The sequence below is a fragment of the Sturnira hondurensis genome, unplaced genomic scaffold (genome assembly GCF_014824575.4).
Source record: "Sturnira hondurensis isolate 20B ecotype Veracruz unplaced genomic scaffold, ASM1482457v3 Scaffold0004136, whole genome shotgun sequence".
In the NCBI taxonomy this organism is placed as follows: domain Eukaryota; kingdom Metazoa; phylum Chordata; class Mammalia; order Chiroptera; family Phyllostomidae; genus Sturnira; species Sturnira hondurensis.
The window spans coordinates 45,066,621-45,186,720 of NW_028076767.1; the positions used below are offsets into that span (position 1 = coordinate 45,066,621).

The 120,100-nt window shown below is 40.0% G+C and overlaps 6 protein-coding genes across 16 annotated transcripts; 3 read left to right on the forward strand and 3 right to left on the reverse strand.

The window, feature by feature from the left end:
- Positions 1-645: 645 nt before the first annotated feature.
- On the forward strand, positions 646-14,190 carry METTL5 (methyltransferase 5, N6-adenosine). Of its 5 annotated transcripts, none has more exons than XM_037044498.1 (8): positions 646-742; positions 1,004-1,154; positions 4,015-4,129; positions 4,486-4,667; positions 5,430-5,512; positions 12,133-12,184; positions 13,695-13,744; positions 14,112-14,190. In XM_037044498.1, the coding sequence occupies exons 2-8, from the start codon at positions 1,046-1,048 to the stop codon at positions 14,148-14,150; spliced, it is 630 nt and encodes a 209-aa protein (XP_036900393.1). In that variant the 5' UTR covers positions 646-742; positions 1,004-1,045; the 3' UTR covers positions 14,151-14,190. The 5 variants fall into 5 exon arrangements, with proteins under 5 accessions (XP_036900393.1, XP_036900396.1, XP_036900394.1 ...); XM_037044499.1 differs by having other exon boundaries at positions 673-776; XM_037044500.1 differs by having other exon boundaries at positions 674-798.
- Positions 12,645-23,750, reverse strand: SSB (small RNA binding exonuclease protection factor La). 4 transcript variants are annotated; one of them, XM_037044494.1, is made up of 13 exons: positions 23,620-23,743; positions 23,078-23,116; positions 21,530-21,601; positions 18,933-19,036; positions 18,673-18,847; positions 17,706-17,813; positions 17,524-17,624; positions 16,412-16,483; positions 15,860-15,902; positions 15,350-15,490; positions 14,813-14,999; positions 14,572-14,703; positions 12,645-14,304 (listed from the first exon to the last, which is right to left on the reverse strand). In XM_037044494.1, exons 2-13 carry the CDS (start codon positions 23,078-23,080, stop codon positions 14,216-14,218), a joined length of 1,227 nt encoding a protein of 408 aa, XP_036900389.1. In that variant the 5' UTR covers positions 23,081-23,116; positions 23,620-23,743; the 3' UTR covers positions 12,645-14,215. The 4 variants fall into 4 exon arrangements, with proteins under 4 accessions (XP_036900389.1, XP_036900391.1, XP_036900390.1 ...); XM_037044496.1 differs by lacking the exon at positions 23,078-23,116 and adding an exon at positions 23,244-23,276; XM_037044495.1 differs by lacking the exon at positions 23,078-23,116 and having other exon boundaries at positions 23,620-23,750.
- A 14,386-nt stretch (positions 23,751-38,136) lies between these two features.
- Positions 38,137-38,814, forward strand: LOC118985946 (chloride intracellular channel protein 1-like). The gene has a single exon (XM_037044741.1). It carries the CDS (start codon positions 38,137-38,139, stop codon positions 38,776-38,778), a length of 642 nt encoding a protein of 213 aa, XP_036900636.1. The 3' UTR covers positions 38,779-38,814.
- Positions 38,815-45,985: 7,171 nt separating this feature from the next.
- KLHL23 (kelch like family member 23) lies at positions 45,986-80,631 on the reverse strand. Of its 3 annotated transcripts, none has more exons than XM_037044503.1 (4): positions 80,548-80,631; positions 56,664-57,878; positions 53,125-53,277; positions 45,986-47,475 (listed from the first exon to the last, which is right to left on the reverse strand). In XM_037044503.1, the coding sequence occupies exons 2-4, from the start codon at positions 57,874-57,876 to the stop codon at positions 47,165-47,167; spliced, it is 1,677 nt and encodes a 558-aa protein (XP_036900398.1). In that variant the 5' UTR covers positions 57,877-57,878; positions 80,548-80,631; the 3' UTR covers positions 45,986-47,164. The 3 variants fall into 3 exon arrangements, with proteins under 3 accessions (XP_036900398.1, XP_036900399.1, XP_036900400.1); XM_037044504.1 differs by lacking the exon at positions 80,548-80,631 and adding an exon at positions 58,749-59,008; XM_037044505.1 differs by lacking the exon at positions 80,548-80,631 and adding an exon at positions 58,745-59,008.
- Positions 74,893-80,632, reverse strand: PHOSPHO2 (phosphatase, orphan 2). The gene is made up of 2 exons (XM_037044508.1): positions 80,548-80,632; positions 74,893-75,654 (listed from the first exon to the last, which is right to left on the reverse strand). Exon 2 carries the CDS (start codon positions 75,627-75,629, stop codon positions 74,904-74,906), a length of 726 nt encoding a protein of 241 aa, XP_036900403.1. The 5' UTR covers positions 75,630-75,654; positions 80,548-80,632; the 3' UTR covers positions 74,893-74,903.
- Positions 80,633-82,799: 2,167 nt separating this feature from the next.
- On the forward strand, positions 82,800-118,640 carry CFAP210 (cilia and flagella associated protein 210). Of its 2 annotated transcripts, none has more exons than XM_037044506.1 (9): positions 82,800-82,930; positions 93,123-93,346; positions 97,398-97,571; positions 97,674-97,867; positions 100,798-100,954; positions 104,065-104,204; positions 108,677-108,869; positions 110,660-110,824; positions 117,641-118,640. In XM_037044506.1, the coding sequence occupies exons 1-9, from the start codon at positions 82,882-82,884 to the stop codon at positions 117,983-117,985; spliced, it is 1,641 nt and encodes a 546-aa protein (XP_036900401.1). In that variant the 5' UTR covers positions 82,800-82,881; the 3' UTR covers positions 117,986-118,640. The 2 variants fall into 2 exon arrangements, with proteins under 2 accessions (XP_036900401.1, XP_036900402.1); XM_037044507.1 differs by having other exon boundaries at positions 82,804-82,986.
- Positions 118,641-120,100: the final 1,460 nt, after the last annotated feature.

The following is a 120,100-nucleotide window of genomic DNA, read 5'->3' on the forward strand; positions in this document are numbered from 1 at the left end:
CCCTAACCTTACAAATACATGATTCATTCTCACTCCTCTTTTTGTAGCTACGTTTCTTAAGAATTGGTCACATTTACTGTTTCTATTTCCTAAACTTCAATTCAGTTCAAAATCCACTACAACTCGATTTCTGCTCCTACTCTATGAAAGCCTGACCTCTTTCCCGAATTTGACACCTCCACCTAGTCCTTCATTTAAACTCTCTCTTCTTTGGGCTTCTCCGACATCACCACCCTGTGAGATTTCAGGAAGTGGCACAGGTGACCTAAAAAGAAGGAAACGCGGTTATAATAAAGTAGGAGGTACTAATGGCCAAGGAGGCGAAGGTAAGGAGATCGCTACTTTTTGAGCGGGAAGTTGGGAGAAAGAAGGTAGGAAGCGCCACACTGGGCATCAAAATGAAATGATCGTGATTTTCACCCTCTTTCCCCCCATCATTTCCACCCACTTTCTTCCCCTATCCTTTCAGAGCCTGCTGATACTCAAAAAAAGCTGGAGGGTAATGGCGGGGATCGACTTGGGGGCTGCGAGAAGGGCCGACTCTACCGATGGTGCTGACCGAGCCAGATGGAGGTGGCTGAGGAGCTTGAGCTGCCCCGGAACAAGCGAGGCAGGTCGCGGTGGCAGCTCGGCGGGGTACCACTGGGAGCAGACGCGAGCGCGCGTGCGTAGCGGCGCTTCCGGCCCCGGTGGTGGCTTGAGCCGCCTTTTGAAATGTCCCGACGCTGTACAAGAAATGCAGGTGGGAGCCGCCGCTGATCTCCGAGAATCCCGAGATCCGCGCGGGATACGCTGGAGGCGGGGAGGGGTGGGGGGGGCGGGCAGGGCGGGGGTCAGAGGCTGGGAGAAGACTCTGTCCGCAGGTAGCGCGAGCAGAGGAGCGAAAACAGTCTGGGTCCTTAGCGTCCTTCGTCCCCGGCCCAGCCCCTTGGCCAGCAGCGCTGAGAAATGGGCGGGGGATTTGGGGGTAAGGGAACTTGAGGTTAAACGGGTTTCTCTGCAGATCCAGTGCCTTTAAACCCGGAGAGCCCACACTTTTTTTAAAATGAAGAAATTAAGGCTTAAGGAACTAGAGAGTCGCCTGCAACAAGTGGATGGATTCGAAAAGCCCAAGCTATTTCTAGAACAGTATCCCACCAGGCCTCACATCGCAGGTAGGGCGGCTGGTCCTTCGCTTCGCGGGTTGGTTAGTCCTATTTACTCTGTAATGAAATGAGAACAATTATTTAGATACAAAGACCATCTAGAGGAAATCTGCTGAAAGATTACCTATCCCGTTAGAGGACTTAGTTAACATCAAGGCTAAAAACGCCCGGAAGATACACGTTGTCATTTTACTGTTTGGTTTTTGCATATCCCTTAACACCGTGAGACATCATCTTAATGTGTTTGTTTCTCTCATTACACGGTATACTCCTTGAGGTCAAAGAGTTTGTTGGTCTTGTTCACACAATTCCTGGTGCCTGAAGAGTTTCTGGTACTAATAAGGAGCTCAGTAAATATTTGCCAAATGAGGATCAATTTCCTGTTACAACAAATTGTCCGCACAGAGATTTCTATGCTGTACTCTGCCCTATAAAGGAATACTAGATTTGCTAGCTGAAGGACTAAGTTTAACAAATCCAGAATAGGTGCTATGTAAATATGAGGATGCATTTCAATGTTAACAGATGATCTGAGAATCAGCAGTGTTGCCTGATGTGAGAGACTGATACCAACAATACAGTAGACAATACAGGAAAACCCATTCTATTTAATAAATGTATTACCAAAGTCATTAGTGAGTCTTAGGAAAGTTAATTTGTCAGCACTACCTACAAAGAAGAAACTCATCCAACTCCAACATAATTTTGTTTCTATGCTGCCAATGAAAGTAAAGGAAAATACATGCATTCCTGCACTTAACACCAACATATTGTCATAATTTCAACCAAAAATTGGCACAAAACTTTCTAAGTTAAGACCAGTTTACCCAATTTAGATAATGTCTTCTGGTTATAGGGTTTCTAAATAGAATCCAATTTTTTAAAAAGACAGTTTCACACTCGTGTGCTAATGCTCACTTTATTATTTTTAATCAATTTTTAGAGAGAGAGAAACATCAATCTGTTGTTCCACTGATTTATGTACTCATTGGTTTCTTCTTGTATGTGCACTGACTGGGGATCAAACCAAAACACTGGCGATTGGGATGAGACTCTAACTGAGCCACCCAGCCAGGGCTTTGTGCTAATTTTCTACCAGCTTCAAAGTCACTAACACGGGCAGCAATAATCAGGACAGTGCATTCAGCCTGAGATATCCTATAATTATGTTTTTGATGAAACCTCTGGATCCTAGGGCATCAGTGATGGCCAGTAGTCCTTGCAGATATCCACAAGGAGATATCAGTCTTCTTACTCTTGGGCAACTTTCGGTATATCCCAGATCTTTATGTATTTGAAATATCCCTTTCCAATCTCAGCAGCTTCTGCTGTACTCCTTAATAGTTCTCTTATCTGCTCATATTAGTCGAATATGAATATAAGTGCCATGGATCATAAATGTGTCTGAATATATGAGTCTAAAGGCTGCATCGTGCATGTAGGTCTTTTTCTTTCCCATTCTAGCTTAAGCTTATGGTAACTGTTCTGGTGACAAATCTGTTGCAAAAAAAGTTCTGTGCCATTTTAATGTTAATGCTGTGGTTCCCAGACAGATTCACAAATCAGTAAAATTTCAAAATAATTTTGAAAATTATTATGAAATTATTATACAGGGTTACCAAGTTTATGAATTAACAAGAAAAGAATTTTTGTTTGAGTCTTAAAATTTATCTTTATTTTCCTGAATTTTTGCTAAAGGTTGTTTTAAATTGTATATACTGTTATAGTTGTTCCCGCTTTTTCTCCCTNGCTTAAGCTTATGGTAACTGTTCTGGTGACAAATCTGTTGCAAAAAAAGTTCTGTGCCATTTTAATGTTAATGCTGTGGTTCCCAGACAGATTCACAAATCAGTAAAATTTCAAAATAATTTTGAAAATTATTATGAAATTATTATACAGGGTTACCAAGTTTATGAATTAACAAGAAAAGAATTTTTGTTTGATTCTTAAAATTTATCTTTATTCTCCTGAATTTTTGCTAAAGGTTGTTTTAAATTGTATATACTGTTATAGTTGTTCCCGCTTTTTCTCCCTTTTCCCACCTTCACTCAGCCCCCATCTCTCCCCTCCCTAAGTCAATCCGCATATCACTGTGCATACCCATGGTTCATGCATAAATGTTCTTTGGTTAATCCCGTCACCATCTGTCATCCCTCCTCTCTGGAAGCTGTCAGTCTGTTCCACATGTCTCTGTTTCTGTGTCTATTTTGTTCATTAGTTCATGGTGATTATTAGATTCCACAATATGTGAGGTCATGTGGCATTTGCCTTTCACTGACTAGCTCATTTCACTTAGCCTAATATTCTCCAGGTCCATCCATGCTGTCACAAAATGTAAGTTTCTTCTTTTTTTACTGTTGTGTACTATTCCATTGTGTAAATATACCACAGCTTTTTTACTCACTCATCTACTGATGGGTGCTTAGGCCATTTCCAAGGAAAGTTATTTTTAAAACCTATTTATACTTACCACCATTTCATAAAAATATTTCAGCATCAAAGAAAATGGATAAATATATGTGTGTATAGCAGTGTTTTGAACAGGCTGAGGAAATACAAGACATTTTGACCTTATTTTACTCATTTTACCTCCAAGTCTTGTCATTTTGTCATTGTCAGCAGAGACTAGTTTTTGGAAATCACTGGTATGTGTTTTATCATTTTGTTGTGGGCCCTCGTACTATGTGCCAAGCTATTATGCCTTATGTCTTTTTGTTTGTTTGTTTGTTTGTTTCTCATTATCTAGATTACCATTTTGGGGGAGGACTAGATAATGCAAGGCAAATTCTTTTAAAGAATCATAGGAACAGATTGGATTTTGGTCTTCAGCTTGCTTACTTATTCTCTAACATGTTCTTTGATCTTTCAGCATGCATGCTCTATACGATCCATAACACGTATGGTGACATTGAGGATAAAGTGGTTGCAGATCTAGGATGCGGTTGTGGAGTACTTAGCATTGGGGCTGCACTGCTAGGAGCAGGGTAGGTGATCTAGTGTGTACTGTCTGCTGTGGGGTGGCTTCAGTAAGCGTACATAGATCAACCGATTATATTTATGGAACTTAGTAGTATGTGATGAGGGCAGCAAGAGTCTGATAATGAGTATATTCTGAATGAGCAGAACAAACTGAAAAAAAAAACAGTAACAGTGGCAGCCAGATACCTGCCTAGTTTGCAGACCTAACTTTCCAGCCCCCACCGGGCTGGGCAGTTGTGCTGTTGGAAAGGAACACCCACTCTTACTTTGCCGGTTGGGTTAAAAGTATATACGGTTTTGATTGTGTTAATAATTTGACTTGGAAGCTGTTAATTAGTCACTCTGTGTTTTGTATTCATAGGTTGTGTGTTGGATTTGACATAGATGAAGATGCATTGGAAATATTTCATAGGAATGTGGAGGAGTTCGAGTTAACAAATGTTGACATGGTTCAATGTGATGTGTGCTCATTATCTAACAGAATGTCCAAGTCATTTGATACAATAATTATGAATCCTCCTTTTGGGACCAAAAATAATAAAGGTTAGTAACAAGAATCAGGTGTACTGGTTTTGAAAACCACTTGTTTGCTGATTGTTTAGGTTAAGTGATTTTATCACTTGTCATTAAACCAATTTCTTACCTGCAGTTACTGCAATTTCAGTTTGTCTAATGCATGGATAGGGAATTGAACGTTTCATTCTTTGTTGTCACAAATTTGTACTAAATGAAAAATATCTTTTTATTCATTTATTTATACTCCATCTGGTTTCAAGAACACTTTACTTAACCCTTATGAATGATTATGAATCCTATAAAGTATTTTATACTTTTAGAACTTTTTTTAACACCTTAGCACACCTGAGGGTTTCATCATGTGTCCATCAGTAACAGTGACTCACTAGCTTTTTATTTTGTGTGTGCTGTGGGCAAGGAGAGTAGAACATCAGTAAGATGAGAGGATGCATAGGTTAAGTCCTCCTTGTATCCCTCACCCCCCCTTCTGACTTGATCAATGCCCTATCTGTTCTGTTCTCCTCTCTTTGAAAGTCATTCCTTTGGGATATAATACTAAAATATTTACTTTATCCTTATTCAAATAAGGCAGTATAATTCTGGTTTTATTCTGTCAACCTTTTTAGATATTTAGGTGTGTTACTTATTTGTACCCTGTGTTTTTGCAGAGAGAATTTGAAGTGGCTATTTCGGTATTTATTAATACCTTGTGTAAATTAAAATTCATTTAATTTTCTATTTTGATAAAAGGTATATAATATAAATTGGAGCTTTTTGTACTCTTATCAGGGACAGATATGGCATTTTTGAAGACTGCTTTGGAATTGGCAAGAACAGCAGTATATTCTTTACACAAATCCTCAACTAGAGAAGTAAGTTCAAATCTCCTGATATTCTGTGTCATTTAATTTTAAACTCATGACACTGTTTTAAGGACTTGCTGTGAAATTTGTTTACTGTTAAAAATCTGAATACCAGAGTATTTATTTTTTCTGACCTTTTTTGACATCTGGCACTTAGAAACTGAATTCTCCCTTTAACTACTAGCTTTTGTGATAGCTTTCTTGGGCTATCTAACCTTTTGGGGTGTCCAACCTTTTGGTGTTTCTGGGCCACACTTGTTGAAAAGTTGTCTTGGGCCACACATTAAATACACAAACACTAACAAAAACTGATAATCAAAAAAAGGTTTTTAGAAAATTTACAGTTTTGTGTTGGGCCACCTTCATAGCCATCCTGGGCCTCAGGCAGCCCACGGACCGCAGGTTGGACTCCGTAGCCCATATACGGGTGAGGGGTTTTTTGTTTTGGGGGGTTTGGGAGTTTGGGGGTTGTTTGTTTGTTTGTTTTGGTCAAAGATTTGCCCAGGCAGGAACCGTTACCAGGAAAGAGACTATAACTCAGGAGTAGAGAAGTACAACTAGGGTTAAACTATGTCCTGTTTCCCTCAGTCCTTTTTTTTTTTTTGTAATACCCAAGGATTGATTTGAGAGAGGTGGTGGGGAGAGGGAGACATACAATGATATGAGAGAGAAGCATTGATCAGTTGCCTCTCCTACATGTTGTGACCAGGGATTGAACCTGCAACCTTTCGGTGTACAGGAAGATGCTCCAACAAACTGAGCNGGTTTGGGGGTTGTTTGTTTGTTTGTTTTGGTCAAAGATTTGCCCAGGCAGGAACTGTTACCAGGAAAGAGACTATAACTCAGGAGTAGAGAAGTACAACTAGGGTTAAACTATGTCCTGTTTCCCTCAGTCCTTTTTTTTTTTGTAATACCCAAGGATTGATTTGAGAGAGGTGGTGGGGAGAGGGAGACATACAATGATATGAGAGAGAAGCATTGATCAGTTGCCTCTCCTACATGTTGTGACCAGGGATTGAACCTGCAACCTTTCGGTGTACAGGAAGATGCTCCAACAAACTGAGCCACCAGGCCAGGGCTGCCTGGGTAACTCTTGATTGATGCCTGTAGCCCAGTGGCCTTGTGTGGCCTGGTGCATATAAGTAAGGCAGTAAGACCTGGTCTTTCAAGAACACTGAGCCTGGAGTTAAACAGATCTGTGTTTATAACCCACCTCTTCCATTATTCTTGCCAGCATTTGACACATGGGGTGTATAGTATAAGGTGTGTTCCAGAAAATTGGGGGTGGGTTGGTACATTATTTTGGTATCAGAGTAACATAGTGACCAAGAACACAGATGACAGAATAAGACTACCTACGTTCATTTCTAAATTCTGCTACTTCCCAGCTGTTACCTTGGTGACGGTACTTGAATTCAGTTTCATCACCTATACTGTATTTACCTGTATTCTTTTTTTAAAAATATTTATTTATTTATCTTTAGAGGGGAAGGGAAGGAGAGAGGAAGAGAAACATCAATGTATGGTTGCTTCTTGTGCATCCCCTGCTGGGAACTGGTCTGCAACCCAGGCATGTGCCCTGACTGGGAATCCAACCGCGATTGTCTCATTCACAGGCCCACACTCAATCCACTGAGCTACACCAGCCAGACTTACCTGTATTCTTGTAGTATAAGGAACTACGAGTACTTTATACTTTGAAGGTTCTTGTGAGAATTAAATGAGTTACTATTTACAAAGCACTTAGTATCTAGAATATGTAATTGCTACTAGCAATTATTTATTTAAATAATACATGTATTAGAAATTTCTAAGTAGTTTTGTAGTAAAAATATTTCTATAAACATGGTGTGCTGGGATCCAGTTGGAAACAGTAAGTTCTGGATGTATGACAATCTAATAACCCCTTAAAAATATAAAATTGTATGACTAAAAAATACATACCATTAACAAGTGGTACCAAATATAGGTAAGCAGAAGAATACATGACTTTACTAGTAAACAAATCTCTACTTGATGTGTGAAAGCAAACACCAGTTATAATTGGTATCTAAAAAGCTTGTGTTGAGGTCCTCAAGACCATCCTCAGGTTTGATGCATCTAGAGGAAGTCTCACAAGACTCATCATACAGTCACATTTATGGCTATGATTTATTACAGCTAAAGGATACAGAGCAAAATCAGCAAAGGGAAAGGTACATAGTTCAAAGTCGGGAAACCAGGTGCAGCCTCCAGAGTTCTCTCCTAGTGAAGTCACACAGGACATAGTGGATTTTCCCAGCAGCGAATTTTTGTGACAGGCATCTCAAAAGCTTTCAATCAGTGAAGCTCATTAGAAATTAGTGCCCAGGATTTTTACTGAGGAGTGATCATGTAAGCACCCCTACCCCTGGCACAAACCCAAATTCCAGCTTCCTAGTAGGAAAAACAGGTGTTAAAGCACAGTGTGTGTATCATCTAAGGGAATAGGGAATGGAAACCCTCCCAAAATCTAAGGTGCCATATTCCAGCCAAGGGCCAACCTTATATACAGGCCTTTTCTAAAGATAAGCAGTCAGGCCTGCTTTGCTCATCTCTGCACAGCTTGAAATAACAAATTTTTTGTTACTTATATACAGTTCATGCAGACCAAGTAAAATATGCCAGTAAAAACTGCAATTAAGCCCTGGCTGGTGTGGCTCATTGGATTGAGTGGCAGCCTGCAAATCAAAAGATCGCCAGTTTGGGAAGACTTCCGCCAAGATGGAGGCATAGGTGGAAACACTGTGCCTTCTCCCACAACCAAGTTTGAATACAACAAAGGTTTTGGAGAACTAGGACACACCCAAAGACCAGAAAACGGAATTATACGGAAGTCCGACAACTACGCACCGTTCAATGGGGGCGGTAAGAGAGGCGGAGCCTGCAGCGGAGCTGGGTCGGGCAGGACAGATCCCCCGACCTAGGCGCGCAGGCAGCCCGGAACCAGTCGGGGTGTGGGGCAGACTGACCGTGGTCCCACATTCGCGCACAGTGAGACGGACCACGCAGGTCCCAGGGGCGAACCCAGTGGTGGAGGGCTGACTGCGGTGGCACACTCGCGTGCAGTGGAACGAAACGCGTGGGCCTGGTGACGGTGGTGGCTGCGGTGCCAGTGGGGGCACGGCGGCAGGTGGCAGAGGGAAGCCATTGTCCCTCTTTGACCCCGCCCCCACATACAGCATCACAACCCAGCAACTTAGTTGCCCTGCTCTAGTGAACACTTTAGGGCTCCGATCCTGCTATGGAACAGGCACGAACAGCCCAAAAGATGGCGCAAGGAGAACTCAAAGTCCCAGAGCCAATAACTCTAAGCGACCAAGAAATTGCCAGCCTCTCAGAAGCACAATTCAAGACACTATTTATCAGGATACTCACAGAACTGGTAGATTGTAGTCACAAATTAGAGGAACATATGAAGGCTAAACTAATTGAAATGAAGGGAGATGTCCAGGAAACCAATAGTGATGGAAAGGAAACTGGGACTCAAATCAATGGAATGGACCAGAAGGAAGAACGAAAATCCGACCAGAAAGGAATGAAGAAATGAGAATTCAAAAAAATGAGGAGAGGCTTAGGAACCTCCAGGACATCTTTAAACGTTCCAACATCCAGATTATAGGGGTACCAGAAGGGGGAAAGAAATAGCCACGAGTCGAAAACTTATTTGAACAAATAATAAAGGAGAACTTCCCCAGTCTGGCAAAGGAAATAGACTTCCAGGAAATCCAGGAAGCTCAGAGAGTCCCAAAGAAGTTGGACCCAAGAAGGAACACACCAAGGCACATCATAATTACATTAGCCAAGACTAAAATGAAGGAGAGAATCCTAGAAGCAGCAAGAGATAAGGGGACAGTCACCTACAAAGGAGTACCCATCAGACTGTCAGCGGATTTCTCAAAAGAGACCTTACAGGCAAGAAGGGGCTGGAAAGAAGTATTCCAAGTCATGAAATCCAAAGACCTACAGCCAAGATTGCTTTATCCAGCAAAACTTTCATTTAGAATGGAAGGACAGATAAAGTGCTTCTCAGATAAGGTCAAGTTCAAGGAGTTCATCATCACCAAGCCCTTATTATATGAAATGCTAAAGGGACTTATATAAGAAAAAGAAGATGAAAAATATGAACAGTGAAAGGACAGCAAACACACAGTTATTAACAACCACACCTAAAACAAAAGCAAACCAAGAGGACAGCTAGATCAGGAGTGGAACCATAGAAATGAAGAAGACACGGAGGGTTAGAAACAGGGGGGTGGGAGGAGGAGAAGGCACAGAAAATAGCATAGATGGTAGGCAGAAAATGGATAGGGGGGAGGGCGAGAATAGTGGGGGAAATATAGAATCTAAACTTGAGACACGTGGTTATAAACTAAGGGGGGGGGATGGTGGGGAAGGGAGTGTGTGGGTGGAGGGGAATGCAGTGGGGGAATAGAACAACTGTAATGGTATAATTAATAAAATATATTTTTATAAAAAAGATCGCCAGTTTGATTCTCAGTCAGGATACATGCCTGGGTTGTGGGCCAGGTCCCCAGAGGAGGTGTGTTGAGATGCAACCACACATTGATGTTTGTCTCCCTCTTACTCCCTCCCTTCCCCTCTCTAAAAATAAATAAATAAAATATTTTTTAAAATGCAATTAAGCAGCAAAGTCTAATTATTGAATTCCTATAGACACATTACCAAGGAACTCCCATCTTTGCTGTTTGGTATTACCATGTTCCACTATTAAAGGTAGCATTATCAGCATTGCCTTGGCAGGCTTAATGGTTGGACTTTAAGCATATATTAAGTACACTTTTACTTAGTATGTATTTTCCATTAGTATAGGAAATAATTTACAGAATTAATTTGCTGTATATTATACATACATAAAGGTGTGGTTAGGAATAAACTAATATAAGACAATCACTATTAAGCTGTGGTACTTTTGCTTGTTTTAAATATTTTATATAATTAGTAATTGTCGCTGAAGCTTCCTCCATACCTCTTAACCATAGACCCTTTGTCTTTAAAAGTGTTTGGCCCTCTATAATATAGGTACTTTTGTAGAGTAATTTTTTGATAGAAATAGTTAAGTAAAATATAAGTATCCTGGCAAATATGCTGGCAAGCTGTGACTCTCAAGGATGTGGCCATATCTTTCTTCATTAAACATGTCAAGGACTTAGTTCCTGGCTCATAGTTAAAGCAGAAAACCAGGCACTGTCCTCTCAATGTTTACCCCAAACTTACCCCATTCATACTGATGTCTCTGCCAGAACCAGCCACATTCCATTGTATAATCTAATGTCCAAACACTTTCACCAACCTTAGGGTTCAGCTAGCAAAGAAATGGCATCATAATTGATTTCTTACAAATTTATCAAAGATCCTGAGAGTCCATTAAATTACAGTAGTATTTGCATTAAAGTCTGCATCCTTATACAGAAATTCTAGATCTCACCCTGGCTGGTGTTGCTCAGTGGATTGAGTGCGGGCCTGCAAACCAGAGGATCATGGTTCGATTCCCAGTCAGGGCACATGCCTGGGTTGCAGGCCAGTTCTCTGCAGGCCAACTCCCAGCAGGGGACGCACGAAAGGCAACCATACATTGATGTTTCTCTCCCTCTCTCCTTCCCCTCTAAAGATAAATAAATGAATAAAATCTTATTTAAAAAAAAAAATTCTAGATCTCAAAATGGGAAAATATGCACAAAATTGGAATTTATTAAATTCAAGAAAAAAAACTGCATAAACATATTGTCAGTATTGTTTATAATACGAATATTTGAACCTATAATTTAGGGAAAGTTATCAACCTGCTTGATGCCAATTAAGTATTACAAATACTGCCAACATGAACAACATGCTTATAATGCCAAATATTGATATCTCTAGATTTGTAGTATTTCTAGATAATTATACACATAATTTAAGGGATTATATGCAACTTTTTTCCATTTCCATTAATGTTGAAGTGTTGTGTATATTATTTTTTAAATTCATAAAGCAACTCTTGTAACAAATGAACCAAAAATTTTATGAAGTGATTCAAGAATTTGACCTGTAAATAGTGAACATTCAGTACTTACTGTGAGCCAGGACAGTTCAGAGCACTTTTCACATTCCACAACAATCTGATGGGAGATACCACTATTGTCCTCATTTAACAGATGAGGAACTGAGGCACCGAAAGATAAAATCAGGGTTACGATGCCAGTACACAGCAGAGCGGCGGTTCAAGTGCAGGCTGTCTTGTTCCATAGACCATGTTCTTAACTACTACACCATACTGCCAAGGGATGGTCTCTGCTGAATGATTTCCAGGATAGTCATACTTGTGCATATTGATGAAGTGATGCTGCAGAAACCATTTGAGTACATTGTGCACTTTAATGTATTTCGGAAATAACATTTTGTGATTTGGATTTGATTATGTAATTTGTCTCAGTTAAATATATTGAAATGGCTTGGTTTCTTAATACTATCCATTCAGTTGAAAAAATTTAAGGGTCTAAATTCTGATGAAGTTTTAAAAGCTTGAAAATGTATTACCAAGTGTTAACAAAAAGGAATTTTTTTTAAATTTAAAAATCAGTTCATATGAAACATGTCATTATGTTCAGCATATTCAAAAGAAAGCTGCAGAATGGAAAATCAAGACAGACATCATTGCAGGTAAGACAATTCTCAAATTTCTCATAAAACAAATCTCAATTATCTAAGAAAGCCAAATGCATTAGCCAAACCAGAATTTTTATACAGGTACTGGGAAGATACTGTAAATCATGCTTTTAGTGTGGCAAATGGACATGGTTGTAAAGGGTAGCAAATGGAGTAAAGACAGTATTAATGTTTGCCAAGACTGTCCCGATTTATGTATTCATTTTAATAATAATGTCTAATAATACCCAAGTATTAGGCACTCCGGGCTCAGACAGAACCCTGTACAGCTGCTTTACAGTGGCTGAAGTTTGGGTTAGAGTAGGTCAAACAGCAGTTTGAAATCCATTTTTGGAAAATACCACCAGATTATGCCCGGGTTGCCTTTCTATTTCAATTTTCTAATCACCCCTGAAGTCAAATAACAATTATTTTTTAAGTGGGGGATAGAATATAGTCATCCACACTGAGTAAATCATGCTTATTACATTTTTATTAGTAAATTGGACAATATTCACAAACATCAAAATGGGGAAAGCATACAAGAAGCTAACTGTAATCCAATTTTGTAAAACCTGAAACACATATACAGTAAGTAATGGGGAAATATTTTTTTTACACGGTAATAAACTACGAGTTAAAACTATGGCATTACCATAGAACTAGATCTATTACTGTTCTTAATAATTAGTAATGTGTGAAAGGTCAGTCTTCCTATTATATTCAGTATTGTCACTCCCTATGTAGTTTAAGGTATAAGAATGTACAATACAGAACCCCTTAGAACAGACCCAGCAGTACCAAACCAGGGCCTTACTACTCCACGTGTGGTCCTTAGATCATCAGTGTTGATAGCCCTTGGGAGTTTGTCAGACTTGCAGAATTTTAGTCTTTACCCAAACCTACTGAATTATATCCTGCACCTCAGTAAGATTTTATTTGAAGTCAATTTGACTGCATATTAAAATTTGAGAGCTGTAAGACTTTATGTTGTAAAATATGAAGGGATAAATAGACTCATTTTCAACCCTCTGAAACAGATCAGTAGTAAGTCTGGAGAACTTACATTATTCTTTAGATTGAATATGAAAAATGGGTTTTTACTGAATTTAGTAGGAAAATAATTAGTTACTATCATTATTACTAAAATCCGGACAAAATTTTAAAATAAGCAATTATTATGCAAGTGCTAGCTATAGATTAGGAAATTAAAAATAGGAAGGTACTATCACTTTTGTAGGATATACCTTTTTGTCCATTTGTTATCCTTCTAAACTTTTCCCCGTAAGCTCAAATTTTTGTATCAATGACCAAAATAGCAGAAATGCCAAATTTAACTTGCTGTGGTTAATCTTGGGATTCATGGCAGTCCTTGGATACCAAGTTAAAGTGACAGGCCTGGAATCTTCATTTTATCAGCCTTCAAGTGCTTTCTTAATTCGTGGGCTGTTTTTTACTCAAGGGTGGTAAATGCTTGGAAATAAAATTTTTATCCTTAGGTGGTTTTTGTTTGTTTGTTTTATAGAGCTGAGATATGACCTGCCAGCATCATACAAATTTCATAAAAAGAAATCAGTAAGTCTCTTGAACTTTACAATAAGTAATTATTTCTAATGTTACCAAGTTGCCCAAGTAAATACAGAAAGCCAGCCTGGGAGACAGATTATGGAATGCCCTATAACCAACAGCCAATACTCTGGTTTAAAATAAATTCTCAAATACTTTGGGCAAAAATAAAAAAAAAACTAATATACTCTTTTTATATAGTATATTTTATTAGTTTGTACTAATACATTCTCATATTACAAAGGCAGTTTAGTACAAGAATCTTCTTCTGATATTTGAGTTATCTGAAGTAACAGAACTGTACATCAAAAATATCCTCATTTGGATAACAGAAAAAGAGACAAGCTAAACAACAAAAAATTTTCCTTTTTTACAGGTGGACATTGAAGTGGACCTAATTCGGTTTTCTTTTTAAAAGCCTCCAAAGACAAAAGCAGCTGAAAACCTAATTAAAATGAATAAAAAGTTTTTTTTACTAAACTACTGGTCTCCGGCACCATTTTCTGTTTTCTGCTGTTTTGAGGCAGGTTCTTCTTTGTCTGTTTCTTCTCTTGCTCTTTTTCCTGGTCCTGTAAAGGAACAGAAATAATTTTTAAGTTCACTGTAAGGGTTACTCTATTTTAATATTGAGCATAATTACCAATGAGAAAAAGCTTTTTCTTAATACAAACCCTTCTGCTCTCCAAACTTATCTTCCAAATATCCTTACCACTTGTAAACCAGCATAACTTGGGTAAATCACAAGAATGTCATTCATACAGAAACTGAAAAACCACATCACTGTTCTCTCCCACAAATAATTTCTCATGAAAGTAGCAAAGACCAAAAAAACTTACCAGCTGCACCATTTTCATCACGTTCCTCATCACTATCAAATTTAGTCTTCTTGCCCTGAAACTGTACTTTTCCTTTAGCAGACCCAGTCTGGGCAGCTTTATTTCCCTTTCCTTTTCCTTTAAATCTGCGACCTGCAGAGAGATCAATAAAGAAATGTTTTAAATTCCTTGTCTTGGAATAATTATTATAGTTTTTACTCAAGCAACTGAGTTAACAGTCAGAAAAACCAGAACTAGTGACCTTTTGACTTCCATTTGTTAAGGGACTCTTGTTGATCTTCCATGATTTTCTTCAATGCTTCTTTTTCCACATCTCCATCTAGTACTTCCCATGTCACTTCTTTGTTCCTTAGTTGTAGGTTACCATTATTTGCATCTTTGGCTTTATCCAGTGCTTCCTTAGCTTTTTCTTTAAATAAAATTATTCCCTACATCAAAGACAAAAAGCCACACCCTTAAGTTTTTGCTCCCAGTTAATTCCTTCAAAGTAATTTTTCCTAGCCTGCAAAATCTTCCATGCCATTACCATTTTCAATGAATTTCAGTGAACATCAGGAAGGAAACTGCTACAAAACTTGCAGTCACTGACCTAACAATTATTCACAGTATAACAGAAAATAATCACACATCATATGGAATTACAGCAACAACAAAATGGATAAGTAAATGATTAAATAAACTATTTTCAACACCATTAAAAAAGTGCTTTCTCTTTGTTAATTATTTCATCTAAAAGACAAATTTCTATGGATTTTCAACATTGGAAAACTTTCCAAACCTCTTTTGCTCCTCTGACAAAGTCTATCCATTTTATTTCACCATGATTTGAGAAAAGGATGTGCAAATCTTCTCTACAAGTCTGATCATCTAGGTCCCCCGAGAATTTCAGCAAGCAGCCGATCTTTTCTTCTAGAGATTTCTATGAAAATATACAAGGTAGTAAGTTTCTTAAAAGCTACCACAAATTATAAATGGCTTACACCACTCTATACCTATATAAGGAAAAGGCTACAAACTAAAATGCTATTTTGAGTAGTTTAATATTTGGTGTATTTCCTCTACCATCCTTTGTTCTGCAATCACTTCTGATTTAACTGAGTTTCTCCAACAAATAATAGTTATGTAAATCTGATTCTTAAATTATCTCTGGGTAAATACTAACTTTAGGCAATAGTATTTGGCTATTACTTTACTGTAATGCTTATAGATTTTCTGTAAGATCTAAAGACCTTTTATTCTCATAGCCCTGAATTACAGATTTCTTAAGATACCAGTAATATATACTTACAATTTCAGCGTTTTCTGCTAACTTTTGTTTTTCTTCTTGCTCTCTACAAATAAAAAATATAACTGAATGTTCCATTTACTATATATAAGAAAATTAATCCTGATAAAGTTACTCTTGATCACTATCACTAAATTACTTAGTAACCAAAGCCAGTCTTAGGATTTGATTGTCTAATGCTACATACAGTACAACACAATGTGGCCCCAGATTACTGATGCAGCTTAAGACCTCAGTGTTTCATGAGCAAAAGAAAGGCCTACTGCTACTCATTTCAGAGGTCATCATCAGCTTCATTCCCCAGAATCACCATCTTTGTCAAAGATTTAAGGAATTAAAATGTTCTGTTAGCCCTGGCCCTGTAGCTCAGTTGATTGGAGCATTGTCCAGTACACCAAAAGGCTGCAGGTTCAATCCCTGGTTAGGGTGCGTAGGGGAGGCAACCACTCAGTGTTTCTCTTTCTCTCCCCTCCCCCCCTCTCTAAAATTAAAAAAAAAAAAAAATCCCCAGGTGAGGATTAAAAAGAAAAAAGTTTAGTAGCTCTATTTACTTACTGTTTGGCTCGTAATTTAGCTTCCACTTTATTTTGCTTTCTTTCTTCATTTTTTTTGGCAAAGTAATCTTCCCTAAAGGACACAAAATATAGAGGCTAAATTTATGAGAAAATTTCAAATTCTTTTGAATGATTAAGACATGGCACAAAATTCAAAAGATGTCAAGGAAGTTACCATTCAATATTTTTTTAAAATAACAGCTTTACTAAGAATTCACATGCCATAAAATTCACCGTTTTAGAAGCATGTAATTCTATGCTTTTTAACTTACCTAGATTGTACAAATATCACTATAATCTAATTTCAGAACATTTTCATGACCCTAAAAAGAACCCATACATCTCACGTATCATTCAGGTATTTTCTTTAAAAAGCCAGAAGTTATGAAAAATATTTTAATGTTTTGGAGTTTTCTACAGTGTTCATCTCACAAAAAGAGAAAATTCTAAAATTCCTGAGACCCAAGAATAAGAACAATTATAAAATCATGTTAAAAATTACTTTTGAGGGCTTAACGCTGAGCAGCTCATCCCACTGCATCTCTAAGTACACCAGGTTTAGAACCCAGCATATTCAGAACACTGGGTGATGCCAAAGTAGGAAACTATGGTCACACATCTAATTTAATCATGAAAGTGCTCTGGTTTGTCCAAGTTTTTAGACACACATATTAAAGAATGTGATCCAAATTTCTATTATACAATCCTCTGTATATATGCCTATATAAATTTCAGACATACAAAAACTATAGGCATTATAAAAATATAGGCATATATTGACTATGAGAAATAAGAACAGATAAAAATTGTATAGTGATTTATCTTCTAACACTAAAAGCCCAAATTTTAGTATCCAACCTGATTTTAGATGTAAACCACTAAAACTTAACCTCCTTTATTAACTGCTAACAGAGAAAAGGTACTAATAAACACTTCTACATATTCTCAAAGGACTAATAGTTTCCACTAAGCAAATTTCAAGCATTTCTCAAAGGATGCCTGGAGTTACCAAAACTACTGGCCTTGTAAGTGATCCCATTCCATATTCCTTAGCCCAGTGTGTCAGTTCCATATAACTAAGTGGCCAGAAGAAACATCAGCAAAAACACTTACTTGAAAAGTATTAGTAGATCTGTGTCTTTGTACTTTTGTCCAGGGGTCTCCACAAACTTTTTAGCAGACCCGATGCTATCAAACACAGCAAATATTGATCCCTTTTAAAAGGGAAAGAAAGATTTTTAGTTACATCCCATATATTTTTCAACTAGAAAGTATGTTAAATCATACAACCATACCTTAAACGCTTTGTGCAATGTTCTTCTCATCTGAATATTCAGTACTTGACCTTTATCTTCTAACCATTCTTTAATGTCATCAAGGGTTGCATCAGTAGGGAAGCCTTTCTGTGACCAGGAAATGTACAAATGACTTCTCAGGTAAAACAATTAGGAAGAAATTCTGAATTATTTTTGCTTTGAATAAAGCCAGGATATCTCTACCTCCCACCCTCCCTTCCTAAATGTTTAACAGCTCTGGTTAAGAGCCTTTGTTCTCCAGGGCAAAACTGACTCTCTTATCTGGGGTTTGATTCAAAATAATCCAATTGGGTCAGAGATAAAGCAAGATTACCAAGTGTTAATACTGAAATTGGACAATGGTGTATTATATATCCAATCTACTTTTGTATGTCTGAAATCTTCCAGAATAAAAAACAACTCAAAAATTAATGTGCTAAAGAAAATTGCTATCAAGTTCAGCTGATGATAAATAAGAACAGGTGATATACACTGGTGCTTACAATGTTAATGATTTTGTCCAATGGTATATGGGTTTTTCATTTAACTCCTACAACAGTTCTGTAAGGTAAAAATATTATCCCCATTTATGCAGATGAGGTTTAAAGAGGTGAAGAACATATAGTAAGTGGTGAGGGACATACAGTAAGCAGTGAAGTTATGATTCCTGAGCTGTTATTTTTACCAACTCCATTATCCATTCTCTCTAAATTTAAGATATAGCCCTGGCTGGTGTAGCTCAGTGGATTGAGCATGGGCCTTCGAACCAAAGGATTGCGGTTCGATTCCCAGTCAGGGCACATGCCTGGGTTGCAGGCCAGGTCCCAACTGGGGACACACAAGAGGCAACCATACATTGATATTTCTCTCCCTCTCTCCTTCCTTTCTCTTCTAAAGGTAAGTAAATAAAATATAAAATAAATAAATAAATTTAAGATAAAATTAAATGCATTAAAGGCCCACTTACAATATAAACAGATCTGTTTTTTACATCATTTTTATACTCATCTGTCACTTCAGGGAGGGGTTTGTTTGGAGATCTTCTGATTTTGGTTTTATCTTCACTTATCTCCATGAGTTCTGCCTTTGATTTGCTCAGTGCTTCTACTATTACATTGAAGTCTGTTGTTAGACGGTTTAACCTAAAGAATATGTATGAAAACATTGAGACTCAGTACTAGAACTTGTTAACAGAAAATCTAAAAATGGCTTTTAAAAGGTTTTTACCTATTGAATTTTATCATTATTTCCAAAGGTACCCAGCCTTCATCCAGTTTGATCTGTTCCTTTAAAAATTTGTCCCGTGGCAAATTGAAGTCACCAAAATAATACTACAAGATAATTACAACACAGTTCAGATCATTGTATAATATTGACTCCAACCTAAGAGATGTATTTTTATTACCATTACATCAAGTTCTATTCTTTAAAATTACATGTCATAATTTAAGAGGCATAAGTATTTCCCCCTAAATATACCATAATTATTTATAATACAAATTTAACAAATAGATAAAGCTAAAAATTGATTACCTAAACAATGTAATTAACAGAGATCTCAACAACAAATAAAAACATCTGAGGATTTACTATATAAAAAAATTCTCACTTCAAATCAGTGTGGAAAAAGTAAATTAAAAAACTGGAATAAACTGGTTAAGCACTCTAATTTTTAAAAGTTAAAAGCATGCCCTGGCTGGCATACCTCAGTGGATTGAACGCAGGCCCGTGAACCAGAGGGCTGCCGGTTCAATTCCCAGTCTAGGGCACATGCCTGGATTGCGGGCCAGATCCCCACCGGGGGAGCATGTGAGAGGCAACCACACATTAATGTTTCTCTCCCTCTCTTTCTCTCTCCCTTCCCCTCTCTATAATTAAATAAATAAAATATTTTAAAAAAATTTTTAAGTTAAAAGCGTATATCTAATTTAAGCATAGAGTCACTCTTTCTCAGTATAAAAACAAAGGGAAATTATACATTAAAAGGCCCAAGTGTGACTACTTGGAATGCCAAAAGTAACATAAAAAGTAAGGCAAACACAGAAGTTTGTTAATAATTCTTATAAATCAAGGGGGAAGAAAAAACCCCAGAAAACACTAATAGAAAAATGAATAAAGGACATTATAAAAATTAGTAAAACTAAAAATACACTATAAAGTTCAACCTCATTATTAATCAAAGAAATGTAAATTAATAAAAAGCATTTTTCACCTGACAAATTGGCCAAAATTCTAAACACAAGTATACCTAGTATTGGCCTGAACAGAGAAATGGTCATGCAGGTAGAGATGTAAACCGGTGATAAGTGTTTAAAGTTTTTAAAAATGTACACCACCCTTGAGCCAGAACATCCCTCATTCTAGGAATTTTATCTTAAATTGGTAAACATGTTTTACTAAAATTTATATATAAAGATATTTATGGTAAAACTCTTACAGCTAAGAAATACTGGAAATATCCTACGTATCAAATAGGAAACTGGGCATATAAGGGATGACATAAAACCTCACTCCCCCAAAATGCATCCCATGTTTCATAAAGGAAAAGGAAGAAAATAAAATTTATGTTAGTGTGAGCACTGACCAAAGTGTAAAAGGCTAGTCATTAGGCTTTTAACCTTGATTACCTCAGGAGGGTGGTATTTGAGAGGTGGCAGGCTGCAGAAGGGAAATCATTTTTCTATATACATCTATGTATTTTTTCATTTTTATTTTTTATTTTCAGAGCAAGAGGAAGAAAGAGAGGGAGAGAAATATCAATGTGTGGTTGCCTCTTGTGTGCCCGCAACCAGGGTACCTGGCCCACAGCCCAGCCATATGCCCTTAGCGGGAATCCAACCAGCGACTGTTTGGTTCTGCATGCAATCCACTGAGCCACAAACGAGCCAGGCTATATACATCTACATATTATTCTAAATATTAAATACATAATAATTTGTAGTTTTCTTCACGATTATAAAAAAATCAGTTCAAGAAGTTACAACGTAAGAAATTTTAAATGGCACAGAAGTACAACTTAAAAAAAAATAGTTCTGTGAATTCCCAAAACACATCAAATACTATGAAGTTCTTTAGTAAGAGCATAAGATAAATTAAGAAATAATTTTCCACAGCAACCATTACGTAAAGCTTCAACTTAAATACAAGACTTAAATTCAAAAAAGTACTAAGAGGCCCTGGCCAGGTAACTCAGTTAGAGCATTGTCCCTATAGCCAAGGTTACAGGTTCAATCCCTGGTCAAGGAATATACAAGATTCAATCAATAAATCCATAAATGAGTGGAACAACGAATCTACTTCTCTCTCTCTCTCTCTCTCTCTCAAATCAACAAAAATTTACACAAAATTTAAAAAGTTAAGTAACATTAGTCAATAGTGTTATCTTTTGAAATGTCTGTAGTCTTGGGTTTCATAAACTGGTTACACCAATATAAAACTATATACTATTAAGCTGTGCCTGGCATAGCTCAGTGGTTTGAGCTTGGGCTGCGAACCAAAGGGTCACCAGTTGGATTTCCAGTCAGGGCACCTGCCTGGGTTTTTGACCAGGTCCCCAGTACAAGCACGCGAGGGACAACCACACATTGATGTATCTCTCCCTCTCTCCTTCTCTTCCCCTTTCTCAAAATAAAATCTTAAAACAAAACAAAACAAAACTGTATACTATTATATGTACAACTAATTTGAAGAAGCAAAAACAAGCCAAATGTTACATATAGGTCAATATACATACTCATATGAAATGTTCTTTCTATATTTGTTTTGAAGCCCTAAATTTCCTTGCAAAGAGCTGTTTTCACACTTGAATAGTACAAAGATCATACCTCAATTTGATGACAGATTTTAGCCTCCAGAGCAGCCATTTTTTCATCACCATTTTCGGCCATTGTGGCTATCTGTAAATTTTTCCAAATTAGCATTATTGTTATTTTTTAACATAAAATTCAAGACCAGAAAAAGAATGATTATCAATATCCCATTCATTTCTTTTAAAATTAAAAATCAAGAATTTTTAACTTCACGGGCCCAATTTCTCTACTCAATTCTCAATTTTCAACAAAAGAAAACTTTGGAATAAGTGATAGAAAACTGGAAAGCTACTGAGCCCTGGCCAGGTAGCTTAGTTAGCGCATCATCCCAATAAGCCAAGGTTGTGAGTTTGATCCCCAGTCAGGGCACATACAAGAATCAACCAATGAATGAATGCCTAAGTAAGTGAAACAAACAACTGATGTTTCTCTCTCTTCCTGTCTCTCTCTCTAAATAAAAACATAAATATAAATATTAATAAAAATGCTAAAATTTTGAAAAAGAAGTGATTAATACAAAAGAAGTGATATACCCTTTCAGTAAATCACTGTTCCACATTCTATAACAAAGCCAAGTGTTATTCATTACGGATTTCAGTTCCACCTGCTCGGTGTGGTCAAATTTCTTTTAAACTTAGTCACAATTGCCCTGGCCAGTTGGGCTCAATTGGTTGGAGCATTGTCCTGTACACCAAAAGGTTGGGGGTTCGATTTCTGGTCAGGGCACATACCTAGGTTGTGGGTTCAATTCCTGGTGAAGCGCAAAAGGGAGGCAACCAATCAATGTTTCTTTCTCACATCGGTGCCTCTCGCTCTCTATCCCTCTCTCTCTAAAATCAATAAACATATTAAATAATAAAGTTAGTCACAGCTAACTTACCAAAATCTTTATCGGTCAAGATTAAGTATTATAATCATATTTTAGCCAGAGTTCAATTAGATGCAGTGTATTATGGAGCATATGAAATGACAATTTGACGGCCCAGAGACACTAAAACAACGTTAAACTGGGAGTACGCCTTCTCATTCACTAGTATATTAGCTAACAGTTTCCTGATTAGCAGTGCAGGAAAAAATGAGGCTGTGAGGTTGGTTTGCTAGACACAAAACCAAGTTTTCTCATCTCAAATCACTTTGTCTCCAATGTTCTATTAAACCATCCAGTCATCCACAGTGTACAAAAGTGTATAGGAACTCACCAAGGATATCTGCCATTAACTGACTCTAGTGATGAACTATCACTGGTACACTTCTTGGAGGCATCACTTACATACTGTAATTACAATGTAATAAGCTGGGTGCACACTGGAAGCTCTTACGATAGGGATTTATGCGGTGCACACCACAGGACAAAGTTTGTTCAGTCTTATGCATTAGTTTGTTGACCACAATCTACATTCCTAAATTATTACCATAATCTGGGGCCCCTTATAAAGCAAAGGGTGAAATAAAAGAACTACTTAATCCTTCTACGACCTCTTGGCCCATCCAATTTTGGAACTTCGTTTGATCATATTCCTTCCCAGAATGTACAACTACAAGTGAAATATTAATCATATTTACCATTTCGCACAGAAGCCTTGATGTGAGTGAATGAAGACCCTAAAAATCCAAGAGAAGTATGCCAGGGGGACACCTACATAGACGCGATTTTCGGGCCTCCACTCTGTCCCACTTTATCCAAGGAACCCTACGGCGTTTAGCCGCGCCAACCTCCTTAGAAACTTACACAGGTGGCCTCAAACGTCCGCCTTTGGCGACACTGGAAGATGATGAAGGTAGGAAACTTGAAGGACTCGATGGGGATGTCGGCAGCTCTGACCAAACGACAGCCCCAGGGACCCCTCCCAAAGCAACTATTGGCTAGCTTGGGACCCAGGCACGTGCGCAGAAACCCGGGCTCCAGCACTCCTCCCAGAAGGCCACCTCACGCCTCCCAGCCCAGCGTGCCGCCTCCGGCCGCGGCCCACGAGGCTCAGGACCCAAATGTGAGGAAGAGGTGCGGGCGCAGCCAGCATGAGGCAGCAAAGAAGGGGAAAGCGCCGTCACGCCCCACGGAAAGCAGACCTTTGGTACCTTCTCATTAGCCCTCGGGAGTTACTCACCTTTCAGGTCCCGGTCCAGCAGACTCGGGCCACAAAATCACTAACAGTGACTGCCGCTTCTGGCCTCCCCAGCGCCGCCAGCTCGCCGAACGCGCGTAAAGATGGGGACCGTCCCGGCAGCCCTTGCGCCCTAGTGGGCGTGGCTTTGGGGAAAAGCTGTGGCCGGTGCCGCTTAATGAGCATGCGCACGGGCCTCGGACTCTGACAGCCCGAGGAGGCTCGCCCCCTCCTGGAAGAACTGGTTTACAGAGTTCCCCGGGGTGTTGGAGGGAGTTAAGATAAATATTTATTTTTAAGTGGTTTTGGGCGTCGTTCGTATCTCCAGCCGTTCTTTAGCCTTTCCATTCATATGACCTGTTGGCTATTTTTTCAAGTTATGAGTTTCAAAAAATTGTTTTAATTACCCATATATATCTAAACTACATCATGTTGTAATCTCAAGAAAATGAGAAGTGAATTTATTTTTAAATCAAAGATTCATGGAATCTGGCAGTTGAGAAAACAACACAATAAGTGTTTAAGAGCTAGGACTCGAATCCAGAGGGCCTGCCTTCTTCAAATGAGGGCTCACCAGTTTACAGACCGCTAACCTCGGTTAGCCAAGTTACTCACCATCTTCATCCCTCATGTATAAAATGGGGCCAATGATAAATGTCACCTATTTTATTAAGTTGTTGTGAGCATTAAACGTGATACAACCTTGGTGGATAGTTCAGTTAGAGCTTCCCCCCCCATACTCAAGGTTGTAGTTTCGAGTACCTGTCATGGCACATACAAGAAGCAACCAATGAATGGGTAAATAGTGGAACAATAAATCGATGTATCTCTCTCTTGCTCTCTCTTTCTCTCTCTCTCTCTCTCCAGTTTTTTTTTCAAGATTTTATCCTTTAGAGGGGAAGGGAAGGAGAGAGGGAGAGAAATATTAATGTATGGTTGCCTTTCGTGTGTCTCCGGCTGGGAACTGGCCTGCAACCCAGGCATGTGCCCTGTCTGGGAATCCAACCGCGATTCTTTAGTTCCCAGGCCTATGCTCAATCCACTGAGCTACACCAGCCAGGGTGCTCTCTCCAGTTTTAATAAATAGTGATACAATATATATACTTTGCCAGAACCTGTGCCTGCCACGGACTGTAGTAAGAGGAGCAGCATGTATTAAAATAAACCCAATTTTAGACCATTAAAATGCTGTCTAGTGCAGAAAACTATTGCCTCTGCCAGAGCCCTTTTTTATAAGTATACTTTTTGCACAATAATTTTAGTCACCTAATTGAAAAAATTTTTTCTTATGGTGAGACACTTTTTTCACTTTGAGTTTTGTCAAATCAGCAGCTCATACCAAACCAGCAATACAACAAATAATACAAATAACATAAAGCTTACAAAGAATAAATAGATAGGGATACATGATGCCTGTGAAGACATGATTCCCTAATGTTGTCCTTTCCCTTGTGGAGGCACGATGCCCAAAGTCAGTTGCTCTCAGAAATCTGTGGTTGAGTGAAGACTGTGCCAAGTCAGAGCAGCCCAGAAATGCAGGCTAGTTGCTTCTTAGACTATTTTAAGGCACTCGGGGTTTGAGGGTACAAATAGGTATGGGGCATCCATCCTTAGCATAGAAAAGTATCTTGATGCCTCACCTGTCTTCTTTTCACATATTATTTCTTGCCAAGCCACTTTGGCTTTGGATGAAGTAGTCCTGTCAATTATCACTGGATCTGAGGGAGCCTCATTTTGGTTGCCACAGCGTTTCTTGTCACCACAGGAGCTGCACACGATTTCCTGTGTGAGCAAGACTCGTACATTTCTGGGTTGTTGTCCTGGCCCTCATGCATTGTGGTCTTCCCAGCTGGAGTGCGTGGGCTGCTTCTTTGCGGTAGTGGTGACCGCAGAGACACTGCTGCTGCAGCACTTGCTGCTTCATGAGTCGTGCTCTAGGAAGTCATTTTCCACCCATGACACAGTCTTTTATTCTTCCCTCAGTTTTCTTAAAAATTTGAAAGGATATTGGTGAAATAGCCTGTTGTGTGACCTGAGGGCTTTTTGGTGTCCCAAGACAGAGCTAAAGTATGTATTTGGAAAAACAGCAGTTATAGATTCAGCCCAAACATTGCATCAAGCCAATGGTGCCGTCTCCTCCAAAGACCAAGCTCCATGCAGTCACCATCCTTTGAGGAAAATGGAATCCTGGCTGCACACCAAGAAGCTTCATTTTTTTCTATAAAGTATCAAGAAGTGTCTCATACTCACATCCATCTCCTTCATGGCATAACTTTGTAGGATAATATACTAGAAGACCATCTTTCTGAGTATAAATTAAGTACAGTCATTTTAGAAAGCAACTTGGTAATGTTACTGAAGAAACTCCCAGAAACTTGCCTCTTCTAAATGACGCAGTAAAGAATTACAGGCCAGTGAGCCTACTAGCATTCAGGAAAGTTTATTAGTGCCAAGTTCTAATGGGAAAGCAAAAGCAAGAGTGGCTAGAGCAGGGTAGCAAACGTAGGGTGGCCAAAGGCTGGGTGATCAGCATCCATGTGGCTAGAGGCCAGGTGGCTAGGGGCCTCCTATGTGGCAAAAAGAGCCAAGAGGCCAAGAGACAGTTCTTTGTTCTGAAGATTTTAAAGTTGGCAGGATAAGGATGAAGAAGTTACATACTGATTGACGGGTAAAGGTGGTGCCAGCTTTCCCAGGGAGGCATGGCTACCCAACTGTAAGTATGGTGGAGAGTCTGTTAGCTCGAATCCTCATCTTGCTCCAGACATTATTTGTTCATTTTGTGTATGCGACAGGAGGAAGGCAGTTAACCAAAGTTGTTTTATGAGTTTTTTCCTTGGGCACTGTAGTCCCCTCCTCTTCTCCCTTCCAGGCCTTGGGATGAATACATAGTCTCAAAATTTTCTTTCCCCAGCCAGTAGAGATGATACACACAGACTTTCAAGGGCTTCCCACCCCCCTACACTATCATAGTTGTACTTGTCCAGGACACTTGGCAGCCTTATCAGACCAGGCTCAGGATTACTGGGTCAGCGGTGAGCTTTTTGTTTTTAGCCTCCTGTAATAAGTTCTTTGTTAGATTGCAATGTTGAGGGCCCTGACTTTATGTCCCCTCTGGCCACTCCACCGTAACAGTAATATATGCTAAAGTTTAAAATGCATATAGCAGATGGCCCCAAAGTCCACTTGCAATAATATATTCTAGGGAAATTTTCACATCTGCACAAGAAAACATGTTCAAGAATGTTCACAGGAACATGGTATATAAATGGAAAAATTGGGAATTAACTAAATGTCCATTAAAAAATAGATAACTTAATTGTGGTGTAATTAAATGATGAAGTAATAAAAAATGCTGTGATGAAGCAAATAAGCCAGATCTACTTTCATTGACGGTGATGAAATTCACAAACATAATGCTGAGTTTTAAAAAAATGTTTAGAAGAACCCTGGCTGGTGTGGCTCAGTGGATTATTGGGTGTAGGTCTGTGAACCAAAGGGTCGAAGGTTGGATTCCCGGTCAGGGCACATGCCTGGGTTGCAGGCCAGGTTCCCCAGTAGGGGGCGCTCAAGAGGCAACCACACATTGGTGTTTCTTTCCCTTTTTCTCCCCTTTACCTGTCTCTAAAAATAAATAAATAAAATTTTAAAAATGTTTAGGAGAAATATTAGTACCCCCAGTCATTGTGGCAATGAAAAATCCCACCCACATTTCTAAACCCTAAGAGGTGGCTACTGCCTCTCCCCTCTCCCTCCGCCCATGCTGAGAACAATCAGGATGATGGCATTATTTCATTTGGGACATTTAGTTTGAAATGCGTATTAGATATCCAGGTAGAGATGTCAAATAGAGAGTTGATAAATGACTGGAACTTAGGTGAGAAGTCAGGGTTCGAGATACAAATTTCAGAGTTTTTAGCATGTAGAAGACATTTAAAGTCAGGGCATTTGATGAGCTCTCCTAGGAAGAGGCTAGGCAGTGAAGGTAAAAGGACTCAAGACCAAATGCTCTGGTATTCCAACTCTGGATACTGGGTGAAGGATGAGAAGCCTGAACAGGAGCTAGAATAAGCACAGCCTGTGAGGTACCAGGAAAACATGGTGCCACAGAAGCTAAAAAGGGAGAAGGTGTAAGGCAGGAGTGATCAACTGGGCTGATTCTGCCGAGAAAGATTGCAGTCTGGCCTGGACCGACTTTGGCACATGGCAGAGACTGTTACTTATCCCTCAGTACTGACGCTCCCTTCCTGGTATCCCAATAAAATTGCCCTGACTTTTAACCAAGTACATGGTCCGCCTGCAATAAAAGCTATATTTTTCCAGCCTCCCTTAGAGATAGATAAGACCATGTCTGGCCCGTGAGATATGTGAGCGATGTGGGCAACATCTAGGTCATTATTAAAGAGAAAGAGTTTGCTCTTTTCCCACTGGCTGGGGGTAGATATGGCCATGAGCAAAGCTGGGCCAATCAAATGAAGGTACCGCCATAGGTATGGCAAAGCAGCAATAAAAAGAATCCAAGTCCCTTTCAGCTTCGAGCACCACACCAGCCCTGATTGCCTCATGGAGTGGACTTACCATTCCACCTTGACTTTAATGACAGGGGAAAAAAGCATGAAAAGCTTATCCAAGGCAGATGTGTCAATGTTCTAGCCTTTTGGTCAGGGTTAGGCAACAGATCTGTCACTGAGTGAAAGAATATCCAGGTAAATCAGAGCTCCAGGCCAAGTGCACCACTCTGCAGGCTGTTGGGCTTGTACTAGATTTTGCTATTTTTGTATGTGTGAGATGCATATCCCAGTGCCTAAGAGCAAAGGATCTACTGCCTCCCTCAGCTTTGGGAATGAGTTGTAGGGATGGTTAGTTGCCTTCTTGCTAATAGGTGTCCAAATATGTGACAGAATCTTGTGTGGGACCTACCTTCATTGTAACACATCAACTGAACATGAGGTTGTTGGGGTAAAACCTAGAGCCTGCCCCTAGGTCTGACAGTTGGAAGCCTCCAATATCACCCCAAATTCTCTAATCATTGTGAATGACCTAATTTTCTTAGGTCAATTTGACACAGTAAACAGGTTGGTGTATACAGAAATTATAAGCAGACCTCCTATGGAGACAAGTGGAAGCTGATAAAACAACATAGTTTCTTTACTAAGAACTTACCTAAAGTAAAATATTTGTGACATATAAAAGGAAAAGAAGAGGCCTTTTGGGAGGGATAAAGTTTTTAAAAATTGAACCATAACACACAAACAGTAGAGCATATGAATTTTAAGTGTATCACTCAAGGAAGTTTCACAAACAAACACTGCCTTATAACCACCACCCAGACTGAGATGTAGACATTCTCAGCACTCCAGAAAGTTCCCCCATGCTCCCCTTCCAGTGAGTACCCTCTTTAAAGAAACTATTATATATTAGCCTCCCCTTGCAGGTTTTAGGAAGAGGAGAGCCTGAGCAGAGACTTCCCACTTTATTCTTTAAAAATTTAATAATTAGAAAAGTCATCCCTCCTTCCTTAAAGAAAAGCAATAGAAGCCAGGGGTGTTAAACTATATCATACACAGTTGGATGACAAGAGCAGAGTAGGAACAATAGGCCAGGTACAGAAGGTCGCCAGGGCAAAAACCCCGGGTTCCTAGCAACACAGGACTGACAGGAAGAGTATTGTAGGATCTCGCTCCCAGAGTGACTTTCCTCCCCTGACCTTTCACTCCCTGGCATGCTGCTAGTCATGTGGTAGACCCCCTTAGAGGAGGAACAAGAGGGCTGGAGAACAGCCCCATAACTCCCTTGAATGATCATTCCCTTAAGCATTAAGCCTTCCAGACAATGAGGTTCTGACTCACATCAAATACTCTTAGGAACAAAGCCTTGGTTGTTGACCACAGAGACAGAGTTTTGGCCAAATTAGAGATAACATCTAGGCCCCCATTTTGTTTGCAAATCCGGGCCCAGAAAAGCAGCAAAACCAGGCAGGCGATACTGTGGCTAACATCAGGACCAAACGCAATGACTCATGACCCCCTACCGTAGCACTGACTGATCAGTAGAAATCATGACCCTCAAAGAACATAACTGGAAAAATGATGGATATTCTATTAAGATCCTCCCCCTAAGACTTCCCCTAAAATCTCTATCTTCAAAAACCCTAAGACAAAGGACCCAGCACAATCCTGCATTCTTTCTCTCTGTCCCTCTCATATGCCCATGTCTTTACCCATCCCTTTTTTTCCCCAGGCACACTCTGGAGCATGACCATGCCTTTCCCCCTTTAGGCGCGTTATCTTTGCCCTTCTCCTAAGCTCCAAGGGTCCTTCTTTTGCCTTTATAACTTGTTTTTTAAAACCATAAAGCTCATTGGGCTCACTCTTTCCCTGGCTCACTTCTACCTCTGTGGCTTTCTAAATAAACTTTCACTTGTGTTGAGTTTTTGGCTCTGAATTCTTTCTTAGCCAAACTCAGGGACCAAGGTCTAACATCTGGTGCTGTTCACTGTTAGCAAAACCGGCAGAGCTACATGACTCTGGAAAAACTCAGCAGAAGAGAAGAAGCACACCACCCTAACAGAGTACTCTTCTGGCTCAAAAGGATTTTTAATTTGTAATTCTGCTATAGTTTTCATTTTTGCCCTCAGAAATGTATTGTGCCAATTTAAAGTCCTTCCAGGTGAGGATGACAAAGACCCAGACGCATATGAAAATGTAATATAAAAAGGTTTTCCAGTTATCTGTCTATTCATGTCTCAGTACCTCAGAGGTTTTCCTTTAAACTTCCTTGTTTATTTTGAAATATAACACAGGAGAGTTTTAATTATAGTAGCTTACAGCATTTTAACATCTGGCAAAGACTCTCAACCGACTGAGTGTCCATTAACCCTTTCTTCCTGTTTATAACAAGACTGAGCTTTTTGCCTGAGCATGAGGCTACCCATCTTTGTGTCAGTCCACGACAGCGTACACGCGCACTACTTACTGTAAGGACTTTGACTTTAACTCCAAATGAAAAAGGTGTCTTCACAGGGATTCAAACAGAGGTATAATAGCATTACGGTGTCTTGCGGGTTATATGGTTGCTATTGTCAGTAGGGATTTATCTGCTTATCAGGAGAGCTTGAGGGAAAAAGTACACAACAAGGTGTTTCTCTCATCAAAAAAACTGGTTGCAAACTCTGCCCCAAGACCAGAACTAAAGCTGCTTTGCAAGTTGAGGAGAGTAGGACACTGGACAACTGCGTGAGTAGCTCTCCTTCCTTCATCTTAAATGCTTCTGAGTATTTTTTTACAGACAAAGAAGGAGAAAGAAAGGGAAGGGCCCTGATGAGAAAGTTTCTAATCCTGGATTTATGACACAGGATGCTGAGCTTGATGCGGACTCTGGCCCACAGGGTCCATGTGTTGGGGCTGAGACGAACAACTGCATTTGGACGACAGAAGTCCCGTGGAGGAAAAGGGACGGCGTGGTTGCTCTCTAAGTGAGAGAGAGGGCCCTGACCCCCACCTGGACAGGCTTTTATTGCTTTTCTGGGTACATTACATCCAAGATGGCCCACTATGTGCAGGTTCGCTTTAGGTGGTTACCTATTACAGATAACAAAGGAAAGGATGTTTCTAATTACTTCAAAGAAAAGGATGTTTGCAAATCAAGGGGAAAAGTGGTTGAACTGGTTACACTCCATACTTGGGAGGTTTAGTTCAGACTTTAGGAAGTTACTTTAAGGAAATGCAGTAAACATTTTCTGCCTCAATTCAGGGTGAGGGAGTTTTAGCAAAAAGCAAGCCTCAACGCAGCCTAGGTACCATGCAGGCCTGATTCCCCACGGAAAAATTGATCCGTGGGCTTGGCTCCTGTGTGCCGACTAGCTGATGCCCACTGGTTTTCCGCATCAGGGGCTGGGCTGCATTGCCCATGCAAAGTAGATAGGTTCACTAGAGTGCTACTTCCATATATGTTTTTTTTATTTATATACTTTTCTCATAAAACTTTCAGCTTCCTCATTGAAAAAGGATTTCAAAGCCTCGGATCATCTACTGCAATGGCTGAGAACATCTCTTTTTATAACTTATGTAATAAATACACAGAGGTTCACAGGAGGCAGATGTCACTATGGAAAGATGTTTAGTTAGAACTACTTTCCAAAATATTACAAATATGCAAGATGAAAAACTGAAAAGGGGAATAAAAAGTCACAAGATGCACTCGAAGACTAAAGTTATGGCCAGCTAAGAGAATAATGATAATTTACATAGGGCACAATTTGGGTTTAAATTTTCCGCCCTTTCATAAGCCAAATGTTTTCTGTGATTTTGGTGAGCTTGGACAAATGGGGCTTCTGAACAGTGTGCAGTTCCTAAACTTAGAGAAGTTTTTTGTTGTTGTTATTCGAAGAGACAAAAATTGTAGACTTTATCAAGTTGCCTTCTTAATTTCTTTTATAAGCAGAGGTATGAAAAATATATACATTTTAAAATCAATAACTTTGAGTTTCTTTATTTACTTACAAACACTGGGAAATTGTTTTATGTGCCCTTTGTGTTCATTGGACGCCCTAATGTTTTGATAAGGGGGAAATGTTACCTTGAAGAGTCCTCCTGTAAGAGTTTAGCTGGGCTCCCCAAGAATAAATGCCTTATGCTCGAAATTAAAGAACAGAAAAGCAGAAAAACCATCTATGACTTTTTCAAGGACCTTCAGAAGTTATGGAAAATATACTCCTGTAAAACAGCCTATTTTTGATATTAGTTTTGAGTTCCTGGGGGAAATTCCTTACCATTCTCTCCTCCCATCTAACTAAAAACCCAAGTCCCAGTAAGGCAGGTTAGTAAGAATCTAGGAAAATTCTCTGGCAAGTGAAATGAGAAAACTTAAACAAGTGGCTGAACCAATGGCCAGAATGGTTGAACAATTAATAGTAAGCTGATACATCAGAAGACTCCGTCCTTCCTAACCAAAGATACCTAAGAGTAGGTAGTTTAAACATGTTCTTCCTAACCAAAGATATCTATGAATAGGTGGTTTATCTCCCTTTATCAGGGAGATAGATAAAAAAAACAATTAGAGCCAGACTAATTCAAGATAGAGGTGAAATTGAATGGAGAATGACCCAAAACTTTATTATATAAGGGAAACCCCCACCAAAAATATTGGAATTATCTTCTGGAGGGTGGGCCCCTGTAATAGAAGCTTCCCCTGCTCGGTGAGTGTTCTGGGAACCCATCTGTATCAGTGCACTAGCTGGTGTTGTTGTGAGAGGCTGTGTTCAGCTTCAGTGAATTTTTTTGAAGACTCTTTCAATGTATTTGCCCATATCATGATGAGAGATGTACAAGAACACATGGCCATACCGCACTGAGTGTTCACCAGTTTTTGACCAAAAAATGCCATGAGCCCATGCCCCAACCTCCCTCCCTATTCACCTGACCTCACCCCAGGCAACTTGTTCTTTTATTTTCCTGGATGGAAAAGTCCTAGAAGTGAAACAAAATAAGTGGCAGAGGCATTAAAAGACATCAAAATCAATGAGCTCAAAACCCATTTTGAGCAGGGGAAGAAAATGTCTTGATAGGTATATTGTATCAAATGGGGAGTTCCAGTACTTTGAAGGTGAATGAAGTTTAAACATGTAAGAATAAATACACCATTTTTATAAATAAATTCCATGTCTTTGTTTCCCCCTTGTACACTCATTTTAATACATGAGTGTGCTAAACAACACAACTAGAAATCTGATGACTATTCTGTTCAGATCCTCCCCTGGCACCTCCTCTAAAATTCCCACCTGTAGAAAATAGATAAAGCCCTCAGGAAAAAAGTCACCAGTGCACTCTCTTCTTTGAGCACACCCACGGCCCCTTTCCCCAGGCGTCTACTGTGCTTCTGCTATCCCAGACTCTAAGGGTCCGAAGAGACTTGCTCCCAGGGGAGCAATGGGCAGCGGCAGCTCATTCAGGTTTACCAACTAATCCTGCCTCCAAGGGCCCTTCTCCTACCTCACTGTCCTGAGCTTTAATAAACATACTCTCACTTTCACCTGGACTCGTGCTTCACCTAGACTCATGCCTTGAAATTGTTTCTTCGAGGTTAAACTTGGAGGTTTTGTGACAGGCCAGGTCCCAGACCAGGCCAGGGCAGCGCCAGTGCCTGGTGTGGAAGCAGTTTAGTAACACCAGGATGTGGTTTGCCAGGGTCAACCCACTTTCTCTTTTGCTCTTTGTTTGGGATTTTGAATAAGTCCAAAATTATTAAAAATCCATACCCAAACTGCACGTTGTATTGTTAGTCTGAAACTGGGATGTGTGTGAGAGAGAGGTGGGATAAAGTAAATGAGTTATAAGAGGATAATCTAATTCTGTTGTCTTAGGTGACTTTGAGAGGCCAATAGTTTCTATGGGCAAAGGGGCTACAGATGTTAGAAGAGAGGAAGTTGGGTAAACACCCTGTGCTGCTTTTACCATTTCCCTGATAATGTCAGGACCTCAGAAGGTTTTAACCCTAACCACCCTTCTGCCTTTGTGTTATTATTATGCATTTTTATTTCAGCCTTGAGATTTAATGTCAGTAAGCATCCCTGGAGCCTACAGGTCTTGAAATACCATTTCCCACTAACAGACACCCAAGCTGCTTGGAGAAGTGGTTGGTCCTAATACCATAGGTAGTTATTTAATTATTAAATAGAAGGGAGCAAAAGGAATAGGACATTGTTGAGCCTAATGGACTGGGGAGCATAAGCCTGTTTGCTTCACCAGGAAGCTACAGTGTCACACACTCCAGTGATCGCAGCATGGCTCCGCTGGGGATTAACAACCCTCCCTTCCCTGCTCCAGTACTAGATTTTTGGGGAAAGGAAGGGGAGGTAAGCACAGGCTCAATAGAAGTCAAAATAGCACAGAGGGAGGTGCTTGACCATAGAGGCCTGCCAATCTATCCTGGGAAAGGGATCAATTGCCTAGAGAGGTGGACCCATCAGAAGCCCACAAAAGCTTGAGAAGTTAATTTGAAAAAGTTCCTGGTCCTTCCCAAACCCAAGATACTATCAGCCCAGGAAATAAAGAAGAGCGCTTTCTCAGTGCCCCGCACTCCCCTGTGCACTTGCATGTTCTTTCTCCACAACCACGTGACCCTAGCAGCCACATGGCTGACAGCTACGTGGGCTCCAAGTGCAGGCTCCAGGTGAGAGCCTGGATACCACAGCACAGCAATGGATTGCAGCCAGAACACAAGCTAGCTGGCTAGATGGTGAGAAAGGCTGGAAGGGACTAAGCCTTAATGTAGCACAGAAACTCTGGACACTGGCCTTTGTTTTAGCCTTGCTGGAGATTTGGTTGGATGTTTTCCATGGCGGTATGGACAGACATGGGACATTGGGAACCCAGGACGGGCACTATTGTGATTTTGCATCTGATGCCACAAACAGATCTCCCCACACCTCATGCTTCCTTGTGAGTCTCCTGGGATGTTTTCCTCGTGACGCCACGAGAGGCCCACTTCCACCAGCACACATTCCAGGTGTGGGTGCTAAAAAAGATATTAACACTTTTCCTCCCACGTTCAAAGTTCTTCGGGCTGGGCAAATGCATTAAGAGACAGGTTAACAGGAGAAAATCAAAGTTTAATACATGAGCATAGGGAATTCACATAAGCATAAAAATTCCAAAGGCAGAGAGGCAGCATTGGATATAAAAGACATTTTTAGACAAAGGAGAAAGGAAGGGGGATAGGGTATAGATTCAGAAGTGAGAATGGGCAATTTACAGGTAGCTGAGGAAATGGGGAACACACAGGGCAGGAAAATTCTTGTTAGGCACCTCAGAGACCATGGGACCCAGGGGGCATCTAACTAACAAGCACCCTCTTGTTTACTACAGTTAATTCAAAGTAGGTTAAAGTGAATATACTAAGACTTCCTTCCTCAGGCCGGCCTTTCTGTCTGAATCTTTTATGCAGAAAGGGGAAAGGTCAAAGTTTCTGAGTCTTTTGTTTCTTAATAAACAGCTTAAAATCAATCTCCCAAAAGGCAAAACTTTGGGTCCTCTTCACAGGTTTGAAACAGGAAATGTACATCATGACTCTTTTCACACCAGATAACAAAGAAATTATCAAAAGCAATCTGCAGAGGCTTCCACTGGCTCCAGATAAAATAAATTGTGTATCAATAAGAGTAGCTGCAGCCCCGGCTGGTGTAGCTCAGTAGATTGAGCCCGGGCCTGTGAACCAAACAGCTGCGGTTTGATTCCCAGTCAGGGCACATGCCTGGGTTGCAGGCTAGTTCCCAACAGGGGGCGCATGAGAGGCAACCATACATTGATATTTCTCTCCTGCTCTCCTTCCCTTCCCCTCTAAAGGTAAATAAATAAAATCTTGTTTTAAAAAAAAGAGTAGCTTCAGTGTACTGAAAAATGCCAAGTAGGCTTAAATGCAGAGTTCATAATGATTAAAAAACTATAAATCTAAGCCCTGGCTGGTGTAGCTCAGTGGATTGAGCGCAGGCCTGCGAACCACATGATCGTGGTTCAATTCCCAGCCAGGGCACATGCCTGGGTTGCAGGCCAGTTCCCAGCAGGGGACCCATGAGAGGCAACCATACATTGATATTTCTCTCCTTCCCTCCCCCTCTAAAAATAAATAAATAAAATATTTTTTAAAAAAAGAAAAGCCAAGACACAGATGGCTTCTTTTAAAAAAAAACTATAAATCTAATAAGTAACCTTTGAAGGATACGAACAACTGTTTACTTTACAAATACATAACATAAAGGTGAAGGGATCAAAATAATTCTGCCACCCCAAAGCTGCTTTGGGGAATATTAAGAAACAAAAAACTGAGAAAGAACCTTTGACCCTCCCCCTGTTTTCTGCTCAAGAGGTTCGGGCTTAAACCTGCTTTAGGAAGGAGATCTTAGGCTGCTGCTGCCTCAGCCTAAATCGAGTAAACTATGGTAAACAAGAGGGCTTCAGGCAAGCGCCCCTTAGCCAGCTAAGGGTCCTACTGTTTCTGAGGTGCACAGCAAGGATTTCCCTGCCACGCGGGTGGCCCGCTCTCCCTCAACTGTCTGTAAATCGCCCCCATTCTCTCTTCTGAAATCTAATACCCATGCCCTGTTCATTCCCCACTTTCTCCTTTGCCCCAAAATGTCATGCACATGTATAAAACTTTGATTTTTTGCTGTTAATCTGTTTCTGTTAATTCAGTTATTGGCCCAGCCAGAAGAATTTAGAAAGTGGGAGGAAAAGTATTAATAACTTTTTGCGCCCACAAAGGAAAGAATCAAGCATATATATGTTGTTGTGGTTTGCCTTTCCTATATAAACTGTAACACTGGGGAAACAACTAATAAATGAAGGGAAGTTTCTCTTAATAGAGATATTTTAACAAATGCATCAAGGAGCCTGATAAACACCATTTTGTGATCCCTAAGAAATTAAGGATGTAGGTATTGAGCATCTATGGCTGCTCACATGAGAAAGGAACAATTATGTGTCTTTTTTTTTAATTTTTTTTATCTTTAGAGGGGAAGGGAAGGAGAGAGGAAGAGAAATATCAATGTATGGTTGCCTCTGGTGTGTCCCATGCCGGATGCCGGGAACTGGCCTGCAACCCAGGCATGTGCCCTGACTGGGAATCGAACCGCAATCGTATGGTTCGCGGGCCTGAGCTCAATCCACTGAGCTACACCAGCCAGGGCTGTCTTTTTGTTACTGGACCACTTCCACACGGGCGGCTGCTTCAGCCCCAGCACATCCAGGAGTTTTCACATGTAAGGCGACCTCCAGGTTCTTCACTCGTGCAGGAAAGATTTCAAGATACCAGTCCAGATGAAAGTGGGAGTAAGTTTATTCAGGTAGAGAAAAAGAAAGAGGCCAGAGCCTGGCATTGTTGCAAAGGAAGCAAAAAGTCCAGGTCCCAGTGGATTCGGGCCAACTCAGCAGAGAATTGCACGTGGTCAGTTAGTTCTAGGAATTTTCTGGGTTTCCACCGGTTGGAGGATTGTCTACGGCTTTGTGGCGCCCAGTTCTGACTCCGCCTTCTGACTGGGAGAGGTTCTTTTTCCTAATAGGGTCCATTCTGGAAGTGTCATGACATTTGTCACCCAGGGCCTCCCTCCTACTTGTGGTGTCGATTTTCATTATGATGATGGTGTAATGAGCTTTGGGGTCGTTCTCTGGTTAGTTTCATCTCTGTCTTGGATTAGTTCCTCCCTAATTGGTTTTTTGGTTATCCATCTCCCTGAGAAAGGTGATTTAAACCATCTGCTCCTAGACATCTTTAGTTAGGGAGGACAGGGTCTTGTTATTTATTAGCTAGACGTTAATTCCTTGACCGTTTACTCGGCCATTTGTTCAGCTATTTGTCTCCGTTTCCTCATTCCCCTCGCCAGGAATGTTTCTAGTTTCTTACTCCCCTGCCTCATTTTGATCAGCGCACCACCACCTGTGAAGTAGTTTGGACAAACTCGAATCTGATTAAGTTTCTGGATGTTACTAGCAATTTATAGAAAACACAGAGGACAGGGTCCCCGTCGCAACCATGGCTGAAGAACAGCTGCAGATCCAATTGTTCATGAAGGCTGGCAGTGATGGGGCCAAGATTGAGAACTGCCCCTTCTCCCAGAGACTATTCATGGTGCTCTGGCTCAGGGGAGTCACTTTCAACGTCACCACCGTTGACACCAAGAGGCGAACTGAGACGGTGCAGAAGCTGTGCCCAGGAGGGCAGCTCCCCTTTCTGCTATATGGCACAGAAGTGCACACAGACACCTACAAGATCGAGGAGTTTCTGGAGGCAGAGCTCTGTCCCCCCAGGTACGCCAAGCTGGCAGCTCTGAACCCCGAATCAAACACAGCTGGCCTGGACATATTTGCCAAATTTTCTGCATACATCAAGAATTCAAACCCAGCACTCAATGATAATCTGGAGAAAGGGCTCCTGAAAGCCCTGAAAGTTTTAGACAATTATTTGACATCCCCCCTCCCAGAAGAAGTGGATGAGACCAGTGCTGAGGATGAGGGCATCTCTCAGAGGAAGTTTTTGGATGGAAATGAGCTCACTCTGGCTGACTGCAACCTGTTGCCAAAGCTCCACATAGTTCAGGTTGTGTGTAAGAAGTACCGCGGATTCTCCATCCCTGAGGTGTTCAGGGGAGTGCATCGGTACTTGCGCAGTGCGTAGGCGAGAGAAGAGTTCGCTTCCACCTGTCTGGATGATGAGGAGATCCAGCTGGCCTATGAGCAAGTGGCCAAGGCCCTCAAATAAGCTCCTCCTGGGGTTCCATCATGCCCCCTCCATTTTTCTCCACAAAGGCCCCCATGTGGTTTCCAATTGGCTACCCAATGGGCACACTACAAAATGTCCAGTAGGAAGTGAATTTTAGGGCACTTGTGCAGGACTGCCTGGGGGGATGAGGGGAAGGAATGGGGGACCTGGGTGAGATTTTCATTGTGGGTAGGGTGGGATGGGTAGGACGATGTATTTCAGTAATAAAACATAATGAAAATCTAAAAAAAAAAGAAAATACAGAGGAGAGAGGAACATGCTAAATACACTACACAACAGGAACACTGTCAGGACAATCCCAGCTTTGAGGAACCAGGGTAAATGATCCAGCTTCTTCGACAAATAAATTACAAGAGGTTAAAAAGAAGAAGAAGAGAAAAGAAAATAGCCCTTCCTTGTATGGCTCAGCTGGTCAGAGCATCATCCAGTAACCAAAAGGTTGCAGGTTTGTTTCCCAGACAGGGTACATGCCTAGTTGTGGGTTTGATCTCTGGTCAGGGCACGTATTAGAGGCAGCCAATTGATGTTTCTCTTGTGCATCAATATTTTTCTCTCTCCCTCCCTCTCTCTCTAAAAGCAATGTAAAAATGTTGGGTGAGGATAAAATAAAAAATTTTAAAGAAAAGAAAATATAGATGGGGAATTTATTGATTAAGAGACCTGAAAGCGAAATAAATGCAAAAATAAATACAGTGGGTATAGAGATTCACACTTGGGTGATGTAGTGTGTGAAATAGTGACCCCTCCAGAAATATGTCCACATCCTATTCTCTGGAACAGGTGAATGTTACCTTAATTGGAAAAAGGGGGTCTTTGCAGGTGTAATGAAGAATTTTGAGATGAAGAAATTATCCTTGATTATCCAGGCGGGCCCTAAATCCAGGGTCCTTACAAAGAGTTGGGCAGAAGCAGATTTGACATAGAAGACAAGACAATCCAACCAGGGAGGTAGAAACTGGGTGGTTGTGGCCCCAGTTAAGGAACGCAAAGCCGTTGGAAATTGGAGAAGACCGAATTCTTCCCTAGAGACTTCAAAGGGAGAGCAGCCCTGCAGATGCCTTGATCTTGGATTTCTGGCCTCTAGGGCCTTGAGAGAAAAAAATTCTGTTGTCTTAAGCCACCCAGTTGGTGGTGATTTTTTTAAAAATATTTTATTTATTTATTTTTAGAGAGAGGGGACAGGAAGGAGAAAGAGTGGGAGAGAAACATCAATGTGTGGTTGCCTCTCACATGGCCCCCCACAGGGGTCCTGGCCCAAAATCCAGGTACATGCTCTTGACGGGGAGTAGAAACCACTGACCCTTCAGTTAACAGCCCAGCACTTGATCCACTGAGCCACACCAGCCAGGGAAGATTTGCCTTTTAATAATTCAGACTATACATGCATTACATGTGTCTTATACATGTGTTTGATAGTTTTAAAAAATCATACCCAACACTAGTGAAGCTGTTATCTCAAATGTCTGCCTGTGCACACAACCCTATAATCTCTTGACTGGGCAAGCATGCCACACTTCCTCGATGAGGAATGTACGAGGAGGAAAAGCTAAAGGATGGAAGAGGACTGTCACATTCAGGGAATGATAAATGCCTCTTTTGTTTACCCATCTTTCCAGAAAAGAATTAGAAACAGTTTCTAGATGTATAGTGAAAGTTGTATTTAGCAAGTTTCAGTGTCTGGCAGGATTTGCTGAGTGTTCACAGATTACAGGAGCCCAGCAGTCTTACAAACGTCGATGAACAAAGGTGGTGAGGGGTGGTAGTGGGTGTGAAGCATTAAGAACAGTCGGCTCGCCTCTAATTAAGTACACAGGGCTGATGTTTCCCTTTCTCCAATGTAATCCCTGCAGCACTTGCAGTCCCACACAGGTAAAATCTTGCGGTCTGCTTTGGGTTTCCAAGGTAAAGATGAAATAGCTGTCAATCTTGTGCATACAAGAAGACACAATTTGCAATAACTCTGCCTAAGCCAGCACAGAATACCCCTAAACTGCGGCTAATTGGAATCCTAGCAAGATGCTCACCACCACCCCAGGGAAGGCCCAAAGAGAGTATCAACTCGGAGGGCTGAAGTAGGAGTTCACAGTTCATGACTCTCAATTGCAAAACACCTTTGGAACTCAAACTGAGCTAAAAGCTGTATGATAATGCCTTTGGGTGATGAGGAGACAGTTCAACTGCTAATAGTTTTATGTTCATTGCCATCTTCCATGAAATTCATGTCATAAATGGCTCTCTCACTTTTAAAATCTGTATAATTTATGTACCCCTGACTTCACTAGGCTACTGCATGTTGTTAGGTGACACTTTATTAACTTCAGTAAAAATTAAAATTAACTTCTTGACAATGGAATTAATCTCATATTGAGATTTCAATAAGTATTGGTAAGTTATGTTCTTAACTACTGTTAATGCTTACACTGCTCTACTTTTTAGCTGTCCAACTGTTTCCGCTATAGCTAAAGAACTTATGAAATGAGGAAACTTGATATGAGGAAGTACTTTGGGGCTGTCCTATATGTATTGACATTTAATAATAACTAGTGAATAAATTGTATGAAAAGACTTTGTAAATTAACCTCAAGAAAGACCAGATATTTCGCATGTTCAGTCTTCCTATCCATCTCCTAGGAGCAGCAATCAATCAACCGATCTTCCCTGCTGGAAAACCCCCAGCAGAGTTCTCATCTGCTTCACACACATCCCCGAACCAGGGACTGATAAGGAGGACGGAATGGCCATAACTGCCTTAGACTTGTCTTAGACGTGTCTTCCTAATATACAGAAAAACCAGCAGCGCTTTCCTACCAGCAAAGAAGGGCCGTAGGATAGACAATCCACATCTCTGAATTAGTTAATGATTTCCTTGCAATATATTTTATTGTCAGGCTGGAAAGGCCAGCCCTTCACAGAATGGTCTAATGGTCAATGACACTATCAGTAATTCCTCTCTCTCTCTCTTTTTTTTAGTGTGCCATTTTCCCTCCAGTCTTTGGAGTCCCTGGAGCCCAACGTGCTTCATTCTTTTTCCTTCTATCAGAACCTCCTCTCAGAGTAAGATCAACTCAGCCATATGGAATTGCAAGTCAGGGTAACACTTAATATACTACTATCTATTGCAGGCAGAATAATGGCCCCCTAAAAATGTCCATGTTGTAATGTCCAAAAACTGTGAATTTGTTAGGTTACGTGACAAAGGCTGAAGACGGAACTAAGGTTGCTAAAACTGAAACAGAAACTCAACTCAGACGAACAAAGGACCTGCCTGGCTGGTGTGATTCAGTTCATTGTCATCATGCAGATTGAAAGGTCTTGGGTTCCATTCCCAGGGCACATGCCTGAGCTGTAGGTTCCTGGCCCAGTAGGGGCACATATGGAATCAATGTTTCTCTCCCTCTCTTTCTCCCTTTAAAATTAAAATTAAAATAAAAACAAAAAGGGACCTATTTGTTCACATAATCAAACTGTGGAAAAGACCGGAATCGAGCTACATCAAGAAGACCTGGAGTCAAGACTTCAGTATCATCCTCCCCCCACCCCTGCCCCATCACTATGGGTTTAATGTATCAATTCCCTTCACTCAAATCAGTTTAGTCTCCATAGCAGGGACTTGCCTACCACATATCTGGACTGATCTCTGTGACTGGGGATGAGATGCTGCAACAGCTCAAGTGTAAGTGTTCCCAGGGAGAGAGTTAGGGCATCAGTACAGATGTGGTTTGGGAGAACAGGGCAGATAGAAAAACCCTAGCTCAGCGATTTTCATCTGGTATGCTGCAAGAACTTTAAAAATTTTGTTTATTGATGAGAGAGAGAATCATCAACTTGCTGTTCCACTTACTTATGTATTCATTGGTTGGTTCTTGTCTGTGCCCTAACTGGAGATTGAGCCTGCAACCTTGGTGTTTTGGGACAACACTCTAACCAAATGGACTACCCGGCCAGGGCTGTGCCATGAGTTTTTAAAGCATGCCATACTTGATTATTTAGTCAGGGGCACCGACCTCTTTTGCTTTAGACTGCCAAATAAAAAAATAATAGCCAACACAATTCATCCAGTGTGAATGAATCAAAATTATATTTTTGTCAGAGCAGCAAAAAATATATTTTTGGTGTGCTGCAGAGTTTTGGTGGTTTATGTGCGCCATAATATGAAAAAGGTTGAAAATCACTGCCCTAGCTGCTTCTACTGTAAAACCTAAACAATGAAGCTGTATTTATATAGTTCTAGACATTTTTCAGACTAACAAAACAGGTGTTTTTGGTTACTTTATGTGGGAGGAGGGCTGGGGAGGAAAGGGAACTATTTAGGGAACAGAATGTAGCTGATCCAGCACCTACACTGCAGCATATAAAGGGAGATCTCCTTCGCAGGCTGTATTAGTCAGCTCAGACTGCCGTAACAAAACACCATAGACTGCGTGCTAAAACTACAGGAATTTTTCTCACGTTCGCATGTTGGAAGTCTGAGATCAGGGTGCCTGCGTGGCAGGGTTCTGGGGAGAGCTCTCTTCCTGGCTTGCAGAAGCCTGCCTTCCCAATGTGTCCCCATAGTGGGGAGAGAGACAAAGCTCTCTCGTTTGTCTTATAAGGATGCTAATCCTACAGGGTCCTACCCTTATGACCTCATTTCACTTTAATTACTTCCACATGGACCCTATCTCCAACTATATTTGCATTGGGAGCAAGGGCTTCAACCTATAAATTTCAGGGGACACAACGTTCAGTCCATCCCAGCATGTAAAGGTGACAATAAAGGCTAATGTGCCTTTAAACGTGCCCTAGATGTTGATCCTCCATCAGTTAAAACTAAAAATTAAAAATATGAATTGTGAGAAATAGCGAATTTTAAAATTCGATACTTATAGGGTCGTCTTAAGTAATGCTTAAAATCACCTCCACAATTTTAATCATTTCGTTAAATAGTGTTTGCCTTCCCACAGCAACAGCTTGCATTCAATTATAGTAAAATATTGTTCATTCATACCACAGTGATTTGGAACTTGGGATAATTCTGACAGAAACATTTACCTTCTTTAATCCTTCTTTCAGGGGGGTGGGGAGAGAGAGAGAAAAACATCAATTTGTTGTTACACTTACTTAGACGTCATCATTGTTTGATTCTTCAATGTGCCCTGATGGGGGATCAATCCCACCAATTTGGCTTATCAGATAGATTCTCTAACCAACTGAGCTGCTGATTCAGGGCTCTTAATCTTTTCTTGGGTGCACAAATCAATAGCAAAAAGAATTTTACTGAAAATTAGAGCTGCAAATTAAACACCTCAGATCACAAACTATTTTCAAGATTCTTCAAGCACCTCTGAATGCTTTTCTGTAAAAATAATACCATCACCTTTCAAAAAAAATTTTTTTGAATGTAATTTGCCTGGCTGGTGTAGCTCAGTGGATTGAGCGCAGCCTGCGAATCAAAGGGTCGCCAGTTTGATTCCCAGTCTAGGGCACACACCTGGGTTGCAGGTGGGGTCCCCAGTGGGGGATGTGTGAGAGGCAACCACACATTGATGTTTCTCTCCATCAAGAGAAACATCAATGTGTGGCTGCCTCTCGAATGCCCCCTACTAGGGACCTGGCCTGCAACCCAGGTGTGTGCCCTAGACTGGGAATCGAACTGGCGACCCTTTGATTCCCGGGCTGCGCTCAATCCACTGAGCTACACCAGCCAGGGCAAAACATAAGAACAAGTATATTGGAGCCCTGACTTGGGTGGCTCAATGGGTTGAGCATCATCCCATAGACTGAAAGGTTGCAGGTTTTATTCTTGGTTGGGGCACATGCCTGGATTATGGGCCAGGTCTGCAGCTGGGGCTGTGGAAGAGGCAACCAATCGATGTTTCTCTCCCTCCCTTTCTCCTTCCCTTGCCCTCTCTCTAAAAATAAATAAATAAAATCTTTTTTTAAAAAAAGAAAAAAAAGGAAAGCATGCTGGATATACAAATGAAATATTAAACTTTGAGAATACTAAGAATAAGATGTGATCCATGATCTCAAAACTAGCCAAGAGACACACAGTACCATGCATATGTAAACAATGAATCCTTTAAATGTGACGATGGGAGTTTACTGTTGCTGAAACAGCCAAGAAAGCATTCCCAGAGGTTGGACTTGAACCAGAATTTTATAGGATCTACACAAGCTGAAAGGAGGGAAGGTAAGTGCAACTGTTCTCGTCTATTCCATAAACTGTCTCTAAAGCATAACTGGGCAACATATTGGTCCAGCATTGATTGCTTAATGTTCTGCAGAGCAATAGAGTAGTCTGAATTCAGTTATAGGTTGAAATAGTCTATAATTGAGTTGTTTCACTAACTCAAACTGTCCTTCAACTCAACTGGCGCAAATTCAAAGTTGTACCACATATACAGTGATTGACTTATTTTTATTGAAAATACAAAGTAGTGTTAGAGAAAGACATTTAAATAAATTAAAAATCATTCCATATCCCCCTACATTAACACACTGAATTTCAGTTTTTCATATTATCTTCCACATGCATAAACACTTTACAAAGTCACAATCATAGTGTGCACACTCTTTTACATTGTGCTTGTTTTACTTACTGCATTACAGACACGTCCATGTTTCTACAGTCTCCACATAGTTATTTTAATGGCAGTAGAACATTTCGATATTTTTATCAGCCCACTTTCTCCTTTGACATGTATATTATTTCCATTTTTTGCTATTATAAGTAATATAAACATAAACATTCTCATGAATTTACCTTTCTTGTTTGTTTTGTTTTGATAGTATTCTTTAGGAGTAGAGTTTATAGGCAAAGATATGGTCTTATTTTCTCTTTAAACATAGGCACCCTAACCAGAAATCAAACCTCCAACTTATTTTGGTGTATGGGACAACGCTCCAATTAACTGAGCCACAGTGGCCAGAGTGATGCACTTATTTTTATGGCTCTTTCTATGCAGTACCATGTTGCAATCCCAAAGAGTTGTATCTATCTAAAATGTCATCTAAAGTGAATGCATTAAACAGTTTCTTTCTAAATTTTTTTAAAAAGCATTAGGTAATTTGAAACTTCTGTATTTAAATTTTAAAATAATTGCTATCTCTTTTTTTAAAAAAATGAAGGGTGTGGATAGATGGTTTAACAGATTACTAAAAGTTTAGATGAGTTAACTGTAGCAATGCTTCCCACTTTTCTCAGGTTATGGCACACACCGACAGTCACAAAAATGGACACAGGGGTTTCTGGCCCAGAAGCTCCAGTCACCCAGGCCACCTCTGACTGCCCCAAGGGTTCTAAGGACCCCTATCTAGGCACACAAAGGACCCAAGTGCCAGTGTGCATGGGTTGGGAACCTCTTCATTGAGGAGAGCTTAAGTGACTCGATCCAAGTCACAAAATCTTGTTAGTGGCAGAGCTGGAAAAATGAATGCAAACGTCTTCTCATCAAGGCATTTTCTACTGTATCATAACTGTTCTACATGCTTTCTGGCTCTATGCAGATGTGTCTACATTTACGAGTAAAGAGGACTTTCTAACATGCTTAAACTAAAGATACCTCATCTAGTGATTTACAACAAAGCTAAAAATTAAAAATAGTTCTTACCATCAGCAAATGTTTGACTATTTTCTCTGACATTTTCCAGATCTGTTATTCTTTTAGTTTGTAAAATCTCAACAGTACTTATCTTTTGCACAGTATTTACTCTCAACAGTAATAATCATTTGCACAGCATCTTGCATACCTGTTAGTTAGTAAATAAAGGATAACAATAAATTATGTACATAAGGGAAAAAACTAAACTTAAATCTATACTAAATAATCTTAAAACAAATTTTAAGTGTTGATTTTGTAGAGGTAGAGAAGATTCCCTCCTTAAATTTCAAATTTCACACAGATAAATGGAACCTTAATGTGCACTGTCTATTACATTGTAGGGTCATAAGAGACATTTCATTCCAAAGAATAATTCTGACCTATACCCAGTGTTCATGCTACCAGGAGAAAAAATTCACTACAAAGGCATTTCACCTTTTACCAAGCATCCAATATTCCAGACGACCTTCGAAAAGCAGAGATCGTGGATGTAAACCCCACGGATGCAACCTAGATACACATACACCAGATTTCTCTCAATCATTAACCACTGGGTTGGGGTGTGGAGAGGGGGTCAGGAATGAGAATTTACCTCGCATGTGCCAGGCCACAAGAACAGGCAAGGGACTCTAAACCATGCTTTTTTTTTTTTACTACACCCAAAACCAGTGATTACTTGGCCATTTCTGCAAATTCAATCAGACATTATACACACAGACACACCCATGGGACCGCATGGCACTTGGAAGATTACCCACTATTTCCCACTTATTAACATCTGGATCATACTTCTCAATGCTCTGAAGATATGTTCCCTTTGAATAGGAATATCCCCCAGTGACGTAAATACACCCATTCATGATGACGGCACCACACTCCATCCTTCTTTCCATCATAGGCGCTATCTCTCTCCATTCATTTTGTTCAGGGTCATAGCATTCTGTGATTGTTGTTTGTCCACCAACTAGATAGAGCTTACTTTCAAATGGAACTGAACACAATCCATATTCTGTTAGAAAGAAGAAAAGCAAGTTTTATTAGGACAACAAACAAAAGAGATACCTGAGGGTGGTGATGTACTGTTCCTTTACAATCGAGCATACAAAAGTAGAGTGAGTAGTTGGGGCATTTTGATTCCACACACACAACTGTACCACTGAGCCACGAAACCCATCGCCTGACCACCCCCCCCATCCTCTCTCAGCCAACACTAGACTGCCTTTCAGACAACTACCCTTCTGAAAACTTCCCAGCACACACACCTTTTATTCTACACCCATGTGAAAAACATGGTAGCAGTGGCGTCCCTCTGACATGAAGACATTCTAGGTAACTGGGGTAGGTCCCTCTGGGTCTTAGCTGCTATCCCTGTAACCAGTGACAGGCGGTCTGTAGTGTCTGTTGCCACAGCTGCCACAGAGATTACCTAGCCTGCCAAGTCTCACATTGCTGGCCAAGTTGAGGACCCAGGCAGTTAGAAAAACACACAGCCAGATCAGTGGTGAACTGCAGCCTATGATCTGAAGAAGCTGGGAAAGGTGCTCAAAGGCAGAGGGCTGCTGTGTGTGGTCTGGGTCCTAGGGCTCAGTGTTCGCCTTCCTGGCTGTTTTAATTTTCCCCATTATTTATCTCTCCCTGAACATCCAAACCTGCCGGCTCTTCAAAGTACCAGGATCTTTTGCTACTTCACTTCCACTCCTTCCTTGCCAGGGCTGTGACCCGGGCGAGGCAGGTGTGGCGCTGGGTATAAAACACAGGAAGGCTCTCCCTCGGAGAGGCTCCCTCAATTTTGTGCAAGAGTCTTCCCTTCCTCCCCCCAGTCTCAGCCCTGTGTTCCCTCCATTTCCAACATCACTATTAGCCTGTGAGTTCCTTCTTTGGAATCTCAACCATAAAATTACACTTCCAGCTGCAGACCTGAGAAAAGAGCAGGATTTGTCAGAGGCACTAATATTACAGCAAATCAATGAAGATTAGCTTCTTCATCTATGTGCCATTGTGTGCCATTACTGAACTGTTCCTTCCAGCTGGAAGTCTCGTCTTCTTCCAGGGCTTTCCATGGTGGGCACCTTCCTGTCGGTCAGGTCTCATCCTACTGTCGTCTCCTCCGAGGGACCTCCTCGGGTTATCTAAACCCACAGTGCTAGCTAGGTGTCTCGGCCACGGTACCTATTTTAATTCTCCTCACAGCACTTTTTATTCCCAGGTGCGTTTGGTTAGCAGCTCTCTCCCCCTGTTAGCAGTGCAGGGACTGAGTCCTGCCCTCTGCCCCACCCCCACCTGGTAAGGACCCAATAAATCTTTGCTGGATCGATGAATGAACCTTATACCCTCTGTGCCTCATATGCACTCCCATTATTTTGTGGAAGAAAAGCTTTACAAGCACCTCATTAGAAAGAGAGAATGTAAGATTAGAAATGTAATTTGCCCTTTAAGAATGGAAGACAAATTCTTATCAGTCGAGTTCTTGCTATCTAGCTTTTGAAGGCTAAAGAAGTCTCACAAGATGGGCATTTCTGCTTTGAGTCCCCATGCTGTTGTTTCAAGTTTTTGACGAGGAAATAAGGATTCTCCCACCTTGAATATATCCATTTGTTACTTTCCAGTTACAGACATGTAGAATTTTTATACATTGGATAACCTCTGGGTTATCCAACTAGTTTTTCACATTTATCTATAAAACTGAGCTCATCATCTCTCCACTTCTCCCTTCTCATTGGCTGCTCCTTCAATGCTTTCCACTCTCCCAGTCAACCAGCCAGAGACTCTGGAATAACTGTCAACTCCTTTCTCTCTCTCATCTCCTATATCTAACCGTTCAAGATAGCAATCACCAGCAATTCAATCAATGGCGACTCTATCACATTCCTCACATCTGCCCGTTTTCTATTCCGACCACTGCAGGCTTTCAGCATTTCCCACCTGGTTTATTACCAATAGTTTTAGTAGGTCTTTCTGCCTTCTTTTCTCCCAACCTATTCTAAAAGGAGCTCTCTTCTTAAAGCTAGAACTGACCATACCTCATTCTCTTGCTCTGAAATCTCTGACAGTTCTGTTTTAAAAACTCGCCTGCCTGCCATTCAAAGCCCTCCATGATACCCTCCTCAATTGAACTTTCCCATCTAGACTCTCATTCTATCCTCTTCCATCATCTCATTCATATACATCCACTCCCAGGTACTGAAATAAACCTGGAACTTTCCCTTATGCCTTCCTTCACTGGCTAACTTTCTGCCAGAAAACTGTTTCTCAAAAACTACCTTCCTTACCTGAGCCATTCTTTAAGGCCTAAATCACAACAACCTACACCTGAAAGCTTCTAGGTTCTCCTTAAGTAGGCTTAAACTCTCTCTATCCTCAATTAGCACGTATTTGTAAGATTCTTGTGTTCCCAATTATGAATGTATATTTGCTACTAGATTCTGAGTTCTGACAGCAGTAAAAACTATCACTTAATCATCTCTGTATCTTTTTTAAAAAATTTAAAAATTTTTTTTACTGATTTTAGAGAGAGAAGAGGAGAGGGAGAGCAAGAGAAACATCGATCTGTCATCCCACTTATTTATGCATTCACTGGTTGAAAGGTGAATGCATAAACGGATCAAGCCCACAACCTTAGTGTATTGGGGCGATGCTCTAACCAATGGAGCTACCCAGCCAGGTCCATCTTTGCATCTTACTTAATAACTAGAATTTATTTTTCCCAAGGAAAGACCTCAATAAATATTATCTTCAATTTAATGGAATTATAGTCCCCTGTTTTTCAACTATACAAAACTTAAAGGCATTAAGTAAAAAAGATAACCCTTATATTATGTTTTAAAAATAAGTCATTTCTTTGTATTCTAAGCCATTTATCCATAAAGTAAAGTCAACACTGACATTGTATGTTCTTCGGGAGGTGCTCCGGAAAAGCTAAGAAGCACACCTTGCTATAACTCAGAGGGTGTAGATCCAAATGCCTCAGGGACGAGGAGTTACCAGACTAGGGAATGAAGTGGCCTAGGGGTAAAACCAACAAAGGGCACGGGCCCCCAGGCCTGTGACATGATGAGAATGGGTGAGAGTGTGGTGGCCCAGAGCACACAAGTCTCATCTGAAGGCCACAGCCACTACTTGGCCCCCCATGATTGCTGTCAGGAAGAAATGTGGTCCCAGGTCGCCAGGTCTGCCAATTTTTCCAAGGCCAGAAATCATGATTTTTATTGGACATCTCCTGAATTTTAACTATTGGTAACAAGTCCCTTAAAAAATATTTTAAACACTGCACGAACCAAACAGAAGATACCATTCAGGGTGCTAATTTGATAACTTTGTTTCCTTTATGACTTCAGAGAAAAGTCCAATGTAAATAAAAACTCTATAAGAGGATTTATACTGTAATTTAATATTTCTGATTGATTTTTCCATTTGTCATACTTTGGCTTAAATCTCATTGATTTTTTAGACTCTCTTTCAGAAAGTTATATGTAATTTGAACATGCTACGGGATTTTTAAAAAAGATTTTATTCATTGTTAGAGAGAGGGGAAGGGAGGGAGAAAGAGAGAGAGACATCAACGTGAGAGAGAAACATCACTCAGTTGCCTTGGGGACCAGGCTGCACCCCAGGCATGGGCCCTGAGAGGGAATCAACTGGCTACTTTCACTCTGCAGGACGGCACCCAACCAACGGAGCCATGCTAGCCAGGGAAGGATATTTATTTTTAAAAGAACCCCTTTATGAAATATGTACTACTTGCAATATAAATAACTACCCTCTAGTTTGTTAATCAGACTTTTCCTACACTGGATTTTCTTTGTGAAGCTAAGTCATTGTTTATACCTAACTCAGAAGGTTCAGTGAGGCTCAAAGGAGACAACAGTGTAGTTGTTGAGAGCATGGTGCTCCCAGGCAGATTGCCTGGGTTTAAACTTTTCAACAAGCACTAGCTGGCTGACCCTGGGCTATTTATTCACTATCTGTGTGCCTTAGATAATAGAAATAATACATGAGATAACAGTAGCACCTATTCAAACTCACAAGATTGCTGTGAGTTTTGAATGGATGAATACAAGTAAAATTATTGGCATAGTTAGTGCCTGGCACATAACTACTGAATTAATGTTAGCTATTACTCAACGTGAGCTATTATTATTATTTTCCCTTGTAACTTCAATGGTCAAATGGAAAGTGGTGGGAGTTGGAATAACACATTTGGGCTACTAAGAAAGACAGCCTACCCAGCCCGTGCTGTCATCCGAGCCAGGACAAGCCCATCCTGCACCGAGGTCTCTTTTCATGCACAGCCCATGTCCTAAGGAAATGCAGCACCTGGTCCAGGTATGCTCTACCTGGACTGTGAGATGACACGCATGACATACGGGGATTGGTAGCTGCGCTGGTCAAAACCCATAGAGTTTGCTCCTTAAGGAGAGGCGGATTGCTGAGTAGTCACAGCACTGCTCATGCAGTCAGACTGCCTGAACTGAATCCTGGTCTGTCACTTCCAGACTGCGTGACCTGGGCAAGGTTACTTACCCTTTTCTAAGCCTCCGTTTCCAAATATGTAACAGGGGTAAACAACACCTACTGACAGGGTTGTAGTTAGAATTTAAGGTAACACTACAAGCAAAGCGCTTAGTCAATACTCAGCCTATGAAAAGTGCTCAAGGTTAGCTCTTACTCTTACTCTCGCATGGTTCGAGCTTGTGAATTTTAGTTATGCTCTCCAGTACCCCACAGAGAAGCCTGATGCCATAAGGAAAACTACTCAAAGCGATGTGGTGATTTGGTGATACGAATCTTCCTTAATGAAAAACTGGAACATAAGGCATAACTGTAACAGGATGTAGCATATGCTTTCCCCAAGCTCTTCAAGGAGACATGCCAAAAAACGAGACACCACAGAAAGCAGGCGGTTCCCTGTGGGCAGACAACACATCCCCTTTATGATCGTTAAAGTTAGGGCCAACATAAGGCTCTGCGATTATAGCAATGAGTGCTTACTAGTTACTGAAACCCAGAAAGAGCATGCTTCTGAAAGAGAAAACCACCTCCTGCTGACCTGCATCAGCAGGTACCCTCCCCAACTACGGGATAGACCACTGCTTTCCACCTGTCTATAAAAATCGTTTTATATATAGCCCTGGCTGGTGTAGCTCAGTGGATTGAGCACGGGCCTGTGAAGCAAAGGGCCGCTGGTTCGATTCCCGGTCAGGGCACAAGCCTGGGTTGCAGGCCAGGTCCCCAGTAGGGGACACATGAGAGGCAACCACACATTGATGTTTCTCTCCCACTCTTTCTCCTTCCCTTCCCCTGTCTAAAATAAATAAATAAATAAATAAAATGAAATAAAATTAAATTGTTTTATATAATGCAAGTAAATGAAAGAAAGCACATAACAAAGGAATAGGAAACAAAAAAGAATCTAAGTGAAAACATTTTTAAAAAGAAACTACTTCTCTTAATCACAACAGCTTAAAATGTATGTTGTATAAAGGCATGAGGGAAAGCATTTGCAGACATGATCTAATCTGACTAATGTAAACTGTGATTACTGTTCCATGGACACATCCACATTTTGAGCCTTTTCTATTCCCACCCCTTTTTAGCCAGCTCTGCCATCATGCTGACAAGCTGTGTCACTACACATTCTCTTAAGACAGCCTGTTGTTACCTGGGTGTGGACTGGAGGTGACGAGGCTCCACTCGTTGATATCTGAGTTGTAGCTCTGGACCTTGTCGTAGGTGCAGCTTCCTCGGTAGCCACAGTGCCCACCGATGACGTAGATGACTTCATGCAAGACACAGGCAGTAGCATTTCCCACGCCTGTGTGTTAATTAAAATCACATCTTCAGATTGAGCTTTCATTCTGCTTTGCAACAAATATTATATTGTTTTTGCTATTACTGTTAGTAGACATAAGGCACTGTGCCAGGTGCTATGAGGGACGTTAGAATGAAAAAGAAAGTCTCCTTGCATTCTTTTAAAAGAGGATGAGACATTTACACAAATTGCTGTTACCCAGGGTACACAGCACTACTGTGGATGTGTGGACTGAGATGTTGCTTTTGACTAGGAAACTCATGCAAGAGGTGGCAAAATTTGACATGGGCTTTAGCAGGTAGGACTTTGGCAGGGAGAGATGAGAGGAAGCCACCCTGAGTGAGGGCAAGGTAAGTGCAAAGGCCTCCTGGCCAATTCAAGTAGCCGTTTGGATTGTGCCACCCTAGAAGGGAGGGTGGCACAGCTGGGGTTGTCCTGTGGGAATTAACGCTGGCAAGGTGAGACAGAACCACGTGGGAAAGTATCCTGATGCCTGACTAAGAAATCTGGACTTACTCCAGCAGGATTTTGAAGGTTTTTAAATAGAGGAAGGGAGGAACTACAAAGGCAGGAGGGTAGAACTGGTCCAGGTGCAGAGTGTTCAGTGCCTGAGTTAGGAGGGTCTTGGGTACAAGGGGGAGATGCACGGAGTCCAGAGACACCGGTAAAACAGAAGGGCCTTGACGACTCACTGAGTTGGAGACAAGACGGATTCTAGGGTCCCGATCTCAGAAAATTGGGAAACACTCATGCCACAGAAAAATGAGGAGGAAGAGAAAATGGTTTCAGCAGGGGAACAAGAATGATGAGGAGGCTCATTTTATTTGAAATGTCAGTTTAGTCTTTCAACCAACTTTTACTTAGCACTCTTACACTGTGGGTACAGCTCAATCCCCTTGTTTATTTCTACTCCAAAACAAAAGTGAGTTCATAAGCAGGGCAGTTATGATGAGGAGGAAGGTGGGGGGAGGAGTTCCTAAACAGCTATCTATTTATTTCTTCTCTGTAGCTCCCTCAACCAAAAAAGGAAATAAAATTGAAATTTGACTCTACCCAATTTAAGTTCTCATTACCAGGAAAAGTAACTAGTTCACTTCAGGGCTACAAAACAAACTTGGAAAAATAATGTTATCCTTTCGACATGAAAATGGGAAACTAAGAGTTCAGCATGAGTCCGATCACCAGAACTAGCCAGAACTAACTGACAAAGTGTTACCTTTCCTGGCATGATTAGATATAACCAGGAATCAAACCTTCAAGTTAAAGCATAAAACTTTCAAATTTCAGACCCAGCTGTTAGATGGGGGAGGACTTTGGCATATGAAAGTCGCCCATTCCTCTCAAGGCTCAATCAAGAACACATTCAGCTTTCTTTCACACTGGATATACCATTGCAGCATTTTATTTTCAGCAACCATTGCTTCAAATGATTTAACAAAATTTTAGTAAAGTAATACAGTTTCATCCTCAAAGAACTATACTGTTAGCTACAAAACCACTGAAACTTATCTCATCATTAAGAAACAGAGGTTGCCCGGACCAGTGTGGCTCAGCTGGTTGAATCATGGTCTCATAGACTGCAAGGTCATGGGTTCAATTCCCAGTCAGGGCACATGATGGTGTTGCAGGTTCAGTCCCTGGTTGGGGTGCATACAGGAGGCAAAAAAAATCAATGTTTCTCACATCGATGTTTCTCTTTCTCTCTGTCTCCCTCCCTCTCTCTCTAAAAGCAATGACCTTGGGTGAGGATGAAAGAACGAAGAAAGGAAGGAAGGTAGCAAGGAAGCAAGGAAAGAAACAAACAGAGGCAGCCCTGGCCTGGTAGCTCAATGGTTTGGGGCATCGTACCATACACCAAAAGTCTGCAGGTTATATTCCTGGTCATAGCACATACCTAGGTTGCAGGTTTGTAAAAGAGACAGACAGGACATTGAGAACCTCCTTGGAAATGGGACTGGGAATCAGTAAGTGGAAGTCATGTTCAGGTAGAGAGAAAAAAAAACAGAGCAAAAATAGCTGTGGGCTTTAAGCTACCTTCTGCCACCCCACCAACCAACCATTACTGAGCCTTTGGGCACTCAGAAGAGTGGTCATGATTTATTCTGCCCTCTCAAAGCTGACATGTTCTTCTATAATGATGCACACGACAACATGCCTAACACCAAGTACTTACCACTGTTCTGCACACTTCACATGCATAAATTCATTTAATCCTCTCAAAACCCTCACTACATAGTGTCACCCCCATTGTACAGATGGCAGAACTGGAGCTTGAGGAGAGTAAACAATCTGCCCAAGCTCACCAGCGAGTGCGTGGGAAGCTGGGACCTGGGCCCAGGCAGTGTGACTCCGGCAGCAGTGAGCCGGGTCACAAGCCTACTCCGCCTGTCAGGCTTCCTGCACATCGCTCAGGGGTCACACCGGGTCAGATTCCCACACCAGGTCAGATTCCCACACCCTGGCCAGTGTTAAAAAAGAAACAGAAAGGCCTGGGAAGAAACATTTGGGATAAAATGACACAAATTTGGTAACAATGCACCAATTGTTTTTGTGCAACTTCCCAGCACCAGTGAATAAATGTAATTAAGTAAGATTCCAATTTAACTCCACCCCCACCCCCACCCCCGCAGTGGAAGGGAAGGAGAGCAAGGCTAATCCAGTACCAAACAGCAGAAAATACAGTGTTTATCAGACAGATACTGAGACTCAATAGTATGCCTGGCTCTGGGGCCACATGAGGGGAGGGTATGGGATCTGTCCCTCTCTTTTAACACTATGAGACAAGACTTGAACCAAAAAAGCAGAGGTCACTTGTTTCTAGCTTTTGAGAGAATGTAATTTGTTACACCCCACAGGGACTGAAAGACCTTTTAATGAAAGGCCTTTTAAAAGAGAGAAAATCAACCCCTCCTTAAAAGAGAGAAAATCAGATGATGAGAGGAAAAAGCAGAATATTTAAAAGCAGAATAAAAAGGGGTTCAATTTCAAGAGCAAACCAATATAAATAAATAAGCACCAACTAATTAAATTACCCAGCTTTTTCTATTTAGCCTTTGACTTAAATGTAAATTTTTAAGACTTCAGTAAGGTCTAGGCTCAGAACAGGTTGTAGAGTAAGAACAAATTATACTGGTTTCTAATGTAAATATTTCTTCTTTAGCCTGAGTAGAGTATTCTAAGCATGAAAGTCTCAGACAAGTTAGGGACCACTATACTGTATTTTTACTTGGAACATTCTGCACGATATTATTTGTATAATCCACTACAGTTCCTAGATACCATTGCAAAGTGATAGATTCCTTTTCTAATCTATTAGATTTCTATTCCTTGAGGATAGACTCCTAACCACTAACACCTAAAAAATACAGAATAAGCATAACCGCACTTACCTTTAACCATGTTTGCGATGGGAACCCACTTCTCTTTTAACGGGTCGTAGAATTCAGCCTCTTCTGCAGGGGCCCCCTTTCTGTAGCCTCCCAAAGCATAGACACAGCCGCCCAGGGTGACTGCGCAGTGGTAATACCTGGCATTGAGCATCGGCAAGCCTTCTGTCCATTCATCGTTTTCACTGTTATAGATCCACACGGTGTCAAGAGCTTCTATGTTATCTGTCCTGTAACCCCCAGTAACATAAATGTTGGGTCCCAAACAGGTAACACCATAGCTCTCCCTAGTATAATCTGGTATTTCTGCTCCCTGAATCCAAACATTTGTCAAAGGATCCCATATGTGAACCTCTGATAAAGGGTGCCAGTAATAGCCTCCAATGATATACATGGTGGCTGTGGACCTCTGCGAAATCTCTTTATGCATGGGATTCAGGGCATTATATATTAGAGATCGTATCTTATTTTCTGTTAGTAGGCAGCTTCTTTGAAGGCCTAAAGCTGTTTTTAAATACACTGGGTCTATATCTATGTTGATATAGCTCAGTAGATTATACAGGCATTCAATTCGACTTTCTACATCATAAGCAGTCCACTTTATAACTGGCTCTATGATGGCTTCTTCTTTCCAAACACTGAGATTCTTTCTGGACAAGATAAAGACAAACTTTTCAAGGCTGATCTCCAGAAACTCTTCTTGTTGCCATACTTCCTTAAACCTTGAGCACAGAATTCTCTGAGATTCCTTCTCTAGTTCGGGACACATGTGAAATTCTGCAAAGGAGTGCATTCCAATACAGTTATCTATATCCAGGTGCCTTACCAGAAACTGCTCACAAGCTTTCTTTACCGAAAGGAACTGTAGCAGGTCTGCTGCTTCGAGCAGGCTTTGAACATTTCTTTTCGTTATTTCAATTTGGGAAGTGTATGCATAGTTGACAAGACCTTCCAAAATATCATGGTGGATGCCAGAGATTTTTATTTTATTTTTAAATTTTTCTTTCATGTCAGCTGTGAACATTGCCTTAAAATAATTGCTGCAAGCAGCTAAAACAGCTCGGTGACAATGGAAGATTATGCCTGAAGGACACTGAAGGGTAATATCAGTAAATAATCCATCCAAGTAAAATGTTTTGAATGCATCCAGAAAATCCACTGGATGTGCTGAATCCTTGAAAAGGTAAATATAATCTTCTTGTCCTTTTAGAGCCATGGCTGCAATAAATACGAAATAAATGTGTTTCAATTTTGCATATTACTTCAAATAATCAGTACTATCTATTCTAATCATTAGAATGATTAATTACTATCAAATATACTCCAAAACTAGACTAAGCTCAACATTCTAAATGCAAAATGTGGATGGACTATTTCATAAATGATGGTCAACTTAAATTCGGGGAGCTCGGGGCGTTAAAGCCGCCAAATTTTTCAACAGTCCTTTCTAGAGAAAAATAAGTGTTGATTTCCTGCTCCAATTACCCTGTCTCCAGTCGGTCCCGAGTAGGCGGCCCGAGAGGCATCCCACACTTGGCAAACCCTGCGGCCCAGGGGTCACCCGATTCAACCGAAGGGGCCGGCCTCTGTTCGATCCCTATTCAACCTTTCCCTTTTCAAGTTGCTTCGAGATGCCAAGATAGAGATGAACGAAATATATGGGACTAGAAGTTGTCTCGGAAAAGGGTAAAGGGCGTCTTTCCGCCGAAGAAAGATAAAGGAAAGCCCCGCGGCCGCGGCTCCCCAACTCCGGGCCCCCTCCTCCGCGGTGCCGCAGGGGTTCCCGCCCGCGGACCGCCCCGCCCCAGGGCCTGGAGCGGGGACTGGACTATAGGACGCCGCGCCTCCCCGCCGGCCCGGTGCCCAGGTCCCTCGCTCCCCGGTCGCCTCACAGGTGTGGGGAGGGCGCCGCGGGCGGCCCCGCGCTCAGCCCGGCCTCGCGCCCGCGCAGCCATTGTATCCGCGCCTTTGCCGCAGGCGCGCTCTGCGGGCGGCGCGGCCTCCGTCTCCCGCGCTCAGTCCTGCTCTCCCGCCGCCTGCCTCCCTCCTCCCTCTGCCCGCGGGCACTTGGGTCCGTAGCTCACCTACCTCCTGCGGCGGCTTCGGTTCGCTGCGCGGGCCCGGGGGTTAGCAGCGAGCGGAGGCGGAGGCGCCTCGGGACCCTCTGACCATCTTTGGAAGAGGCGCGGCTTAGGCTTTCTGCTAGTGCAGCTCCAGCCCACAACGGCTCCTATTTTGGTGCCCCAGCTGCTCCCGCCTCCAAACCAACAGCCCCCCGCGCGCTCCGGGCGCGGGGCCACATGCGGGAACTCCCAGGTGGCGGGGCCACTCGGCGGGCAGGGGCGGGCCGGACTGACCACGCGGCTGCGGCCCCTCCCAGGGGTGCCCCCCGCAGCAGGTGGGACGGCTTCCCGGAGAACCACCCCGCCTGGGCCGCCAGCTCTTCCCTCCGCTGGGGTCTGCCTCTCAAGCACATATACCCCTGAGCATTTGCTCTCCAAGACAAACTCTGTAGGTCAGAATTGAACATGGGAAACTAAGAGGGGGCTGGGAGGGGAGCGCCCTTTACCCTCCCTTCAGGAGCTCTCGCCAGACCCGGCCCTAATGGGGGAGGGGAAGAGAATGCAACAAAACTAAAGGTATGAGGTTGTCTTCAAAATGCCTTATGTAGCTGCAGCTTTCCTACGAACGCCACCCTGCCCCTAGCAGAGCACTCTGGAGGGAGCCCCTGGGGTTGATTTGCACACTGTGGGTTCATCTGGAGGCTTTGAGATAGACGGAGCAGCCAGGGCCAAGGGTTCAGGTTTCCGTACTTGAGCTGAGTAGCTGGAGTCACCAGTCTTCTTGGTGACAGCTGGTCCAATCACGTAAAGATAGATATCCATGTGCTACACAAGAAAGTTCATCTTTAAAAAAATTGGGTTTTAATTTATTGATTTTAGAGAGAGAGAGGAAGAGACACACACATAGAAAAACATCAATTTGTTGTTCCACTTCATTCACATCATTTGTTAGTTGATTCTTATATGTGCCCTGACCAGGGATGGAACCTGCAACCTCAGTGTATGGGGAGAATGCTCTAACCATCTGAGCTACTTGGCAAGGGCAGAAAGTTCACTGTCTTGTTCCAACAAAAGCCAGCATCAAATATTTTCATTTTTCATTCATTCTTTTATTTGTAGGATTTTATCAAGTCCCTGACCCTGGTAGTAGAGTGATGAATACAGCTGTCATGGAGTCTAGCCGTCTTAAGGGAGGAAGGACACTTGGATAAGAGGAACACCAGAGACCCAGCGTGTTTCTCAGAGTATGGTCTGAAAGACAGAATATACAAATGGACAATGGCCAGATTGTATATGACAACAGACCTCCTAAGGACATAAGCAGTCCAGGAAGCCAGACCACAACCTCTGCAGCAACTGGACCAGAACGGCACCATTGGTCAAGACTGCCAGCTTCCCTATTTTGACCCCTGCTTCCAACTCAGGACCACCAGAGGAAGCCAGATAGGCTTCTTAAAGGAATGACATAAAATACCTGCTGCTTCTAGTAGCCTGCCTCCAGATTTCCCAGGCCAGCAATCTCCAATTAGAACAGACCTAAGACCGTCCCCTTTTCTCTCTCTTATGTAAAGCTTTCCCATTGTTCTGCCTGTCTTTGCACCTCTGCCAAAGGCAAGTGTAGATGGCTGACTCTCTTGCTATAGCAAGATCTGAAAAAAAACCCTCAAAACCAAACAAATAGCTGTTTGTCTCATTTGGGCGATTTTAGCTTAGTTTCACACTAGTTATGCAGCACCCCACACCCACCAGCCCACATCCACCACCACCCCCTTCTTGGGAAAGGAGACCTAGGGATCTGTATTCTCATCAAAAGCATCATGTGATTTTTTGTTGTTGCAGTTAGAAGAATGTATGTTGGACCCAAAATGGAAGGAAAAACAAACATTTAAAATCCCAACATCTGGTAAACAGTTTAGTGGAGAAGGAAAGTAAATGAGATTTAGTTTCAGGCTTGAAGTTCATCTCTGTCATTTATCTAGCATGTAACTTTAAACAAGTTACTAACTCTCTCTGATCCTCAGTTTTCTGATCTGTAAAACACCCCCCAAATTCAATATTTTTTAACCTAACAAGGGTTTGGGGAAGATAAAATTACAAACACGAAGGCACTTAGAACATGGCATATAAATGTTAGCTGTTATAATGAAAGGATATTTGCAATCTCAATTTGGAAATTAGCATATTAACATTTCTTCAAAAATTTATGCACTTTGACCCTGGCTGGCGTAGTTCAGTGGATTGAGCGTGGGCTTCGAACCAAAGGGCCGCAGGTTTGATTCCCAGTCAGGGCACATGCCTGGGTTGTGGGGCTAGGTCCCCAGTTTGGGGCATGCAAGAGGCAACCACACGTTGATATTTCTCTCCCTCTCTTTCTCCTTCCCTTCCCCTCCCTCTAAAAATAAATAGATAAATAAATTTTAAAAACTTTATGAACTTTGTACTTAATTGTAATTGTGGAGTTTGTCTTTCATAACCAATAGTGATGTTACTATTGGCATTGTCATTCAAGGACAAGGTTGTGACTGAAGATAAGGCATTCTTTCCATGTTTGTCACTGAAGTGTGGCGATGGCCATTTGTGGCTATGACGGCAAGTTTGATGTGCAGTAAGCGTTACAGGTTCCAGCTAACTCAGAGTAGGGGCTTCTGGAACCATAGCTGCATGTGACAGAGGATTCTTGAATAATAGAATTTACTATTTTCGTTTGTACAGAGTTATTTCAGATCGCTGCATAGACAGACCGATGAAAACTTTTGCTTCCTTTGCCCAATGTTCCCTAGTTGTGAATTATTGCTTCATAGTGTATATCGGTTGTATGTCAATTTTTTAAAAAAGACCCCCCAAAACGTGTACATTAGACTCCTTCAACTTGCCAAGAGAAGAGAGGGTCCTCAAGGGTATTGCCAGCGGTTCCTCTTTCCCACGTGCTTTATTAAAGAGACCATTGCAGATGCTTATATATGTGATGCACTCAGAAACATATAATTAGCCTTCATAAGTTAAATAAATTAATGACACTGCTCAAGAAAACAAGTGTGCCATCTGTGAATCCAAGTCTTAAGGAGATGACACATAAACAACGCTTGGCAGATATTAAGCTTGGCATGGAGTTAGATGCTATTTGACATCACACTTGCTTTTCAAAAGACACTTGGCTTCTAAAAATAACAATTTTATTTATTTGTTCATTTTTTTTACCTGCTTAGTACATCTTCCCACCAAGTATATTTGTGTCTTTAAATGTTTGATATGCTAATTGTGTATAATTAACAGTGTGTGTAAATGGCAGATACATACAGGAAATTTTGTATACTTCATTTACATACTGAATTAAACAAGTTGCTGTTAAGTAAAAAAAAATAGTGAGTATAATTTATAAGGCCACAATATACAGCTGTGTAGGTCACCCATGGCACAATTCCAGCTCACTCCATTCATGCAGAGTGCAACATGAACTCTCTACAGTACACAATCAGCACAGGTATATGTGGCTGTCTGGGAGCTCATAAGTCTCAGAAAAGCCTTTTTAGTTTGCTTCCTGGAAATTTTTCATTTTTTAAAATATAAATTAGTCCAGTACCCTGAGGCAGACTCTGGTTAGTAGGTTCTGTGTTTTGTGGCTGCGACGAACAAATTCACTCGGATAACAGAAATCCTGTGCAGAAAAAGGGATAGCTTGGTGGCTCTCTAAGTGAGAGAAGGCCCTGACCCCTGCCTGGACAGGCTTTTATTGCTTTTCTGGGTACATTACATCAAGGATGGTCCTCATTTACTGTTCACAGTTTTGCTTTAGGTGACTACCTTTTACGGATAACAAAGAAAATAATGTTACTAATTACTTCAAAGAAAAGGATGTTTGCAAATCAAGGGGAAAAGTGGTTGAACTGGTTACACTCCATACTTGGGAGATTTAGCACAGATTTTAGGAAGTTACTTTAAAGATACGCAGTAAACATTTTCTGCCTCAGTTCAGGGTGAGGGAGTTCTAGCAAAAAGCAAGCCTCAAAGCAGCCTAGGTACCATGCAGACCTGATCCCCCAAAGGAAAACCGATCCATGCGCCTGGCTCCTGTGTGCTGACTCGCTCCCCGCAGGTTTTCCAAATCAGGAGCTGGGCTACATTCACCATGCCACATAGATAGGTTCCCTATAGTACCCACTTGGCACCATGCATAGTTATTACAATATCACTGACTATATTCCCTATGCTATACTCTACATTCCTGTGACTATTTAGTAACCACCAATTTGTACTTCTTAGTTCCTTTGTCTTAATCACTCAGCCCCCCAAACTTCCTCCCCTCTGGCATCCATCAGTCTGTTGTCTGAATCTATGAGTCTGTTTCTGTTTTGTCATTTATTTTGTTCCTTAGATTCCACATACAAGGGAAATCATATGGTATCTGTCCATAATACCCTCTAGGCCCACCCATGTTGTTGCAAATAATAAAATTTCATTCTTTTTTACTAGTCAAGTAATATTCCATTGTAATATGTATCAATTCTTTATCCAATCATCTATTGATAACCACATCGGTTGCTTCCATATCTTGGCTATTGAAAATAATGCTGCAATGAACATAGGGGTGCACATATCTTTTCAGAATAGTGTTTTGGATATCTTTGGATAAATGCCCAGAAGTGGAATTGTTCGGTCATAAGGTAGTTCTACTTTTAATTTTTTGAGGAACCTCCATATTGCTTTCCATGGTGTCTGTATCAATTTGCAATCTCACCAACAGTACACGAGGGTTCTTCTTCCTCCACATCCTCACCAACACTTGTTGTTTGTGGATTTATTGATGACGACCCTTCTATAAGGTGTGAGGTGATATCTCATACTTTTAATTGACATTTCTCTGATTATTAGTGATATTGAGCAATTTTCATTTGTTTGTTGGCCACCTGTATGTGCTCCTCGTCAAGTGTCTATTCAGATCCTCTGCCCACTTTTCAGCTGGATTGTGTTTTTGGTGTTGAATTGTATGAGTTCTTTACAAATTTTAGGTATTAACCAGATGTATCATTGGCAAATATTTTCTTCCATTCAGTAAGTTGTCTTTTTGTATTGTTGATGGGTTCTTTTGTTGTGCAAAACTTTTACTTTGATGTAATCCCATTTGTTTATTTTTTCTTTTGGTTCCCTTGCCTAGAGGAAATATATAAGAAAAATACTACTAAGAGCAATGCTAGAGGGTTCACTGCTTATGTTTTCTTTTAGGAGTTTTATAGTGTTGGTCCTTACATTTAAGCCTATAATCCATTTTGAATTTATTCTTGTATATAATGTAAGAAGGCAATCCAATTTCATTTTTTGCATGTATCTGTCCAATTTTCCCAACACCATTGATTTAATATACCATCTTTACCCCATTGTACAGTATGTTCTTGCATTCTTTATTATATATTAATTGACCACATAGGCATGGGTTTATTTCTGAGCTCTCTGTTCTGTTCCATTGATCTATGTATCTGTGTTTATCCCAGTACCATGCTGTTTTGATTACTATAGCCTTGTAGAATCATTTGGTATCGGGTAGTGTGATACCTCTAACTTTGTCCTTATTTCTCAAGATTGCTGTGGCTATTCAGGGTCTTTTGTGGTTCCATATAAATTGTAGGATTATTTTTTCTACTTCTGTGAAAAATGTCATCCGTATTTTGATAGGGATTGCATTGATTTATGGATGACTTTGGCTAGTATGGACATTTTAATGTTGTTAATTCTTCCTCTCCATGAGCATTGGACATGCTTCTGTTTATTAGTATCTAACTCAGTTTCTAAGAAAGTAAATATTCTAATGACTGGGTAACAAGTACTTTTACAAGTCAGAAGGTTTCCAACTCCTTGTTTTCAATAAAAGTTAAAGAGCATTTTAGACAAATACTTTGGAAAGAGTCCACAAAATGAGTGGCACTTCTGTAATAAAATTTCTCTCATTCCCATCTACTTGTGTCTTGTGAACACTTTCTCAGGGATTACATATAGAGAAAATAAAAACAGGAGTATCATTGATCCAAAACTCTTATTCCAATAGTAGGCAATACTCAGCCAGAGATACATACTCTAAATCAGCATTTTTCAATGAGTGCACCACAAGAACTTTTAAAGCCTGTGCTACCTGACTATTGAGTCAGGGGCACTGACCTCTTTTTCCCACATTTTCAAATAAAAAAAATGACACAATCAACACAATAGCTATATGATTTGAATGAATCAAAATTATACCCATTCTTGTCAGGTTGGCAAAAAATATGTTTTGGTGTGCTGCAGGATTTTAGTAATTAGTTTATGTGTTACATGAGATTTTTAAAAAGTTAGTCTAAATGAAAAGAAAACAGCTGAATTCATCAGATTGAAATAACTTTTGATAAATTTTTATTTGGTTTAATTTATGTTGTTTAATAAATTATAATAATTGCAACATTAATAAGCCCATTTTTTTTACTACTTAAGAATCAAGGCACCAGTCCAGGTTGCTCAGTTGGCTAAAGCACTGTCCCTAACACCTAGGTTATGGGTTCGATCTCCGATCAGGGCACATACGAGAAGCAACCAATACATAAATAAATGGAACAAAAAAATTGATGTTTCTCTCTTTCTCTGTAAAATCAGTAAATAATTTTTAAAATTTAAAATGCACAAAGGCCATAAAATATTTAAAATTTTAATTTATGTACATTTTTGTTGCAAAGAAGTTTAAGAGATCATTAATACAAGATTTTCGAGTATAAAAATATTTAGACAATCTTTTCTTTGAATGATTCCAACATACATTAATTTCAGCTACCATGGTTAGGTTATATAACACCAATACCTAAAGAGGATTCAAATTTCAATTACTATGGCATATTAACTGTAATTTCATAAAACACACATTTTTCCCATAGCTCTTCAGTCCACAGATCACTACATAAATAACAGATGAGCATCCTGATCAGTGACCAAGCATGCCTCTTATTTCAAAATTGTTGGTGTCAGGTCACTGTACATTTGCTATTCAGTTCACATCGAGACAACAAAGCTTATAGTTATCTTATGTTCTTGTCCACCAGTGATAAGTGTAAGCACATTTTACAAAAACAGGTCATCGGCAGAGGGCATGGACCAACAAAAATGAAAGTTAGCAAAGCAATGAAAAGTAGCAATGCTGCAAGAGAAGTTTGAATTGAACACAGTGACGCCCTACAGGAAGCGGCTGCCCACGGAAATACAACGCTGCCGCCATGAGGGAGGCTGTATAGGCAGCCAGCGGAATTTGGTGCAAGCGAAGATCTGTGGCTTAAGTGAGGAAGGTAGCTAACAAAAGCAATAAAGGTATTCCATAAGAAGCGATGCTGGCAAAGAACACTAAAGAAACTCTTAGAGATACTACATGACATTGAGAGTACAAAAGATAAAATGTTGGAAGTTGATCCAAACCTAGGAGTGTGGCAACTTACCAAGGCATAGGAAAATGGTTGCTCCATATTGTAAGTTATATAACAAAAAGAAGGTAACTCTTCTTATTACAGTGGTACCTCAGTTCTCAAACTTAATTTGTTCTGGAAAACTGTTTGAGAAGCAATTTGTTCAAAAATTGAATCTCCTTTGTCTCCTGAGAGACACGTGACTGGTCATACAGGTGTTCCCATGAAGGGGTTGTTGGGTAGAGAACTGAGATCCACAGTCTTGTCAGACAACCAAGACACTTTTTCCGTGAACAACTTGGTTGAGCCCTGGCTGGTGTAGCTCAGTGGATTGAGCGCAGGCCTGTGAACCAAAGGATTGCGATTTGGTTCCCAGTCAGGGCACATGCCTGGGTTGCAGGCCAGTTCCCAGCAGGGGGCGCACAAGAGGCAACCCTACGTTGATATTTCTCTCCCTCTCTCCTTCCCTTCCCCTCTAAAGATAAATAAATAAAATCTTTTTTTAAAAGCCCACAGCTCACATCACACTCAATTGTGAAAAGCTGAAACCTTAAAAAAAAAACCCAACTTGGTTGAGAACTCAATTGTTTAAGAACCAACATTTGAATGTACTTATTCAGTTTTTTACAAAGAGATAAAGTACATTAATTCTCAGTATTTATAATTGTAGTGCTCTAAGTGGATATGGTGTTACTATGTTTTCCTTTTCCTATACATTTATAACTGACAGTAATAGAGTTTTTAGTGTTCCAACAAAAAAAAATTAAAGGTCACAGGACAATGATAATTTTTCCCACTGATTATTAAGATTACTTTGCATGGTAATCTTGCATGGTCATTTTTATGGTCCTGAATTACCGTGCAAAGTGAAGACTACCTGTACTTTCAACATGACAACACTTTCTGGGAGAAGTGGAACAGAAATATGAGATTAAAAAGAAAAGGGAATGAGATAAAAATTTCCCACTGTTAAAGAACAACTTGTCAATTCTCAGTCAGGGCACATGCTTGGGTTGCAGGCCAGGTCCTGCAGGAAACTCACGAGAGGCAACCATACATTGGTATTTCTCTCCCTCTCTCCTTCCCTTCCCCTCTAAAGATAAATAAATAAAATTTTAAAAAAAGAAAAAAGAAAAAAAGAAGAACAACTTGTTTATGTATTTTCACCTATTTTTAATGAATGATGGTCAGTTTCAAATTCCTATAGGTAGCTTTTACTAAATATACTTAAAAGAGTTATTTTAATACCTATTAAAGAATCATTATTTACAATGTGTTAGAAATTACAACTTTGGCAAATATTTGAACTTATGATGAAAAGTTTTCAATATCAATCTGAAAGTGTGGAAGTGAGTATAGGTTTTTAAAGTTATTCTGGGGGTACTTGTTCAAAAAACATGAAAGACCACTGGTCTAGTCCCAAAACAGAAACTAGCCTACTACTCTTTGGTGGGGGGAGGGTCATTTAAAAAATAGCCATTTACCCCTAGCTGTCATAGCTCAGTGGATTGAGTGCAGGCCTGCGAACCAAAGGATCACGGTTTGATTCCCAGTCAGGGCACACGCCTGGGTTGCAGGCCAGTTTCCAGCAGGGGACTCATGAGAGGCAACCATACATTGATATTTTTCTCCCTCTCTCCCTCCTTTCCCCTCTAAAGATAAATAAATAAATAATTTTAAAAAACTAGCCATTTACTGAGAATATTTTTGTGTGCCTCAATTAGCATTAAATTCCAGATAAAAATTAATATAAGACAGAGGATCATAAACCAGGACTTTCTTCAACTACAAGCAATAGAAACTCAATTCTTTCAGTGAGAAAAGAATAATAACTTTGGCTTAAATAAACCCAGAAAGCCTGACATTCTTAAGTGAGTTAACTATTAAAATTCTCAAAGACTCCCTTTCCCTGACTCATGTGGGCAGTGGGTTGCGCATCATACTGCAAAGCGAAAGGTTACTAATTCCATTCCCTCTCAGGGCACATGCCTGGGCCGTGGGTTCGGTTCCCGATCAGGGTGCATGCAAGAGGCAACCAGTCGATGTTTATCTTTCATATCTATGTTTCTCTCCCTCTCTCCCTCTTCACTCCCTTCCACTCTCTCTCTAAAAATAAATAAATAAATAAATTTTAAAAACCTCTTAAGGACTCCCTATCTCATTCAATAAAAGCTGTAGTATTTACAGATCCTGCCTCCTGGAGCCCCACCCCAGCCCTGCTTCTGTGTTGCCAGGAACTACTCCCACTCTGGTTTTACTACTAGCTGTTCCTTTCACCTGTACTGCTCTTTTCCCAGCTACTACTGCCTGACCTGCTTCCTCACCTCCATCAGGTGGGTTTTTTCCCCTCAAATACCACCTTCCTAGTAAGGCTTCCTTTTATCAATCTGTTTAAAATGATCTCCCTACTGCACCTGCCATTCACCATGTCCCTTCCCTCTGTTTTAATATATAGTACTTATTAGCATCTATAATTTGATGTATTTTGCTGATTGATAAGTTTATTGTGATTTCTCCCACTACAATGTAAGCTTTACGATAACAGTGATTTTTTATCTGTTTTGTTCACAGTTATTTCCCTAGTTCATTCCTGTATCCCCAGAACACTGTCTGCCACATAACAGGTGATCAATAAATATGATTTGTGGTATAAATGAAAATGTGAATGGATTAAAAGTAAGACTTTCAGAATTTTTTTGAAAAACATGTTCTATTTTGCCCTACCCAGTGTGGCTCAGTTGGTTGGGCATCATCCTGTAAACTGAAAAGTCACGAGTTCAATTCCCAGTCAGGGCACATGCCCAGGTTACATGCGGGTTCCATCCCCAGTGCTGATGGATGTTTCTCTCTCACACTCATGTTTCCCTCCCTCTCTTCCTCCCTCCATTCCCTTCTTTCTAAAATCAATAAGTATATCCTTGGGTGAGGACTGAAAACAATGCTCAATTTCTTTAAATTACATATATATGACTTAATCCACAGATATTGCCCTTCTGCAGCATATGGCTTGAATTTTCTGTTTTTCTTTTCTTCTTTTTTTTTTTTTGTGCGTGTTTCCATTTCAAATTCAAAGTGTCTGGTTTATCTATCCTTTCTTTTCGTTCTCTCTGACATCACTCTTTTCAGGCCTTTACCACTTCTCCCTTGGCTTACTGCAAGACTTTTCTGTTAGTTTCTCCCTCTTTCTCCCAAGCTGTTCACCATGTTTATCCTCCCTAAACACCTTTCTTCACATCACTCCCCTTCACTCATCAATTGATTAGCTTTCAAACCTATCCATAAAGGAGCCAAATCCCACTTACAAGCTTTATTCCTCTACTTCCGACTTTCAATCCTTAACTTCTTTCATCAGGCCAGCCGCCTCATCACTACCCTGTGACTGCCGTGCTCCCTCCCACTTTACTCCCCTGCACCTGGGAAGCTCTATCAAGCCCTTCATCTCTGTCCTAATCCTTTCAATCCTTTGAGGTGTAGATCACAATCCACCTCTTTCAAAAATCTTCTCTGATGTCACATCAATCGACTGAGTACAAAACACAGTTCTTGCTATACGGTCATCTATTCTTTCCTTGACCTAAGTACCTTCTGTTTCTGCTGATCACTGAGACACTTTATGAAACACGTGCTGGTATTTTAAGTTACATGTGTACATTTCCCCCTACCTCTTCAATCCAATTGTAAGTTCTTTGAAGGGCATCATTCTTTGTAAGACATAGTCTACACTTCGCATCCTTCCACAGGTTTCTGTTCTGTTTTGATTTTTTTCTCCCTAGTAAGTATCCCCAAATATTTTTAACTTGATTTTAATTTATTTTTATAAAAAACAAAAATATTTGTTGAATGAGGTATTTTAGCTCTCAAAATTGTACAGTAAGATCTTTCTTTAGACTTAAATGTGAAAAGGGCATTGTTCAAAGATCCCTGATAAAAATATACTTTCATATTGAACAGAGGATAATAAAATGTCAATATTTTTACTAGCTGTTTAAATATATAACTGAAAATTTGTTAATTAAATACAAAAGACAAACTAATGTTTTACTAAGTAGGATCTTCCATAAATGGGAGTTCCTAAGAATTTCTGCATCAGGAAATATCCGTGTTAGTATTCTGTTTCCATATGAACCACCATCCACAGACATCGGTCTCCATGACACAAACAAGGATAGATTTAGCTTTTGGCCTAGAATATATTACTCCATAAGCCTTTACAAAGCATATCAAAAAGACTTGTCTACAACAGAGCTATCACACTGTCTATCTAAAAAAGAAACTCAACAGAGTGCACAAAAAGCCACAGTATCAGCTGAAAGAGTTGAGTCGATTCCCTACAACTGGTCTCTTCTGAAGATGTGCTGTGGGGTTATTAGGTCAGTAAAGAACTCTTCCTCTTATCCTCTGAAAAAAGAGTGTATCTGATAATAGGGAGAGTGAAGTGGCTATAAATTCCAGTCTCACTCACAGTACTAATGGAGCCAGCCTCTCTGCCCTGTATGGTGCCCAACTGCTGTATGAGTGGGGTCTTGGAGCAGCTTATGAGACCATAAGGGAAGGTGTTCTCTAATACTTCTTCAGGGCTAGTATAACCTAGGAGCTAGAAAATCCAAAAATGTTATGAAAGTAAATAAGCATGTGGGCATATTACAGATAACATTTTTAAAAAGTAGACTTAAGATGTAATTATAATTTGCACTATAGAAGATTTGAACTAAAAGTTGTGTACCACAATACATGTAACACCTAAGCAGGAAAAAAGCCTAATATGTATCTTATACAGGAAGGATGTGATTAAGTTAGACATCAAAAATATTTTTTAAACATTCAGATGCTGATTGCTATTCTGTGATGAGGCTATGGACTTGGAAATTGCGATAAGGAAATTTTGGCGATAAGGAAATTTTTACATGGGGAAAAATATTCTGGATCTGTAGCTTTAAGAGTAGCGGTATTTAGTATGTACAACTGCTATACCTTCACTTGGTCCCCATTTTCTCTGTGTTCTGGGCCTGACAAATTATGCAGTCAGTCTTGTCTGGGCTACTCAGCTCTGGCCCATTCACTAATAGAGAGTTGTGGGGTGTGCTCTCTCAGGAAGTTTCTTTAAATTTGCTTATCTTTTTTTAAAGTACAATCATATTATAAAAATTACAAAATAGATTACCAGAAAAATCAAATTACCCTGAAAACTCTCAAAAGCAGAAACATTTTAATTAGCACCTCTTTATACATCATAAGCTGTTTGGTGTCTAGTCAGAAGAATAAAAAGCAGGCCCTGGCTGAATAGTTCAGTTGGTCAGAACATTGTCCTCACACTCCAAGGCTATGGGTTTGATCCTTGGTCAGGGCACACACAGGAATCAACCAATGAATGCATAAATAAGTGGAACAACAAATCAGTGCATGTCTCTGTTTCTCTAAAAATCAATAATACATTTTTAAAAATGATTTCTTACTTTATTAGTATAGTATAAATTGTCAAACATGATTAAAAAAAGCTGTGCATGTGAAAAGTGGACAATTACTTGAGAGATGGTATTAGCTATTGTATTAATTTTCTATTGCTATATAACAAATCTCCACAAATTTAGCAATTTAAAACAACACGATACCGTATTTTTAGGACTATAAGACGCACTGGACCATAAGACGCACCTAGGTTTTAGAGGAAAGTAAAAAATTTTTTGAAGCAAAAAATGTGGTAAAATATTCAATAACATAAATAACTTAGGCCACCGCTCTCCCCGCACCGCCCCGTACAGGGAGCCAGGTAAGCTGCATTTGGACTATAAGACACACCCTCCTTTCCTCCCAAATCGGGGTGGCGGGGGTGGTGGTGCGTCTTGTTGTCCAGAAAAAGGGTACATTATCTCACAGTTCTTGCAGGTCAGAAATCTGGGCACAGTGAGACTGGGTTCTCTGCTTAGGGTCTCGCCAGGCTGAAATCCAGCTGTCAATCTGGGCTGTGCTTCTCATCTAGGTCCTATCCAAGCTCACGTGGTTGCTGGTAGAATTCATTTCATTGCAGTTATTGTAGGAGTAAAGTCCCTGGGTTTTTGTTGGCTGTCAACCAGGGGTGGTTCTGGGCCAGAGGCTGTCCACATTCCTTACTACACACCTCCTTCCATCTTGAAACCAGTAATGGTATGTTGAGTCTTGCCTTGTGCCTGAATCACTGACTTCCTATTCTGCTACCAGCCAGGAAAACTCTCTTGCTTTTAAAGGGCTCAGGTGCTTAGGTCAGGTCTACCCAGATAATCTCCCTACTGTAAAGTATAACCTGATCACAGCATTAAAATACATCAAGTTCACAGAACTGGGGATTAGCCATGGCATGTACACCAGGGAGTGGGAAATTTCAGGGGCCATTTTAGAATTCCACCTACCAGCACAGGAGATTCCCTCTTCTCTGCCCAATCCTATTATGACTTCAATATTTAAGTCTTTTTCAATTCACATTTAACACTACCATGTTTATTTTATAAGCTCACATTCCAGTATAGTAAAAAATAGCCATGAATAACTTGCTTATCACTGGGAGAAACATACGGATTCTTTTGTTCACAAAGGAAAAATTTTGGAGAACAAGAATCTTAAATTTTAGTAAACCTAATTAGCATGTATCAATATATGTTTCATTAAATCTAATGCAATCTAATGTAATAATCAATATTTTAGGTGCTTACATATAAAAATTAGGACCCAATTATATAGAAATAAGCAAACATAAGATTTAGAAAAAATTAACACAATGCAAACAATAATTGTCATAAATATAGCACTATTATATTCCCCATATATGAAGTACTCAGAAAAATAAAAACACAAGACCCTCTAGATAAATAAGAACATAACCAGACATTTTTTAAAAGGAAATAGAAATGACTTAGTCAAGTTGGACCTCCCTAAATTTACATTTATTGAGTGCATATAACTCTTGTGAGGTGCTCGCATATGTGACAAGTGCAGGGCTGCTGTTCGGGTACAGGCACTTCTAGGTTTGTGGCTGGACCCCAGTCTCATAGTTTGGTAATTGTGTTCTTGTAACCGTGCAGCATGGGATCTGGCGCTTGTCCCTGTGATATATGACCTGAAGATTTGTTAGCGACTATTCATTGTTACCACCTCTCTCATATCCTTAGGCAGATGTTTTAAAACCCTTGTTTAGCTCTCAACTTTTTTAGCTGTGCTTATTAGAAGATCTGGTCCAAATTATTTGGTCTACTATCACAATAAATGAAAGGTTTGGTTTTTTACTTGCATAATTTGTCATTTGTTACTGGCCTCCACAAGTAGAAAAGTGATCATGTATAAGACTAAATGGGCTTAAACATAATCCAACCTATTTAAAGATCTACTTTTTCAGCCTGAAAAAACAAATTAGAAAGTACCAAGTTCTTCCCATTAAATTATATTGATCATTTCTATTTCTGGAGTTGTCCATAATGAAAAGAAAATCCTAATACTATTACATAATGGATATATATGCCTAAAATATAAGCCTAGAAATTAGCATGAAAGTATAATACATTTTTAAAAGATTTATTTATTTGTTTTTAGAGAGGAGAAGGGAGGGAAACATCAATGTGTGGTTACCTCTCACACGCCCCCTACTGGGGACCTGGCCCACAACCCAGGCGTGTGCCCTAAACTGGGATTCGAACCAGAGACCGTTTAGTTCACAGGTTGGCATTCAGTCCACTGAGCCACACCAGCCAGGCTAAAACTATATAACTTTTTATAACACTTGATATTTTGCTAATATTTCTATATAAAAAAGTATCTTAAATGTTGAGTATTCCTACAAATTACGTATCACTCAAGACACACTGCCAAGTATAAATAATACACTTACGAAATCAGTGTAATGGAATTATAGTTGTGATACTGATATAAATTTGAAATATTTGAGAACATTAATTTGTATTTAATTTTAAAAGGAAAGTCTAAAATAGATACTGCATTCCTATCTTTAAAATACACTGACTTGGGAACAGATCACTATATGTATATAGTTTGGCTTCTGCGCATAAAACATCAGGCTTATTTTTAAGATCTGTAACTAATGGACGTGCTTTTGAAATAAATATCTAATGAAGTAATATATAAGACTACTCTCTCTGAGAATAAAAACAATATACCCTATCAACCACCTTTGGTAGAGACCACTGGTTGCACTTACCTTCATTCCGTACTCCTCTTTTATCCAAGCTTTCCCAGGCATATGGCCATCTGGAACAAAAGCTGTATTTTTCATCCTGCCTTGCAATTAGGTGGAGGCATTGTGACTAAATTTTGGCCAATGCAATTGAAATGAATAAACAACTCACTGCCCCCCTTCTTGCTGGCCAGAATGTTGCTATGAGGATTGGAGCTTAAACAACAATCTTTTTTTTAATTTTTAAAAGATTTTGTTTATTTTTAGAGAGAGGGAAAGGGGGAAAGGGAGAGAAACATCGATGTGTGGTTACCTCTCACATACTCCCTACTGGGGACCTGGCCTGCAACCCAGGCATGTGCCCTGAGTGAGAATTGAACCGGTGATCCTCTAGTTCAAAGGCCAGCACTCAATTCACTGAGCCACACCTTGTGTCATAAGCTGGTAGCCAAGGACTGAAATTGGTAGAGCAACACAGCAGCCTTGAGAGATACCTATGGAATTCTTTTAAGTGAGAGGAAAAGTCTTTTTTTTTTTAAGCCTCTGGTATTTGGGGGTCTTAGTTTTATGCTACTGTACCTAATCTTAACTGATACACATTTCCATTGTTGGCATATTACTCCTTTATTAGAAACTGTAAATGAGAAATTATTTCAACACCTGAAGACCAAGCTACAACACAACATTCCATAGGCTCCAGAGTTTGAGACATTCTGGAAAGAGTTTTCTGTAAAGCGTACCCTTTCCGTGGCATGGCAACGTCGTTCTTCTTTAAAAAGGTTACTGGGCAAAGGTCATTTCCACCATCACCTACATAAACAATTTGTGTATAATTTACTCCCTGTTGTAACTGTTTATCTATAAATTCTACCAAAACGACATTTTTGCAAAGATTTTGGGGACACCTATTGCAAGAATGAGCGTGATAATTTTTCACAGAGAGATGACCGCTGCCATCAAAAGCTGCTGGATTTGTAAACACTTTATCAAACACATCATGAAAATTGGCAGCTTCTAAAATCCAATCTATGAAGACTGAATTTGAATCTGAAATAATGATGCAATCAAATTTATCCTTGTTCTTTCTTATAAAGTTTAAAAGCTCCCCCATCCCTGGAGCGAAAGGCATTGATGTCACTGTTCTTTTCATCTCATCTTCTCTTACGCCTTCATCTCCCAGATACTGAAAGACTCTGCCCATAAATTCTGTCCAAAATCCTTTTTCGTAAGAATCTTGCAGTTCAATAGGAAGCTTTTTCTCTGGAGCACACCGCACAATCCAGGTGTCACTATTGTCATCTATGATTGTATTGTCAAAGTCAAAAGCGAGCAAAATTTTCATGGTTCTAAAACGGATTTGGGTTACCCTGAAAAAGAAGAAACATTATTCCCTAAACACTTTTTTGTAAACATATCTAGTTAATATTTAACAAACATTACTGAGTGCTAATCTGCTAAACAAATTATAACAAGCTGAATAAATTAAAATAATTAAGCATTTTAGGACAACCATTTAAGCATTCTTCCTAAGAATCACAGTTCCTATTTGAGTATTTTACGTGAATTGAAAACAGAGTATCTAGAAAGGACGTCACAGCGTCATCGCATCGATGTGGGGACTGCTCCTTCAGCACCTCGGATTATGCTGTTGAGCGATCCACTGAGAGAGGAAGTGAAAGTTACTCTCTTACAGTCTGAGAAAAGTTTTTGACTAATACAGAAAAAAGTGTAGACTAATTACTCTTAATGTTCTTATCAGTCAGAGCCACACTCATTTTTAATTTTTATTCTTCCCATCCAAGTACTAACCAGGCCTGACCCTGCTTAGCTTCCAGGATCAGACGAGATCAGGCACGTTCGGGGTGGTATGGCCGTAGACTTTAATTTCTGTTTTTAAAGATTTTATTTATTTATTATTAGAGAGAGGAGAAGAGAGGGAAAAAAGAGGAGAGAACCAACCATCAGTTGGTTGGTTCTTTTAGGCACGCCAACCGGGAACCAAATCCGCAACCCGGGCATGTACCCTGACTGGGACTCGAACCAGTGACCTTTCTGCTTTTCAGGATGACACCCAACCAACCGAGCCACACCAGTCAGGACACAGCCACACTTATTAGTTTAAAATATTTACAATAATCTTCATATTAAACAGGTCTCTGTGTATTACCCAAAATTCAGATCAAATTTAATGTATCATGAAATCTTGCAAACTTTAAATTTTTTAAAAGGCATTTAGCTTGAAATCAATTTCTGACATCAATGCCAATGTTATAACTAAATGGTTGCATGATGTTGTACTTGAAATTCTAAACTAATTACTTGACGTAGGGGTCAGTTCAGCTCTCGTAGACTAGTAGTAACTTTTGACAACAATTTTACATTTCTTTATATTTTCTCCAAACAGTTTAGCTCTGGGCTGCAAAATAATCTGGATATACTTGAGTAATCACATTACTTATGATATGACAATTGCTTAAGTTTTTTTACATTAAAAGATATGTATGTCATTAATTACAAATCTCAAGAGAAAAGTAAAGAATAAATTGATCAGCAGATTGCACAGATGAAAATTATGTAAAAATAATAAGTAATTATAGATTACCCAAATAAAAGCAATAATTTATATGGATAGAAAATTAAAATTTCTTTTAATTTTTATAAAAGATTTTATTTATTTATTTTTACATGGCAAGGGACGAAGAAAGAGAGAAACATCAATGCGTGGTTGTCTCTCGCATGCCCCTCACAGGGAAGCTGGCCTGTCACCCAGGCAGGTACCCTGACAGGGAATTGAACCAGTGACCCTTTAGTTCGCAGGTCAGCACTCAATCCACTGAGCCACACCAGCCAGGGCTCAAGAGTAATATTTTTAGAGAGATCACTATACACAAGACACTGAACTAAGAACTTTACAATGATCTCATTTAACTATCATAATCCTGTTAAATAGGAATAATAATAATAATAATAATAATTATTATTATCCTCATCTTAAAGATACATAAACTGGTGTTTAAATGTTAGTGAGGTTGGTTAAACACTAGTTAAGCGGTAGAGCTAGAATTTGGAGTCAGGTCAGTCTGACTTCAAAGTTCACACTCTTAAGTAACACATTCTAGTATCTAAGAAATAGAATATTTAAAGACTACTCATCAGTTAAAAATACTAAGGTCACTTCATCAAAAAGATGTTTAATTACAAGAAAACATTCATTAGTCTCAAAGTAACTTACTAATGTAACACTAAATCTGTGATCTATTTCATAACCATTCTGAGGTTTTAGAAAGAAATTCAAACAAGTAAAGAACCCCACGGCCCTGGCTGGTGTAGCTAAGTGGATTGAGTGCGGGCCTTTGAACCACATGATCGCGGTTCGATTCCCAGTCAGGGCACATGCCTGGGTTGCAGGCCAGTTCCCAGCAGGGGACTCATGAGAGGCAACCATACATTGATATTTCTCTCCTTCTCTCCTTCCCTTCCTCTCTAAAGAAAAATAAATAAAATCTTTTAGAAAAAGAAAGTCTAAAAAAAAAAACCCCACAAACAAGAAAAAGAGACCAATTAAAAATGGAAAACATGTTATTAACCAATGTTATCCCAATAAATTTAATTAAATTTTAAAAAATGGATGGAAAAAAAAGGGTACTTAAATATATGCATTCTCTGGTTTGTAACGACAGCCAGCCAGAAGGTGAAACTAAGAATAGAGTTCATTACTCACGGAAGAGTAAGTATTCCGTGTCTCTAAATTTGGAATATATATAGAATAATTAATCTTAGAGGCAACTTCTGTTGTATGAAGTTAGACATATACAAGGTGGGGTAAAAGTAGGTTTACAGTTGTTCATTTAGAAAATAATACAATAATTAGTAAATAATAATACAACTTAAACTTTGTGTAAACCTAATTTTGCCCTATCCTGTAACATCCTGAAGCTTTGTATCTTAGTTAAGTATCTCTGTATCTCTAAATACCTAATCTGGGTGTCTCCGATTGGCTCCCAGAGATTCAAGTGCAGAACTTACTTTCCCATAGAAATAATGTAATAAACAGCAATAAGGCATAGTTGACAATCACATTAGGGCTGTACCTAGGCATATTTTATTCTTTTATTATTGTTCAATTACAGTTTTTCCCCTTTTCCCCCCATCACTCTCCCCCTTCCCTACCCACCCCCCACCTCCCATGTTCAATCCTCCCCCTCCACCTGTTGTCTTTGTCCATGGGTCCTTTATATGTGTTCCTTGATGAACCTTCCCCTTCTTTCCCACCTTATCTCCCTATTATGTACCTGAGCATATTTTAAATTAAACACAACTTATTAAAGCATTTAATTTAAATACTTTAATTTAAATTAAAATATCTGAATTTAATTTAAATTAAAAATCTGAATTTAATTATTTTTTTCAAATGTAACTCATTGTTGGTTAAAAACNATATTTTATTCTTTTATTATTGTTCAATTACAGTTTTTCCCCTTTTCCCCCCATCACTCTCCCCCTTCCCTACCCACCCCCCACCTCCCATGTTCAATCCTCCCCCTCCACCTGTTGTCTTTGTCCATGGGTCCTTTATATGTGTTCCTTGATAAACCTTCCCCTTCTTTCCCACCTTATCTCCCTATTATGTACCTGAGCATATTTTAAATTAAACACACCTTATTAAAGCATTTAATTTAAATACTTTAATTTAAATTAAGATATCTGAATTTAATTTAAATTAAAAATCTGAATTTAATTAAATATTTTTTTCAAATGTAACTCATTGTTGGTTCAAAACTGCCACAAGCCTAAATTCACTTAGTTACAAGTGACTAAATTCTTGAAGTATTAACCTAAAAATAAAGATGTGTCATAAGCTTGAAATTAATATAGTTTTAATTCTGATTATTAATTTCTATCTAAAAGTGTACATTTCTTTATTTTGTATCTTTTTATATTAGTTTTTCTCACCACTCAACATAAATCTTTATTAAAAATACTTACCCGGACTTCCGCCAAGATGGAGGCATAGGTGGAAACACTGTGCCTTTTCCCACAACCAAGTTTGAATACAACAAAGGTTTGGAGAACAAAGACACAGCAAAAAACAGAAAATTGAACTATATGGAAGTCTGACAACAATGAACCCTTCAACCGGGATGGTAAGAGGGGCGGAGCCAGCAGCGGAGCAGGGTCGGGCAGGACAGATCCCCCGACCCAGGCACTCAGGCAGCCCAGACCCAGTCGGGGTGTGGGGCAGACAGATCGTGGTTGCACATTCAAGCACAGTGAGACGGACCAGACCGCGCAGGCCCCAGAGGGCGAACCCAGTGGTGGAGGGCTGTAGGCGGTGGCACATTCACATGCAGTGGGACATAACGTGCAGGCCCAGTGACGGTGGCAGCTGCGACCTCAGTGGCAGGAGGCGGCAGACGGGACCCCGCCCCCATGTACAGCGTCACAACCCAGCAACTGAGTTGCCCTTCTCTGGTGAACACCTAGGGCTCCGATCCTGATACGTAACAGGCACGAACAGCCCAAAAGATGGCACAAGGAGAACTCAAAGTCCCAGAGCCAATAACTCTAAGCGACCAAGAAATAGCCAGCCTTTCAGATGCACAGTTCAAAACACTGGTCATCAGGATGCTCACAGAACTGGTTGATTAAAGTCACAAATTAGAGGAACATATGAAGGCTAAACTAATTGAAATGAAGGGAGATGCACAGGAAACCAATAGTGATGGAAAGGAAACTGGGACTCAAATCAATGGAATGGATCAGAAGGAAGAACGAAACATCCAACCAGAAAAGAATGAAGAAATGAGAATTCAAAAAAAATGAGGAGAGGCTTAGGAACCTCCAGGACATCTTTAAACGNAAGGAGATGAAAAATATTAACAGTGAAAGGATAGCAAACTCACAGTTATTAACAACCACACCTAAAACAAAAGCAAACCAAGAGGACAGCTAGATCAGGAGTGGAACCATAGAAATGAAGAACACATGGAAGGTTAGCAACAGGAGAGTGGGAGGAGGAGAAGGGGGAGAAGGTACAGAAAATAGCATAGACAGTAGGTAGAAAATAGATAGGGGGGAGGAAAAGAATAGTAGGGGAAATACAGAATCTAAAGAACTTGAGACACGTGGTTATAAACTAAGGGGGGGGGAGAATGGTGGGGGAGGGGGTGTGCAAGTGGAAGGGAATGAAGGGGGGAATAGAACAACTGTAATGGTATAATCAATAAAATATATTTTTAAAAAAAGAAAAAAATACTTACCCAACTTAGTATTTCCAAGACAAACTTACTTCAGCATACAGCTTTGGTTAAATAGTCAATGACAATCTTCAGTTTTCAAAAACAGCCAGTTTCTCACCAGTACTATTCCTATTCTGTATGTGGGGAGCAAAGTCTTCTGGTTTGGAGCAAGGGAACAGAAACTTCTTAAGTCCTAAAATGAATAAAAGTTTATTTCAGATATCTTTAAATTTATGTTTTACAATGATGCTATTTTTTTCTTACATGAGAAAAGTACAAATTGGCAATTGGAAAAACTAAATTTTGGTGAAACAAAAACCTTAAGTACAAAACAGGGAGTGTTATATAAACATAAGTTTATATTAAGTGGATAAAATCACAAGGGTTAGACTGATTATGTTAGAATTACAGATTCTACTTTTTCTTCATACTTGTTAAATAATAGGCTAATATCACATTCTGTCATCAATAAACATTAAAAGATTTAGCATGCTTGAAATAAAAGTTTTAAGCAATAAGGATGTGCACAAAGATTCAATTTTAAAAATGTGAATCTATTCTGAAATCAAGTTGTTAAGATCCCCAAAGTAGTTATTAACTATCATCTCCAAAAGCAGGAGCATTCTGTATTTGGTGTATCTGCAATGATTCCATCGTCTAACAATAACCTATATGCTTTTAACAATCATTGGAATGAGAAACTACACAGACATCCAAGAATCAGGGACTGGTTAAATACTTACTGAAGTACTTATTTGTTATAATAAAGATTTGGGTTCCTTAGCTTAACTCTATGTGCAGGTGACTTCTGTCCCTGTGGGGACTGGGGTAAAATTGTTGGTATTTTGACTACTGCTACTGCTGTAATTCATCTTCGACTTAGGGGTCTGCATCTTCTACAAAACTGTGGCAGGCAAAGTTGTTAGCCTGCAAGTAGGGTAAAATCTCTTTCCCAGTTATCTTCATTTTAAAAACATACACTTTGTAAAGTGTATGATTGTCTGATCACTATGTTGTACACCTGAAACTAATATAAAATATTAAACTGTAATTAAAAAATAAACCGTAATTAAAAAATAAAGCTGTAAATAAAAAATAAAATTCAAGTTTAAAAAAATAAACTATGCTTCCTCCTTTCCCCAAAACCCCCTCACCAATATCATTTGCGCCAAAACCAATTTTTGTTAAAAAAAATTTTTAAAGATTTTATTTATTTATCTTTAGAGGGGAAGAGAAGGAGAGAAATATCAATGTATGCTTGCCTCTCGTGAGCCCCCTGCTGGGAACTGGCCTGCAACCCAGGCATGTGCCCTGACTGGGAATCGAACACGATACTCTGGTTTGCAGACCCCTGCTCAATCCACTGAGCTACACCAGCCAGGGCTAAAAAATTTTTATTAATCCTTTCATACTTACCAGCATTATTATGGTGGAAGATCTGATAGAAAACCTGAAGAAAAACAGTACAACTATGTGTTAGAACTTTAGCGACTGAAAATCTTACCGCCTTTCATTTCAAGTGATTCCAATTTAGTGCCTAGTAAGTAGTGTTGTAGCCAACTAACTTGTAAAAATGTCATTTGTACCTCTGTGTGTTACAAAAATATCTTTGGAAACCAAGCCCACATCTACTCTTAACAGATTTTTGGTGTTTTTAGAGGTCTGATTGGTCCTCCAAATACATTTACTTTACTGTATTTACCAAGCAATTTAAAATACCTAAAAGGTCCTAATACTAATGTTCTGAGATAACATCCAAGTTTTAACATTACTATGTTTAAAAAATTAAGCCCCATTTAGCCCGGATCATGCCTGAGAAACTTAAGTATTTAAAAATCGATTTGCTGTGAACCCCTGGGTTTCTATAGTTAAGGGAGAGCTTTGCCCTTCACCTTCCATCCGCGAGGAAGTCTGTGGGTCGCCCATCCCTAGCCTAGGCCCCGCTCTCGCACACACCTGCCGCGTCCGCCCAGAAGGTAGGCGCAGGAACCTAGTTGGGGTCATCCGGGGCAGGGCATGCGATGAATGGGGATGGAAGCACCAGGCTGGGCCGGGTCCCCAGACCTCCCCACCGGTCCAGGCCAGGAGTCGGCAGCGGTCACAGGCTCCGCCTGCTCCCGCGGAGTGTCCCCTCGCAGTGCGCGGGTACTTCCCATTTGCTCACCGACCTCGACCTCCCGCGCAGGCGCAGCTTATGAGCCGCGGCTTCGCTGCCCACAGCTGAGCGTACTTCGTTCCTCGGTGACAGCAGCCGTCACTTCCGGTGGCGTTGCCGAGCAACTGTGCGCTGTGCCAAACACTCCGTCTCCGAGGAGCCTATCCAAATCCTAGAGCTCCGAGGGCACCTCGTCAAAGATGCTGGTGCGCTTTGGAAGGCGTAGTGGACAGACGAAGGAAAGCACGGGTGAGCTAAACTGGCCCATACCCGCATGAAGATTGTTTCTGACCCCCGGGCATGGGGTGAGTGGCGAGGGTACCACGTGAAGGAGCCTAGTTCAGGTGAAGTGGAGTCCACCAAGTCGAAAGCAGCTTGGCCCTGACTGGTGTAGCTCAGTGGACTGAGCTTGGGCTGTGAATCAAAGGGCTGCCGGTTGGATTCCGGGTCAGGGCACATGCCTGGGTTGCGGGCCAGGTCCCCAGTGGGGGCCACACGAGAGGCAACCACACGTTGATGTTTCGCTCCCTCTCTTTCTCCCTTCTTTCCTCTTCTCTAAGAATAAATAAATAAAGTCTTTAAAAAAGAAAGAAAGAAAGTAGCTTGGAGTCTGTGTAAATTAGACAGTTTTTCCCTCCGGTGAATTGGTAGGTGAAAATGTTTACATAGAGATGGAGAAAAAATGTGTAAGAAGTAGGCTGACCCAATTGGCTGTACAGTCTGGTGTTTGCTGAATTTTCTTGTGCTTAAACTTTGTTATTCATTGAGTGAATTGGAATATCCAATGAAAATACCAGTATCCTGCTTAGAGTCTTGGCTGAACCTAGTGAGAGCTTTTTATGAAAGTCTCTAAAGGAAGTGTTTCGGTTTTCTCATCTCTGAGGTGAAGGTAAGGTCTCACCCTAAGACAAATGCTTTGATAAAATGTAAAAAAAAAAATGCTACTTAAGGTACTGTGATTCATGTGACCTATTATAAAATTTAGATTTTGGGACAGAGGTAGCATAATGGAACATCTAAAGAGCTCTTTATCAACTCCAAGTATTTTAGTTTCTTAGTCTGTGAATTCCCAATTAGTGTAGTCATGGTGATAACTAGAACCTTGGGAATCCGGAATATCTTCATGTCAGTGCCTGAGCTTCTGTCACAGGGGAGAGCCCCTTGTGATAGGTGCAGATAGACACCCATTCTCCACTAGTGGATTCGTACCCAGTGGAGGATTTATGAAGTAGCAACAGAGGGTCATAACATGTAGGAGAGTGACAGTACCCATGTGGCATGTACTGGAGAGACACAATTACTCCAGCATATTCACTTCCCTATATGAGGTCTGTCGAGAAAAAGTGCAGCCATTGTTAATATAACAAGAACAGTTTGTGCAACTGTTACATCGATATAACCTGGAAGCCAAGAAGAGTAGATTGGAATGCACGTGTGTGAAATACGGTGCCTTGACTGTACTACTGTAATACCACAGTGGGGGTGGTAGACACCACTGAGTGAGCATGTGTACTGTGTGGTCATCGCATTTAAAATGACTGCATCTGAATCAAATTTTGGGTTAAGCTTGAACATTCCTCTGAGGAAACTATTTGGATGATTCAGAAGACTGCAGCTATGGGCAACTGGTGATTGGCAGCTTCATTGCAACAACATACCTGCTCATGCATCACATCTCATGCACTATTTTTTTGTGAAATATCAAATTACTCAGCCCCCTTACAGCCCAGATTTGGCATCCTGTGACTTCTGGCTTTTCCAGAACTAAACTCATCTTGAAAGGAGAGAGATTTCAGATCATCAGTGAGATTCAAGAAAATGCAATGGGGCAGCTGATGGCAATTGGGACTACTGTGTGAGGTCCCAAAGTGTATACTTTGAAGGGGACTGAGATGTCATTGTCTTGTGTACAAAGTTTCTTATATCTTGTATCTTCTTCAATAAATGTCTCTACTTTTCATAGCACATGGCTGGATACTTTCTGGACAGGCCTAGTATATGCAGCACTAAACTAAAAGACGTAGATTTACCAGATAGGTGTTTTGTAGCATTGGTCTAAAAGTTCCCATCTGCACCTCACTGCTCAATGTAGTCTCCATTTGGAAGAGGGTGAAGTAGGAAAGGAATTCAGATTTGTAAACAGCTATTTCTGTAAAACAAATAATTATATAAAGATTTAGTGGGGTGAGGTCAGCCAGAGTGGTGGAATAAGGATCTCTAAAAATCCTGTCCTCTATTAAGTTAAAAAAAATCAACTTTTTAAAAAAATACATTGATTTTAGGGAGAGAGAGGAAGGGGGCCAGAGAAAGAGAGAAGCATTGATTTGTTGTTCCACTTATTTATGCATTCACTGATTGATTTCTTGTTACGTGCCCTGACTGGAAATCAAATACCCAACATTGGCATATCGGGCCAATGCTCTAATAACTGGCCAGAATCAACTTTTTGAAAACTCAGGAAATTAACCAAAGGCTTGCAACATCTGGGGTGTGTGTCAAAAAAATAGCTGAATCTTGATAACAACAGTGAGGAGTTTTGCATTTTAATTTGCTCCAGTCCCATGCTTTTCTCTCAGTTTTATGGTAATCTGGTTCTACTGCAGTCACAGTGAAACCCAGTGGCTTACCAACCTGTGGGGAAGGAAGAACAGGGTTGGATCCCCTTCAAAGCCCGTTTCCCAGGTAACTTATTACTTGACCTGTTGGGCCCTAGAAAAGCCTGTTTACAAGTCTTGGTTTGTCAAGCCTGTTTAAAGCAGGTTTGTCTTTATTTGACCTGACTCAGAGCTTACCAGGTATGTCTGTTAAAAAAGTCTGTCCTTTTTGCTCTGACTAGTGTGGCTCAGTTGGGCATCATCCTACAAACTGAAAGGTCACCAGTTCAATTCCTGGTCAGGGAATTGAAGGGTTGCAAGTTCAGTCCCCAGTTGGGACATGTATAAAACAACCAAATGATGTTTCTCTTTCACATCAATGTTTTTCTCCCTCTCTTTTTGCCTTCCTTCCCCCTCTTTTTAAAAGTAAATAAATAAAATCTCTTAAGAAACAATCAGTGCCAGTTTTTAAACATCACAGCTGGCTGCCTGAGTTAGAACAGTTGGGTACAAACAATAAGATGACCAAGAAACTTAAAAGGAATACCTGGGATATGAGATGCCCACAGGGGAATCTGAAGAGATCCTTATGTATTCCTGAGAATCCAGAAGATCGAATGCATGCATAGGGCTGTGCACATGCCCAGAAAAATACCTAAGAATGCCTGAAGCTTTCGCCTCTGGCTGACTGTAAGTCTCTATTCAATAAAGAAGTAGGAGCTAACAGAGTTGTACACTGCATGCCTGAACACTGAAGTCATGCTCTACCACTCACAGAGAGTTCTTTGGCAATCGCTAAGAGACTTCTTTAAGAAATTTAAGGAGGCCTGGCTAGTGTGGCTGAGTAGGTTAGAGCGTTGTCCTGTAACTGAAGGTTTACAGGTTTGATTCCAGGTCATGGCATGTACCTGGGTTACAGGTTTGATCCCTGGTCTGGCTGCAAATAGTCACAGGTCTGGGTGTGTACAGAAGGCTACCAATCAAAGTTTCTCTCTTATATCAATGTTTCTTTCCCTTCCTCTCTCTAAAAGCATTTTTTTTTTAAAAAAAAAAAGGCCTTGGATGGGGATTAAAAAGAAAAATAAATTTAAGGAAACTCTGTCCGGTCATTAGCTGAAAACTAAGCTAACCAAACTGAGATTCCAATAGCCACATACAACAAAGAATATAGACTTTACAGATTTAGTTCAAGAAATCTAAATAAAGAGTAACATCAACAGCAAACTTTGGGTGTGGGGAGAATCTGACTTCTAGAGTTGCCACATATTATTTAAAATGTATAGTTTTCAACAAAAGTGACAAGGTGTGCACGAAATAAGTATGGCCCAAACACAGGGGAAAGTTTTAATAGAAACTGTCCCTGAGGAAGCCCAGATGTTAAATTTAAATTTAAACAGTTAGCTTTTTATAAATTTATAGCTATTGTAAATATGTTCAATGGACTTTTAAAAAAGTCAAAGGAACTATAGACAAGTAGTAAGAATGCTGTGAGACTTCCGGCCAAGGTGGAGGTCGAGGTAGACACACTGTGCCTCCTTGTGCAACCAAGAGAAGGACAACAACAAATTTAAAAACAAAAAATAACCAGAACTGCCAGAAAATCAAACTGTATGGAAGTCCGACAACCAAGGATTTAAAGAAGAAACATTCATACAGACCTGTAGCAGCGGTGGAGACGCAGGGCAGAGAAGACTCGAGGCAAGGTGGTGGCTGGCAGACTGTGCGGTCCCACATTCATGTGCAGATAAACCAGGAGGAACAACTGGGGAGCAAGATACCATGCAACCCAGGGCTCCAGCGCAGGGAAATAAACTCCTAAATCCTCCGACTCAAAAAGCCTATGGGAGTTGAGATGGCAATGGGAGAAACTCCCAATCTCACAGGAGAGCTCACTGGAGAGACCCACGGGATCCTAGAAGGTACACAAACCCACCCACCCAGGAAGCAGCACCATAAGGGCACAATTTTCTTGTGGGTAGCAGGGGAAGGGACTGAAAGCTGGCCCAGAGCCCAGTAAGCAGCACTGTTCCCTCTTGGACCTCTCCCCCTTATACAGCATCACAAGTAAGTTATTTGGGTTGATCTGCTCTGTTCTATACCTAGGGCTCTGCCCCTTAGAACATAACAGGTATGCTGAGATAAAGAAATATGGCCCAAATGAAAGAACAGATCAAAGCTCCAGAAAAAATACAACTAAGCGGCAAAGAGATAGCCAACCTATCAGATGCACAGTTCAAAATACTGGTTATCAGGATTGGTTGAGTTTGGTTGCAAAACAGAGGAAAAAGTGAACGCTATGAAAAGTGAAATAAAGAAAAATGTACAGGAAACCAACAGTGACGGAAAAGAAACCAGGACTCAAATCAACGATTTGGACCAGAAGGAAGAAATAAACATTCAACCAGAACAGAATGAAGAAACAAGAATTCAATCAAAACAATGAGGAGAGGCTTAGAAACCTCCAGGGCATCTTTAAAAATTCCATCATCTAAACCTAAGGCTGCCAGAAGGAGAAGAGGAAGAGCAAGAAATGGAAAATTTATTTGAAAAAATAATGAAGGAGAACTTCCCTAATCTGGCAAAGGCAATAGACTTTCAGGAACTCCAGAAGCTCAGAGTCCCAAACAAGTTGGACCTAAGGAAGCACACACCAAGGCACATCATAATTACACTAGCCAAGATTAAGGCTAAGGAGAGAATCTTAAAAGCAGCAAGAGAAAAGGAGACAGTTACCTTCAAAGGAGTTCCCATAGGACTATGAGCTGATTTCTCAGAAGAAACCTTTCAGGCAAGAAGGGGCTGGAAAGAAGTATTCCAAGTCTTGAAAGTCAAGGACTTACATGCAAGATTATTCTGTTGAGCAAAGCTATCATTTAGAATGGAAAGGCAGATAAAGTGCTTCCCAGATAAGGTCAAGTTAAAGGAGTTCATCATCACTCAGCCCTTACTAAAAAGAAAATCAAAATATGGACAGTAAAATGACAAAAAACTCACAGCTGTTAACAATCGAACCTGAAAAAAAAAACCTAAGCAAACAACAAGAACAGGAACAGAATCACAGAAATGGAGATTACATGGAGGATTATCAGTGAAGAAGTAGGCAGGGGAGAGGAGGAAAATGCAGAGAATAAGTACCATAAGTGGTAGGTAGAAAATAGACAGGGGAGGTTAAGAATAGTATAGGAAATGTAGAAGCCAAAGAACTTCTACGTATGACCCATGGACATGAACTACAGGGGAGGAATGTGGGTGGAAGGGAGTGTGCACGGTGGAGGGGAATAAAGGGAGAAAATGGGACAACTGGAATAGCATAATCAATAAAATATCATTTAAAAAAGATTTGTGAATGAATATTCATTTTAAGTTTCCTGTTACAATAAAATGTTTGCTGTAAAAAAAAGTATTAAGAATGCTTTAATGACATTAAGAATGTCACCAAATAGATTATATTAATAAAGAGGCAGAAATTATAGAAAAGGAACACAATAAATATTTTGGAGTTGAAAAGCCTAATAATTGAAATGAAAAAAATACACTAGAGGGGTTCAGTAGCAAATTTGAGCTTGCAGAAGAATCGTTGAACTTTAAGGTGTCAGCTGAGATTAATCACTTGAGGAACAGAAAGATGAAACAATAAATATAAATAAGCAGCTCCTCAGAGTAACGTAAGACACCAGCAAGTGAGCCAACATGCATTTAATCTGAGTGATAGGAGAGGGGGAGATTTGAATAATATCCAAAACATCTGGAATTTGATGAAAAACATTAATCTACACCAGTAATTTTTTCAACTGGATTGCTGGGAGAACCATATATCTGAACTGATCACTGTGGCTGGGGACAAGATACTGCAATAGCCTGAGTGTAAGTGTTCCCATGGAGAGAGTTAGGGCATCAGTACAGACATGGACTTTGGGAGAATGAGGAAGATAGAAAACCCCTAGCTCAGTGATTTTCACCTGGTGTGATGCAAGAATTTTTTTTTATATTATTTATTTATCTTTAGAGGGGAAGGAGAGAGGGAGAGAAACATCAATGTATGGTTGCCTTTTGCGCATCCCCTGCTGGGAGTTGGCCTGCAGGGAACTGGCCTGCAACCCAGGCATGTGCCCTGACTGGGAATCGAACCGCGATCCTCTGGTTCGCAGGCCTGTGCTCAATCCACTGAGCTACACCAGCCAGGCTGATGCAAGAATTTTTAAAGCATGCAATACATGTCTATTTATTTAGGGGCATTGACCTCTTTTCCATTAGTTTTTTCCCCTTAGGTTGTAAATTGAATGACAACAGCCAACACAACAGTAGCTATCTGGTGTGAATGAATGAAAACTGTACATTTTTTTGTCAGATTGGCAAACAATATATTTTTTTGGCATGCTACAGAATTTTAGTAATTCGTTTATATGTGCCACAAGGTGAAAGGTTGAAAATCACAGATCAACATATTTAGGAAGCTCAGTGATCAAAGAAATTAAAATCAATACATCATGATTAATTGTCAAAATCTAAACACAGAGAAAAATCTTGAAAGCAGCACAGGATAAATAATTCATCACATATAAATGAGCCTCACTGAGATTAACAGTTGATTTCTCAAAAGAAACTACAAAGGCTAGAAGGCAGCATGTTGACATATTCATCTTTCAAAATTTGGGGGAAATTGATATTTCCAGGAATATGAAAAGAGCAAATTCATTGCTAGCAGACCTACTCTACAAGAAATAGTAAAGCAAGTCCTTCAGATTAAAATTATAGGACACTAGGCAGTAACTCACATACACATAAAAAAAATAAAGAGCACCAATAAATTACGAGATTAGATAAACATAAAAGACAGTATACAGGGTAGGGCGAAGGTAGGTTTACAGTTGTTTATATGGAAAATAATACAATAATTAAGAACATAAGAATAAAACTCTGTGTTTTATTTATTTATAAAGTTGTACTCACAACTCTAAACCTACTTTTGCCCCACCCTATATTTTCAAGTATTTACATCTATTACGTTCCCAACCATATAAAGTAGGTACTTCTTCTTTTTCTTTTTTAATTTTTTAAAATATATTTTATTGATTGTGCCATTACAGTTGTCCTAATCCCCCCTTCATTCCCCTCCACCCTGCACACCCCTCCCCCATCACTCTCCCCCCCTTTAGTTGATGTCCACGTGTCTCAAGTTCTTTAGATTCTATATTTCCCATACTATTCTTGCCCTCCCCCCTATCTATTTTCTACCTACTGTCTATGCTATTTTCTGTACCTTCTCCCCCCTTCTCCTTCTCCCACTCCCCTGTTGCTAACCCTCCATGTGGTCTTCATTTCTTTTTTTTTTATTTTTTAAAATATATTTTATTGATTATACCGTTAGTTGTTCTATTGCCCCCCCTTTATTCCCCTCCACCCTGCACACCCCTCCCCCACCCTTACTTCTATTATCTCCATTTTGCAGTTAAGGAATTAGACTCAGCGGGTTAAATAATGTTGTCTGGATTTGCCTAGTTCATATGTACAGTACTCAGAAAAAGTCCAGGTTGTCTGTCTCCATAGTACACAATCTTTGTTGTGTCTGTGGCCACCCGTCATTATTCAAATGAATTTCCTATTTGGGTGAATTTCCTCCTTACAAGTACCTACCTCCTTTAGTTGGAGGCAGAATTTATTTGCTCTTCCTCCCTTGTGGCTAGGAAACAGATATGCCACAAGTCAGTTGTCCATGTACTAAATTTACATTCTAAAGAGGCAATATGAGGAAGCAAATAATATGTTGAATCCATTTTATGGAGACAGTGGCAGCAAAAGTGTACAGTTTTGGCCCTGACTGGTGTGGCTCAGTGGATTGAGTTCTGGCCTATAAACCAAAGTGTCGCTGGTTCAATTCCCAGTGTAGGGCACATGCCTGGGTTGCAGGCCAGTTCCCCAGTGGGGAGTGTGTGAGAGGCAACCACACACTGATGTTTCTCACCCCCTTTCCCTCCCTCCCTTCCCTTCTCTAAAAAGAAATAAATAGAATCTTTTTTTAAGTGTACCAATTTCAGCAGCAACATTGGTGAAGTTTCGAATATATAGTATCCTGTGGAACAAGTTTTAAGTGGGGCAAGTTGAGGTGTCTACCCATTGCCACTTACCATGAGCCTTGGCTGGAACCTCATGATGTCATGTGTGTGATGTTTCACATGTATAGCTTCCAAAGATTACTCTCTGGTCTCTCTGAGAGGTTCAGTAGACTACTTAGTATCCCTTAGTGAATCCCTTTTCTGTTTAAACTAGCTAGAGTGGCCCTAACTGGTGTGGCTCAATGGATTGAGTGCCAGCCTGTGAACCAAAGTGTCACAGGTTCAATTTTCAGTCTAGGTCACATGCCTGGTTTGTAAGCCAGGTCCCCAGTAGGGGGCATACCAGAGGCAACCACACATTGATGTTTCTTTCCCTCTTTCCTCTCTAAAATAAATAAATAAAATCTTTAAAAAGAAAATTAGCTACTGACTTTGGTTGTTTATAATTAGGATCCTCAGTTGATGAAAAAGGTATTTCTCAGAGAGGAGCAGTTACCAGCTTCACAGTATTATTTAAGATGCATTTGAATTCATATAACAGAATGCCCAATTCAATCACGCTTAAAAATAAGGAAATTTATTTGTTCATACAGGGTGAGGCAAAAGTAGGTTTACAGTTCTTTGTATGAAAAATAATACAATGAGCTCTGCCTGGTGTACCTCAGTGGATTGAGCGCAGGCCTGCGAACCAGAGAATCACGGTTCGATTCCCAGTCAGGGCACATGCCTGGGTTGCAGGCTGGTTCCCTGCAGGCAAACTCCCAGCAGGGGATGCAGGAAAGGCAACCATACATTGATGTTTCTCTCCCTCACCTTCCCCTCTAAAGATAAATAAATAAATAAATAAATAAAATCTTAAAAAAAAAAAGAAAAATAATACAATGATTAATAAATAATAGTACAAGAAGGGACTCCAGGCTTCAGGTCTGCTTGATCTGATTGATCTCAGCATAATGAGATCTTCATTGCCCCGGGTGCTTCCTTTGTTTACTCTTCATGGCCCACAGTAACAATTTCGCGTGTAAGGCTGCTTCCTCCTATGGTCCGAGGATGGCTGCCTGTCTGGCCTTCCTGCTTCCTTATTCGTTTCTAGCTTGCGAGTCACTCTCTGATGCCTTTACCAGAAGAACAATGAAGAGCTTTTTAAAAAGTCTCAAATAAACCTCTATTTATTTGCTTATTACAGAAATAATTATTGGCGAGGGAGATGGAAGTATTGAACTAATGAGGCCCGCCCTCAGAACTGCAGTCAGTTCTCCAAATCACATTGCTGGCTCTCATTTAGGAAGAGGTTGAATAGAATCAATGACAATGTCTACAACCCCCAGAGATGAACATCCCCCAAGTTCTCCATCTATAAACTTCTACTTGGTTACCTCAGCTTTAAGGATGTTAAATGACTTGCCCAAGTTTACACAGTAAGGAAATGACCAAGCAAGGACCCAAATCTGTCTTCTGATTTCGAGGTATATATTTATTGGGAACATACTGTATGTCAGTCACTACAGGTTAGGGCAAAAGTAGATTTACAGTTGTTAGTATGGAAAATAATACAATAATTAATAAATAACATAAGAATAAACTCTGCATTTCATGTATTTACAGTGGTAAACCTACTTTTGCCCCACCCTGTATTATATACTTTCCATTAATCCTAGCTGTTCTTAAGGTAACAAGAATAAAATTATTATTTGAAACAATTCCTAGACATCATGCCAGTGTAGAAATGTGTGAGAAAAAAGTATCACACACTCATCTTGAAAGTCTTTAATTTTATTTTTTAAACTTTATTAGAAATAAAGAACTCTGAAGATCAAGTTCTCTATCCACCTCTCCTGCCTAGCAATGTAGATCTCCCGCAGGTCACCGTAATTCCACACAACGAGTGGAAAAGGATTCGAGACAGCCTTGACGGTTTGACAAGAAAAGCAGCATGCCTCCGTGCAGAAAGAAAGGCAAAGAAAGAAATGCACCTCCAATCCCAAGAAGTGGTGAAACACTGGACTAATACGTATGCAGTAAGTATGAACCACCCAGGAGCACATAGGCACTGAAAGCTGACTCTTTTTTCTTAGCACTCATAAATATTTTTTACATGTAAAGTATAAAAATGCATTGAAACACATTTTCAACAGCTTTATTTAGGTATAAGTGATGTTCAATAAAATGGGCATAGCTAAAGTGTACAATTTGATATATTTTGACATCTATACACCTGAAACCATCATTGTAATTAAGATAATGAACATACTCATCACCCCAGGAAAGTTTACTCACAGCCCATTTTATTCCCTCTCACTTGTCCCTGCCCCTCCTCTCCTGGCTCTTGGCAGTCACTGATCTGCTTTCTATTAATAATCACACTCAACGTGAGATTCTATCATGTTGTTATGTGTATAAATTATTCATTCATTGTTGCTGCTGAGTGGTATTCCATTGGATACCACAGTTAGTTTATCTGTTCAATTGTTGATAGTTTGACATCACCCAAATGTTGATATTTGAGCTGTTTCCAGGTTTTGGCTACCACAAATAGAGTTGCTTGTGAGCATTCATGTGTAAGTCTATGCCTGGACATATTCTTTCATTTCTCTCAGGTAAATACATTGGTGTAGAATAGCTAAATCATACGTTAGATGTATTTTTAACTTTGTAAGAAACTTCCAGACTGTTTCAGAAAGTAGTTTTTATATTCCCACTGGGAGGGTATGAGCATTCTGTTGCCTCCACATTCTCACTAACTTATTATAGTCAGACATTCTAATATAGTTTTTAATTCTAGACATTCTAATAGGTATGAAGTAGTATCTCATTGTAGATTTAATTTGAATTTGTTTGTTTCTATGTATTAGATAGAGCTGCTATGACTCTCTGTCTTGGTAGTGTGGCCCAATGTAGTAGGTGTCCTATAGGGTCCAGTGGCACAGACTCCCTTATAACCCAAGCTGGACACTTGATGTGCACCTTTCATGTGGGTTGAGTATACCCTCCTCTTGTAGTGGAGCCTTGATTACTATTGGCAGGTTAGAGAGAAGGATTTACCAGGGCCAGTCAGCTGCAAGGACTGGCTGTGACCACTGACACCCCAACCTTCACCCCCTGTGGAGGATCAGCTGTGCAGGGGCAGGGTGGTGGTGCTCTGACCTGGTCTGTAGCTGCCCACTGGGTGCACAGGCTCTGGAGTTTTCCAGGTGGTGCAGGCCAAGGTCAGGCCCCACCTGTGTTTTGCCCGGGGCCACCCTGCAGGAGCTATAAAGCAATCTGAGATGGCTGCTACTTGTACTGGGCTTGGTAATTCCCAGGGGAAGCCAAGCTGTGAATGTAGACTCATTGCTGCTAGTGCTGGTCCTGGGGCTCCTTAGCAAGAAGTATGGAGGCTGGGGGCTCACTGAGGCTTAGCTCTTGCTTGTTTGTTTGCAAGGATTTAGGAAGTTTTGAAGCATGAGCTAAGATCAACCTTTCATATGGAAAAGTAGCTTGGGTGAGTCAGTAAATTGAGTGGGCGGAGTCTCTGGTGATCTCCAGGGTGGGTCAAATAGTGTTAGCCAGGTTGATGGAGTCTCAGATTTCTGCAAAGAGACATAGAATGCTTGTGATACCTTACTTTAGGCACAATGTTCATAATTTATTTTTTTATCTAGAAGAGGGAAGAATTATATCATGACTGATATCACACATGTAACATATAACATTCCGAGAAAGGCAAAACTGTAGGAAAAGAAAACATCAGTGGTGGTAGAGGCTGCAGGTCGGGGAAGTGATTCACCACAAACAGAGGCTGAGGGAATATTTTGGGAGGATGGAACTGTTTTATAAGTGACTGAATGTATTTTAAAAACTAAGTATCAAAAGGGTGTATGTAAATTATACCCTAAAAAAAACCCTCTGGTTTGTTAAAGAATAGGGGAGTGGAATATACCCTCTACTTTTTTTGTGCAGAAGTAGTGTTACCGAACAAAGGGTCCGAGGGGGGGAGGGGCAATACTTGGCCCACCGAGGGATGCCAAAAACTGCTACAGAAAACAGGGGCCCCTCCCAAGGACGATACACTAATATCTATAGGGCCCTTCTGTCCGCCGCCAATTGGAAAGACATCTCTCAATGCCAGAGGTTTGTGAAAAGGAAACAAAATGTTTATTTAATGCTATTCAGGCCTAATGCCTTCCTTAAAATATTAAAGTCTTTAAGGGTATACACCTACACACATACACACACACACACAGCGCTCCCTTCTCCCACTGTCCCAACTCCGGGTACCGTAAATCAGGAAAAGAGCACACGTCCGTTTTCAGGTCGCTGGCACGTGAGCTGTGTCGCCTGCCTGTCCAGGCAGGATCTCCAAGTAATCCAAAGTCATGTGGCACCTTTCACTGGCAAGAGTTCTTTATACCAAGTTCCAGTCAAAGTCTCTCCTGCTTTCCAGGCCACTCGGCCAAAGGGAGCACGCCAAAGCTGCGTGGGCCTCTTCTACCAAAGCCGCACTCCACCAAAAGTGCGCATCTTTCTTCTTCACCCGGCCGCAGGGATCTCCATTCTGGCAAAGCTGCGTGGTCTTCCCTTTCACCTGGCCAAGGGGGGGTCTGCACCCTGCTGAGACCCGTGTGGCTCTCTCTCCCCTAATGGCTACAGAGGGTCCTCACTCTGCTGAAACCTCGTGTCTCTCCCCCTAATGGCTGCCGTGTCTGGGTTTAAATCCCCCGGTGCCCATCTTCCTCTGTACCCCTATTTCCGACTCCTCCCACGATCAGTTACACCTGCCAGTATTTCTGTATTATTATAAGTTTACTGGGCTGCCATTGTTAGTCTGGGCAGGTATGGTCCCATGTCCTAGAGCCAATCTCCTCCAAGCCCCCACGCAGGCGCTGTAACTCAGGGGATCTGCCCCCCAGTCACATCTTGGGGGGAAGTGACTTCATTCCCCTAGCTCCAAGCATGGCCACAGCCATTTAACATATCCAAGTGACCCGCCAAAGGCTATAGATATGTTAAATGACCAGGCCATGGATTAGCTGCAGGGCTGTGGCTTTACAAAACAGCCCTGCATATTCCTAGTCTATGTGTCCCTTCCCCCAACTCACACCTTGGGGGTGGGGTGAGGATATCTTAATATTTCCTCCAATATTCCTGTACACTTTGAGTTCTGGACACCATTCCAAATCTTTCCTGGGCACCCCCCTTTGGCTGCACCCTGTATCAGTAGCACACTATACATAATACTCTACATTTTGTGGGTATTAAAGGAAAAGAAGAAGAAATGTAGCAAATGTAGTAGAAATGTAGTAATAAAAAACTGCAGTATAGGCACAGAAATTGACAGAGTACCGGATCAGAAGAGAGAGCCTGGCAACAATCCTGTGTTCTGTGTGGGAACTGGACCCAGGGCAGGAGTGTCATTGCAATTTGGAAGGGAAAGGACCGGAATTCAGTGACTCATACTGAGATAACTGGCCTATGAAAAAGATAAAATTACAACCCTGAGGCACAGAATACACAAAAATGAATTTCAGCTGGCTTAAAGACCTAAACATGAGAAGCAAACCAGTAAAATTCTTAAAATCAATTATAGAATACTATCAGGATTTCAAGGTAAGGTTTTTCTAAGACGTAGCAAGCATGACCCGTAAAGCAGAAGAAAGACTGCCTCTGAATGCGATGTCGGGTGGACCATGTGGAGGTGTAGAAGAGCCATGTGAAATATAAGACTTGGTTTTTCTAAAGAAGCAAAAGTAATAATATATATTTATTAGGTAGATACATAAAGAAACTTGGGAAGTAAACACAAGAAACTAATAACAGTTGTTATCTTAGAGATTGAAGATAGAAATTAGTATTGGAGAGTTTTACTGTATACATTTATAATATTTTAGGGTTTTCCACCATGTAAATGTGTTACCTACCTTAAAAATTCAATGAAAAAATTAACTTATGAGTGTAACATCATATTTGATTTATAAATGGTAAATGCAAATACAATAAACGAAAGCTTAAATGATTACATTATAATGTTCAATTTTTGTAAAATTTAATTAAAAAATGAAAACAGGATACTGCTTTTGTCTTTTTTTACAGGGTATGAGAAAACAGAAACTTGAAGCCAAAAAGAAGCGTGATGAAGAAATAGAGGCAGAAAGACAAATTCTTGATGTGGAAGAAGAAATATACAAACAAGGAGAAAGAAAAAAGGCCATCGAATATGCAAAGCAATACCAGTTTTACCAGACAGACAGAGTGAAGAACTTTCATGTACTACTTGGGTTTTCTTGAGTTTATATCTATCTATATATTTGACACATTTATACATAATTAGACTTCATTTTCTTAAAATATTGCAATTTCTTTTTATAGTCAGGGCTTCTTCTTAGCAGAGTTATGAAGGAACGTGATGCACAGATTGAATCCCAAAAGAGTAGAATAAAATCGGATAACAAATGGGATGAACAATTGAAACTCAACATTGAAAAGGGTTTTAAAGAAGAACAAGAAAAAGCAGAAAAACGATACAGAGATAGATTGGCTCTTGCCAATGATCATTTAAAACAGTATGTATATATAAATTACCATTTTTGTACCTTCCTTTTCATCTTGTAATGGATATGGCTTTTTTTTTTTTAAATTATAAAAGCAATACATGCTAGCCCAGACCAGCATGGCTAAGGTGGTTGGGTGTTGTCCCATAAAATGAAAGGTCGCAGGTTTGATTCCTGGTCAGGGCCTTGGTTGTGGGTTAGGTCCCGGGTTGGGGCACATTCGAGAGGCAACTAGTCCATTTTCTCTCTCACAATGATATTTCTCTCCCTCCCTTTCTCCCTTCCTTCCCTTTTCTCTAAAAATAAATAAGTAAAATCTTTAAGAAAAAAATGTAATACACGTGAAAATACCTAACAAATAGAAAAATACAAGGAAAGAGGTTAAAAATCATAATTACTTCCTTACTCGAAGTTAATATATTGGTTAATAATGCTGCAAAACAAAAAAACATGCAATCTAGTGGCATTCACCAATAAACATTTATTTCACATGTAACTGGGTTGTGAAAAAAAATTCAGACCTGTAAACCCCAAATTTACAGGTCGAGGAAATACATGATTTACCATGAGTCTAAAGGGAGTCACATGGCTCAGCCTGAGATGAGTGGAGCAGAGAGCTGGATCCCCATAGAAATGGGGAGTGAGGGAGTGAGCCGTTTTGAATAGTCTAGTCGACCACAATCATCTGTTATTGTTTGGGCTTTAGCCATATAGACCTTTTTTGATGGTGGTGGTGGAGGGGGTTGGATTCATTCAGATATAATTTACATTGAATAATATTCACCTCTTTAAAAGCATAGAGCTGTATAAACACCCCAAATCAGGGTACAGAACACTGCCACCACCCGAAATATGTTCCCTCACGCCCCTTTGCACTAAATTCTAACCCTGACTCTCAGCCCATGGAAATCACTGATCCACTGATAAAGACTTTTTTTCCTGAGCATATATATATCCACATTTTATGAAATGAAATTGGATCACCCTGACCATTGTGGCTCAATTGGTGGGGTGTCGTCCCCCAAAGTAAAAAGTCATCAGTTTGATTCCTGTTCAGGGCACATGCCCAAGTTGTGGGTTTGGTCCCCAGTCCGGACTCGTTTGAGAGGCAACTGATTGATGTTCCTCTCTCACACTGATGTTTCTCGCCCTCTCTTTCTCCCCCACTTCCCCTCTCTCTGAAAATAAATAAATAAATGATATTGGATCAACTATCATTTTATTAAATGTCTGTTTTTTCATATATCAGTATGTCATGAGCTCTTGTCAGTAAATTGATCCTTTTTTTAAAAAGTAGCTACTCGCCGTTCGATTCCCAGTCAGGGCACATGTCTGGGTTGCAAACCGGTTCCTTGCAGGCTAACTACCAGCAGGGGATGCACAAAAGGCAACCATACATTGATGTTTCTCTCCCTCTCTCCTTCCCCTCTAAAAAATAAATAAATAAAATCTTAAAAAAAAAAAAAGAATACAAATAAAAAAAATAAAAAAATAAAAAGTAGTTACTATGTGTATGGGAGGGTCTTCTATTTGTATACAATTTTACTTGTATACAAGTAAATATCTGATACATGCAAATAGGAAAAGGCACAAAGGAGATTCAGTAAAAAGTCTCCTCCATGTCCACCGGCCACTGTTTCTCCAGTGTAAGATTTAACAATTTCTTTACAGTGTAGCTTAAATGTGCATAAATTGCATAAATGTATCAACAATTTTAAACAATACCCTATTGGTGGACATTTTGCTATTTTTAAAGACTACTATTTTTTGTGCTTAAACTTTATGTTATCGATGCACGATCGTTATAGCATTACAAAATACAGTTAAACAAAATAAAAAGTAAATTACAAATCACCAGAAACTCTGTGATCCAGAGTGGGCACTGAGTGTACATTTAGGTAAATATTTGTCTACTCTTAAAAATTATTGTTGCAAATAAATGCATATATGTTTATTTAAATTCAAGTAATACAGAAAAATGTAGAGCAAAATTTAATTTTTAAAAAAATTTTAAAAGATTTTACTTATTTTTGGAGAATGGGGAAGGGAGGGAGAAAGAGAGGAAAAGAAACATCAGTGTGTGGTTGCCTCCCATGTGCCCCCGACCAGGGATCTGGCCCACAATCCAGGCATGTGCCAACTGGGAATTTGGTTCACAGGCCAGTGTGCAATCCACTGAGCCACACCAGCCCTGGCTGGAGTACAATTTGAAATCTCTTCCTCATATCCACCCTATTCAATGTCTGTCTCTTTTAATTTCATTTTCTGCTTCCCAAATAGCCATTATAAAAAGTCTTGTAACTATCCTTTCAGAATGTTTTATTGAAGTTACTAATACTTATATAAGAACATATTTAAGTGTGTATGTATTTGTAACATGGATGTTATATATTTTTCTGTGACTTCATTCTTTCATTCTACATTATACCTTGAATATCTTTTTATGTCAGAATATATGGATTGGTCACATCTCTTAAAATCATATTGTATACTAAGCATGTACTATTATTTATTTAACTATATTATTATTGAGGGGAATTTGGATTTTTTTTCCTCTCATTTCACACAATGCTGCAGTGAACATTTCTGCAGGACTTTTCTGGAAAAATAATGCCACCATTCCCCCATACAGTCCTTCAGTTGACTGGTTCTTTCTAAAGGAAAGGACTATTTGAAGTCACAGTGTAGGACCTAATTTTGATAAGAATGAAACAAATTTCAAATAAAAGGAAATACTGGCAATTCTGGGCTAGCCGGTTTGGATTTGACTTAATCACTGCTTTCTATATACTGTCTTGTCCCCCTTCTCCCAAATCCACAAGTTCTTCCTTATAGCTTCAAATCATTCCCGGTTAGAATCTAACTCATTTCTTTAAAATATAAACTTCTGTTTTTGCTTTGCTCTCAATTATAATTATGAGTTTGGTTTTTTTTCTCTTTAGAATAGAGGAACATAAAGAGGAGGAAGAAAGAAGGAGGAAACGTGAAGAAAAGGATGCTGAGGAAATAAAGCGACAGAATTTATTATATGAACTAGAAATAAGAGAAAAACAAGAAAAGAAAAAAGAAGAGATGAAGGAACAAAGGAAACTGTTTTTTGTAAGTTGGAAATACAGCATCTCTTCAAAATATACAAAGCCAGTGCTTAAATCCTAATATATTTTTATAAGTAGTAGTGAAATAGAGAACAAGGTGCTGTTGAATTGGGTTTTTAAGTGTACCATGGGGGGCTGTATTTGCTACGGTTTTATGGGGATATGCTGTCATGCATGAGCAAGAAAGAGAATGAGACTTTTTCAGATCATTTTTCTATCCTTAAAATGAGAGTTATCATACATACAATATTAAGTTATAAAGATATAGTATACCTTGACTTCTCAATTCTAGACATTTTCGATCTCTTTGTCCTGGTAATTGAGGATTTAACTCAATGGAGATGGCTTCTCTCTCTTTTTAAAAAGATTTTGTTTATTTTAAAGAGAGAGGAAGGGAGGGAGAAAGAGAAGAAGAGGAACACTGATGTGAGAGAGAATGATCAATCAGTTGCCTCTCCTGTGCACCAAGACCAGGGGCCAAACCTCAACCCAGACCAGGAATTGAACCAGTGGTCCTTTAGTTTGCAGGATGATACCCATCTGATTGGGCCATCCTGGTCAGGGGTGAGATAGCTTCTCTTTGTCTGCTTTGCTATTCTTGGAACATAGATGGCTTCTGTCCTCAAGGTTGCCTTATGGCCCTGAATAGCAGCTGCTGGAACTCCTGCCTCATGCCCACATTCAACGCAGCAAGAAGGAAGAAAAGATAAAAGAAAGAAATGCCCTGTCTATTCTCCCTTTAAGGAACGTTTCTGGAAGTTCCTCTTAACAATTCCCATTAAATCTCACTGATCATAATTTAGTCATACCTAGCTGAAAGGAAAGCTTGGAAACAGAGTCTTTTTGCTGAGCAGATTTCCACCCTGAACAAAAGCGGGGTCTTGCTACTAGTGCAGAATACAAGAAAAAAATCTTAGGTAGGCAATTAATTATTCCTGCCATTTTTTTGTTTGTTTAACGTTGAGAGTTTCCTCAACTTTGTCTTTAAACCTTCTGTTGAATTAAAAAAAAAGACTTTATTTATTTTCAAAGAGAGGGGAAGGGAGAGAGAAAGAGAGGGAGAGACACATTGACATGTGAGAGAAACATGAATCAGTTGCCTCTCACATGCACCCCAATGCACCCCTACCATGAACCTACAACACAGATAGGTGCCCTGACCTGGAATCAATCAGTGACCATCATTTTGAGGGACAATGCTCAACCAGCTGAGCCATGCAAGTCTAGGTACCTTCTATTTTATTTTTAATTTTAGCTATCAAACTTTTAATTTCCAAGAGTTTTACTTGTAATCTGATTGTTCTTTCTTCACAAAATGTTATTCCAGGTTCATAGATGCAGTATTTTCATATCTCTGAGTCACTTTGGAATGGGACTGACCTTGGTTTGAATGCTAACTCTGCCACTTACTACCTTTATGACCTTAAGCTGAGGCTTTTGATTTTTTAAAATGAGAATTACACCCTGGCTGGTTTAGTTCAGTGGATTGAGCCCAGACCTGTGAACCAAACAACCGCAGTTTGATTCCCAGTCAGGGCACATGCCTGGGTTGCAGGCCAGTTCCCAACAGGGAACTGAGAGGCAACCGTACATTGATATTTCTCTCCCTCTCTTCTTCCCTTTTCCTCTAAAGATAAATAAATAAAATCTTTTTTAAAAAGTAAAAAAAATGAGAATTAACTTTATGTTAATTAACTCTATACTTTTCTTCTTATAAAATATATATGAACATTACAATAAACTTAGAAAAAAACAAAATAAATCTTTTAAGAAATCATTCAAAACAATCACTTTTAACAATTTTGTATTTTCATTAGCTTTTCATGTTGACTAATGCATCTCCTTAACCATATTACAGGCTTATAAAAGTAACGACTCATAAAATAGAAGAATGATTGCCCTGGCTGGTGTAGCTCAGTGGATTAAGCACGGGCCTGTGAAGCAAAAGGTCACTGGTTCAATTCCCAATCAGGGCACATGCCTGGGTTGCAGGCCAGGTCCCTAGTAGGGGACACATGAGAGGCAACCACACATTGATGTTTCTCTCCCACTCTTTCTCCTTCGATTCCCCTATCTCTAAAAATACATAAATAAAATATTTAAAAAAATAGAAGAGTAATTAAGAGTGCTAGGCATATAGTAGACCTTGAGTTATAAATATATTAGAGATTTAATGGTAAACCTAATAACTTTTACCTTGAATTGGTATCTATGTTTAGTAACAGAATACACTAATATATGCATATATCCAGGCTATTGTGTTCAACAGCATCTATTTTTATGGTGAATAACTCAGGTTGGGTTATAGAATACATGCTGATATAAACAGATTTTTATATTTTGTTTTCAAAAATACCTATTTTAAAAAATTGTGTTAGAATATACATCTGTGTATGTTCTTATATATGTGTGAAAACCAAGTCTGGGCTAGGAACTAGTCTCCCAGAGAGCCAGTCCGAGGGGCAGGGTCAGCAGTGGGCAAGTAGGTAGTGGGTGCAGTAGGTGTCTGTTAAATATTTTTAATGTGTGTTTCATGTGACTATATTAATATTTAAACATTAAATTAAAATTGTATGTGTTTCATATATTTTTCTGATTACAGAATTATTGTAATTTCATATTTTAAAGAAATGAAGTATTTGAAAATACAGAAAAGCAGTAAGAATACATAAAAGTCACCTACAGTCTCATACCCTAGAGATAACCAATGTTAACATTTGATACATTTCTTCCAGTTACATGTACATTATAAACTTGTCTTTGTATATATTTTCTAAAATATGGTATGTAGTGTTTATATTCTGTTTTTCCCCCACTCACCAGGGGGATATTATTTGTATTCATCCTGTGTCACTGAGGGTATAATTTATTTAACCATTTCTCTATTATTGAACATTTAGAGGTTGTTTCCAACTTGCCACCATTGTAAATAACTTTGAGATGAAGTACACGGTACATAAAAGTTCACACATAGTTCTGACGATCTCTTTAGGATAAACTTCCAAGAGAGAAATAACTGGGTCAGAAGCTGTGACCATTTGTCAGGTTCTTGTTAGATATTTATATATTGAAAGATATTTTTCTTAATAGATAATACACAAATTTTCCCCCAAGGAATATATGAATGATAAAAATATCATCAAAGCCGTAGAACAGCAGCAGCAAGAGGAAGAAGATGAAAAGATTAGAAAATTTATCAAAGCAAAAAAGCATCTGACACAAATGAGGAAAGAAAAAGAAGCTGAAACACACAGGTAAGCTCTTAAAATAATTTGTTATTAATAAAGTACTCCTGAAGTTATTTTATTATAAATCAGAAGTTGTGAGCCCTGGCTGGTGTAGCTCAGTGGATTGAGCGTGGGCCTGCGAACCACACAATCGTGGTATGATTCCCAGTCAGGGCAGGTGCCTGGGTTGCAGGCCAGTTCCCAGCAGGGGACTCACAAGAGGCAACCATACATTGATATTTCTCTCCCTCTCTCCTTCCCTTCCCCTCTAAAGATAAATAAATAAAATCTTAAAATAAAAAAGACAAAGTAAAGAAAAAAGAAGTTGTGATATGAGAGGAGTCGTTAGAATACAGGTCTCATTATTTTACGCATGACTAGGGTATTTAGTAACATGACGATTTCAGTTGGGGCGTGTGAGCTGGGGCTTCCTTGGAATACCAAGGGCATCTGCCTGGTAGATAGATGATAGACAGCTGGAAACGCTGGTGACGTCTGCTCTAGAAGAGGGCTATGAGCTGGAGATGGCTTTGTGCATCATTGATATATTAGTGGTTGTTGGAACTGTAGACACAGGTGAGCCACCTAGGGTGAATAGGTAAGAAATGAAGGTGGCATAGTCCCTAGGGACATCCATACTTAAGGGTCAAATAGAGAAAGAAGGTAATGTGAAGACCACAGAATCATTTCTAGAGGGTGGAGGAAAACCAGAGAAATAGCAAGGGAGGAGAGTTTCAGTAAGAAAAGAGCAGTCATCACTGTTAAATCAATACAGGGATTAAATGAGATTTTTCAAATTGTTTATCAGATTTAGCAATCAGTTTACTGAGCAGTTTGGGATGAGGCGAGTGGAGGGTGAGCAGCCAGTTGCAGTACCCTGTGCTTCTGTCTGGAGATCATGCTTTTCCCTTGTGCCAAATCCTCTGACATCAGGCCCCCCTTTGCTATGGTCCCCGAGGCTCTACACCCATCCCGGTTGCCAGCCGCCTCCAGCCTCACCTCTCAGACCTCATCTTGCTGTTCTCTCCTTCCTTCCCTCCTCCTCACTCACACTGGACTTCTCCTGCACCCTCTCTGGGGAATGCTCGCCTCCCTTAACTCTTCCGGATCACTTCTCAAATGCTGCCTTCTCATTGAGGCTTTCCCTGACTGCCTTATTTAAAATTACAATCCCACCTCCCACTTATCCCTTTAACTGATCCTTTTTCCTCACTGCACGATAAAGCCCTGTTTTAATTCTTTATGTGGTTTCTTGTCCCCCTACCCCAGTTGTAAGGAGACCTCCATGAGGGCAGAGACTTTGAATGTTTGTTTTTGTTTATGGTTATGTCTCCGGCACCTGCAATAGTGCCTGGCACGTAGCAGGCAATCAAAAAAAGGGTTTCAAAGAGTGTTTTTGAAAGCCTAGATGAGATGTCACCTTTTAAAAATATATATTTTATTGATTATGCCATTACAGCCGTCCCATTCCCCCCCTTCATTCCCCTCCACCCTGCACACCCCTCCCACCCACTTTAGTTCTTGTTCATGTGTCATAAGTTCTTTAGCTTCTACATTTCCCACACTACTCTTGCCCTCCCCCTATTTTCTCCCCACCATCTATGCTACTTATTTTCTGTACCTCCTCCCCCTCTCTCCTCCTCCCACTCCCCTGTTGTTAACCCTCCATGTGATCTCCATTTCTGTGGCTCTGCTCCTGTTTTAGCTGTCCTCTTAGTTTGCTTTTGTTTTAGGTGTGGTTGTTAACAACTGTGAGTTTGCTGTCCTTTCACTGTTCATATTTTATCTTCTTTTTCTTAGATCAGTCCCTTTAACATTTCATATAATAAGGGCTTGGTGATGATGAACTCCTTGAACCTGACCTTATCTGAGAAGCACTTTATCTGTCCTTCCATTCTAAATGAAAGCTTTGCTGGATGGAGCAATCTTGGATGTAGGTCCTTGCATTTCATGACTTGGAATACTTCTTTCCAGCCCCTTCTTGCCTGTAAGTTCTCTTTTGAGAAATTAGCTGACAGTCTGATGGGAACACCTTTGTAGGTTACTGTCTCTTTATCTCTTGCTGCTTCTAGGATTCTCTCCTTCATTTTAATCTTGGCTAATGTAATTATGGTGTGCCTTGGTGTGTTGTGCTTTGGTGTTACTCCTTGGGTCCAACTTCTTTGGGACTCTCTGAGCTTCCTGGATTTCCTGGAAGTCTATTTTCTTTGTCAGATTGGAGAAATTCTCCTTTGTTATTTTATTTTTTTAAGCAGATTCATTTTTTTAAAGATTTTATTTATTTATCTTTAGAGGGGAAGGGAAGGAGAGAGGGAGAGAAATATCAATGTATGATTGCCTCTCATGCATCCGCTGCCGGGAACTGGGAACCGGGAAGTGGCCTGCAACCCATGCATGTGCCCTGACTGGGAATCGAACCGCGATCGTGTGGTTCGCAGGCCCGCGCTCAATCCACTGAGCTACACCAGCCAGGGCTCTACTTTGTTATTTGCTCAAATAAGTTTTCCACTTGTTGCTCTTCCCCTTCCCCTTCTGGTACCCCTATGATTCTGATACTGGAATGTTTGAAGATGTCCTGGAGGTTCCTAAGCCTCTCCTCATTTTTTTGAATTCTTGTTTCTTCCTTCTTTTCTGTTTGGTTGTTTCTTTCTTCCTTCTGGTCCACTCCATTGATTTGAGTCCCAGTTTCCTTTCCATCACTATTGGTTCCCTGTGCATTTTCCTTCATTTCACTTGGTGTAGCCTTCAGTTTTTCATCTAATTTGCGACCAAAATCAACCAGTTCTGTGAGCATCCTGATCAACAGTATTTTGAACTGTGCATCTGATAGCTTGGCTATCTCTTGGTCGCTTGAAAGTATTGGCTCTGGGGCTTCGATTTGTTCTTCTGATTGAGCCATCTTTGGTCAGGTCATGCCTGTTACATATGAGGGGCAGAGCCTTAGGTGTTCACCAGGGTGAGGCACCCACGTTGCTGAGTTGTGATGCTGCATGTGGGGGTGGGGTCAGAGAGGGAACAATGGTGCTTGCTTTGCTCTCTGTCAGATTTCAGTCCCCTCTGCAGCTTCCCACAAGCTGGCACCTTTTCAATCGGTGCTTTGAGGCTTTATTTCCCATCGCTGGGGTCCCTAGGTTACGTGGTCTGTCTTGCTGCCAGTTTTTGCCTAATTTATCTGCATGTGCATGTGCGACCATGGTCAGCCCGACGCCACCTGTGCTCCCAGGTCTGGCTGCCACAGCCTTTTCCAGCTGCTATCCCTCTCCACCAGCTGCTGACTCCGCCCCTCTTACCAGTCTGGTTAAATGGTTGTCGGAGTTCCCTACAGTTCTGTCTGTTCTGGATGTGTTTTTATTTCTAAATCTTTGTTGTCCTTAAATTTGGTTGTGCGAGGAGGCACAGGGTTTCCACCTACACCTCCATCTTGGCCGGAAGTCGAAATGTCACCTTTTCCACCAAGCCTGCCTGCCTGCCTTCCTCCCTCCCTCCCTTCCCTTCTTCATTTGCCCATATTAGTTTCTAGCTTTCTCATGGCATTTATCACCCTTTGCCTGTACGTGTCTTTTCTTCACTTTAGATTGTAAGTTCCTTGGGATACGCACTATGCCCTTTCTCCTACATTGCTTTGCAAATTCACTCTCTGTCACATGAAATTTAAAAGTATTTTTTTGCCCAATTTCCCAAATAAAAATGCCTCATTTCTTTAAAAAAAAAAAAAAAGGTAGTCTCCCTTTTTCTGCAGTATTGTGGAGAGTAAGAAGACTGATTTATTCAGAATTTTATAAATTTTACCAAATCTTTTTGAGATTTTATTTAAAGAAAGGCCTTTGATTTATTTTATAACCCAAGCCTCCAATGTTAAGAGTAAACATGGTAGTATAATAAAATATTTAAAATATTTTTCACTGTGGAGAATTTTAACACTTTATGTCCTATACCTACTGTACACACATATACACGAGATCCTATTATATGCACGCCTCCCTTCGGACGTCAGAATACATTGCCATTCTCATGGGTTAGTGTTTGGCCTGGAACTAAAGTGGCTGCTAAGAGACCAGCAGGTGGGCAGGTCTGCAGTGTGCGTACGCTGGACGAAGGGGACAGAGGGAGCTTTCATTACGCTACTCAGAATGGTGTGCAATTCAAAACTTAACTGTTTATTTCTGGAATTTTTCACTTAATATTGTTGGACTATGGTTGACCACAGGTAACTGAAGCCACAGAAATCAAAACCACAGATAAAGGGGTGACCACTGTATACTTTATTCTAAAAATGAATGATTAAAAAGTCATTTCCACTGAAAACAATATACATATAATATATAATGTAATATATTTTGTTATAATATATTATATTATGTATATTATATATATATATGGAGCAATGGGGCTCCTTTCAGTTTTGTAAAAAACTGTACGAGATCTTGTCTTTTCAAATTATATTGGCTCCATAGCAGATCTATTCCTGAAAATTTGACATGATGGTTATTTTGTGATAGGCTAATGGAGGAACGTCGAGAAAGAATAAATAACTTCCTGAGTGACCTAATAAAACAGAAACTTGACAATGAAGATTTGATTATTACTAGAGATATTACAGAAGCTGAGGCTGCATGGGAAAAAAAAGAAAGAGAGAAATATGAAAAAAACAAAGCAGAATTAAAAGCAATTGAAGAATATAGAAACATTGTGGTAAGCAATTCATTTTTTTTAAAGATTTTATTTATTTATCTTTAGAAGGGAAGGGAAGGGGAGGGGAAGGGAGGGGAGGGGAGGGGAGGGGAGGGGAAAGGGAGAGAAACATCAATGTATGGTTGCCTCTCATGCTCTCCCTGCCGGGAACTGGCCTGCAACCCAGGCATGTGCCCTGACTGGGAATCGAACCGCGATCCTCTGGTTTGTAGGCCCACGCTCAATTCACTGAGCGACACCAGCCAGGGCAGCAATTCAATTTTGACAAATTGAACAACAAGCCCTGGCTGGTGTAGATCAGTGGATTCAGTGTGGGCCTGCAAACCATAGGGTTGCTGGTTTGATTCCCAGTCAGGGCACATGCCAAAGTTGCTAGACCTGGTCCTCAGTTGGGGGCATGTGAGAGCAACCACACACTGATGTTTCTCTACCTCTCTTTCTCCTTCCCTTCCCCTCTCTCTAAAAATAAATAAATAAAATCTTTTAAAATTAATTAATTAATTAAACAATAAAAAATTTAAGCCCTGGCTGGTGTAGCTCAGTGGATTGAGTGCTGGACTACGAAGCAAAGGGTCTCCTGTTCTATTCCCAGTCTAGATTCAATCTAAATTTTATGTATTTATTTTTAGAGAGGGGGGAAGGGAAGGAGAAAGAGAGGGAGAGAACCATCAATGTGTGGTTGCCTCTCATGTGCCCCCTACCAGGGACCTGGCCTGCAACTCAGGCATGTGCACTGACTGGGAATCGAACTGGCGACCCCTTGTTGCAGGTCTGTTTCAATACACTGAGCTATACCAGCCAGGGCTAAATAAAATCTTTTAAAAAATAAAAAAATAAATGAAGTTGCTCTTTCTTTAATAAAAAAAAGTAAGCCCTTTCACTATAATTTCTACTTCCTCTGCATCTCTGACCAGAAAAAGTCAGATTTTTTTCAAATAGCATTACATGAATTATCCTTCTATACTCCTGAAATCAAACCATTTATTTGTACTTGTATTTTCTAACAGAAGATAACATGATAATCAATTACAAATAATATATTTACAGACGCAAAATAATAATCTCTTCTGTTTAAGAACCACCCGGGCCCTGGCTGGCATAGCTCAGTGGATTGAGCGCAGGCCTGGGAACCAGAGGATCGCGGTTCAATTCCCAGTCAGGGCACATTGCTGGGTTGCAGGACAGTTTCCTGCGGGCCAACTCCCAGCAGGGGATGCACGAAAGGCAACCATACATTGATGTTTCTCTCCCTCTCCTTCCCCTCTAAAGATAAGTAAATAAATAAATCTTAAAAAAAAACAACAACAACATTAAAAAAAAAGAACCATCCGAAGTGCAAACATTTTTATTCATTTAATATATTTTTAATTTTAATGTTTTCAAGACATCAAGTAAAAATTATCCTATTGAATTTGTATATTCCTTAATCCTTCAGACTTCATGTCCTATATGAGTATCATAACACTTAAACTGGGTAATTTTGTAAACATTGTAACAACTAATTTTTTTGCCTACAAATATTTTCCTAGCTTGAGAAGATCATGCTTTTTTCTGTTTCTGTATTTTCTTTTTAAACAAATATTCTATTCTATTGTGTGTTTCCTGACATTCAGGAAATAAAACCAAAGTGAATTGCCCACATGGGAAGCAGCCCAAGTTAATACAGTATTCTCGTCTTGCATTGCTCCTGGCTGACTTTCCGCGTGGAGCTTTCTGAATCTGTGCCTCCTCTAGAGAGCACTGGCTGCTAAAAATGGCTGTAAAGTTTTTCTTTCCCTTTTATCATCTAGATGAAAAATAAAGAGGAAGAAGAAAGACAAAGAAAAATAGAGGCTAAAGAACAATTGATGGCTGTCATGAAAGCAGACCAGATTTTCTGGGAGCATGAAAAGGAGAAAAAACGCAAAACTGATAAAGAACGTCATGAAGTTCAAGATGCCCACATTCATCAAATGGTAATGATCACTCGCTGTTTGTACTTACTTTGCAACAAATATGGAATATACAGTTCATGCTAGTTTTCTTTCCCAAGCAGCTTTCTTTGTCAGGTAAGATCGGCTGGTCAGTATGCTTACCACACACTAAAGTATGTAAGAAATGTAAAGAGTTAGTTTCTGTTTTTATCTGTGTTGAAGTTCCCATACTAGATTTATGTATTTTTCAGAAATATTTACGCTTCTTTAGTGTCCATTGTGCTTTAGTAAATGTAAAAAAGGATACATACGGCAGGCTGTGATGCCTATCTTCTTTGTTTCACTTTTCCCCTATTTATAAGTGTAACCCAGAAACTGTACTGATCAGGATCTCACAGGTCTCATATCTCAGGTGAGTAGGGGTACAGGAAACCCTAGAACATGTATTAAGGGCCTGGCATTCAATCATTTGTAACTAAACACTGTTTTCCAAAATGCCTGTACCGTTCCCATCACTCCCAGCAACATATATGGGGATAAGCTGCTCCATGTCCTCACTAACCCTTGGTATTGTCATTCTTTGATTTTGACTGTGGCAGCATACCAATACCTCTTGGTGTTACTTTGATTTTCCTAATGACTAAAGATATTGGACATCTTTTCATGTTCTTCTTAGCCATTTGTATGTCTTCTTTAGTGAACCGTCTATTCAAATCTTTAGGTAATTAGTTGATTGGGTTGTTTGGTTTCTTATTGTTGAGTTTTAACTTATTTTTTTAATGTGGTAAAATATATATAACATAAAATTTACCATTGTATCCATTTAGTTTAGGGGCATTAAGAATATTCACTGCAATGTGCCACTACCACCACTGTTCGTATCCATAACCTTGTCTTCCTCCTGTGCTGAAACCCTTCACTTACCAAACTGTAACTCTCTATTCGTTCTCCCTCCTTCCCCGCCTCTGGTAATTCCTGTTCTGCTTTCTCTCTCTATGAGTCTGATTATTCCAGGGAACTCATATTGGTGGAATCATACAACATTCGTCCTTTTGGGCTCTTGTCTCACTTAGCATAATGTCTTCCAGCTCCATCCATGTTGCTGGGATGTTGCTGCATGTGTCAGTTTCATTCCTTATTAAGGCTGAGTGCTGTTCCATTGTACATGTATGCCACACTTTGTTTATTCATATGTCCATCAGTGGATCTGCATTGTTTCCATCTTTTGGCTATTGCATATAATGCTTCTGTGCACATTGGTATACAAATATCTGCTTGACTTTCTTCTTTTGGTTCCTTTTTTTATATACCTAGAAGTGGAATTGTTTTTTTCCTTAGAACAATGTAACACCCATTTGTTTGCAAGTCTAGTAATTTTTAATTGAATGAAAACCTGGCATTATATAGAATATGTTGTAGATTCTGTTTTGTTCTAAGGGTTATTGCTTTTTGTTTTAGTCGGCAATTACTTTCCCTGGATGCAAGCTATGAAATTTGGCTTCACCACAATAGGTAGCCTTTGATGTTGCTGCTAATGTTTTTTTTTCTTTGCTTCTTTTTTTATTGTTGTTCATTTATAGTTGTTCCATTTTCCCCCATTAGTCTCCCCTGCCCTGTCCACCCTCTACCTCCTACATTCAGTCAATACCCCCCAACCATTGTCCTTGTCCATGGGTCCTTTATATGTGTTCCTTGACTTGACCCTTCCCCTTCATTCTCCCCTTGCCACCCTCTCCCATCCTCTGTGGTCACTGTCAGTTTGTTCTTTATTTCCAAGTCTCTGGTTCCATTTTGCTTGCTTGTTTGTTTTGTTGATTTGGCTCTATTTATAGGTGAGATCATATGGTATTTGTCTTTCACTGCCTGGCTTATTTCACTTAGCATAATGTTCTCTAGTTCTATTCATGCTGTCACAAATGATACAAGTTCCTTCTTTCTTTATGCTGCCTAGTATTCCATTGCGTAAATGTACCACAGTTTTAATGTTTTTAAAATATTTTATTTATTTATCTTTAGAGAGGAAGGGAAGGAGAGAAGGAGAGAAATATGAATGTATGGTTGCCTCTCGTGAGTCCCCTGCCAGGAACTGGCCTGCAACCCAGGCATGTGCCCTGACTGGGAATCGAACCGCGATCGTGTGGTTCGCAGGCCTGCGCTCAATCCACTGAGCTATGCCAGCCAGGGCCAATGCTTGTTTTTTTAAGCCTGGCCCTCTGGTCTCTAGGGTTCTTCATTGTACTGGCACTGACAGTCAACCAATAACGTGGGTAGAGTTTATCTTCAGACAACTTAAGCCAGCAATGCTTTACCCCTGCTCCACAAGCTGTGTGTGGGTTGAGGACAGTATTCCAAAGAACAGTAAGTTCACAATTTCCTCCAGGCTTTTAATTTTTGCTAGGATCCCTGGGATCTCCTGTGTGAATGTGTAGTCTATCAGCCAGGGATGTCTGAAAGTTGATCTCCTTCTTCTATAACTGTCTTGCTTCCAGAATCTTCCACTTAAATTTCTAGCTCCTTTGCCACCCAGCCCAAGTGGAATCTGCCATTATTGTCCAGTAAATGTGCAGGTGTCATCACCTAAGCTGAAGGGACAACAGTGCCCTAAGACAATAATGCCATCAGGGTGCAGGCAGTTCTTTGGCAGAAATTTTTCATAAAGACACTTCTCAAGTATTTGCCTGTACATGATCACTTTCTAGTGCTCTGAAATATTTGATTTTAATACTTGTTAATAATGAACTTGCTATCTATGGAGGGTAATTGGCCAACCTCCTTAGCAGCCATTACCAGAAGTAGGACCTGCTCTATTATTTTGGAGCAAATTCCAGAGATTGTATAATTTTATTAATATATACTTCAGAATGCATCTCTAAAACTCAGGGACTCTTTAGAAATTAATGTAATCACAATGACATCGTCACATCTAAGACAATTATCATTCAGTGTTTTTTATTGTATTTTTCTACTACCATGTAGTCCACTTATATACACCCCCAGCAATCGCCACACTGTTGTCCTTGACCCTGAGTCCTTTTCCCTTTTCGTGCCACCCCTCCTTCCCTAACCTCCTCACAATTCTTAGTTGTCATCTGCTCTCTATCTAAGAGTCCATCCCCATTTTCCTTGTTAGTTCAGTTTGTTCATCAGGTTCCACATTAGAGTGAAATCATACAGTATTTGTCTTTCTCTGACTGACTTATTTCACTTAGCATAATGTTCTCCAGGTCCATCCATACTGTTGCAAAAGGGTAGAACTTTCCTCTTTTTTGCGGCCTAACAGAATTTCAATGTGTAAATGTCCCATAGTTGTTTTATCCACTCATCTACTGGTAGACCCTTAGGCTGCTTCCATATCTTGGCAATTGTAAATAGTACTGAAATGAATGCAGGGGTGTTTATATACTTTTGAATCAGTGTTTTGGGGTCCTTCAGATATAATCCGAGAAGTAGGATCACTGGGTCAAAAGGCAGATTCATTTTTAATTTTTTAGGTATGTCCACAGTGCTTTCCACAGTGGCTGCACCAGTCTGCATTTCCACCAATAATGCAAAAGTGTTCCCCTTTCTCCATATCCTCGCCAGCGCTTGCTGTTTGTTCATTGATCGAGGATAGCCATTCTGACAAGTAAAACAATTAACAGTGTTTAAATCCCCCCAAATTGTCTCATGAGTACTTTCTAAATTGTGTTGTTTGAGTTGGGATCAAATTTGGTCCGTCCATTCTATTTGGTTGATATGTCTTTGAAGTCTTCTTTAATCTGTAAGTCCTCTTCCATCTCTAGCCTCTCTTTTTGTCCTAAATTTTCCCTCCTGGTCTTTATTGTGTTTGTCTGATAATTTTATTTGTTAAAGAAACTGGGTTTCTTGTCTTTTGGAATTATTAGTCTGACTTTTGCTCTTTGGAACCCTGTGGTGTAGTTTTAATGTGTTCCCTGCATTTTATGTAAAACCTAGTTTAGATTGGACTCAGGCTTAAATTTTGTTTTAAGCTTCACTTGAGGACATGTTGACTTGTTTATTGCTTTTTGGGGTAGGGGGAGAGGAGTGAGAAAGAAATGTTGATTGTACGTGACCTGACTGGGGATGAAACCCACAACCTAGGTATGATTTACCCTGACTGGGAATCAAACCTGCAACTTTTTGGTTTATGGCACAACACTCCAACAAATTAAGCCACCTGGCCAGGACTTAGGTTCAAATTTTTTTGGTAAAATTTCTTATAGGTGGTATTGTTTGTGTACTTCCATTAAAAGGCATATAATGACTGTTGTATCACTTTCTGTGGTATAAACAGCCTTTGATGACCATTGCCTTAATCTCTTAGTTTATGAGGTGGCAAATTCCGATACTCTCTCATTTGCTTCTTGTTCATTTGTCAGTGTCTTCAAAAAACTTTCCATGATCAGCAGTTTCGTTTCTCTGAGGTACAATTTTTAAAGAAAAGACAGGCTATTTGATTCTTTCACTTTATTTTCCAGTGTCCAAAATATGAGCTCTTTTTCATCGTTCACATGTGTGCTTGTTACTTTACCCCATGTGTTATAAATTTTTTAAAAATCTAGCCAGCCGGTTAGCTCAGTTGGTCAGAGCGTGGTGCTGATAAAAACCTTAGTTTTTTAAAGATGTTGTTTTTATTTATTTTTAGAGAGAGGGAAAGAAAGGGAGAAAGAGAGAGAAACCTCAATGTGTGGTTGCCTCTTGCCCGTCCCCAACTGGGGACCTGGCTCACAACTCAGGCATGTGCCCTGACTGGGAATTGAACTGGCAACCTTGTGGTTCGCAGGCTGGCACTCAATCCGCTGAGCCACAGCAGCCAGGGCTAAATTTTAAACAAATATTTTATGTTTTTTCATGAGTCTGTATTCATGCTTAGTGCATAGCAAATTTGAGACACCAGTCATATGATCCATTATGTAATCCTTTCCCTCCATTTTCACTTCTTTTTGTACAATATTTAATGCTTCTCCCTGTTCCCTCAATATCTTCCTACAAACCACCACCAAATCAACATATCCCAATTGCTTCTAATTAAGATCCCACATTATAGTACATATTTTACCTTTGATGAGATAGTTTATAGCTTTTCAACTTTTTAAAAATCTTATTGAATGTCATTTTCTATTTTTTTTCAAACTACTGGTACTCTGTCACCAACTCAAGAAATAGCATGCAAACCTTAAGCGACCTAATACATGGTGACGGAGGAGGGTTTGACTTTGGGTGGTGGGCACACAGTGCAAGATAAGAGCTAATATCATAGAAATGTACACTGGAAACCTCTATGATCCTATTAACCAGTATTAATAATTTAATAAAAAATTGAAAAAAAGAATGATTTTCCTTCATTGCCATACCGTATATTTATAACTCTTGAACTTAATGACGATTCTAAACCAGATGGAAAGCTTTACAATTAGATAAAGCAGTATACTATAACTAAAATGAACCATGGAAGACAATGTGATAGAAATATGATACCTAGTAAATGTTTTTTATTTAAAAATTTGTTATTCATAAGGTTGCTTTATTTCCTCATAAATTTCAATTTATGTTATATATCAGGTTTGGGTTACTAGTTTATACAGAAATGTTGGTTACTGATTTTGAAAATTATTTTATGACTATTAAAATATATTCATGAGTATACAAAATCACTAAAGTTTTTACAAACTCGGCATTTAAAAAATTGCCACTGAGAAGACAAAATGAAAAATTGTCAACCAAAACTTCATAGTAATTTTTTAAAGTAATGGAAATCCCACCATGGCTGGTGTGGCAGTTGGTTGGAGTGCCATCTGTAACTAACTGAAAGGTTGTGGGTTCAATTCCCTGTCAGGGCACATGTGTAGGTTACATGTTCAGTCCCTGGTCTGGGTACATATGAGTGCCAACCAACTGATGTGTCTCTCTCATATTGATGTTTGTATCCCTTCCTCTCTCTCTCAAAGCAGTGGAAAGATGTCCTTGGATGAGGATTAAAGAAAAAAAAGTTAAAATCCTCGAGCCCTGTTTGTTAGGCATCGTCCCACAAAACAAAACGTTGCCTGTTTGCTTCCCAATCAGGGCACATTTTGGGTTGTGGTTTCCATCACATCACGATGCATAAGAGAGGCAACTGATTGATGTTTCTCTCACATCCACGTTTCTCTCACTCTCTTTCTTCCTCTTTTCCCCTCTAAAAAGAAATGTAAAAATTTCATATAAGGGAACAATCTTTTGTGTAAATATAAACTGTTACAATTTTTTATGAAATGTTAGTAAATTGACTTTTGGTAGACTGCTTAGTGTACTATTCCACCAAGCTCCCGATCGATCTACATTCATAAATGCCACTTGTTCCAACTTCAGATTATTGGGAAACAGAGAGTGTAGTTGGTGTAACTTAGTTCAGTCACTGGCAATTTAATCTTACGTGCCTGGGGCATGTGGTGGGTCAGGGTGACTTAGGACAGGGTTTGAGTGAGTTCCTTCAGAATAGTGAGTGGACTGGGACAGTGATTGATGTCTTCTCCATCTGCCACAGTACACATTGGTAGAAATAGGATTCTAAACTTGGTGATTTGGTTTTATCTAAATTTCACGCTTTTAACTATTTTGCTGTATTGTTTGAAGGTATATTATCAGCTAAGACTATTAAGGTATAAGTTTCACTGAGTCATGACTTTTGAGCATGATGGCACTGTGAGAAGCATGGGAAAGTTTCTGAAATAAAATATAGTGTTCAGCTGTTAAGTCAGAACTTGAGTCAAGTATCAGTGAGTTTGGAAAATCATATCTACAAGTTCAAATGCTATATATATTTAGAAAATTGGCCTTGTTTACTAATATGAAATTATATTTTCTTTCTTTCCCTATCAGGCCAAAAATAAGTTTAATGCAAAACAAGCAAAACAAGCACAATTAGAATATTGCAGACTTACTGAAGATCTTGTGGAAGAAAAGGAGCAAGAATTTCAGGATTATGCCAGAGAAGTAATTGAACTTGAGTCTGAATCAACAAATAAATATATTTATCCTCTTGTGAAAGCTGTCCAGGCAGGCCCTGGAGGTGGCCATGGGCCAGTTTTTACGGACAGGGGTGGAATAAGACCTAGTTATCAGGCAAATGATTGCTCTGGAACTCAGCTCCCTTCTTACAGCTGTCAGGGGTCAAAATGCAGTACTTTTCAAAAGTCTAAGGGAAGGCTAGGTTTTACATGGTAGGAAAGTTTATTTTTAAGATTGTGAGTCTAAACTGTAACTAATATTGTAAGTTACAAGTGTAAGTGAATTTCAGGCTCATAATTTAATAAACCTGCTCTTCACCTAAGTATAATCATGTGTGATCTTCACCACTAAAAGTTAATTCATTTTAAAATTTTTAATACATATATAACATGAAATGTATAATTTCAGCCACTAAAAATGTGCTCAGTTGCATTTCATTTAGTATATTTTCGGGGTTTATCCATATTACCTTAATCAGAACTTCATTCCTTTTTATAGCTGGATAATATTCCAATGGCAATTGTTCTTTTCTCTTCAGAAAATTGTGTATTTATCATCCAATACTTAAATTTTAGTTTCTAATAACACTACCAATATTACTATGATTACTGAATGCAATATATGGCTTCTTTGTGATTTTAGAGTGTATCTCACTAGACATGCAAATTACCATGGTTTAAGGTCAATGGAAGTAATTCCTCTACATGGAGTTAGGTAACCAAGTTGATACAGACTCAGTGGCTTTTTATGAATTGCATTCCCCTCCTCCTTTGACTTTTTTTAATCATGATATAAAATGCAGGACACAAGCCCTGGCTGGTGTAGCTCAGTGGATTGAGCGCAGGCCTGCGACTCAGACGATCGTGGTTCGATTCTCAGTCAGGGCACATGCCTGGGTTGCAGGCCAGTTCTCTGCAGGCCAACTCCCAGCAGGGGATGCATGAAAAGCAACCATACATTGATGTTTCTCTCCCTCTCTCCTTCCCTTCCCCTCTAAAGATAAATAAATAAAATCTTAAAAAAAAAATAAAATGCAGGACACAAATGTTACCATCTTAACCAGTTTTAAGAGTACAGTTCAGTAGTGTAATTCACTCACATGGTTGTGTACCCAATCTCCTGAACTTCATCATCTTGAGAAACTGAAACTATATACCCATTAAACAATGCTCCATTTCCCCCTCCGGTCAGCTCCTGGGATCTACCACTCTACTTTCCATCTCTCATGAATTTGACCACTCCAGATACCTCATTAAGTAGAATTATACAATGTTTGTCTTCCTTTGACTGGTTTATTTCCATTAACATTATGTCTTCCAGGTTCATCTAATGTTGTAGTGTCAGAATTCCTTCCTTTTTTAAGACTATGTGCCAAGTTTTCTTTATCCATTCTTTCACCAGTGGCCACTTTGGCTACTTCCATCTCTGGCCTGTGGTGCATGCTGCTGCTATAAATACTGGTATGCAGGTCTCTGAGACACTACTTTAAAATCTTTTCAATATATGGTCAAAAGCAGAAGTGTTGGATGACAGTTGTTTACAACTCTTTGAGGAACCATCATACTGTTCTCCATGTGCTGCACCACCTTGCACTCCCAACAGTGCACGAGGGTGCACATCTTCACTAACCCCTTTGGTGGTAGCCATCCTAATGAATGATGTGGTATCTCATTGCGGTTTTGATTTGCATTTCCCAAACTGTTGATGTTGCAAACGTATTACCACTGGAGAAATGTCTGCTTGGGTCTTTTATTACCCCCTTCCATTGCTTTTGTTTTTTACATAATGTGGATATTAACCCTTTATCAGCTATGACTTGCAAACAAACCTTTCCCCAGAAAAGTAGGTTACCTTTTCACTGCTGTCCTTTGTAGGTTACCTATTGCTTCTTAATATAAGCAAATATATACGGACATTTGCATTTTACTCTTGCACGAAGAAATCTTGCTTTTCTCATTTACCATATCCTAGACATTATAGTACAGTATATACCTTTTTTCTTTTCCCAATCTGGCATGGCATCGTTACACATTGTGTACGTTTATTCAATCAGTGGTATACCGATTTAATGATCTTCAGTTTTAGCTATTATAAATTTCTGCAATGAACAGCTTTGTTTTGTATTTCCATCAATGTACCTCTGAGATACACCTCTACGAATGCTGAATATAGGTATAACTCAGACTGTCTTTTCTCTCAGGCATCAAATCTTACAGCAAAAGTATTTGATGTCATGATCTCTGGGAATCCTTGAGCAATAAAGTGTACTATACTCCCCACCCCCAATTTTGCATGAAACTTCAGGACTTCCGCACCACCCTCACAGTCTGT

Coding starts and splice junctions, on each gene's coding strand:
- CFAP210 (XM_037044506.1), top strand. CDS start 82,882: ATGCTGGTGCGCTTTGGAAGGCGTAGTGGACAGACGAAGGAAAGCACG. Junction 82,931..93,122: donor ACAGACGAAGGAAAGCACGG/GTGAGCTAAACT, acceptor AAACTTTATTAG/AAATAAAGAACTCTGAAGAT. Junction 110,825..117,640: donor ATGCCCACATTCATCAAATG/GTAATGATCACT, acceptor TTTCCCTATCAG/GCCAAAAATAAGTTTAATGC.
- LOC118985946 (XM_037044741.1), top strand. CDS start 38,137: ATGGCTGAAGAACAGCTGCAGATCCAATTGTTCATGAAGGCTGGCAGT.
- KLHL23 (XM_037044503.1), bottom strand. CDS start 57,876: ATGGCTCTAAAAGGACAAGAAGATTATATTTACCTTTTCAAGGATTCA. Junction 53,278..56,663: donor CATCGCAAACATGGTTAAAG/GTAAGTGCGGTT, acceptor ATTAACACACAG/GCGTGGGAAATGCTACTGCC. Junction 47,476..53,124: donor CACCTCCAGTCCACACCCAG/GTAACAACAGGC, acceptor TCTTTCTAACAG/AATATGGATTGTGTTCAGTT.
- PHOSPHO2 (XM_037044508.1), bottom strand. CDS start 75,629: ATGAAAATTTTGCTCGCTTTTGACTTTGACAATACAATCATAGATGAC.
- METTL5 (XM_037044498.1), top strand. CDS start 1,046: ATGAAGAAATTAAGGCTTAAGGAACTAGAGAGTCGCCTGCAACAAGTG. Junction 4,668..5,429: donor TGGGACCAAAAATAATAAAG/GTTAGTAACAAG, acceptor TACTCTTATCAG/GGACAGATATGGCATTTTTG. Junction 5,513..12,132: donor ACAAATCCTCAACTAGAGAA/GTAAGTTCAAAT, acceptor CATTATGTTCAG/CATATTCAAAAGAAAGCTGC.
- SSB (XM_037044494.1), bottom strand. Junction 19,037..21,529: donor AAATCTGTCATCAAATTGAG/GTATGATCTTTG, acceptor ATTATCTTGTAG/TATTATTTTGGTGACTTCAA. Junction 15,491..15,859: donor TAGCAGAAAACGCTGAAATT/GTAAGTATATAT, acceptor ATATTTTCATAG/AAATCTCTAGAAGAAAAGAT.